Source organism: Giraffa tippelskirchi, chromosome X (assembly GCF_054371585.1).
Source record: "Giraffa tippelskirchi isolate mGirTip1 chromosome X, T2T-mGirTip1v1.2.pri, whole genome shotgun sequence".
In the NCBI taxonomy this organism is placed as follows: domain Eukaryota; kingdom Metazoa; phylum Chordata; class Mammalia; order Artiodactyla; family Giraffidae; genus Giraffa; species Giraffa tippelskirchi.
Window position 1 is genome coordinate 93,619,139 of NC_137289.1, and position 121,378 is coordinate 93,740,516.

A 121,378-nucleotide genomic window follows, 5' to 3' on the forward strand; every position below is an offset into this window, starting at 1 on the left:
TTTCTTAGGAGGCTGTTCAATGTTCAGGGCTTCCCTGGTGGCTCAGATGGTAAAGAATCTGCCTGCAATGCAGGAGACCTAGGTTCAATCCCTGAGTTGGGAAGATCCCCTGGAGGAGGGCATGGCTACCCACTCCAGTATTCTTGCCTGGAGAATTGCCAAGGACAGAGGAGCCTGGTGGGCTACAGTCCATGGCGTCACAAAGAGTCAGACACAATTGAGTAAACCCAACACACAATGTTGAACAATATCAGATATCTGCTGATAATAGGAAGCATCATTGGGTGCACCACTGTCAGACTGCAAACAGTTTGCATTAGCAACACAGAGATTTTTACTTTGTACCCAGTCTCTGATGGTGGATATGTTGCCACGTCCAGGGTGCAGCAGCAGTGATCTGGACAGTGCAGGCTCCATCCGTTGCTTGATTCCAGTTGGTCTCATCAAAGAACAAACTTGAACTGTCAGTGTCAACACGGGTCACCCAGACTGACTTCAACCACTCACCATCCATTACAGACTTCCAGGGGTCCCCACCACTGTCCTCAGAAACCCCCATCACTCTCACCAGAGACTCTGTATTAGACCACCTCCTCCATCACAGTCAAAGGCTTTGGCATAGTCAATAAAGCAGAAATAGATGTTTTTCGGAACTTTCTTGCTTTTTCGATGATCCAGCGGATATTGGCAATTTGATCTCTGGTTCCTCTGCCTTTTCTAAAACCAGCTTGAACATCTGGAAGTTCACGGTTCACATATTGCTGAAGCCTGGCTTGGAGAATTGTCAGCATTACTTTACTAGCATGTGAGATGAGTGCAATTGTGCGGTAGTTTGAGCATTCTTTGGCATTGCCTTTCTTTGGGATTGGAACGAAAACTGACCTTTTCCAGTCCTGTGGCCACTGCTGAGTTTTCCAAATTTGCTGGCATATCGAGTGCAGCACTTTCACAGCATCATCTTTCAGGATTTGAAATAGCTCAACTGGAATTCCATCACCTCCACTAGCTTTCTTCGTAGTGATGCTTTCTAAGGCCCACTTGACTTCACACTCCAGGATGTCTGGCTCTAGGTGAGTGATCACACCATCGTGATTATCTGGGTCGTGAAGATCTTTTTTGTACAGTTCTTCTGTGTATTCTTGCCACCTCTTCTTAATATCTTCTGCTACTGTTAGGTTCATACTATTTCTGTCCTTTATCGAGCCTATCGTTGCATGAAATGTTCCTTTGGTATCTCTAATTTTCTTGAAGAGATCTCTAGTCTTTCCCAATCTGTTGTTTTCCTCTATTTCTCTGCATTGATTGCTGAGGAAGGCTTTCTTATCTCTCCTTGCTATTCTTTGGAACTCTGCATTCAGATGGGAATATCTTTCCTTTTCTCCTTTGCTTTTCACTTCTCTTCTCTTCCCAGCTATCTGGAAGGCCTCCTCAGACAGCCATTTTGTTTTTTTGCATTTCTTTTCCTTGGGGATGGTCTTGATCCTTGTCTCCTGTACAATGTCATGAACCTCTGTCCATAGTTCATCAGGCACTCTGTCTATCAGATCTAGTCCCTTAAATCTATTTGTCACTTCCACTGTATACTCATAAGGGATTTGATAAAGGTCATACCTGAATGGTCTAGTGGTTTTCCCTACTTTCTTCAATTTAATTCTGAATTTGGCAATAATCTATTTCTGCTTTATTGACTATGCCAAAGCCTTTGACTGTGTGGATCACAATAAACTGTGTAAAATTCTGAAAGAGATGGGAATACCAGACCATCTGACCTGTCTCTTGAGAAACCTGTATGCAGGTCAGGAAGCAACAGTTAGAACTGGGCATGGAACAACAGACTGGTTCCAAATAGGAAAAGGAGTACGTCAAGGCTGTATATTGTCACCCTGCTTATTTAACTTATATGCAGAGTACATCATGAGAAATGCTGGGCTGGAGGAAACACAAGCTGTAATCAAGATTGCCGGGAGAAATATCAATAACCTCAGATATGCAGATGACACCACCCTTATGTCAGAAAGTGAAGAAGACCTAAAGAGCCTCCTGATGAAAGTGAAAGAGGAGAGTGAAAAAGTTGGCTTGAAGCTCAATGTTCAGAAAACTAAGATCATGGCATCTGGTCCCATCACTTCATGGGAAATAGATGGGGAAACAGTGTCAGACTTTATTGTTTTGGGCTCTGAAATCACTGCTGATGGTGATTGCAGCCATGAAATTAAAAGACACTTACTCCTTGGAAGGAGGGTTATGGCCAACCTAGATAGCATATTGAAAAGCAGAGACATTACTTTGCCAACAAAAGTCCATCTAGTCAAGGCTATAGTTTTTCCAGTGGTCATGTATGGATGTGAGAGTCGGACGGTGAAGAAAGCTGAGCGCTGCAGAATTGATGCTTTTAAACTGTGGTGTTGGAGAAGACTCTTGAGAGTCCCTTGGACTGCAAGGGGATCCAATCAATCCATCCTAAAGGAGATCAATCCTTGGTGTTCACTGGAAGGACTGATGTTGAAGCTGAAACTCCAATACTTTGGCCACCTCATGCGAAGGGTTGACTCATTGGAAAAGACCCTAATGCTGGGTAGGATTGGGGGCAGAAGGAGAAGGAGACGACAGAGGATGAGATGGTTGGATGGCATCACCGACTCGATGGACATGGGTTTGGGTAGACTCTGGGAGTTGGTGATGGACAGAGAGGCCTGGCGTGCTGCAATTCACGGGGTCGCAAAGAGTCGGACACGACTGAGCGACTGAACTGAACTGAACCTCCATCACAGTCTCTCAAGCCGTAAAATTCAAATCAAGTCCCAGCTCTATGCCAACTGCTGTTCAGCTGCTTCTGAGAACCACTCCCAGTTCCAGTCTCCACCCATAAGATCATCTTTCCTAGGGGCTGCTCTTTTTCACAGGTTCAGTGAGGCTGCTGTTTCTGTTCAGCATGAGAAAGCTAAATTGCTCTAAAGCTGTAATTTTCCAACTTTGTAAGTTTTTTAAAAACAGAAAAGGGCGGGGGCTACTTGTGAAATCTCAGTTTCCTCGTTAAACAAAACAAGGGTCAGTCAAGGACAAGACCCTGCCTTTTCTGCCACCAGCCGTCCCGCCCCCCAACTCAAGTAGACATGCCTACTGGATGATAAAAGTGTCAGTCAAAGCAAGACCTAACCCTCAACTGCCAATAGACACGTGCCCCGTGACTCAGACGTTCTCACTGGTTGGAAGGCTATCAATCAAGTCCCTCTCCCGCCCCCTGCTCGCAGAAGAGGAGTGGGTCCAGACTCTGTGCTCACAGACAGGGTGGCTGATGAATTAGTCTTCTACCCTCTGGCTCAGCCCACCCAGAGCCCCCAGGAGCCAGAGCTTTTGACCGGCCGCCTGCTGCCCTTTCAAATGGATAACACCCCCCCCACACACACACACACAAAGGTGGCAAAGCTGCTGTGATGAACAGCTGATTATCCCAAGGGCTGTCACTAGCCCACAGATCTGTCACGATTGGCTCTGCCTCTTTCCAGACATCTATTGACACAAAGACGCGGGCCCACAAACAGGCTCTGTGTCCATCCCAGCTTCCTTCTGCTGGTCCTTTTAAGATGTACAGTTTGGACCCCCGTCTCGATCAGGGAAGGGGTACTTTGGGGCAGTGTTGGCTTCCCAGACTGAAAGAGCGCAGAGGGACAGTCTCCGCGCAGCCGCATTCTGGAAAAACAAAAACCTGGGGGTGGGTCCAAAACACTTTTAAAGATTAACTCAGCGAGCTGCTTCTTTGGTGTTCTCACCTGGCGCTTAGGTATTGGCTTTCCTTCAGACTGCGTGGGAAATTTTACCCGTGTGTGTGCATGTCTGATTTTTTCAAAATATATTTAAACTTTCTGTAATTGTGTTTTCTTAAGATTCTGTAATATGGTAATGGCGGTGCATAATTCACTTACAACTTGAGCTGGAAAACAAACGTAGTAAAAAATAACCATAACTACAATACTCTTATTGATTACACAATATAAAAAATATATAAACTGTAACATCAAAAACCTAAATTGCGAGGAAAAGTGTGAAATTTTATTGAAGTTATCACCTTAAAATAGGGTGTTATAATTTTAAGATACTTTACTTGAGCCTCTTGGTAACCATAAGAGGAAAACCTGCAGTAATTGCACAAAAGAACATGATAAAAAGTCCAAACATACTGATATGGAAAGACATCTCACACACACCCACAAACACACACACAGAAAAACACACACACACAAAGACAGCAGGATAAGAAATAAGGAACAAGGACTTACAAGACAGCCAGAGAATAATGGGCAAAATGGCAATAGTAAATCCTTGTTGTTCAGTTGCTAAGTCATGCCCAACTCTGCGACCCCATGGACTGCAGCATGCCAGGCTTCCCTGCCCATCACTATCTCCCAGAGTTTGCTCAAACTCATAGTAAATCCTTACCTATCAATAATTACCTTAAATGTAAATAGAGTAAATGCTCTAATCAAAGGACATAGGTAAAACAGATAAAAAATACAAGTCCCAACCATATGCTGCCTGCAAGAGACTCATTTTAGTCTTAAAGATACATATAGACTGGAAGCAAAGGGATGGAAAAATGTATTTGAAGCAAATGTTTGCTAAAAAAAAAAAAAAAAAAAAAGACAAGTGTAGCTACATCATCAGACAAAATAGGCTTTAAATTAAAAATGGTAAATTTCATTAATCAAAAGCTTTTTTCAAGGTCTGATCCGAAACAACCCCTCTGAGCTTTTTTTTCAAAGCGAGCTCTTCCCCCCAAAGAGGCCAGGTTTGTAGGGTGAGTGGAATTTTCTGAAAAATTTACTGGAGAAAGTGGATTCTAGGTGAGAAAAGATAGTGGCCCAGAGGTCCTTACGTCTTAGAATCTTGGCAGAAGCAGAGTTTGGAAACTGTGCAGAGGATGTTTTTCACTTAGATGGAATTTGTTGAAACACACACACACGCACGTGTGCGCACCAAACATCGGTGTGACATTCAGAATCCAGTATGATCTGGCCCCAAAGCACCATTCCTACCTTACCTTGATAGGTTTAGGGTTTTTGAAAATTCATTCCCCCTTCCTCTCTTTCTCCTCCTCCTTTCTCTCTCCTTTTTTCTCTCACCCCCTCATTAAAATAATAATCTAGTTTATTTTTGTTTAATTACTGGTAACATGACCTCAATTACAAGGACAACACACATAAAGCAGTTTGTGTGTGCTATGAAGGGAAAAAAAGAACTAAAGAAAAAAACAGAATGAATAGTAAGGGGGATTATTCTTTTAAATAAGGGGAGTCCTCTTTGAGAAGCTGATATTTAGCAAAGAATTGAAGGAGGTGGAGGAGTTGGAAAAAGAATAAAAAGATAAGGTCAGAGCATTGCAGGGCCCCCAGAGGTGTACCTCTAACTGACACCTCGTGGCATTCACTGATGGCTGCTCTCTTCCTAAACTTCAGCTGAGACCCCAGATCCTCATTCTGACCCTGCCAGAGTTCGCCAGACCCTCTATACCTTTGAGACAATTGACTCCAAGAATCATGCAGCTTTTCCAATAGCTACTACTTAAAGTAACTAAACAGACTGGCTTAAGTTAACTTTTCAAACCTTGTCTCCTGGAACCACAACTTTCAATACCAGACCCTAAACCCCTCAGTATTGACTGCCAGGGTTCCAAACCACTGTCCATACCAACTTCACAACCTGAACATCCCCAAAACCATGACTACTACAAGTTCATTTTATAGGGCCACTACATTATTGTTAATGAGGATTCATTCACTCAACCAACATTTACAAACACCCAATCTGTGGCAGGCAGTGTTGTAAGTATTCTCAGATTAATCCTCTCAAGATCCTTGTGTGCTCAGTTGCTCAGTTGTGTCTGACTTTGCAACTCCATGGACTATAGCCTGCCAGGCTCCTCTGTCCATGGAATTTTTCAAACAAGAATACTGAAGTGGGTTGCCAGTTCCTCCTCCAGTGGGTCTTCCTGATCCAGGGATGGAACCTGCGTCCCCTGCATTGGTAGGCAGATTCTTTACCACTTTACACACACATAGGTAATTAATGTTGTTAGTCCCAGTTGATAGAGGAGGAAGATGGGACTATAAGGTCACACATTGGATATGGAGAGGGCTGGTGATTTGAACCCCGTCTGACTCTAGAATCCATACCCTTATAACGCCTATGACTGTCTTGCAATCCTGGCTCTTGTTTCAAAGTTCTTTCTTCAAATAGACACTTTCCTTAGGTCTTTCTTAAATGTCCTCTCAGTGAGGCCTTTTCCATGGCCATTCTAGCTAAAATTTACACACACACACACACACACACACACACTCACTCACTATGTCCTTTCTTGAGTAATTTTTCTCAATGTTTATCACTATATTATACATTTAATTTATTTATTTAGCAATTATTATCACAAATTATTATTTGTTCTTTACATTTAATATGTCTCCTGCACTAGAGGTCAGCTGCAAGAGGGCAAGAATTTTCACCTGTTTCACTTGTTGCTGTGTCCCCTGTCACACAGTAAGCACTTGGCAAATATTTGTGTAATGAATGAATGAACCCTTCCTTTGTGGAATGAATGAATAACTGAGTAAATGAACCCTTCCAATGATGGCTGATTCCAGGCTGCTTTGCCTGGACCCTGGCTGGCCCTGGATTCACCCTTTGAACTCCCGTGCTATGTACTGCAGATGTATTGGCTCTGTTTACAAATATTAACTTTTTTTTTAATATTAACGTTTAAAATCAGAATTATACCAATTCGGATGAATTTCTATTGAGAAAGTTTGCCCTGGAGTGAATTTTCAGGCAATGTAATTCCTCATTCAACACCATACAGTGATGAAGTTAACCTAAAGCCAATTTTGGCCATTTTCACTTTCTGAAATTATTTTCACTGGGATGACTCATTTTCAGGTTAATCTTTATAGTGATGATTAGATCCACACATTCTTATCTGTGCCATATTTCAGAAATAATTGCTTTGCCCCAGATATCTCCTTAACCTCAGGCTGCTCCTTGAACATATCGGGCACGTTCTTGCTTCAAGAACTGTACTGGTTGTTCCGTCTGCCAGAAATGTTCTTGCATCTGTAGTCTTTCTTCATATTTTTTTCCTCCAAAAAAAAAAAATCACCTTTCAACAAGGCCTAAGCAGACTACCCTATTCAAATACAATCTTCTCCCATCCTGTACTCCTAATCCCCCTTACTGCCTTTATTTTAAAATTATTTATCTTTCTAATTGTGATATAGTTGATTTGCAATGTTTCAAGTATAAAAGTGATTCAATTATATACACACTGTGGTTCAGTCACTAAGTTGTGTCTGACTCTTTGCAGCCCCATGGACTGCAGCATGCCAGGCTTCTCTGTCCTTCACTATCTCCTGGAGTTAGCTCAAACTCATAGCCATTGAGTCAGTGATGCCATCTAACCATCTCCATCCTCTGCTGCCCACTTCTTTTGTCTTCAGTCTTTCCCAGCCATATACATATACATATATATATCTTATTCTTTGTCGTCCCCTTCTCCTGCCTTCAATCTTTCCCAGCATCAGGGTCTTTTCCAATGAGTCAGTTCTTCACATCAGGTGGCCGAAATATTGGAGGGATGACAGAGGATAGATAGATGGTTGGATGGCATCACCGACTCGATGGATGTGAGTTTGAGCAAGCTCCAGGAGTTGGTGATGGGCAGGAAAGCCTGGCATGCTGAAGTCCATGGGGTTGCAAAGAGTCAGACACCAGCTGAGCAACTGAACTGATACATACATATACATATACATATATATATATATATATATACACACACACACATATGTATATATATATATATATATATATATATTCTCTCAGATTCTTTTCCACTATACATTATTACAAGATATTGAATATAGTTCCCTGTGCTGTACAGTAGATCCTTGTTGTTTATCTATTTTATATATAATGTTACATATCTGCTAATCCCAAAGACTTAATTTATCCTTCTTCTGCCTTTATTCTTCATTTAATGCATACTTATCACACCCCAATATACAAATATAATATAATTTATTGCCTTCTTTATTGTCTATCTCCCTCTACTAGAATAAAAGCTCCATGAGGGCAGGAAGTTTTAAATCTTTTGCTCCTGGCTGTATCCCCTCCTGCCTATAACAGTGCCTGGAAACCAGTAGGCACTTTATAAATATTTGTTGAATGAACAGCTCTAGTTCTTCTGAGCTTTATTTGTGCCAAGTTTTCACCAAGTCTAATATTTCAGGATTGAAATTTGCAAGTTCATGTTTGGTTGAGAGCATTGTATCTGTCAATTTTAGTTGTGGTCAGTTTATTCTGCAGTGATTATGTCTATCAGTAATAGTCATTGTGAAACTGGTAAGATAGCTTGTTTTTATTTCCTGGGTAATCCAGGAGAAAAATTGTAAGCAGTCCCCTTAGACAGTCAGGAATTTTCTGGAATGGGCTTTGCTAAGCTGGCTTTTCAGTAAGGTTCTGGTCAACTTTGTATAGTGTATAAAATCTAAACTCCTTCTAACAATAAGGACGTACTGTAGAGCACAGAAAACCATATTCAATATCTTGTCATAACCTATAATAAAAAAGCATCTGATATGTAACTGAAATATATATCTGAAACATATATATATGAAAGTGAAAGTGAAAGTCATTCAGTTGTGTCTGACTCTTTGCAACCCCATGGACTATGCAATTCATGGAATTCTCCAGGCCAGAATATTGCAGTGTGTAGCCTTTTCCTTCTCTAGGGAATCTTCCCAACCCAGGGATGGAACCCAGGTCTCCAACACTGCAGACGGATTGTTTACCAGCTGAGCCACAAGAGAAGCCCAAGAATACTGGAGTAGGTAGCCTATCCCTTCCCCAGCAGATCTTCCTGACCCAGGAATCAAACAGCAGTCTCCTGCAGGCAGATTCTTTACCACTATCAAGGAAGCCCCTATATGTGTGTGTGTGTGTGTGTGTGTGTGTGTGTGTGTGTGTATGAATCACTTTGCTGTATACCTGAAACTAACACAACATTGTAAATCAACTGTACTTCAATTAAAAAAATCTAAAATCCATTTAACCATGGCCCATGGGGACCTACAGATATGGCTCATGACCACCTCTATAATCTCATCTGTAACTATCCTTTTGCAGGAAGATTCCAGTGATTCTAGTAAGCACAACATTCCAGCCACACTGGCCTTCTGGAGGAATTTATCTCCTCTGTTGGTTTCCATGCTTGTTTACTTCAGTCTTACCCACAACCTTGAGGTAAAGTCCATGAGGACAGAGACTGCCTTCATTTGTGTCCCTCTGGAAGCTGACCCTGAGACAAAGATTGAAGTCAAGCAGCTTATCTAGAATGTGATTCCAGGAAGCACCTGTCAGGCAGTGGGAAGTGAGGAAGTGAGACAAAGGGAGGGCAGTCAATGAAGAGTGTTACTAAGCGACTTAGCACTGGGGCTTGTTCCCACTGTGGAGTTCTAAGGACTGATGGAGAACATAGACCTCAGGCATGTCCCATCTGAGAGGCAAGGGGGAAGGGGTATTTATTTACCAGCTCTTGTCAGTCATTGGCTGAGGGTTGCCACCAAGAGGTGTTCATTTCCTGGCCCCTTCCAGCCTGCCAGATCCGGAGGCAGAACAGCCTTCTGCAGCTTGAGAGGAAGCCCTCTAGCCAAGAGATGCAAACCCAGGCAGTTGCCAGTTGGCCAGCACATGATGAAGCAGTGAGGTCACAGGGTTATGGGCAGGGAACTGACAGTGTCTGCCACAGGAACTGTGACCATCCTGTTCACTGGGCCTTACCCATAATAAATGCTCCCCTAGATTGAAGGATGAAGGCGTTTGTTACCTGTTATGTTGCTGGAGCAAAGCTGGACCCCAAATACCAAGGTTCAAATATCCTTGGAGCCAAACAGCAGGATGAAAACATTGACTTTAAGTTCTGGCCACTCACACTGGCCTCCACCCCAACCCTGTGAAATTCCCAAGGACAGAGATCCTGGTATCTGTCATTCCTGGCACCCTGTCAGGGCTTGGTACACAGTAGCCATTCAACCCCCAGCCCTTCATCCCAATGTGGTCCATAAAAGGTCAGTCAGTAATCAGAATGGCTACGATGAAACAGATGGGGAGTGCCATGTGATGTTGAGGACGTGGCATTTACCACTGGGGAAGCATAGATTGGAGAACTGGCATGATTTACACAGCTGATCAAATGTCTACCCCCATGATTGAACAATTGTATTCTTGGGTATATGCCCAAGAGAAATGACTGCATATATCCATCAAAAGATATATACAAGAATGTTCACAGAAGAATTATTCTTAATAGCCCCAAATAGAAAATTACCCAAATGCCCATCAACAATGGAATAGATGAAGTGTGATCTACTCACAGCAATGGAAGAGAATACAGCAGTGAACATGGGCAAACTACAAGTTCCATAACAACGTGGATCCATCATGCAAACATCATGAGATCAAAAGTTGTTACAAGTACAGAAAGTGATTACCCTTGGGGTAGAAAGTTGGACCTGAAGGGAGCTTTTGGCATTTATTTCACATTCTCCTTTTTTTATTATTTTTAACTGGAGGATCTTTGCTTTATAATGGTGTGTTGGTTTCTGCCATACACCAGTGAGGATCAGTCATAATTATATATATATACACACACACACACACTCCCATCTCACCCCTTTAGGTCATCACAGGGCACCAGGCTGGGCTCCCCGTGTTATATAGCAGCTTCCCACTAGTTATCTATTTTATACATGATCGTGTATATATGTCAATGTCACTTTCTCAATTTGTCCTACCCTCTCCTTCCCCTGCTGTGCCCACAAGACCATCCTCTACTTCTGCCATCTCCATTCCTTCCCTGCAAATAGGTTCATCAGCACCATTTTTCTAGATTCAATATATGTGTTAATATATGGTATTTGTTTTTCTCTTTCTGACTTACTTCATTCTGTATAACAGGCTCTAGGTTCATCCACCTCACTACAACTGACTTAAATTTGTTCCTTTTTATGGCTGAGTAATATTCCAGTGTGTGTGTGTGTGTGTGTGTGTGTGTGTGTGTTTATCTTTATCTATTCATCTGTCAATGGACATCTAGGTTGCTTCCATATTCCAGTGTGTGTGTGTGTGTGTGATTATCTTTATCTATTCATCTGTCAATGGACATCTAGGTTGCTTCCATATTCCAGTGTGTGTGTGTGTGTGTGTGAGATTATCTTTATCTATTCATCTGTCAATGGACATCTAGGTTGCTTCCATATTCCAGTGTGTGTGTGTGTGTGTGTGTGTGTGTGTGTGTGTGTGTGTGTGTGTGTGTGTGTGTGTGTGTGTGTGTGTGTGTGTGAGATTATCTTTATCTATTCATCTGTCAATGGACATCTAGGTTGCTTCCATGTCCTGGCTATTGTAAATAGTGCTGCTATGAACATTGGGATACATATGTCTTTTTGAAATGTGGTTTCTCAGGGTATATGCCCAGTAGTGGGAGTGCTCCCTTTACACACTAGTACTGTCTGCTCTGGAGCTACCCTTAAGTTGGGAGACTGGCCTCACAAGGGCGCACTCAGGGAGTGACACTGCTCACTTCCAGGAAGGTTCGCATAGACATTGCTCTCACCTTAGCCACATACAAGTGAACTAGGACTCCTCCCGACTCAGAAGTTAGGGATACGCATCATCTGCAGTGGAAGGTTCATTAGGCCAGATGTTCTTCCGGTGACTGGGGGCTCTTGCACTTTCTGATGTCCCAGGCAGGGACACTCACAGAGATGGAAGCAATGAGTGCATGATGTGGGAATCTGCAAGCCGGAGCTGTGGAAGGGGGCCACAGAGAAGAGGGCAAAGATGCCAGGAGCATGAAGGGGAACCCAGATGCCGAGTTAACAGGGATCTTAGGAGATATTCCCCAGAAAGAAACAAAGAGCCAGAGCAAGTGTCCAACTCCATCTTCCAGATCCAGAGACAGAGAGAGTCTGAGAATGAGTCCCTGATGCAAACAGATGGCCTACTCCCAGAAAACAAGAATGTTTGGGGGAAAGGCGGTGGGGAGAGACTTCCTGCTCGAAAGAGAGACAGAGAAAGACAGAGACAGATAAGGGGGCAGGGAGAGAAATAGACAAACATGCACAGACAAGAGAGATGCGTATCTTCAGTCAGAGACCACTCAGATTGGGACAGAGGGGAAGAGAGAGGCATCCAGATTCACCAAGACACAAGGCAGAGGCGAAAACCCCAGCACTGAGAAAAACAGAGAAGAAGGCAGGGAGGGAGACAAACACTCATCCTCAGCAATAGAAAAGCCCAGCTCTGAGCCACCACCCTCAATCCCTGGTCACCCTGGCTCTTCTTCCAACATATGCAGTCCCAGTGTGGTAGCTTTTTTTCTAAAGGTGGCTACTGTCTATTTCTTCCCATGTGCTACACCTCAATGCAGAGGAGGCCTGAGCCACCGTACAAAAAACCCAGGCTATTCTGCGGGAGAGAGAAGCCACATAGAAGACTCAAGTACCAAACATGGAAATAAAGAAGGCATCTTGGACATTGAACCCAGTTGAGCCTTCCTATGATTCCAGCCCCAGCCACCATCTGACTGCAACCACCCAAGTCTTCAAGAAGGACCACCTCGTTGAGCCCAGTCAACCATAGGACCATGAAACATAACACTGAATTGATTTAAGCCACCAAGTTTTAGGGTGTTTGTCACATGGCAACAGATAACCAGAATACCCAGACAAGGCACCCCTACTCTGATGCCCCCACTCCCACATCCCTCTCACAACAGAAGCAACATCAGCCAGTCACACTTTCAGTCCTTTTAATTAGGGGCTCTGAGAAGAGGGCAGAATGGCAGGCAGGGTAGAGAAGGTGGTGCTTCTTATGCCCCTTCTGGCAACCAGTTAGTCCTCATCCTCTGGCAGCTGGATCTTGCTGGGGTCAAAGCAGTTGGATTCCATGATGGGTAGGCCATGGGCCTCTCGGTATTTCACAAGCCTTTCAGCTTCCCGGCGGGCCCACTCCTGCATCCTGGAGGCAGCAGCATGGAGGAAGATGTGAGGGAGCCTCAATGGACATCAATCCCCATCTTAGTTCCCCAGGGAATGGACTCCTGGCGGTCTCCTTCAGTCTCCACCCCTGCCTCTGTCCCCACCCATCCCACTCTCTTGGACACCTCACGCACCTGTAGTCAGGCAGATAAGCCACAAAGGTGCTGCCAAGGACCAAGACGATGGAGAATCCGAAGAAGAAGACAACCCGCATGTTCCAGACGTCCACAGCAGGGTCCTTGTCATAACCGTGGGAGTCTGGGTTCTATGGCAAAGAGAAGTCAACGAGGGCTTCCTGCTACTCCACAAAGCCTGATGCTGGTCCTGTATAACTTGGTCTCCAACTTCACCTTGGACTAATCTCTCCTCCCTCCCTAAATTCCTGTCTGTTCTTAGGACTTGTCAAGCTCCTTCCCACCACAGAGCCTTTGCACTTGCTGTTCCTTCTGTCTGGAAAGCCTTTCCCCAAGATCTAGTCGGGGCTGGTTCTGTCTCCTCATTCAAGCTTTTGGCTTCATCACCATTCCCCTTAGGAGGCACTCCCTAGTCACCTTATCTATTAAGTTGACCTATAGGAAACTGACATTTTTACAGGTCAAAAATGATTGATACTGGCTATTTCCTATGGCTCAACCTCATAACTCCCTACCCCCGAGTCACTCTCCATCCACTTATCTTATTTAACTTTCTTTCAAGCATTTATTAGTTTACCAAAGTAGCATATCCTTCAAATACTCTGATCACATTATATTATTGGTTGCATACCCTATATTACTGTTTTCTAATATTTTACATGTTTATTTTCTGTATTCTCCACTATCATGTAAGCTCTATGAAACCCAGAGCTTTATCTGATTTCTATACTGCTGAATTCATAGCACCCTGAACTTAGCCTGGCATACAGCAGGCCCTCAATACGTAGCTACAGAATGCATGAATGAGTATCCTATATATCCAAGCCCCTCAACAAGAGGTCACTATGGATGAAGCATCTATTATATGCCAGGCCTTTTCCCAAGCAAAAATTGCACAATATCCCAGTGAGGTGGAAAGTGGCAAAAAAAAAAAAGAACACCTTCTAATGGTGAATATTTACTAAGTGCCAGCTGCTGATTTGAGCATTTTGAGTCATTTAATTACTGGAGGCACATGTAGTATTTTATTCTTTTGGAAAATGTCCTAATACTTTCCCTATCTTAAAAAGAAACTGAAGCATCAAGGGCTTAAGCTACTTGCCCAAGGTCAATGCCTGTATTCCAACTAAGACATTCTGATTTCAGTCCGCTATCAGATAGCACAGCAAATCTGGTTTTGCCACACATTCAGTTATGTGAGCTTAGGCAAGTCACTTAACATCTTTATGCTTCAGTTTCCTCATCTGTTGAATGGGTACACCAAAACCACCTACCTCGAAATACGGTTATTATGAGAACTAAATGAGTTAATGTATGTAAAGTGCTTCAAACACCTGAGTAAGCACCACACCAGCGTTTAGTAGCATTGTTGTTACTCTATATTGCTTCAAACGTGCTTTGAACATTGTCCACTTCAGGTTTGATGTCTGTCTGCAAAATAAGGCCAATCTCTGACCCTGAACCCGTACAAAGGAGGAAACAAGCTAGGCAGAATTTCCAAATCTTCGAAGATTTCGCCAGCTGCGCAATTCCAGCCGACTAAGACCGTCCTCTACGGCGCCCTATCTGCCGGTCCCCGATTGACCATTCCGGCGTCCCGTTTCCCCTCCCTCTCACCTTCTCATAGAGGTTTTCGTCCTCGGGTTCTGGGTCCTCCTGCCAGCGTATAATCGGTTCTGACGGCCGCTTTCCCGCCAGAGTGGACGAAGCAATCACAGCCCTGGAGGAGCTGGATTCCCAGCGAACACGGGCAGCCGGGAGCCCTCGCGTCGCCGCTACTGCCAAAAGGCGGCGGCCGCACAAACCCAACATCCCAGCCGCCATAACAGATCGTTCTGCAACCTCTGGGGGTTGGGGACGGAAGTGTGACTCTGCGCAGCCGCAGTTGGCCTGAGCGCTAGAGTTGTCGCTCCGCCCCCGCCGCACTAAATAGGTCCTGAATCGGGACTTTGTTTTCGAATGGGTAAGAGGTCCTCTTTGCCTCACTCTGTCATGGCCTCAAGGAAGCAACCACCTTCTTGTCCTCTCAGTCAGACTGTGGTACTTCTGACCGCTAGGTTGTGGAATTTACTTGACGAAAAGACAGCAATGACACTTGCGCGGATGTTCCCAACCAATCGCGCGGAAATCGGCCTCACCCCCCGGCGAAAGGGGCGGAGCTTCCGTGTGTCTTTCATCTTCGCAGGAAGCCAAGCTCTAAAACGCCAGCCTCGCCGGGTTGGCCAATAGCTACTGCTTTTCTCGACTTGCGGGCTTTCGCAAGGGGAGCGGGGAGGTGGCAATACGCTTGCCAATCAGAGTAGGCCAGGGCTGACCGAGGGCGGACAGCGACCAATAGACGGGGTTGGCCAGAGCGCGCTCCCTTAGTAGGTGGATGGTGGTCGAAGCACCGGCTCCTTTCTCGTCGCCGCCATTTTGTGCTAGTGCTCGCGGCCGGCTGGGAGTAGGCGGCAGTGGGTTTCCCGGGGAGGGCAACGCGCCTGGCGCTTTTCCCCTCCCCCTCCTCCGCCCTTTCGCCTCCAGCCTCGGACTTGGTAGTTGCGCAGACCGGCTCGGGCAGAGCTGGGGGAGTTGGAGGAGGTGGCGGCGGGCCGAGGTGATGTCCGGGAGCCCTCCCTTGACAGCCCGGGTGGAGAAGGTGAGCGTCGACGCTGGTCGTGGGGGTGGAGGTAAGGGGCCGCGGGTGGAGGGGGTTGCGTAGAGGAACCGTGAGGGCGGACTGTGGTCGATTGGTCTGGGCTTCGCGCAGAACCGACTGATGCTTGGCACCGTCTGAGTCTGGGAGAGGGTGTCTTTTTTTGTTGGTTTTTGTTTTTCTCATTTTGAGAGCAGAGGCGCGTGCGCGATTGGGGCACTGGATGGGTGCACGCGGGTTGGGGGAAGGGAGGGACGGATGGGAGTGGGCTCCTATGGCTCACCGTGTCTGCGACGCCGAACTTTTTCCGTGGGAGGCCGCTGTCTGCGACTTTTCTTTTTAGCCGAAAAACTGTGCTCCCTGCTTTCGTGTGTGACTTTGGTACTAACCAACCCATGGGGAAGTGTTCTTTTGCTCTGGTCCTTATTCTTGGGTGGCGGAGAAGGGAGATAGTCGATCTGACTCAGGCCTCTATCCTCGGAACCTCTGTCTGTAACTCTGGTCTTTATCCATTGGGAGGGGGTCCTTACCCATAGAAAGTCTAATTAGGACTGGCCGTAATCCACTTACTGGGTGGGGGCGGGAAGTGCAAGGAAGGTGTGTAAGACTTGACGGCTCCTTTTTTGGGGGGGGAGGGGAGGTTCGTATCGGTTACTCTGATGCTTATTCTGTGAAAGGGGGCCTGTGTGATTATGGCCCGTATTTATTGTGAGTTCCTGCCCGTGGTTTTGGCCCGTAGTTCTTCGGGGCTCGAGGCTGTGACTTGGGTCCCTATCTGTTATGGATGCCTTTGCCAGATCTACTGAGGGTTTTGTCTCTGGCTCTCATCCACTGGGTTCCCTGGTTGTGATTCTAAGTCTTACCCATCTGGGAGCAGGTAACTCTCAATCCCTGAGACTTTAGGAGGAAGAGAAAATTGGTAGGATTGTATACATGAAGGAAAGGTGTGGTGGCAACCTAGTGCTGGGCAGGTGCTGTTAACGCCTGACTTTTGCTTGATTGTTGTTCAGAGGGTGGGGCCTGAAGATTCAGGGATACTTTGTGGTGACCCCTGGCCCGGTCACATGGCTCTCGGCCCTCCTTAGTTCTCACCGCAGCCCTGAGGGTTGTCGTGAAGTGACTGCTCTCCCATTCCAGCAGAATAATACAGTGCTTCAAAACAGGCTCCAAAAGGGCTGCTTTTAACCTCTGAATAACTAGGGCCCAGAGCCCTGGGGAAGGAGCCGTCTTGGGGAACCTGGCTGTGCAGAAGAGACAGGCTCAGGGCCGAGCCAGTTGCCGAGTGAGGGCCAAAACTGTGTTGGCCGGGAGCCTAGGGAGGCAGCAGCTGTCTCATTGCCAAGTTCGCCCCTTTACCCCAGAGCCTTTCTTGATCTCCTGCCGTCTCATAGTGGGCAGCCAGCATCTTGGGAGGATGAAATGGCACCTGGCAGCTCATAGAAGGAGCCTGGTGGGTGCCTGGGACTCCTGTCATGAAAACTTGCCTCTGTGCCTAATGTGCCCAATCTCAGACAAGTCATCCAGCACTGAGAGACCCCGTGGGCAAGTAGCTCCAGGCTTGAGCTTGTCTACCAGTCTCAGATGGCAAAGCTGTGATCCCAGGATGGGTGGCACCACCAGGTCTCTCTGCAAGATGCTCTGTGCCTGCCCAGGGCTGTGCTGTTTCCAGGGCGGCCGGCTCTAGCCTCGCGTTTGTAGGGAAGGGAAGCAGCAGGCCAAATAAGGGCTGCCTTCCTGCTCCAATCCTCAGGAGCCCTAGGAGTTGGGATACAGTGTTGCTGGGCTTGGGGACAGCAGAGAGCCTCAGCACCAAGCATTTCTCAAGGAGACCCTCTCTGCCACAACTGCCCTGACCTCTTTCTTCCTTCTGCTCTCCCCCAGAGTCCTTGCAGGAGGCATCACCCAGGCTGGCAGATCATGGTGGCAGCACTGGGGGTGGCTGGGAAGTGAAACGGAGCCAGCGGCTGAGGAGGGGCCCCAGCAGCCCTCGCAAGCCCTGTCAGGACATGGAGTATGAAAGACGGTGAGTTCCCTGCTAACCCTCACCCTCTCCCAAGCAGCTTAAGTTTGTCCCTGTGTGAGAATCGATCCAGGAAAGTGCCTGGAGGGGGCATCTGGGCAGAAAAAAACCGAACAGTGTCACAGATGATTGGTTTCTTTTCAGCAAACATGTACTCGACACTCAAGAGCCAGGACATATACTGGGCTCTGGGAGTGCATTCATAAACGAAACAAATAAGATTGCAGCCTTCTCCTCACTTAGGGTCTCAAAAGGGAGGCCACACAGTTTCCAGTTGGTAGGTGCCACGTGTGGTTGCAGGGCGGGAAGGGGTCAAGAGAAAAGGAGGCATGGAGACTGATGCCCAGGTTTCCACTTTGGATGACTCAGGTAGGTATGGAAGGTATGGACAGCCACTGCAGGACAGACAAAGGTGGGTGACAGGTGGGCAGTGGGTGGGTTGTAAGTGCCTGTGGATTCTCAGGGGAGAGGTGTGGACTGTAGCTTTGGGTTTGAGGAATTGAATGGGGGGGGGTTGCCTTCAGAGTCAGAAATTTGCCCAGAAAATGTATGGGGCAAACCAGGTCAGATAGTATTACTCAGCCACGGCCTTTTTAAGATCTGGGATTCAGGGACAGGATGGGCTGAAGTTGGTGTAGATACTCTTATCCAGTTATTTTTAAACTCTGGGACTAACCAGAAACAGTTGGGACACTTGGTAAAATACAGAGATCCTAGACCATACCCTTACCGTACTGGTGGATCACCTTACTTGATTCTAATGTAGATGATTCATTCCTGACATTTAAAGATTGTATAGAAAAGTAGACCTAACTGTCCCAGAGAGCCTCTATCAAAAGTCAGTAGATTTATGAAAAAGTCAAGGAGGAAATAATTTTTTATTGCCTTACAAAGGGTTTCTGCTACCACCCCCCTTTTGAAAAATGTAGAATTATAATGTTTTGGTTTCTGAAAAGTGATGAGCCCGAATTTGAGATGTGGTTATCATCAGGTGTTATTCAGCCTTGACCTTTCAAAATGTCTTGTGAAAGGCATTTGATTTTGGATAGTATTCAATAGAGGAGAAGGCAATGCACCCCACTCCAGTACTCTTGCCTGGAGAATCCCATGGACGGAGGAGCCTGGTGGGCTGCAGTCCGTGGGGTCGCTGGGAGTCGGACATGACTGAGCGACTTCACTTCACTTTTCACTTTCATGCACTGGAGAAGGCAATGGCAACCCACTCCAGTGTTCTTGCCTGGAGAATCCCAGGGACGGGGGAGCCTGGTGGGCTGCCGTCTATGGGGTCGCACAGAGTTGGACACGACTGAAGCGACTTAGCAGTAGCAGCAGTATTCAATAGAAGTGCTCTGTGGCAATTTCTGACCTTGAGTAGGTAGCTTACTTGCCTCACACTTCACTACAAGGTAAAGCCACTGGCTTTCTTTTGGCTTTTAAAGAACCTCAAGTGCAAGGGTTTGAGTTAATCATACTTTTCCAGTTCAAGGTATGTTTCTATCACAGGTTGGTACAAGACCACCTCTTGCCATATTTATTTTTTCCTGTTTTATTTGCAATTCCCATAGCTGTAGGCAGCTGCTCTGTTGTCTTTGAAATGTATCCTTCTAAAATATGTGGTGCTGTTTGGAGTGTTTTCCGTTTACACAAATGACACAGTGAAGACTGTAACTTCATTCTGTTTCCTGAGCTTTGTATTACTCAGCACTGCATTTTAAAGATCTGTCTGTATTGCTATGTATATGTTAGTGCTTTGCTTCTAATTAGTCCCAAGGACACCATGGGGTGTGTCTGCTACCGCTTATTTAATAATTCTCTCAAGGGTGGATACCTGTTCTTAATTTTGGTGTGCTGAAATTCATCACTTTCTTGTCTTAAAATCTGTCCTTTGAAAAATGTTCTCTGTTCTTATCTTTGGATCCCAAAGATTGTTCTAACTTTATTTACCTTTTGCATTCAGGTCTTTAAATCCATCTAGAGTCCACTTTTAAATAAGTTACAGTGTAGGTTCTGGTTTTATTTTCCTCAATATAGTGGGCAGTGTTCCTAGTATCACCCCCAAAATAGGCCATTCTTTCTTTATTGATTTGTGGTACCTCATCTCAAGTTCCCTCATGTACATGGCTCTGTCTTGAGTGGTCTGATTTGTTGCACTGGTCTTTTTGCTGTTCTTCTACAAAACCTTAGTGTTCTGTGGGCTTATAGAACGTCTTAATAGTGCCTACTCTGCTCTTATTTTTCGAAGTTGACTTAGTCATTTTGTAGCTTAATGTAAAAAGTTATCAAGTCTTTCAAAAAGTTCTATTTATTTTATACATAGTTGCTTGTACCTCTTAATGCTCTCCCCTGTCTTGTCTTGTCCCTCTCCCTTTCCTTTTTTCCACTAGTAACCACTAGTTCTCTATATCTGTGAATTTATTTTTGTTTTGTTATCTTCACTGGTTTTAATTTTTAGATTCACATATAAGTGATATCATACAGAATTTATCTTTCTCTGTCTGAATTATTTCACTTAGCATTAATACCCTCTAAGTCCATCCATGTTGCAAATGGCAAAATCCCATTTTTTTATGGCTGATTAGTATTCCTGTGTGTGTGTGTGTGTGTGTGTGTGTGTGTGTGTAACACATCTTCTTTATCCACTCATTTATTGGTGGACACTTAGGTTGCTTTCGTATCTTAGCAATTGTAAATAATGCTGCTGTGAACATTGGGGTGCATGCATATTTTTGAATTAGTGTTTGATCTTTTTTTTTCAGATATATACCCAGGAGTGGACTGTCTTTAGTTTTTTGAGAAACCTTCATACTGTTTTGCACAGTGGCTGCACAGTTTACATTCCCACCAACAGTGTATGAAGGTCCTCTTTTTCTCCACATTCTCAACCAGCATTTGTTGTCTGTGTTCTTTTTGATGATAGTCATTCTGACAGGTGTGAGGTGGTATCTCACTGTGGTTTTAATTTGCATTTCTCTGATGATTAATGATGTTGAGCATCTTTTCATGTGCCTCTTGGCCATCTGTATGTCATCTTTGGAAAAATGTCTATTCAGGTTTTCTCTGTTTTTAAATCAAGTTTGTTTTTGTTTGTTTTGATATTGAATTTATGAACTGTTTATATATTTTGGATATTGATCCCTCATTGGTCGTACTGGTTGCAAATATTTTTTCCCATTCAGTCAGTTGTCTCTGTTTTGTTGATGGTTTTCTTTGCTGTGCAAAAGCTTTTAAATTTAATCTGGTTGTGTATTGTTTGTTAAAGTAATTCAGAGGTGCTTCAGTAGTTTTTATTGGCATCTTTTTTTCCCCAAGCTGTTATTTGCTGGGGTAAAGGAACGCTGTTGATTTTTGTAAGTTACCTTATCTCTGCTGTGTTCTCTTGTTATTTCTACTCAATCATTGTTGATTTTTATTGTCTTTCTAAATCGGTCCAGGCCTGATAGGCAACCTCCTTTGCTTTGGCATCAAGTGTGATGTGTATTGAGGCTCTTAAAATGTAGTCTTTAATTAGTCAAGAAAATTCTCTAATTTTAGTTTTGCTAAGACCAATCAGAAATGAGTATTGAACTTCATAATTACGTGCTTTTTTCTCCTTTTGTCTATCAACTTCATAATTGCATTAAATTGCACCCTTGATATTCTTAAGGCATACCCTCCTTGATCATGGTATGTATATATATATGTTTATAACTTCTTATTTGAAAAAATTTCACATTTGCCAAAAAAAGAATTGCAAGTACAATGAACTCCCTTAATCCTCTACCCAGAAGCACTAACTGTAAACATTTTGCCACATTTGCTTTGCCTACCTACAAGCCTACTCCTTCCCTCCTCCTTCCCCCTCTCTTTTTTTCTCCTCCCCTCTCCCTTCCCCTCTCCTTCTCCCTTTCTATACATAACAACTTTTTTTTCAGAATCTTTTGAGTTAGTGGAAGACATGAGCAGTAAATACTACAGAAAATACTACAATTCCTTCTACTTTCTCTTTCATAACCACAGGATACTTATCAATATCAAGAAATTTAACATTGATTCAGTACTTTTGTCTTTTAAGTCTGCTTTCAGATGTCATCAGTTGTTCCAAAAACATCCTTTTAGCTGTTTTTCTCTGATCTAGTATCCAATCCAGGACCACACATCACATTGAGCTACTTTGTCTTTTCTCCTTTAACCTGGAATAGTTATTCAGTCATTGTCTTTTATGACTTTGATATATTTTAAGAGTACATGTCAGTTGTTTTGTAGATGTTTCTCAGTTTGGGTTTTTCTAATGTTTACTCATGAATTTTTGGAAGAAAAATTATTTAAATAAATTCATTATACTTTTAAAACACTGTTAATTTGGTTAGATAATTGTTTTATTCAGGATATTTGCATCATTGTCCATCAGTGATGTGGTCCTATAATTTCCTTTTCCAGTGTTGATCTGGCATTGAATCAGGGTGGCCTCATGACATGAATCGGGCAGCTTTTGCTATTTCTTTCTTTATTGGAGAAACATAAATAAGAATTATCTGTCCCTTGAACATTTGGTAAAACTCAGCTTTAAAGGGTCCTGGGTTTTTTATTATCATTTTGTCTACTTCTGCCAATTATAGCAATTCATGTTTTCCAGAAATATACTCATTTTGTAGAGACCCTCTTATATTATGATTCAGTCCAGCTTCCTATAAATGTATTATGAATACCTTTGGAAGGTATTTAGCCCAAGTGTTCTGTGGCCAATGAAGAGTATTGCTTGCTATCCAGATTTCCTCCCTTCCTGAGTTTAGATAGCAAGAGGTCAGTATCCAAATTTTAGGGTTGAGGTGCTGAGTGTCAGTTCAGGATTTCATCTGAACATTTGTTCAGATCTGTTCAGTTCTAAAAATTCTGATGACTCGAGTTCAAATAGTGAGGAATACCTACAGTAAGCAAATATGAAAAAACACATTGTTTATATAAAAAGCCTTAAAAATACTCGTATCTCTAACACCAGCCACTTCTAGGCATCTACCATTAAAGAAACAATTTGTGTTCTAAGCCAAGCACAACAGCAGGGACTTCATTTTATTCACAGCAGTATCCTCAGCACCTAGGATAGTACCTGACACGTAGCAAATGTTACATTACTATCTGTTGAATGAATAAATAAATGAACAAACAATTATGAAAAATTGCAAACCAACTAAAATGTCTGGAAACATTTTATTTTTCCCATTTGTTAATTATCATTGAGCTTTATGGGTTTTTGCCAGTGTTTTATTGTGAAATTTCAAGCATATAGCAAAGTTGAAATATAATTTGTAATATATAATTATATCCCCATCCACTGGATTCTACCATTAACATTTTACCATATTTTCTCTATCACATGTTTATTTGTTTATGGTATTTTTTATACTCTAGATGTTTAAAAATTTTTATGAAGACAGATTTATCAGTTTTCTTAAAAAAAATTTTAGGACTTCTCGGTTTTGTCTTGCTGATAAAGACTTTCCCCATTCTTGAGGTAATCAGTTTTTTCTAATATTTTCTTTCTAATATTTTTAAGGTGAATATTCAGAAATTTAAATTTTTGCTTCATCTGGAATTTACTTAATGGAAGAAATGATGTAGATAAGCAACTTTATTTTCTTAAAGATCAACAAAGTTTTTCTATAAAGGACCCGATAGTAAATATTTCAACATTGCAGACCATGCAGTCTGTCACAGCCACTCTGCTAAAAGCAACCACGGACAATATGTAAATGAATGAGTATAGCTGTGTTGATGAACACAGTAGTTTAGGTGACTGAATTTGACCCCCTGGCTGTGGTTTGCCAATTCCTAGGCTAGATGGGTTATCACAACTAGTGTTTATTGACTAATCCGTTTTTCCCTGTTCATTTGAAATACAACCTTTGGCTGATTCTAAATGTCCATATGTGTTTGTGTACTATGGGCTCTATTTGGTTTCATTGATCTGTCCTTTTGTATTTCAATTGCTCCACCTTTATAATATGTTTTAATATTTGATGGGGTTCCTCTCCCCATCATTAGTCTTTTTTTAAACAGAATTTTCCTGACTCTTCTAAGTTGTTTCTTGTTCTTTGCTATTATAAACGGTGTCACATTGAATACTATTTCTGTATGCGTACTAGTGCTTCAGCACATTAAATTCCCAGAAGGAAGATCGAGAGTCAGAAAGCATATAGATTTTTAGTTTTGCCAGCTATTGCCAAGTTCCCCTCCATGGGGATCATTCTGTTTTCACTCGTACCACCAATATGAGAGTGCCTATTTCCCATACAGCCCTGCCAACAGTTTGTTGTCAAACATTTGGACTTTTGAAGATTTGTTGAGTTAAAAACATTTGATCACAAGATCTTCCTTATGGAAGAATTCCAAATAATGTATGTAGATACTCCCCACTCTAGGAGGTAGAGATTAATTTTTCCTCCTCTTGAGTGTGGGCTGATTTTAGTGACTTGCTTCTACAGAATAGAGTGTAAGGGAAAAAGAAACTTCACAGCAGATCCCACCATAACCAGATGATTGAGTTCAGCGTCACCAGTGGTAAATCATGTTGATAGCAAGCACCTGAGATCTAGTGTGATCAGATGGGTGGCTCAGCTCTATTAACCTCGTCTAATAACAAGAACATATCAGATATACCCAAGTTGAGGTACATTCCACAAATTACCTGACCAGCGTGCTTCAAAACTCTGTCAAGGTCATTAAAAAAAAGAAAAAAAAAAAAAAAAACAACGAGGCAAGACTGAGAAACTTTCACAGGCCAGAGGAAACTAGGGGCATGATAACTGAATGGCAGTGTGATGTCTTGGATTCACTCCTGGAACAGAAAGGATAGTAGTGGAAAAATAGTGAAATGCTAATAAAATCTATAGATCAGTTAACTTTTTAGTTCTGGCAAATGTACCATGGTTCTCTTAACATGAGAAACTGTGTGACGTGTATATGAGAATTCTATTATCTTTGATAATAATGGTAAATCTAAAATTAGCATTTTTTTAAAATAAATTTAACTTTATCATGATTAGAAACTTTGGGACTTCTCTGGTGGTCCAGTGCTTAAGACTCCACACTTCCAATGCAGGGAACATGAGTTCAGTCCCTGGTCAGGAAACTAAGATCCCACATGCCTCAGGGCAACTAACTCGCACACCTCAACTAGAGAGCCCGCATGCCACAACTAGGGAAAAGCTTGCATACTGCAACAACTAAGAGCAAGCACAGCCAAAAAATTAAATAAATGTTTTTTGAAGGATTAGAAACTTTTGTACATCATAGAACACTATTCAAAAGGATGAAAAGACATTCTAAAGAGTGGGAGGATGTGTTTGCAAATCATATATCTTATAAGGGATTAACATTAACACCCAGAATATATCAAGAACTCCTACAACAGTAACAGAAAAACCCAATTCAAAAATGGGCCAAAGACTCAAATAGACATTTCTTCAAAGAAGAGGTATAAATGACCAATAAGCACATGAAAAAAAGGCAAAGTAACAAGTGTTGATGACAATGTGGATAAATTGGCAACTGCATCACTGGTAGGAATATAAAATTGTACAGCTGCTATGGAATACTGGCAATTCCTCAAAAAATTAGAGTTACCATGCCCTACTCTTTACAGCCCCATGGACTGTAGCCCACCAGGCTCCTCTGTCCATAGAGTTTTCCAGGCAAGAATACAGGAATGGGTTGCCGTTTCCTACTCCAGGGGATCTTTTCAACCCAGGGATCGAACTGGTATCACTTGTGTCTCCTGCATTGCGCATGCGGATTCTTTATCACTGGGAAACACATAGGATTCAGCAGTTCAACTCCTGGGTATGTACCCTAAAGAACTGAAACTAGACTCAAACAGATACTTGTACACCAGTGTTCATAGCAACATTATACATAGTACCCAAAATAACCAGTAGGAGAAAATAACCCAGTTGTCTGTCAACAGATGTGGTAGCCATAAAAAGACGAAATTCTGATAAATTCTGAAACATGAATCTTGAAAGCATTCTGCTGAGATAACATGCCAGACACAAAGGCATAAATATATGGTTCCACTTATATGAGGTGCATAGAATAGGCAAACTTACAGGGGAGAATAGAGGTTGCTAGGTGGGGTGGGGAATGATTATTTAATTAAAGTATGGAGTTTGGAGTGATGAAAAGCTTCTGGAATAGGTAGTGGTGATGATTGTACAACATTGTGAGTGTACATTGTGCCACTCACTGAGTTGTACCCTTTAAAATGGTAACATTTTTGTTAATTATGTATATAATTTATCACAAAAAAAGATTTGGGAAAATACACAAAAATAAATTTTTAAGTGTTACAAAAATGAACTGTCCAGTATAGTTTTAATTTTCATCTTTTGTTGAGTGAGATAGAACATCTTTTCAAATATAAACCATCTGTACAAACAGAGCAGAGGGTCAGTGCTTGTTCAAGGGGCAACTGTATTATTTTATGTAAATCCAGTTCTCTTTTTTTTTCCCATATCTTTTCCTTGTTTATGTCTGTCTTGACTTGGCTCGTGATGGTTTTTGTTTTTCTGTTTTTGTTTTTTTCCCAAACAGATACGTTTTATTTTTATATGGTCAGATCTGATAGCCTTTTCTTGCATGGCTTCTTGATTTGGGTCATAGTTTTCCCCATTTCAGGATTATTAAAAAAGTATCTCATGTTTCTTCTTTTCCTCTATGGTTTCATTTCTTCCATTTGAATCTTTGACTGATTTCAGATGAATCCTGGCTCATATGTATGATGTATAGTCATAAGATCTTGTATATGTCTAGGTATTTAACCTTTTTGATGCAATTATACTTGGAATCTTCCGATTTCTGAACAGTGGCTCCCTGAATACCAGCAAGGTATTTATTTCTGCATATTAATTTCTGAACACAGTATCTTTACTGATTTATTTGTAATGATTTTTCCATTAATTCTCTTAGGCAGAGGCAGATACATCCTCATATCATCTACAAGTAATAGTAATTTTACCATCTCCTTTCCAGCTTTTAATCTTTTTTCCTTTGTTAATTGTTTACTAGCTAGTTTCTTAGAATAATAATCATGGTGTTGATAACGGACATTCTAGTGTCATTTCTAACCAGGATTACGATCCTGCTAGTAGTAGTCTATGTTGGTGTCCAGTTTTTCTTGTTTTAAGTAGACATGTGTTGGTTGCATATAGAATACTGGGAGTTCCCTGCTGGTCCAGTGGTTAGGACTTAGTGCTCTTTAGAGTCATTATTTTATCAAAAGAGAATTATTGGGCACCTGCTGAGTATTAGGCACTAAGCTAAGCTTTGGGGAATACAGCAGTGAACCAAACAGATGTGGTCCCTTCTCCAAACTCATTCTAGTCATTTTTTGAATCACCAAAGAAACGCACATTAAATCAATGTTGAGCTAATTATTTTACAGTTATTTTAGTAGGATAAATTTTAACAAAACAGCTGCCAGCACTAGCAAGGTGACCGTGAAACAGAGGAGCAGAGTGGTGCAGTGCCCAGGGAGCTGGAGTGAAAGAGGTCGGCAGGGACCTCAGCCCACAGGACCCTGCAGACCTTGTAACATCTTGGTGAACGTTTTGGTGTCTTGAGAATAAGAGGGAGTCATCGGAGGAGCACTGTGGTTGGGCTTAATTGGCTTTGCCTTATGAAACACTCACTTGCATTGAGGGTGGAGAGAATGAACTGGAGGAGGCCTGGATGGGGGTGAGGAGACCAGGCAGGGGGCCACACTGAAGGCCCAGTGAGGGAATGGAGAGGTGGGGAAGGGAAGGAGAGAAGTGGGCTGGATTTGAGGGAGGGGTGGTGGCAGCCTGGGGATTAGGGGTTGGCCTTAGGGATCCCTGTGGGTTGGAGCTGAGGGCCTCGAAGGGGGGAGTGGGTGGGGTCCCCCTCCCCGCTTGCCTCTTTCGGAAAGGACTGTCCTCTCATCCCTTTCCATCCTTCTTTCCCCAGAGGGGGACGTGGAGACAGGACTGGCCGTTACGGAGCCACCGATCGTTCACAGGATGACGGTGGGGAAAACCGTAGCCGGGATCACGACTACAGAGACATGGACTACCGCTCGTATCCCCGCGAGTATGGCAGCCAGGAGGGCAAGCATGACTATGATGACTCGTCCGAGGAGCAGAGTGCAGAGGTGAGGGCTGAGGGGCCGGCTCCTGCAGGGCCACGATCTGGCTGCAGCCGCACATGCAGTAGCTCTCCACTCCCATGCCTTCAGACTGTGCTCAAGGGCTTTGCCTCACCTGAAGGGTCTGTCTCCACTCCCCTCTCTGAGGGCTCCTCTCCCAGGTTGGATCTCCCTGACCTCCACGTGCTTGTCTCTGTACTTCTGAGGGCCCCTGGCCACCACCTCTCTCCTTTCTTCCCTGTTCTTCAGGGTTCACTGCAAGCCCTCTACTGCCTGCTCCCAGCCAGTTTGGGGACCCAGCATCTAGGGTCAAGAGGGCACCTGGATGTCACATGGGTATCAGCAAGCAGAGCGGCTCTGGGAGGCTGAGTGTGGGCATCCCCAGTGGTGGCAGAGCCCCTAGACAGAAAGGAAAGCCCCCTCAGGACTCTCCTCTGAGCTCCAGCTAGCCACTTCCATATTGGATAGTTAGCCCTGGCCTGAGGGGGAGGCATGATGCCCACCATCAGGGAGCCCCCATCTGAGGGGACGAAGCAGCCTTGCCTTATGGGAACCCCAGGTTGAGGGGATACTCAGGGCCCTGGTCCACATGGGCACAGAGGAATGGGAAGGGTATCCTTGCAACCCTAGCCCTGGGAAGCAGAATATGGGCGGCCAGCCACCCTCTGGGGGTCCAGCACAAAGACCCCCGTGGTGGGTAGTCAGGCTTCCTTGGTGCCAGCTGTGAGATGTGCCTGGATGTGTCCACAACACTGGGTGGACCAGGAAGAGTGGAGAGCTGAGTTTTCTGGCCCCCGTGAGGGCAGGATGGGCATGGACCCAGGCCTGCCTTGCTTAGTGCTGAGCGAAGGGTTTGAGCAATGCCCAGGAATCCAGTGACCACACTCTGTTAGGAAGGAGCATGGTGGTGATGGAGGGCTGGCCAGGCAGAGGATCAGGGACCAAGGGGCAGCGCTGTAGCCCTCGCAATCTTTGCCAGCCCTTGCTGGCTGACCCTGGCCCAAGTCTTAAGTGATTCGTAAACCCACAACTTGGTGACAGGGCCCAGGCTGGGAGTCTTAAGTGACGTGTGGCCTTCTGTGGCATGGGGAACAATTGTGCTTGTACTAGCTGAGCTGGCAAGGGAGGAGGGGGGGAGAAAGAGTGCAGGGTTTAGTGTGCCAACCTCCAATAGTCTCTTCCCAGGGAGGTCTCAGTGGTGTCTGCTCACCTGTCTGTGGGAGTTCCTCCCCCACGCCAACACTGCCCTCTGCTTCTCCCCCACTCCCTGTCAAAGCAGCCCCCCAAAGCATCTGGGGGAGAATTTCCAACCCCAGGAGGGTTGCAGTTCAGGGCCTGCCCACCTTGCCTGCCCCGAGCCTTTAGCCGGAGCCCGCCCACCCCTGGCTTTCAGAGCCTGCCTGCCTCAGAGAGCCAGCGGCCAGCCCCTAGGCCCACCCTCAGACTGACTGCCCGCCTGGTGTCTCTTGTCTCATTCTGTTGGCCAGGATTCCTACGAGGCCTCCCCGGGCTCCGAGACTCAGCGTAGGCGGCGGCGGCGGCACAGGCACAGCCCTACCGGCCCGCCAGGCTTCCCCCGAGACGGCGACTATCGGGACCAGGACTATCGGACCGAGCAAGGGGAGGAGGAGGAGGAGGAGGAGGAGGAGGAGGAGGAGGAGAAGGCCAGTAACATCGTCATGCTGAGGATGCTGCCACAGGCAGCCACTGAGGATGATGTACGTGTTCCCCATGTCCCCGGGCAGGCGGCAGAGCAGGAGGCCAGGCTGGGTCCCCTCCAGGGCCCTCAGCCCCTCCCTTACCCCCCACCTCCTCAGCACCTTTCAGCCCTTCTCCCCCCAGCCCTGTCCCCCAGCACTGCTCTGCCCCCGGGGCAGGCCCCGTTGTCTCCTAGTCTGGAAGGGAGGAGCGTGGCACAGGCTGGTTTGGTCAGGGGGCTGTGGCGGTGGGTGTGGGAGGGAACAGAGCATTCCTTCCACTCATTCTGCTGGTTATCCATCCCTTCTGCATATACCGATCAAAGGCCAGATGCTCGCCAGGCCCACTGCCAGATATTGCTGGTGGCAGAGGCGATATGGAGACCCTGCAGGCTGGGGAGGCTCCCCATGGGATTTTCTGAGGTTTTATTCTCATTCCCTATCCCCTGCTCTCTTTTGCCAGCAGCCCCAGATCTCCTCACTGGCACAAGCACAGAGCCTTGGGTCCTCTTTCCTTCACTGCTGTTGCAGCCCTCCCACCCCGTCTGCCTGTGTGACATTCCCTCCCTGTCCATACCAACTTCCCCTCGTGAGCAGGAAAACCCCACGGGGGCCACTAGAATAGCCTCCTTGCTACCCTACCCAGTTCTCCTCCTCCTCCTCACGGCCTGTGAAGGCTCCACTCAGCTCTCCCCTGAAACCTGTTGGCTGCCTGTGTTGTCGCAGAGAAAACCCCACCTGTGTGTCTGAGAGCTCTCAGGTCTGGCCCACCTGCCCTGTTTGGGGTCAGGCAGTAGCTGCATGCTCCCATTTGTGGAGGATCTGTCACATGATGAGCCACATGCACAGCCGCCCTGCCGGGAAGGTCCTCTGTGTTTTTCATCCTACAGATGAGGAGGCCAGGCCCCTGGCAGCTGGCCCCAGTTCCCACAGCCAGCAAGTGGCAGAGCAGAGTTGGGGTCTGAACCTGGGCAGCTGAGCCCCAGAGCCCATGTTCTAGCCGTTTCCTGAGCCCTCCCTGAGTATTGCCATCCTGATCTCCTGTGAATCTCTCTTCTCCATTCTCGTGTGTGCCTGTTGAACCTCCAATCTGTTGTTGATCCTGGTAAGGGCACTGAGGCCCAGAGGCGTTATAGCCACTGGCCCAGAGTGCCCAGCACAGGCATCCAGTTGTTGGCGAGAGGCGCCACTGGCCTCAGGACCCTGCCTCACCTGGTCCAAATCACAGGTTGCATCTGCAGCTTCGCCTGGTATAGGTCATCCAGGAAGCTTTCCACACCCCACAGCTGTGCCTTTTGGTCTCCACCCCAAGTTCCCACTCCATTCGTGATCTAGTGTCCATGGCTGGGCTTTGCTCAGACCCCAGTCCTTCCCAGTTTGGGGCTTGTGTCATGGGTCTCTCTCGATGCAAGCCGGAGGGCAGTCCGTTCGTGAAGGGCCAGGTTTGTGTCCCAGCTTTCCTCACTTTGTGGCTGCACCAAGCCCCTTGGCAGACCACCCCTGCCCACCATTCTTGAGCTGCTGGCTCGCTTGCTCTGTCAACAGTCTCCTCCCCTGAAGGTCCTTACACTGCCATGCTTCACCTTGCACCCCACCCCTTCCTTCCTTTGATTCCCTCTGCAAGTTTGGGGCTGAAAGCTGAGACTGGGTACTGGTAGGGGGCCGGGGCTGTGATCACTGTGGGAGAATCCCTGAGAGAGGGAGTGGATACAATGTGCGCACAACCCCTAGTGACCCTCTTGGGGTCCCGGAGACCTCCAGCCAGCCCCTGGTACCCACAGCCCCCTTGTGCTGAGCCTGCCCCAATCCATATCACCCCGTACAGATCCGTGGCCAGCTGCAGTCCCATGGCATCCAAGCGCGGGAGGTCCGGCTGATGCGGAACAAATCCTCAGGTGAGCTTTCGTTCCAGTACCCTCCCCTTCTGCTGGCCAGCCTCAGCCTCCAAGTCTCCCTCCTGCCTCTGCCTTCTCCCCCACCCTCCCCACCCTGCCTTCCTGCCACAGCTGGGAATGGGCCACTTGGGGGTACCCTCTCTTCTCTCCCCACTCCTCCCGCCCTCTTCACAGCTCTGGCCAGGAGCCTCTGATGCAGGGCTGTTGGGGAGGGGGTGCAGCTGTGAGCTGTGCTGAGTGCTCCCCAGGGGCAGGGCCAGGGCCAGGCTCCGGGGATCATCCTCTGTGGGACTCTGAGGATCTGAGACGGTAACCCCGTCCCCCTCGTAGACACCCTTCCTTCCCTCTTCTTCTCCTTCCCCTGCTCCTTGCTCTCCCTGACACTGTTCTGGTAACAGCCTCTGACCGGAAAGTAGGTCCTACCCATGTGTCCCAGGAGGGGAGCCAGGGGATGGCTCTTGTCCAAGAGTGCATCCCAAGGAACAGCCCAGGTCTCTGGCCTCGCTCGTTCCCTCCCTCCCTCTTGCAGGCTGCTTGGAGCTGGCCTGAAGTTAGTGGGTGGGGTGGGGTGTCTCTGCAGGATCTCTGGCCCAGGCTGCCCAAGTCAGGCCCAGTGGGGCCTCACTCTTCCTGGGCTTCTCTCTCCATCTTCAGTCTCTTCCCCACTCCTCCATCTCTCTGTGTGTGTGTGTGTGTGTCTCTGTCCCTACCTCTCGCTCTCTCTGTAATTATACCGTTTCATTCTCCTGTGCATCCTAACGGTTATTCTTTTGGAGATCAAGCATGCCCCGCCGTGTCTAAGCCCTCCCAGTGTGTGCACCTCCAAAGAAGGAGCTGCTTTCCGGCGGCCTCAAGCCCTGGATCCTTCTCCCAGCCCTGGCCAGGCCTGGAGTCTCTCTTGGTAGCATGTTGGTCTTGCTCTGCTGCACCCTAGCCAGGCTGGCAGGATTCTGGTCTCCCTGGGGTGGTGTCCCAGGTGCAGCCCCCTCTGTGGCCCCGGGCACTCCTACCAGGGCCCTATGGATTCTTGAAGGTCTCCCTGGACCACCTGGCCCCCCCATTCTCCTGCCATCTTGGAGGACCTGGGCTAGGGTAGCCAGCTGGTCTTCCCAGCTTGGCCCTGAGGTGGCTCCCTGGGGAGTCCCACCTTCTCTGCACAGTGGTGAGGCTGAGGGGGACATTGTGTCCCTGACTCCCCCTGGTTCCTGATGGTCCCGGAGTCTCCCCAGCCTCCCCAAGCAGCCTAGCCCCACTTCTCTTTTGCTCCTTCCAATACACACCTGTTGTGGGACCCCTTCTGGGCTGCCCTGGCCTCGTACTGGGCCCCACCATTCCAGTGTTGATTCTGGTCCATGTAAAACCATCAGCCTGCCCCTCTGCCCTCCTTCCTTCTCTGGAGACAGACCTCTCCTTGTACCTTTTCCCTCCTAGCTCCTTCTCTCCATCTCTGTCACCCCAGGCTGTCTGGGCAGGTGTGCCTGAGCCCCCATCTCTCTGTCTTTCTTCCCAGCTGCCGTGTGTGTATCCCCAGCCCCCAACTCCTCTCCGGCTGTGTTTTCCTGCCTCCCTTCTTCCCTCCTTCCTGCCCCTCCCGACCATCTCCCTGGCTTCCCACACCCTGGTCTTTCTCTCTTTGCTTTTCTCTCTCCCTTTCTTCCTTTTTCCTCTCTCCACTTCCTTCTCTGCCCCCCACCCCCAGTCCTCTCCCCTCGGGTCCCGCCCCCGGGAACGCCGTGTGTCCAAAGCTGTTGACTAACCCACTGCGTCTGTATCTGAATGCTGTCTCCAGGTCAGAGCCGGGGCTTCGCCTTCGTCGAGTTTAGTCACTTGCAGGACGCTACACGATGGATGGAAGCCAATCAGGTTGCTTTGCCGCACTTGAACCCCCCCCCAAACAAATACTACTTTGTAATCGAGCGCTCCCCATCGCCTGGTTCTTATGGACACAGTTCCCTGCCCTGTGGTCCTGTGTCCCATCCCCCCCAACCCCTCTCTCTACCCCTTCCTGACCCTCACTATCTCCTCTTTCTGTCTCTCGCTACCCACTGGGCTTCCCATCAAGAGCCCACACTCGCCACTGGCACTTCCCGCTGGTCAGGCGCTAGCTCTGCCTCTCCTCCTCTCCCAGCTGAGCTTTCAGAGGAAGGGCTGCCTTGGGGGTGGTAGGGGGGTTCTTCCACCCAGGTGCCCACTCCCCAGGGGCCACCCTGCCCTGGGGTGAGGCAGAGCCAGGACTTCATTCCACTCAGGCACCGCTGCAAGTCCAGCTGCTAGGGAAACTTAGTTGTTGGCATACTAACTAGCAAGTCCCATTTTGCCAGCTCTCTCCCTGTGAGCTCGGCCCTGTGATTTCCATAGGACAGGCCAGCAGGGTTCTGTTGATCTAAAGTACCAGTCAGGGGTCATAGTTTCATTCACCAGGACTCACTTTGGTACCCCACCCCTCCCATTGCACCTGGCCTGCCCAGGAGTCTCCACTGGGGACAGGCCTGCCCTCCCAGCAAGGAGTCTTGCTGTCCGAAAGGGAGGGGAGCTCGCTCCCCCAGCCTGGCATGGGCTCCTAACTCAGCAGCTTTGGGACCTTCAGAGACCCAAAGCTTCTGCTCACCCACCCAGAGCCCAGCTCACTGCTATGGGGCCCTGTGCCTCGGGTGGGGGGAGGGGGAATGGGGTGATGTGGTGCAAGGGGGCTCGGCAGGGGCGGCCCTGGGGCCATCTCTGCTGGTCCACAGGCTAGTGGGCCCAAGGACCCAGCTGGCCATGGGAAGACAGCTTCACAGCAGGACCGTCCATCTTTTAAATATGGCTCTTTCTTTCTCCCCTTCTCCAGCACTAGCGCGCGTGCGCTCTCTCTCTCTTTCTCTCCCCTCCTCTCCCTCCCCTCCCTGTCCCCCCTCATCCCAAGTGTAGCCTGTGTAGTGCTGGCTCTGGGTGTGGCCTGGCAGTGTCAGGGCTGAGTGGGGGTTTGCCTCACTGTCCGGCAAGCTTCGGGCAGCCGAGCACTGTGTGCCTGGTGGAGTGTGTTCACGTGTGCGTGCCCGGAAAGGCAGCAAACAGCTGCGCCCGAGGGCTGTGGCTCTTTCCCTCCCTCCTTCCCTTCCTTCTTCCCTTGTCAGTTCTCCGACCTCCCTCCGTTCCCTGTCCCTCATCCATCCAGCTGAAGGGCTCGCTCACTCTCTTCTCCTGTGCTGAAACGGTGCGTGGGGCACTGCTGCCCAGGCCTCACTGTGCTCTGCTTTTCCCTGCAGCACTCCCTCAACATCCTGGGCCAGAAGGTGTCCATGCACTACAGCGACCCCAAGCCCAAGATCAATGAGGACTGGCTGTGTAATAAGGTACAGGGGCAGTGGGCAGCAGGTGCCGTGGATTGAGACAGCCGCAGCAGGGGTGGCGACGTGTCTGTCTCCCTGGGGCCTCCAAGTGGTGTGGGCATGGAGGAACTGGCTCAGCTCCAGCAGCACTGCCCCTTGCCCCCACCCTGACCCCCTTCCTCGTCCACCCATCCAGCTGCCAATTCATACTGAACTCGGTGCCAGGCTCTGCCCTCATGCAGCACAATCTTGTCTGAGGCCCCAGTAGACGTCACAGAGACATTTATGTGAGTGACTAGTGACGATGGAGGGATAACATGGTGTATGAAAAGTGGGCATCAGGGCCAGACTGGCTGAAATTAGACGCCCTCAAAATCTCCCTTGATTTTGGTCAGAGTATTGAACCTCTCTTTGCCTCACTCTCCCCATCTCGAAAATGCAAATACTAAATACCCAGAGGTGGTCAGAAGGATTGAAATACGGTGGTGAGAGGGTAGAACTTGGAACAGCACCTGTCAGCTGTTGTCCTCAATAACGTGTAGGGTGTTCTGAGAGCTTGTGTCAGGTGACCCAACCCCTGACAAAGCCGGGTCCGTAGAGACTGACTGTATAAGCTGTAGGTCTTTGTGGTCATGTTCCCTGGGAGGAGGCTGAGGCTCAGAGAAATGGAACCTCAAGCTGTGTCTTATTCCTGATCATGGGCTGTGGGTGCCACCGTGGGTTCAGGTCTCCCTTCAGGCCAACCCCACCTCCTGCAGCCGGCTGGCAGCCCTGAGACCTAAAGGGAGTCCTGAGAGCTTGCAGGGGGCCCTGAGCCTCTTCCCAAGAAGAACTCTGCCCAGTAAAGTGGCGGGGGCAGGGCACGGAGGCGGGGAGTTGGGTGGTGCCTCTTTGTTTGAAAATGAAAGGAGTAATACCAGAAGGCAGATGCCGAACCTCTCTGGAGAGAGTGACAGGAGGACTTACTCCATCTCTCCTGTATTTTCAGATACTCCTTGAAACTAGGGCAGTCTGTTCTTTCCTCTCCTTTATCTACCACATCCTATTGCTCTCTGGTCTTGTCACATCCATCACACAAACGCCTTCCACTGCCATTCCCACTGTGCAGGATGGTCCTCACCCCTCCTCCAGACAGTCGCCCTGGGCCCCTCTCTGGTATTCTGGCCTCTTGCCTGTCTCCCACTCCCTTACCTTTGGCGTTCCTCACACCCACTTCTGACCACGTCCCTCCTCCTCTGCCGAAAATCTGCACACATCTGAACGTGAGTGTGACGATCCTCTGGGATCTAGTGTCACCTTACTTCTCCAGCCTTGGCTTTTGCCTCTCTCCCCACCCTCCTACACCAGCTACACAAAATGTCTTGTGTCCTCTGCTAGCAAGCACTTCTGAGCAAAACCAAACCTCTGGGCCTCTCAGGTGAAACAGCCATGTGGACTATACCAAGGCCCACTCCTCTCCTGGAGTCCCTGGTGGTGACCGTTCCCAGACTGACCTGCTGCCCCTCTGTGCTACATCCACTCCCTACTGTTAGGCCACATCCTGCGGAGAGCCTAGCATGGGAACAGTGCTCAGGACTTGACCGCGGATCAGAGACAGAAATGTGGTGAAAACTGGGGGGTCTCCAGAGGCTTCAATGCCCAAGGCAGATTTATTTCTCAAGAGTGGCAGGATCCAACTGCGAGATGAAGGGGTGAGGCCTGGCAGGAGAGGGGCTACTGACTTTTTAAGGATAGAAAAGTGATGAAGGTTTCTGAGAAGGAAAGTACGTTTTGGGAAGAGGAACCTACTAAAAGGACTTTGGAGGCGGAAACGTCTCTGAGTGGTCCCTTGGAGGAGACAGCAGTTGGTAACAGAGGTGGGGGGTGGGTTACAGACTCCTGAGTTGAGGGGTGGGTTCTGAGGAGAAATTTGAAACTGTGTAAAGGGTCGTGTGTCTGAGAATGACAGCCATTCCCCAAAGCCCCTTGCTCCCCCCTCCCCCGACCCTGAGACCTTCCTGGGGTATGGCGGGATCCCTGGAAGATATCTGGATCCACGTTTGGAGGGTGCGACGGAAAGCCCCCACCCCCCACCCCCTGCTGCCTCTGACAGCCTGGCCTGTGCCTCACAGTGTGGTGTCCAGAACTTCAAACGCCGCGAGAAGTGCTTCAAATGTGGGGTACCCAAGTCAGGTACAGCTTTCCTACCTCCCTCTTCCTGGGACATTGTGGGGAGGGGGGCGAAGGGTGATGGGCCAGAGCTCTGGAAGGAGGGTGACCAGCTTGGAAGCTCCTTCCCATTTGTCACCGGCCTCTTTCCTGACGCCCCTAGCAGAGGCGGAGCAGAAGCTGCCCCTGGGCGCAAGGTTGGATCAGCAGACACTGCCGCTGGGGGGTCGAGAGCTAAGCCAGGGCCTGCTGCCTCTGCCACAGCCCTACCAGGCCCAGGGAGTACTGGCTTCCCAGGCCCTGTCACAGGGCTCAGAGCCAAGCTCGGAGAACGCCAACGACAGTGAGTCCATTGCTCCTTCCTCCCTGCCTTAGGGTGTCTAGGCTGGGCTCCCCGAGGCCAGAGAGTTGGTGGTGACCAGGACTTAGTCTTCCCGGGGTCCTCCAGGTTGGGAGTCAGACACATAATGTAGGGAGAGCAGAAGAAGAACATTACCAAACTCGACTTGAAGGGTGTGTTGAGACGATTCTCAGCAGGCAGGTGACTGAGCTGGGACTTGGGCTGACAAGCAGAGAGAAAGAAGGAGGAGGAAGCAGCGGGTCAAGAACATGGAGGCCAGGGAGAGGAAGCAGTGGGGAGCCAGCAGAGGGCAGGGCTGGAGGGGGTTATTGGTGCTCCCTAATGCTGGGTCCCTTCCCACAGCCATCATTTTGCGCAACCTGAACCCACACAGCACCATGGATTCCATCCTGGGGGCCCTGGCACCCTATGCAGTGCTGTCCTCCTCCAACGTACGCGTCATCAAGGACAAGCAGACCCAACTGAACCGTGGCTTCGCCTTTATCCAGCTCTCCACCATCGTGGTGAGGGCGGCACAGGGGGGGGCCGGGCAGCCAGGGTCCCGGCCCCCAGGGCAGGGAGGAGGGACCCTGACCCTAGCCCCCCAACCGCGGTCCCAAACCTGGAAATGGGGCAATGGAGCCGGGGGCCTCCCCGGGCCTGACCCTTCTGCCCTGCCCCCCCCCCAGGAGGCAGCCCAGCTGCTACAGATCCTGCAGGCCTTACACCCACCACTCACCATCGACGGCAAGACCATCAACGTTGAGTTTGCCAAGGGTTCTAAGAGGTCAGGGCTCCACCCGTGTCCCTTCTCAGCTTGCCCCCCACCTTGGGGCCTCCTGTCTCACTTCCAGTCTCTGACATCCTCCCCAGGGATATGGCCTCCAATGAAGGCAGTCGCATCAATGCTGCCTCTGTGGCCAGCACTGCCATTGCTGCGGCCCAGTGGGCCATCTCACAGGTACTCAGAGACTCCCCTCCACCCCAGCTCCCCTGTACCTGGGCTGCCTCCACCCTCCTGCTCCCTCTCTGCAAACAGGAGGGCTGCCTTGCTGTGGCGGCTTCCCGTGGACCGGAAACCCTCTCCTGGTGGTTGCCGGTGTGGGCTGCAGGGGCCTCGCGGCAGCTCCCTTCCCCAGCCCCTCCTCCCAGGCTTCCCTTTCCAGGGCCACGCAGCTGCTTTTCTCTTCTGTTTGGTGGTCATGTGTCATTGTGAATTGTTTCAACTTTTTTTGATAAAAAGGAACTTAGAAGTGGCTGTAAGAAAATTGGGAGAGGAAAATAGAGAAGAGGGGGATGGTATCTTCCCTGGTCTGACCCCCAACCATATAACACCTAGAAGTGTCAGCTCTGGGAGTGTTTTGGCACGTGTCTTTGTTCCAGTCTTGTTTTTGTCACCACCCCGCTCTGCTGTGGCCCGGTGTTCCTTGTCTGAAGGCTGCATGCTTTCTGTCAGCAGACAGACACTAGCTTCACTTGTGGGCAGATGCCTCTTAGCCGGTTCCCCTCCCTTCTACGCCACCTCCTCTGCTAATGAGCCCCTCCCACCTGCCCCTCAGGCCTCCCAGGGTGGGGAGGGTGCCTGGGCCACCCCCGAGGAGCCAACGGTCGACTACAGCTACTACCAACAGGATGAGGGCTATGGCGGCAGCCAGGGCACAGAGTCCTCTCTCTATGCCCATGGCTACCTCAAGGGCACAAAGGGCCCTGGCATCACTGGAACCAAAGGGGACCCGGCCGGAGCAGGTGAGCCCCAGCGTCTCCACCAAGCCCACAGTGGGGACTGGCAGGCCTAGGGTCTTGGGCCCTGCCATTCACATTCTCTCTTCTCCGTTGCCCTTCCCAGGTCCCGAGACTTCCCTGGAGCCTGGGGTGGACTCTGTGTCCCTACAGGCTTTCTCCCGTGCCCAGCCTGGTGCCACTCCTGGCGTCTACCAACAGTCAGCAGCTGAAGCAGGCGGGAGCCAGGGCGCTGCCAACAGCCAGGTGAGGGAAATCAAGGGGGAGGGGTCCTTGGGGGGCTCCTGGGTGACATGGGGTCACTGGCAGACACTGAGCCCTGTTCCCTGTTCTTGACCCCATGACCAGTCATACACCATCATATCACCCGCTGTGCTCAAGTCAGAGCTACAGAGTCCCACCCATCCCAGCTCTACCCTGCCACCGGCCACGAGTCCGTCTACCCAGGAGTCCTACAGCCAGTACCGTGAGTAGCCACAGCCTGCAGCAAGGGGCGGGGGAACTCCTTCACAAAGCAGCGAGGTGTGTGACACCCCCCCCACTTCTTACTCCCCAGCTGTTCCTGACGTCTCCACCTACCAGTATGATGAGACATCTGGCTACTACTACGACCCCCAGACCGGCCTCTACTATGATCCCAACTCTCAGGTGATGGGGCAGCCTGGGGAGGGGGTGGGGTCTGCAGCCCTGTTGTCTCACTCCTGCCTCACGCCCCTTCTCCCCCATCACCCCCAGTACTACTACAATGCCCAGAGCCAGCAGTACCTGTACTGGGATGGGGAGAGGCGGACCTATGTTCCTGCCCTGGAGCAGTCAACTGACGGGCATAAGGAGACAGGGGCCCCCACCAAGGAGGGCAAAGAGAAGAAGGAAAAGCACAAGACCAAGACGGCCCAACAGGTGAACACTGGGAGTCCAGCAGTCACTGTCCGTTAGGTGTCTTCTGGGCAGTATCTATGCTTGAGAGAGACCCGGCTCCCGGTCCAGCTCTGCTCTGTGCTGTGTGACCTTGAGCCAGGGCTGTCTCCTCGGTTCCATGGCGGGGCTGCCCACCCTCCTGAGGTGGCCACTGCCATCCAAGTGCAGCCTATCCACTTCCCTGTCCCCTGGTGGGAACCTTTGTGCTGTTGGTGACAGTATGGGCTGGTCTGAGCACGCCTGAAGCCAGGCTAGCCCTGCCTAGGGAAACAGATGCACAGGTTTGCTCCTGTGGGCCCAGAACCCCAGCTGAGGGTGTGTGTTCATCTTTCTGTATATACACATGCCAGAGAACTTCTTACAGGCCCATCAGGTGGTGGGCAGGAAAACAGCCATTGCAGTGTTCTGTGGTGGTGGGCAGTTGGAGGGAACCTCCATGTCTTGTCTGAGGAGCAAGAGTGTGACAGTCTGGGTGCAACACTTAGAAGCAAGAACTTCGTATTCCCTTGCCTTGCTGTAAATTCTAAAACTGATGGTGTGCCTAGGTGGGGATTGGGCATCAATACAGAATGTGGCGTAGAATCACACCTGTTAATTAAAATTTTATGCAGAGCAAGCCATTCTATGCATTTCAGAATGATGAAAACTCAGAGCGACCCTAGTAGCGTGGACGCCTGTGAGGAGAATGGGGACACAGCCAGGGAGGGGCTTGCCGAGGAGCATCAATGACAGGATGACAGAGAAATGGGGACTTTAACCTCTCTCTCTCTCTCCTTCTGCTTGAGGCTGCAGGGCAGGAAGGGGAGGGCTGCTATAAGGGCAGTGGTTGGAGTTGGTGACCCCAGCAGTTGGAAGATTTCTAGGAGCCTCACCCCCCACACACCCTCATCCCTAGATTGCCAAGGACATGGAACGCTGGGCCCGCAGTCTCAACAAACAAAAAGAAAACTTCAAAAACAGCTTCCAGCCCATCAGCAACTTGCGAGACGACGAAAGGCGGGAGTCAGCCACCGCGGATGCAGGCTACGCCATCCTCGAGAAGAAGGTGTGTTGTGGCCGTCCATCTGTGCTCTGTCCCCAGGCTTGTCATCCCTTTGGTCCTTCCGTGGAGTCCCTGGGTTTCCTTGTTCCTCCACCCCTGGTGCTTCAGATGGTAAAGAATCTGTTTGCAATGCAGGAGACACAGGTTCCATCCCTGGGTCGGGAAGATCCCGTAGAGGAGGGCATGGCAATCCACTCCAGTATTCTTGCCTGGAGAATCCCATGGACAGAGGAGCCTGGCGGGCTACAGTCCATGGCATTGCAAAGAGTCGGACATGACAAAGGAACTAACATTTCGACTTTTCCACCCCAGGGAGCACTAGCCGAGAGACAGCACACCAGCATGGACCTTCCAAAACTGGCCAGCGATGACCGCCCAGTGAGTGCCTGGGGCAGAAAGAAGGGCAGGAGGCTGTGAACTAGCCAAGCCTGACCTCTTGCCTTCCCCTTTTCCAGAGCCCACCTAGGGGGCTGGTGGCAGCCTACAGCGGGGAGAGTGACAGTGAGGAGGAGCAGGAACGCGGGGGCCCAGAGCGGGAGGAGAAGCTCACCGACTGGCAGAAGCTGGCCTGTCTGCTCTGCCGGCGCCAGTTCCCCAGCAAGGAGGCACTCATCCGGCACCAGCAGCTCTCTGGGCTCCACAAGGTGACTGAGGGAGGCCTGGCAGGGAACCTCAGCCTGGCCTGGCCCGGCTGCTTCACTTCTCCTCCTGTCCTCCTTTGCAGCAAAACCTTGAGATTCACCGGCGAGCCCACTTGTCAGAAAATGAGCTGGAGGCACTTGAGAAGAATGACATGGAGGTGAGGTGTGACCCACTCCCTGGCTCCATCCGTTGGTCCCTTGCCAAGCAGCCCATCTGTCATACAGGCAACTGGTGCGGGCAGGTTCCTCAGCTAGACACAGCCTGGCTGCCATCAGCCACCTCACATCTGTCCCCACGCACGGGCTTCTTCCCAACTACCCTGTGTTGGCGGGAGACTGGCAGCTGCAGGACCTCAGACCTGTTGGCCAGATCTTATTCCCTGTGGGCCTCCCCACCCCAGCTGTGCCCATGTTTCCTGCAAAGAGCTGTCAGCCCCTTCATTCTCACACACACACTGTTTCAGCAAATGAAGTACCGGGACCGTGCAGCTGAACGCAGAGAGAAGTATGGCATCCCTGAGCCACCGGAGTCCAAGAGGAGAAAGTACAGCGGCATGTCTGCAGCCTCTGTGTGAGTGCCCAGGGCTAGGTGTGGGACCTGGGGCCAGCAGGTCTGCCGCTCACACTGTGCCCTTGTCCCCTGCAGGGACTTTGAGCAGCCTACGCGGGATGGGCTGGGCAGTGACAACATTGGCAGTCGCATGCTCCAGGCCATGGGCTGGAAAGAGGGCAGTGGCCTGGGCCGCAAGAAGCAGGGCATTGTGACTCCCATTGAGGTGAGCCTGCTAGGATCCTGTCCCTGTCTTCCAGCGCTCTCTACTGTAACCTTGGCTGACTAACAGAGTCTGCCTCCCTCACACAGGCCCAGACACGGGTGCGAGGCTCTGGCTTGGGTGCCCGAGGCAGCTCCTATGGGGTCACGTCAACCGAGTCCTACAAGGAGACGCTTCACAAGACAATGGTGACCCGCTTCAACGAGGCCCAGTGAGCAGCTGCAAGACGTACTTATACTTGCATTAGGTGTCCAGCGTGGAGCAGGGGAAGATGAAGTGCTGGGTGGTCAAAGCAAAGCCTTGCACCTGTCTACCAGCCCTACTCCCCAGCCAGAGAAGCCGTGACCAAGTCACACTTTGAGTTGCAGACTTTTACTGGAAAACTGGGCTGGAATCACTTCCTTGTTTTTGTAATAAAAGCTGAAAAGTCCGCAGCTTGTGTCTCTTTCTCATGTCCCAGAGGGGTCTGTGGCCCATGCAGACACGGGGACATAAACACAGATAGACAAGGCTTTGTCAGGCTGAGGTGGATGGCAGTGGTGGCATTCACAGTGTTTTTCATGGTGGCTCTCAGCTTGGTGAGGGTTGGAGCAGGACATGGTGTTCTGGCCTGTGCCCCAACATGCAATATCCTGGTCACAGCACCTCACCATTCCAGGTCCAGCAGGTTAGACTGTACCAGGAAATCAAGCACCAACAGGGCACTGTTGGGCTTGTCCCTCCGGATCAGAGATAGGACGAGGAACCCCCACCCCTTGGCCTCACCACCCCACAGCTACACTTGCTGTACAGTCATGAGGCTGAACTGTACTTGGCCCTCCCTAGGTCTGGGGACAGTGAATGAGGGCATTTCTAAGTGAATGATGACGGGCACTCTGGCACCAGTGGGCCCTGTGTTCTCAACGGGCTAATTACCCCAGAGGTATGGAGATAGAGAAGTCAGCCTGCCAAACCCAGGTCCCAGAGTTGCCCCACCATTTGGGCCCACCCTCGTCCCAGTCTTCTCCATGGCTTTTACCACAGTGCCTTACTGCTCTGGTCACGCTAACCAGTCTACACCCTGTGATTCACAAATACATGTGTGTGCTCTCAGCACAGGTCTGAGTGCAGCGGAACACAAAGCTGGGCCTGCCCTCTTTGGGCCTTAGAGGGCTGGGCAGTGCAACAGGGCCAGAAACCACCCCTCCCTAAAACATACAAGCTTGTGAGACAGGAAGGGAGGTGGTGTAGGAAGAGCAATTGGTTCAAAGCCCCTCCCCCACTTAATAGTCTGCTTTGAGACATCACCCTGCACCAGTGGCAGGGACAGGTGAGAAAGATGGGGCCCCCTAGAAGTGGGATGGTGCTGATCTGGGGTGGGGGTATTGGCCCAGTGGGAAAGGGAGGGGAAATAGGAACAGAAAGAGGCCACCTGGAAGGGTGGCTTTCAGTCTGGAGACACCCCCATGTTCCCTTCCGTCTTGCAGTTCCCCAGAGTGTAGTTCCCAGGAATCCCATGTTGAGGAAGCCTCATACATGGCTGGCAATAGTCAGTGGTACAGCCACTCTGGAAATATGGCTATTTCATACAAGGGTACACATAAGGTTACCCTGTGAACAAGAAATTCCATTCTTAGATGTTTATCCCAAATAAATGCAAACATTTCAACAAAAGGACTTGTTACATGTATTCACAGCAGCTGTGTTCAGAATAACCACAAAATGGAAACAACCCAAACATCCAGCAAGAGGAAAATGGATAAATTGTGGTATATTCATATAACAGAATACAACCTGGCAATAAAAAGTGACAAAATCACTGATACAAAAATCAACACAAATTAACTACAAACATGTTGAGTGAAAAAAGATATAAAAGAAGTATATTGTTTACTGTTCTGTATCAGTCAGTTCTCAATTAGCACATTGGTGGTGATGATAGAGATTTTCTGGATTCACTGGAAAGGGTTGCAAAGCAGCTTTCTAGAAAAATGAAATGTTCTGTATTTTGACTGGGGTGCTGGTCACATGGGTGTATAACTATGTATACATTCAATAAGCTGTATAATTAAAATCTGGGCATTTTGTCATATAAATTATACAAGAAGTTGGAAAAAGACCACCAGAGCAAACCTCAGTAACAGGAAAGGAAATAATAGAAGAGCAGAAATAGATGAAGTAGGGAGGGAAACAACAGGTTAATAAAATCAAGAGTGGAATCTTTGAAACAAAAATTAAGAGGAAAAGCAGACCTCCCTCTGGCAAGACTGATCAATTAAAAAAGAAGCAAACAAACCAAATACAAAATACAAACCAGAGGGGGGAATTCACTACAGATGCAACAGAGAAAGTGTATCTGAAAATATAGAGGAAATGAATACATTCGTAGAGGGATATAAAATGCCAAAACTGTTCCGTGAAGAAACAGATTACTTGAATAGAGTAAAGTAGTAAAGAAGTTGAAATGGTAGTTGAAATCTTCCCTCTCCCCTCCAAAAAATGAACCCAGATGGTTTTTATAGGTGCAATCTACCAAATTCCCAAGGAACAGTTAATCGCTATCTCATACAAAGTTGTTCTAGATACAAGAAAAAAGAACAAAACTGTCTATTTTATGAGACTGGTGTCATCTTGATCCCCAAAACAGATGACATAATACAAGAAAACATTTCAAGCCACTTATACCTGTAGATGTAAAAATCCTTAATAAAAGCTAAATGAATCCAGTAGTATATTTAGCAAATATGTTTTGATCAAATACTTTATCTCAGGAATGCAAAATTGGGTCAACAATAGAATATGTGTGTGTGTGTGTGCGTATAGCACTACATAAGCAGACTAAAAGTAAACAAACAGCAACCACAGAAATAGCATTTGATACAGTTCAAGCATCTATAAATCCATACTTACAGAAATTAAAGATAAATACACGGAGAAGAGAAATATCTCCTTTACAGTAGAATGTCAACTAATAATCGGTACAGTAATGATGTTCAGCTAATGTGATAAAATCTCTGGGTGCTAAAGCCAGTGGTTACAGTTTGACGTAACCAGGATATTTACACAGATCCAAAGTTTCAAGGTGGAAAATAGTGTCTCTACAGTAGAGAAACTTGACAGATACCATCTTAATGAGAGGAAAAAAGTGAACATTCAGTTCAGTCACTCAGTTGTGTCCAACTCTGCGACTCCACGGACTGCAGCACACCAGGTTTTCCTGTCCATCGCCAACTCCCGGAACTTGCTCAAATTCATGTCCATCCAGTCGGTGATGCTATCCAACCATCTCATCCTCTTTCGTCCCCTTCTCCTCCTGCCTTCAATCTTTACCAGCATCAGGATCTTTTCCAATGAGTCATTTCTTCACATAAGGTGGCCAAAGTATTGGAGTTTCAGCTTCAGCATCAGTCCTTCCACTGAATATTCAGGACTGATTTCCCTTAGGATTGACTGGCTTATTCTCCGTGCAGTCCAAGGGATGCTCAAGAGTCTTCTCCAACACCACAGTTCAAAAGCATCAGTTCCTCAGTGCTCAGCTTACTTTATGGTCCAACTCTCACATCCATACGTGACTACTGGAAAAACCATAGCTTTGACTAGATGGACCTTTATCCGTAAAGTAATGTCTCTGCTTTTTAACATGCTGTCTAGGTTTCTCACAGCTTTTCTTCCAAGGAGCAAGTGTCTTTTAATTTCATGACTGCAGTCACCATCTGTAGTGATTTTGGCGCCCAAGAAAATAAAATTTGTCACTGTTTCCACTGTTTCTCCATCTGTTTGCCGTGAAGTGATGGGACCGCATGCCATGATCTTTGTTTTTTGAATGTTGAGTTTTAAGCCAGCTTTTTCACTCTCCTCTTTCACTTTCATCAAGAGGCTCTTTAGTTCTTTGCTTTCTGCCATAATGGTGATGTCATCTGAATATCTGAAGTTATTGATATTTCTCCCGGCAATCTTGATTCCAGCTTGTGCTTCATCCAGGCCGGCATTTCGCGTGATGTACCCTGCATATAACTTAAATAAACAGAGTGACAATATACAGCCCTGTCGTACTCCTTTCCCAATTTTAAACCAGTTCATTGTCCCATGCCCAGTTCTAACTGTTGCTTCTTGACCTGCATACAGATTTCTCAGGAGGCAGGTAAGGTGGTCTGGTATTCCCATTCTTTAAGAATTTTCCATAGTTTGTTATGATCCACACAAAGACTTTGGCATAGTCAATAAAGCAGTATTAAAATCCTGAGCCATCTAATAGGATGAAATGAGGAGACAGCTTCACTTCTGTGATACTCCTAGACAATATCCAGAACCTGAATCTAACCACAAGGAAATGTCAGAGGAAGCCAAACTAAGGGATAGTCTACAAAACTCCTGGCTTATAATCTTCAAAAGTGTCAGTGTCATGAAGGTCAAGGGAAGACTAAAGAATTGTTCTGGACTGAAGGAGATATACCATTTGAATTTTCAAATATCACCTCCTGGCTACCCCATTTAAGGTTCCAAACTCTGCCCTGTCAATATTCTCTATGCCCTATTCCTTGTATTCTTTTTCTCCATAACATTTCTCAATTTCTAATATACTATATGTTTTTTCCTACATTATTTGTCTCCTTCACTAGAATGAAAGCTTTCATGAGGGAAGGGACTTTGGTCTGTCTTGCTCACCACTGTGCCTGTAATGCCTTGAACAGGGTTTGCCACATGCTAGACCTTGCAAGCACGAATAGATATACACACCACAACTGTTCAAATCACTCTCATCCTCAAGACTCCATTTTTCAAGAGGCTAATATATAAAGAGTCCCTAAAAATCCATAAGAAGTACAACAACCCAATAGAAAATGGCTAAAGGATTCAAACAGAAAACTCCCAGAACAACAAATACCTTTAAATCTATCAAAAGATGCCCAAGTTCATGCCTAGTAAGAGAAACACATATTATAATTACACCAGATTGGCAAACATCCAAAGGTTTGACAATCTGCTCAGTGAGGCAATAAACCAGCTGCTCTCTCATACGTGGCTATGGGCAATGTGAATGGTACACCTCTCGCCCCACTTTTCCCTCTCTCCCTGCTTTCTTACTTCCACAGGCTTTTGTCAAAGCTGTTCCCTCTGACAACAGTGCCCTTCCCTCTCACTTGGGAAAGTCCAAATCCTGTCTCAATTACTCCTACTGATCCACTTGAAGGTAGTCAATTCTTCAGAGAAGAAGTTGGCCACACCCATGGCTTCAGTTGCCACCTTTGATGGCCCCCAAATCCAATCCCTGCATCTCAGATCTAGTCCCCAAAGTTTTCACTCAACTGACATATACCAGACCTTGGATATTTAACAGGCATTGAAAATGTAACACATTTGAAAACCAACTCCTGATTTTGCCCCATGCCTGCTCCTAATGGAGTATTTCCCCTGACGGTTAGGGACAACACCATCCTTCCAGCTGCTAAGGCTAAAAACCCAGGGGTCAGCCAGACCTCCTCTCTAGTTTTCATGCCCTGTATCTGATTTCTCAGCAAATCCTGGTGTCTTTACCTTCAAAATCAATTGAAAAATCGAATCCCCACCCCCACTTCTCCCTTGGTCTGACACTCTCTCATCTCTTCCTGGACTCTAGCAGTAGCTTTCCTGCTGGCTTTTCTGCTTCCTCTCTCTGCCCATCCCCCCCAACAGTTTTTTATCCTTCCACACAGAGCAGCCAGATTGTTTATTCTAAAATATAATTTATACAATGCGACTTCCCTACATGGAATCCTTTTATGGCCCCTCACAGGTCTTAGAATAAAAACCTAACCAAACACACAGCCTGGCTTACAAGGCTTTGCTTGACATGGCCTTGGATCTCATCTCTCAGTGCTCTCCCTTCCTCACTCCTCTCCAGCTACACACACTTCAAGAACTTCCAACCTCAAGGCTTTGCACCTGACGTTCCCTCTTTCTGATGCTTCCCCCCATGTTAAATATACATGGTTTGCTTCCTCACTTTTCACAGGCCACCTCCTCAGAGAGTTATTCCGTGACTACTCTACATGGGGTATCAGGGAAGATCTCTCTGAGGTGAGACCTCAGAGAGAGGCAAATGATAAATCAGAAGGAAAAGATGTGGTGGAAGAGTACTCTTGACCATTGCAAGGGGAGTAGGAGATCAAACCAGTCAATCCTAAAGGAAATCAGTCCTGAATATTCATTGGAAGGACTGATGCTGAAGCTGAAGCTCCAATACTTTGGCCATCTGATGCGAAAAACTGACTCATTGGAAAAGACCCTGATGCTGGGAAAGACTGAAGGCAGAAGGAGAAGGGGATGACAGAGGACAAGATGGTTGGATGGCACTGCCAACTCAATGAATATGAATTTGAGCAAGCCCCGGGAGATGGAGAAGGACAGGGAAGGCTGGCATGCTATAGTCCATGGAGTCACAAAGAATCAGACATGACTGAGTGACTGAACTGAACTGAGTCTCCTTGCTGTGTTCTTTGCTGTGTTCCCGGAGCCCTGCACTTAGTAGGCACTCAATAAATTTTTTTCAGATGAGCAAATTTGGAGGATTTGAGGACAGGATATGTGATACAGAATTTGGGATAAGGTGATAAAGGCATTTTGTGTTAGATACCTTGGCTGGAGCAACACCTTCTCAGGGAGGTCTTCCGTAACCAGACTATCTAAAAATGCAACCTTCCCCCACAGATTTCCCCTTGTGTGTGCTAAGTCACTTAAGCCGTGTCAGACTCTTTGAGGCCCCAAGGACTGTAGCCCACCAGACTCCTCTGCCCATGGAATTCTCCAGGCAAGAATACTGGAGTGGGTTGCCATTTCCTACTCCAGGGGATCTTCTAGACCCAGGGATCAAACCTGTGTCTCTTATGTCTACCTGCATTGGCAGACTGGTTCTTCACCCCTAGTGACACCTGGGAAGCCCCATTTCCCCTTACATTGTTCAATTTTTCTCTGTAGCAGTTATCACATATACACAACACATATTTACATATCTATTTAATTGTATATTCACATCTGAATATAGACTATACACAGTGTATGTGATATATTTATTATATATGTAGTGGTTTTTTTTTTTTTTGGCAGCACTGCTCCCTTGTGGGATCTTAGTTGACCCACCAGTGATTGCCCTGAGCCTTGAGCAGTGAAAGCACAGAGTCCTAACTGCCAGGGAATTCCCTACAGATGTAAATTATTTACATATTGATACTAGTTATCATGTTATGTAAACTATGTAATATTTACACATATTGATACATTTTATTAGATATAATTTTTACATTTATGGGCTGTCTCTCTAGTCTGTCAGCTCCTTGAGGGCAAGATCCCTAGCACCTGGCCCACAGCTTGAGCTCTGTAAGTGTCAAATGAATGAACTCCTTTGGTCACCTGAGGCTCAGCTTTTCTATCTGTAGGATGAATGTGCCTTTCCATCTGAAGTTACTCCCATGTTCCGATCCCTTTTCCTACCCACCCCAGCCCCCAGAGTACAGCTTCCGGAATTCCACAGCCCAGGTTCACATTTTCCCGTACCCCGGGCGCTCCTGCCCACCACGTGCACCAGGCAACGGTCCAACTGGACTACGACCCCCAGCATGCCTCGCGCGTTTTGGAAGTACCACAACTCATAGGGGTGTCTGGGTCTGACACGGGCTCCAAGAGCGCAGGAGCAGGTGAAGGTTCCCCTCTAGCTTAGCATCTGTGGTACATCCCAAACCGGGGGCCCTCTGGGGCCCCGCGCTTCCGAGCTCCGCGCAAACTCTGGCTCTTCTACGACTGAGGTGATTTGCTCTTCCGTTGCCCCTTGGCTTCGACTCATCTCCAGCAGGAAGGCGAGGCTTCCGCCCGGCACAGGGGGTGAGCTGGATCACGGTCCCCCCAGCCCCCTGGACAGCATTCGAGGGAGGGGGCTCAATTTCGGGGATCCTTGAAGGGGCATATTTGGGAGCTCTGAGCACGGTGTGGCATTTAGAGGTGGCTGTTTTTGTGGGGACCCTTAGCAAGTGGCGTTAGGGACTCCGGGGTGGGACTTTGAGGTCTGTTTTAAGGAGCGGCCCTCAGAGGCAGGGTTTATACCCATTAGAGACCGGGTTTAGGGGTATGTTTGGGGCGACCCTTAGGATCCGTGTATGAATACTCTTGTCCATAGGGTAGGATTCGGTGTGCTTCCCAAGGGGAGAGGCAAAGTTTAAGGTTCCTGAACTCAAGGCGGAATTTGGGGAGGGCTTGATTCAGGAAGGGTCGTGGTGACGGTGGGAACAGGCGGGACCGACGTGGCATGTGGAGGTATCTAATGGCCTTTGTGACCTCTGCTTCTATTATGATGTCTCACCGCGCTTGGGTATTAAAGGCTGAGAGACCGGACACATTGGGGCCCACATGTTGTTTTAGGAAGAGGAGCCTCCAGCCCAGGCTGTAGAAAGGACGCTGGAACCTAGCATGCTAGGCTCTTCCCGAGAGGACAGAGTGTCACCGGCTTACCTTTGCCGTGGCTTTATTCGCTATGCATGAGGAGACGGACTGTTGAGGAAGACCATTTTGGCCCTTTTCGCACCTGGTTCGTCGGAAGTATCAGCTTGTGAATTATTCACAAGGGGGCGGTTCATCGTGCTTAAGGGGCGTGCTGAAAGGGGCGCCTTGCAGTCTGCCAGGCAAATTTAGATCACACTGCAAAAGCGTAAAAAGGTGAGTGGCGGCCCGAGTTTTCTGTGGCTTTTCTAGGGGCATTGTGCATAATTCATGAGGAGCGTAGCTTTTAGGGCTTCATCGGCACGATCCACTGTTATCTTTTCCTTAGAGGTTTCAGGATTTAAGTTCTGCGTCTCGCGAAGGGATGAGGCCTCGCGCATTGTTCATTCTTTGCTGCCCGATAATCCCAGATTATCAACAAAGACTCTAGATTCAAGTCACATCGATCCTTGCCAGCTGTGTGATCTTTGGCAGATCTGTGAACTTGAAAAAATGAGTCTGAGCATAATGGTGATCAGGTTAGTTTTCATTCATTTAGCAGCTTTATTAGACCATTTAATCCCCACAACAACCCTGGGAGGTAGGTTATTATCGTCCCACTTTATAGATGAGGAAACTGGGACACCAGGAGGCTAAGTAATTTGCCTAAGGTTACTCACAGTTAGTGAGTGGCTGAGCCAGGATTCAAACCCAGTTAGTCTAGTTCGAGAGTCTGTAGTCTTAAATACCATAATGTCTCTCTCCCACCCACCCAATTCACTGGTACTTCTACTACTGTTAGTCATATAGCACCAGGTGGCCAGGCACTGTTCTGAGCCCTTTCTACATGTTTATTCATTTAAACTTCATCACAAGGTAGGTTACTATTGTTCTCATTTTATGGGTGGGGAAACAGTAACCCAGAGAAGTGTCTGGTCCCAGGTCACAAAGCTAGTCATCCATGGGTGGAAGTGATTTTTGTGAGGATTTGAGAACTCAGGAGGTCTCCTTTGACCTGAGACCTGAAGGCCAAGAAGGAACTGATTCCCTGCTCTGCATTCCTGAGACAAGTGGCACAATGCATGGAAAGGACTCACCAAAGGAACCACCACATAGCAGGCGAACGGTTAATGTGATCTATTATTATTAAATAGAAATGTAGTGGTTGTTTATCGTGTGCCTGGGGCTTTAGTATACAGTTGTATCTCTGGTGACCTGGTAGTCTGTGCTACCTATTTAACGGACATTGGTGGACTTAGTGCTCTGTTTTACAATGTAAATCTGGAAGGGTGTTTCAAGGCATTATTTTTTAGATAATGCCCCAAGTTGGGGGTTTCTCTGGTGTCTGGGTATACCCTCACCCATAACTAATTTTATATCAATACAAAATATTATACTTACATATTACCTTTGCATTAATATATAATACTTTAAAAATGTAACAGTGCTCTATGCCAGCACTGCTCTGAGCTCATTTCATAGTTTATACTCTCTGGTTTCATAGTGACACATTTTGCCTTTATGATGTAGGTGGGTTCTACTGCTGCTGCTGCTGCTGCTGCTAAGTCGCTTCAGTCGTGTCCGACTCTGTGCGACCCCATAGACGGCAGCCCACCAGGCTCCGCCGTCCCTGGGATTCTCCAGGCAAGAATACTGGAGTGGGTTGCCGTTTCCTTCTCCAGTGCATGAAAGGGAAAAGTGAAAGTGAAGTCGCTCAGTCGTCCGACTCTTAGCAACCCCATGGACTGTAGCCCACCAGGCTCCTCCGTCCATGGGAATTTTCCAGGCAAGAGTACTAGAGTGGGGTGCCATTGCCTTCTCCGGTGGGTTCTACTACTATCCCCATTTTACAGTTGTAGAAACTGAGGCAACTACCAAAGGCAGGTAGTAAACCTGGATTTGGTTGGACCAAAGCAGCTCTGGTTCACGTGCAGTTGGTTAACGGTGGGGAGGAGGCAGCTCCACTTCCCCCTGGGTTTCCCCTGCGGCTCTGCAGCATCTTTCATTATTCATGAACAGGAAGCGGTGACCATGTTGCCTTGGCTGGAATACCATAATCCTTACTTGCTGTGCAAGGCTGTCTGGAGTATTTCTGTCCATCCAGCCTCATGGATAATTCATGAGTAACTGGGTGGGACCTTTCTTGACCTCTCTGAGTCCAGGTTGGGCTGCTGCAGTATCACTATTCATTATTCATGAGCCAGGTGAGAGTGTTTTCTTGTGTTAGCCCTATTTCCATGCTTACAGGGTATTAGATGCAGCAGTGGGCGGACCTGTCTCTTTTGTCCTTGCCCCCCCCTTGTGCATTATTCATGAGATGTGGCCTCAGTCTCCTTGGCTTCCAAGCTGCAGCAAGATTATTCATTATTCATAAGCATTGGGGTGTGGCTTCCATGTTTTAACATTGGCTTTCTGGTTGCAGGGTGTTAGTCAACCAGCCACCCGGCCTCATGCATAATTCACGATCAGGAAGTGTGTCTTTGGTGGCCTTTCTGGGTTTCCATGGCAGCCTGGCTGTAACAATATATTCATTATTCACGTTTCACGGGCGTGCCCTCTATGTCGTTTACCTGTTTGCCTAGTTACTGACAGAGTAGCCACCAGATGGTGGTATTCCCCTTCGAATGAGTTACAAACTGGGCTCATCATACATGATTCATTAATGGGCGCGGCCTGCCTACATCCGGGTTTCTGGGGGGTGGGGCCCAAGGTTTTGTTCCGGCCTGGGGCTCCGCGGCCGCCATCTTGTGTCGGCGGCGGCGGAGGTGAAGGAGGTGGCAGGGACAAGCAGAACCATTACGACCCGGGGAGGAGAAGTCGGCGGCGGCGATTCTAGGCGGCCCAGGCGGCGGGGAGGAGGAGGAGAAGGAGGAGGAGGGTGGCGGCCGGGCTTGGCTTCGGCTCCTAGAGGAGTTGGCGGCGGCGCGACCCGGGGAACCGGCATTGGTAACAAACGGCCTTTCTCAGCGCCTTGGCCGGGGCAGGGGTTTCGGGATTGGATAGTGTTGGGCCGGCGCTGGGCCAAGCTAATGTCGGGGCGGGTGGTGATGACTCGGATGGAGAAATCGTTGAAGAGAAGTGGGGGGTACATTTTGGGCGGGGCCGATATTCCCCATCTGGGACCAGCCCAGTCCCTCGGGCTCCAAAATCTGACCTTAGGCTCAGACCTCCAGAATCTGCTATTAGAGACTCAGCCAGCATTCCTAATCAGGGACCTGGCCCTGTCCTGCATCTTGCATGGCAGATCGGAACTTCCCCCAGTCAGCAATGGAGAGTTAAAGGGGATCGACATTCCTGGTCAAAGCCTCCTACCAGTGTATGTCATTAAAGACCTACCCCCAGAATCTTTCTTCATTCACCCTTCGTTCCTCAGAATTTGTCCTCGCAGCTTCCAAGAGGGGCCAAACCTCAGGGAGGGTCCCATTTGGTTTCATTTAACCTTCTCTAGCATCTTCCTTCAGAACCACCCTCCACACGCACATGCACACGCGCGCGCACACACAGTCTGCCCTTAGAGCTTTCAAGGAGTCTAGACCCTGTAAAGGGCTATTTGTACTTGGCCTCAATGTCAGAGACCACTCCTCCACATCCCAGAGGTCTCCCAACCCACCTTGGCTCTAGCATCTTCCCTCTGAAACCCTTCTGGGCCAGCATTTTTATTCAGAGGTCCACTTCAGCATTCACCTTTAGAAACTGTTTTCATTCCTAGAATCTGTCCTTAAAGACTTCCTTTATTTTAAGAGAATGATTCCTTTTTTCTTGTGGTCCCAGTATTCTCTTTACACTATCCTTTGCGGGCCTCAACATCGCCCCCATCAGACACTCCTAACCCCCAGTATCTTCCCTCAGAGCTTCCCAGGGGACCAGACACCAGGGAGGAACTGCTTGGACACATATTCCTCCATCAGAGATCTCTCTGCCAGCCTCTCTCCTTGCAGACCCTATTGGCTCCCGGCCCCTTGCATCAGAGACTTGCCTCTCAAATCCCACCCTTCACTCAACCTCTGCCTTCAACAGCCAGCCAGGGTTCTAGCTTCTCTCACAGATCGCTTAACCTTGCATCAGGCCTCAGAATCGGCCCTCAGAGCCTTCCAGGATCCCAGCATCTTCATTCAGGGTTTCAGCTTCGTAGGACCCCAACATCATGGTCAGTTGTCCCTTCCCACAACAGGTCTGGTTGTTCTCCATCAGAGTAGAAAACCCCCTCAGCATCGACTCTCAGAGCCTCCATGGGCTTCCACATAATTGATCAGAGAAACCCTGCTTACTGAAATCTTTAGGGCCAGAACTGTCTGGGCTCAACCTCCCCTTTCCACTCCTCAGAGCAGTTGCAGTACCTAGCATGTACCAATCAGAGATCAACACGAAGCTTCTGTGCTCCATTAGAAATCCCTCCACAACCCCACCCTGGGCCTCAGCATCCACCCTCGTAGCCTCCTGGATCTCCTGACATCAAGGTCAGAAACACCTTTCTCCCTGCAAGTCCCTGTTAATTTTGGTCAAAGATTTCCCTCTGCCACCAGTGTAGACCCCCAGGGCCCCAGCATCCTCCTGATGGAGAGCACCCCTGCCCCCAGACCCCATCATCTTCTTGAAACCTCCTTGGGCCCCAGAAGCCCCCATCCATTCCCTGTGTAGCCACTGGGGCCTCCAGTGCAATTTCTCCGCCTTTTCCTAAAAGCTTCTTTTCCAAAGACCCGGATTTGAGTCTTAACAATCTTGCCCAGTCACACCCTGGCTGTCCATCCCGCCCCCCCCCAGACTTCTAACATCCCCTTTCCTGTCTCCCTCTGACCCTCCAGAGGCTCAGGCAACCGCTTCCTGATGCTTTGCTTTTATATTCCTAGGGATTTCTCAGTTAATCCCTCTTAGGAGGCTTGACAGGCCCCAGGATCCTGTGCCCTACCTTCTCCCTGTGCTGATGACTTGACCCTGTGGTTGCCTGCTCTCGAGCCTGCTCCAGGGCTCCTACATCAAACCATCTCTGGTTTGGGTGGTAGAGAATGCTCAGGCATCAAAATCAGCAGTTTGGAGATCTCAGGCAAGCTCTGAAGCTCTCTGAGTCCTCATTCAGGTTTGCTGAACATTTGGTAGTATATGTGTCCTAATTGGGGCCTGAGCATGTGTTGAGAGAGAAAAGGTATTGATTTTATACTCGGGGTGGAGGATCTTTAGATCTGCTCTGGGGTTTCTGCCTCAGACCCCTTTCTGCTTGCCCTGAGACTGGCCTGTTGCAAATCTCTGCAGTTGAAGTCCTCTCTCAGACCATCTGCTGAAACCTGCTTAAACCCTCACTGCCAGCACTAGGGATCCAGATGTCAAAGTATCTAGACAGCAGAGATCTCTCTGGCCTTGGACTATCTCTAATTTCAGGTGCAGGGATATGGTGTGTGCTCAACAACCAAATCAGTGGCAAGGCAAGGATATAACTAAGTAATGGAGGCCTCTCTGCAGGTGTCTGGGGAGGAGCTTAAGTCGCTGAGTTCTGACCACAGACTTTGACTTTTTTAACCTCCCTAGCAGCCCCTTGAGGGTATTTCCATTTGTCCCTGCTTTGGGGGAAAAAAAGGGCTCAAAGGAAATGAGCCCCCTACTCTGTCTCAGGAAGTCAGTCATGGAAAATGGAATTTGGCTTGGTCCCCCAACTAACTCACCAAGCCTCTTCTACCTAGGTTGGTTCTTGGCATTCCCAGCAGTTCAGCTGGGTGTCTTGGACTGGAGCCAGCCTCCTGCCTCCTGGGTACCCCTCCCTCACCTCTCATCTGTCAGCCCTGTGGACTGTGCCCCAAGCTGGGTCCTGACTCTGTTCCCCCAGGAGGTTTTTGGCAAACAGTCTAACGCCAGCTGCATGATGCTGGGCAAGTGACTGGAGTTTTCTGAGCCCTTGTTTTCTTATTTGTGGCAAAGTATAAGGTTATTTGGTTTGTGAGCATTGTTAGAACTAGACAAAGCCCTTTACCCAAAGATTGATGGGCAGTAAGCTCCTAGTAGATGGTAGGGTGCTCTTGTCATCTTGCTTAGTGGTAGCATGTGACAAGTGCCAAGGTGGCCTCTTAGGTACAGTTGGGGTACTTGGTGTGATTGGGTGTCATTGATTGGGCTCAGTGTAGGAGAGCAGAGGCTTAGAGGTGCATTGGGGGTGAGGAGAAGATTCAGAGTCCTGTCATCTCCAGCCTCTGGGTCCAGTCACCCCCTCGCTCCAAGATCTCACTTTCACAGCAGGCTGCATTATTCTGTCTCTGGGACCTAGTCCTCATGAGCTCAGGTTTTTCCATTTGTTGGCAAGGACACTCAGCCCTGCCTCGCAGGGTCAAGACCGTTGAGTGGATGAAACACCATAATGTTGGGAGGCAGCCTGGGCTTCCAGGGTCAGCAGATCCTAGTATGATTCCAGCTTGGCCACTCTCCTTGTGAGGACCTCAGTCAAGTCTCCAAAGTCCCTGAGTGGATTTTTTTCTTCCAGTGTGAGTTGTGGGGGGGGTCTTACTGATAGTAGTCCAAACCCCACAGAGGTGCCCTGAGGACAAAGTGAGGCATAGCTCATAAAGTGCTTAGTTTGACATCTGGCACAGGGAGGACTCCTAATAAATATTCATTTATCATTGTTGACCTGTTTAAAGGACTCCACACAGGGACAAGGCTTGGAAAGTGTGTATTTCCTCTCTCTCTCTGCAGCTTTTTTTATTGGCTCTGGGTGTTTTCCCCTCCCAGAGCTGGAGGTGGTGGGGAGGGGATTGGACTTTGTGAAACTCTTCTTGGAACCCCTCTGGGAGCTGAGTTCTCAGCATAATATCGCTTGGCCATCATGCCACCCTGGTGGATGTCCAAGCCACATTTCCCTCCCTAACCCCTGTCGTTGGGATTAAGGGGGAGGAAATTGGCTCCTTGCTATTGCCTCCCTCCCTGCTCTAGGCCAGGCTCTCTGGCCTGTGTTATATCTCATCACTTCAACAACTCCATGGGGTAGGTAAGTGGTATTCTCACTTGTGTTTTCCAGGCAAGGGAACCAAGCCCATAAGGGTTAAATGATATCTGGTGAGGAGTGGCAATGTCTGACCTGAAGATACATCCTTCCTCTGACTCCCCCACAAGTACATTCTCTTCACTCCTTTCCCCCCATAGGATTGGAGTCTCTCCCTCATTATTCTGGGCTGGGGATAAAAGTGAATGGCCTGGTGGTCAGCAGCATGGATTGCAAGCCAGACCAGCTGGGTTCAGATCTTAGCTCTTACAGCTATGTGACCCTGGGCAAGTCACCTAACCCCTCTGTACCTGTCTCCTCTTCTGTAAAATGGGGATATTAGCCCTTACATCTTCCCTTTCCACCCACCAGTCATCACTAACCAGCAAGAACACCCCTGTACCCCAGGCTCGCTTCTGATTTCTTTTATGCTCTCCAGATGTCCAGCTCGCCGCTGTCCAAGAAACGTCGCGTGTCCGGGCCTGATCCAAAGCCGGGTTCTAACTGTTCCCCTGCCCACTCCGTATTGTCCGAAGTGCCCTTGGTGCCAACTAACGTGAGTGTGTTCTTCCTAGAGACTGGCAGGCGGGGTGGTGGGTGGGAACATCTTCTGTATCCCTGTCCTGTCTGTCCTGTCCCTCCTTCTGCACATCTCCTTGAACCTAGTCTTCCCCTCCGTTTCTAGGGAATGGCGAAGAATGGCAGTGACTCAGACATAGATGAAGGCCTTTACTCCCGGCAGCTGTGAGTGGGGCCAAAGTTGGACTGTGAGGCGGGAGGGGGCTCTTGAGTGGATAGGGTCAGGAGGGTGTGACCCTGACCTGTGACACCCTCTAACCTGGCAGGTATGTGTTGGGCCATGAGGCAATGAAGCGACTCCAGACCTCCAGCGTACTGGTATCAGGCCTTCGGGGCCTGGGCGTGGAGATTGCCAAGAACATCATCCTTGGTGGGGTCAAGGCTGTCACCCTGCATGACCAGGGCACTGCCCAGTGGGCCGACCTCTCCTCGCAGGTTCCTATTCCCATCCCCCTTCTTTGCCAAGGCCCCAGCCCTCCAGGCTACACAGCCAGTTCACTTCTTCCTACACTCCCCTTTTCAGTTCTACCTGCGGGAAGAAGACATAGGAAAAAACCGAGCTGAGGTCTCCCAGCCCCGCCTCGCTGAGCTCAACAGCTACGTGCCTGTCAGTGCCTACACCGGGCCCCTTGTGGAGGACTTTCTCAGTGACTTCCAGGTACCGTGGGCCATCACCCGGCCTCCTGCCCAGTTCTCTCAGAGCCCAGCTCTGGTTTATTCATTTGATAAACATTTAATGGGCTAGCCTGTGTGCCAAGTTTCACACTAAGGCTGCAGCGAGGGAATGCGAGCAGGCTTTAGACCCTGGGCCTGCCTCTTTAGGAGGAATATGTGAGCCAGCAGACGGGAAGGCATAGTGGTTATGTGCACAGACTGGAGCCAAACTGCCTTGGCACGAGTCTCTCATTGTATTTGTGTAATCTCGGGCCGGTCATGGAGTCTCCTGTTCCTGCCTTTGTCTGTCTGCAGACATGGGAATGGTAGTAATGCTGACTTGATAAAGGTTTTGTGAGGGCTGTGGACTAGCAGCTGGTTGTTGGTTAAATAAAAACTCTGGGCTACAAAGAGGAGCTGTGGGAGCTGAAATTCTACCCTAGGGAGTCCCTTCGAGCCAGGACACTGGAGCTGAACCCTGCTGTAGCCATGGGAGCTCACCCTGATGGGAATGGGTAGGCGTTCAGGCAGAGAGCAGAGACCCAAGGATCATGGCTGAGCAGGTGTTTTAAGAATTGGGAGCAAGTGGGTGTGGTAGGAGTGAGCTCAGGCTTTGGCTGAGGACAAAGTTTTACTTCTGTGTCTCCCAGGGCATGGCAGGGCTGTAAACAGGCAGCAGTGGGTGTTGGCAAATGAAGGAGTCAGCTGTTAGCTAGACTGTCCTCCCAGTTGCCTCTTTACCTTGCCTGCCATAGTCTAGGGATTCACATTTCCTTTCATGAGTTTTGCTTGGGCTGAATCTGATACGTGGTAGATTCTTTCTATTTGTGATAGAGAGCTGAACCAGAAAAGCCTTAAGGACCCTGTGAGCCCTCCTACCAGCCTTCCATGATTGCTCCCTTTACCCTTCACCTTGGTGCTGGGCCCTCGCCTGAGCTTCCATCTCTCCACAGGTGGTGGTCCTTACTAACAGCCCCCTGGAGGATCAGCTGCGGGTGGGTGAGTTCTGTCACAGCCATGGCATCAAGCTGGTGGTGGCAGACACCCGGGGCCTGTTCGGGTGAGTGCCCCTGCCCTTTTCCACCCATACCCCTGCCTTGCCCAAGAAAAGACCCCCAAGCTCTGACTGCCCTCAGCCCCCCTTAGGCCTTTGGGTTTTGGATGCTGTGTGTTTACCTTGCCCCACATAGCATGAGCACAGTCTGATTCCCAGCAGTGATGGGCTGAATTTGCTCAGCAAATACTCACTGCATCTTGAGGGACACGTGCAGTCTCAGTGCGCGTGGGACTCAGGCATCAGCCCTGTTGCCTCCCTCTACAGGCAGCTTTTCTGTGACTTTGGAGAGGAAATGATCCTCACTGATTCCAATGGGGAGCAGCCACTCAGTGCTATGGTATCTATGGTCACCAAGGTGAGGAGGCCAGCCTTGGGTCCTGGCAGGCGGATGGGTGGTCACAGGCCTTCCTGTCTGCTCCCAGTACCCTGGGCCTGCCTCTGAGGTACTCCTCCTTCAACCAGGACAACCCCGGTGTGGTTACCTGTCTGGATGAGGCCCGGCATGGCTTTGAGAGTGGCGACTTCGTCTCCTTTTCGGAAGTACAGGGCATGATTGAACTCAATGGAAGTCAGCCCATGGAAATCAAAGTCCTGGGTGAGCTAGGGCCAGCGGGGAACCAGGGGAGATAGGAGGCATTTCCCTGGACTCTGTGTAAGTGGAGACACATCCTGAGTGTCTGAGATGAGCCAGAGATAGAGTCTCCTAGGGTCTACTCAGCAGGGTGTGGGGGAGAAGTGCTGTCTTGTGTTTGAGCTGTTTGTAGAATAGGCCCCTGATGTCTGTGCTGAGGGAAGACGAGGTCTCTGGTGTTTGAACAAAGAGGATCCACTTGTGTCTGAGCTGATTCAGACAGGGAGCAGAAAACATCTTCCATTGTAGACTTGGGGTCAGAGACATGGGGTCCCATGGGCGCTGGGTCTGGGGTAGAGGGGAGATGGTTTCTGAAGTTCAACTGGAACTCAGGATGGAGAGGAGATTATTCCCGATGTCTGAGCTGGGTCAGGAATGGATTTTCCCTCATCTCGTAGGTGGTTGTTTTAGGTTTTTAGGGGGAGAGGGTGTCCTGACAGCTTCCCTGTCTACCCTAGGTCCTTACACCTTTAGCATCTGTGACACCTCCAACTTCTCTGACTACATCCGCGGAGGCATCGTCAGCCAGGTCAAAGTACCCAAGAAGATCAGCTTTGTGAGTGTGGGGGGCAGGGGGCTGTGGGGGCTGGGCATCTCACAGTTCTCAATTCTTCTCGTCTGATTCTGATGCCCCGCTTCCCACAGAAATCCTTGCCAGCCTCCCTAGCAAAGCCTGACTTTGTGATGACAGACTTCGCCAAGTATTCCCACCCTGCCCAGCTGCACATTGGCTTCCAGGCCCTGCACCAGTTCTGTGCTCAGCATGGCCGGTCCCCTCGGCCCCACAATGAGGTGGGTGTGGATGAGCCAAGCCAGGGCAGATGACCTTGGCACTGCAGGCCCACTCTGCCTGTCTACCTACACCTCTTGCCCCCCACACAGTGACCTAACAGGTGCGCTCTTGGTTCCTTTGGCCCCACTAGGAGGATGCAGCAGAGCTGGTTACCATAGCCCAGGCTGTGAACACTCGATCCCTGCCCACAGTGCAGCAGGACAGCCTGGATGAGGACCTCATCCGGAAGCTAGCATATGTGGCTGCTGGGGACCTGGCTCCCATAAATGCCTTCATTGGGGGCCTTGCTGCCCAGGAAGTCATGAAGGTCAGCATAGGTGGAAAAGGGCAGGGTTGGGGTAGGCCAGGCACCTCCCTGCCTCTATCACTTGTCCCATCTTCATGAGGCCCCAGGTAAGCACTGATTACTTCCCCTCTCCTGCCCAATCTCCAGGCTTGCTCTGGGAAGTTTATGCCCATCATGCAGTGGCTGTACTTTGATGCCCTTGAGTGTCTCCCTGAGGACAAAGAGGCTCTCACGGAGGACAAGTGCCTCCCGGTATGTGAGTAGGGCCCTGGGGGAGGTGACATGGGGGCATTTCTGGTGACGCTGCTCTCTGACCTTTCTCCCTTTGCATTCCTCAGCGCCAAAACCGTTATGATGGGCAGGTGGCTGTATTTGGCTCAGACCTGCAGGAGAGGTTGGGCAAGCAGAAGTACTTCCTGGTGAGTGATCGCTGGGACACCTGCTTCCTTCATATCCCCTGGCCTCTGGCTACCTGTTATGGGGTCTCCTGCCACTTAAGGGAGTGTCGTTTGGTTCTTGCATCTGTATCACGTGACTTTTGCCATTTTTTTTTTTTTTATCTTGGGAAAGCCTGGTATGTCCTTCTTTTTCCCCCATCTGTGCCTCCACTCTCAGATGACTGGATTACTTTCACAGCCCTGGCACTTAAGGATGTGGCACTAGACACCCCTCTCTTGCTGTCTTCAGGGGAGTGAGTACAGAGTGATGAGTGACTTCACGCTGACCTGCATCACCCTGACCCAGACACTCTGTGTCTCTTCTTGGTTGTCTTCTAGGTGGGCGCAGGGGCCATTGGCTGTGAACTGCTCAAGAACTTTGCCATGATTGGGCTGGGCTGTGCAGAAGATGGAGAAATTGTTGTCACAGACATGGACACCATTGAGAAGTCAAATCTGAACAGACAGTTTCTGTTCCGGCCCTGGGATGTCACTGTGAGTGTGGTGGGGGGTGGAGGTGGTACTTTGTCATCTTGTTTTCCTCTTGTTTTGTTCCCATTCTTCCTGGAAAGGGGGCTTTACTGCCTTTTTCTTTCCTTCAGCTCTCCCTCAGTTTCTGTCACTCATTCAGTGAATGCTGAGTACCCTTCCATCGAATCCACCGTTTTTCATCTCCTGTTTTCTTTTTCCTTGACCTCTTATGAATGCTGCTTGGGACAGCGTGTCGGAGGTCCCAAGTTCAGTGATTCACTAGGGGGACTCACAGGACTCAGCATATAGTCATAGCCATTCTTCCAGTGAAAGAATGCATAACAAAATCAGCAAAGAGAAGTTGGCTCATGGGGTGAAGTCTTGGGGAGACAAGGCACAAGTTTCCAAGACTCTCTCCCAGTGGAGTTGCACAGAACAAGTGTAATTCCCCTAGTAGCGAGTTGCAACAACACATTTGAAATGTTGCCAATCAGGGAAGCTTGTAAGAGACCCAGTACCCAAGGATTTTACTGTGGGCTGGTCATGTAGGCACTCTCTTCTGGGAACATCCCCAAATTCCAGACTCCTAGAAGGAGAGCAGGAGTTCGGCCTAAACCATAGGGTTTGCATAAGCAGCCTAGGCACAGTGAGTAGCCTTTACCAGGTGGGGAATGGCAAGAACTCGCTTGAAATCCAGGTTTCCAGACTGCCGCCAAGGCCCAGCGTGGCCAGGAGGCCTTTTTCCTAGGAGAGCACTTGTGCTAGGTTCACTTTTCTCTGCACAGATAGAAGCTAGGTTATACGGGGATCTAGCTAGTAAGCCTTCTGTGGGGAACAGCATCATTGCATGGCCAGGATCGACTCCCCTTTTGTTCATTCATTTATTTACCAAGTAGTTATCCAGGTAGGTACTGTTGTAGGTACTTGCAGTACACCAAGGACACAGATTTGGTGGGGTGGGGACAGAGAGTAAAGAATAAACACAGTACAATAATGAAGTTTATACTCAGCGTTCTTGGTAAGTGCTGTGCAGAGGAAAGAACAACAGCAAGATGAGGGAAGTGGGCAGGCCAGTGAGATCAGTTTGCAGTTTTGCTATGTGGTTGAGGAAGGGCTCATCTCTGCCAACTTTGAGGGCGTGAGGGAGTAGAGTTCCTCAACCACTCAGGCCAAGATCCTGAGATGGGAGGGGAGTAGGAGATAAGCTGGAGGAAATGGGGACCAAGTCATCTTACCTTCAGTGGAGGTGGGAGAAAGGGAGGGTTTTCAGCAGAGGAAGGATATGACCTGACTCAAACTTCTTGTCTGTATGCTAAGATTGTTTTGTTTGGGGGGAATGTTCCCCAGCCTAGGTGCCATTACCTGAAAGAACAATGGATGTTGGGTAGGCAGAAGGACAGATGGCTGGCCTGTTGTCTCCAGTCTATGCCTGTCCACTGCTTCCCTTTCCACCGAACCCCTGACATATCTGTCCCCGCCCTAGCCCTGTGGTACTGTCATGAACTGTGTCTCCTGCCAAACCAGGGAGCCTCCTGAACTCAGGGCCTAGTTCTTCACAGCATTAAATCTGTCAACCTTCCGGAGGACAGCTCGGTAGAGGCTCTCTGGCTGCACACATGAATAACTGAGTTTTGTTCCCCCATTCCTACTCTCACCCCGCCTAGAAATTAAAGTCTGACACAGCCGCTGCAGCTGTGCGCCAGATGAATCCTCATATTCAAGTGACAAGTCACCAGAACCGTGTAGGTCCTGACACTGAGCGCATCTATGATGACGATTTCTTCCAAAACCTGGATGGTGTGACCAATGCCCTGGATAATGTGGATGCCCGTGAGTTTGGAGGCGGGTGAGAAGGTCAGGGGCCAAGTTGCCAAGTTAGTGTATGCGTGCACATGTGTATGTGTGTGTGTTTGTGTATGTTTTGGAGGTGTCTGTCTTCCTGCCTCCTAATGTTCCATCTTGCCACTCACATTATGTTGTGACCCCACCCCCATCCCCAGGCATGTACATGGACCGCCGCTGCGTGTACTACCGTAAGCCACTGCTGGAGTCGGGGACACTGGGCACCAAGGGCAACGTGCAGGTGGTGATCCCCTTCCTAACAGAATCTTACAGCTCCAGCCAGGACCCACCTGAAAAGTCCATCCCCATCTGCACACTGAAGAACTTCCCCAACGCCATCGAGCACACCCTGCAGGTGATCAGCATTAGCGGGAGAGAGCAGGGAGCAGGCACCTTGGCCTCATGGCTACTGGCCCCTCTGCTTTTTCTCTAAACCTTTCTCTCTCACTTCCTATCTTGTAGCCTAGATTGCTAGAATGATCCATTTCTTTCTCTCTTTTTTGGGAAAATTTTCAACATTTAGGGCTTCCCTGATAGATCAGTTGGTAAAGAATTCACCTGGAATGCAGGAGACCCTGGTTTGATTCCTGGGTCAGGAATATCTGCTGGAGAAGGGATAGGCTACCCACTCCAATATTGTTGGGCTTCCCTTGTGGCTCAGCTGGTAAAGAATCCACCTGCAATGTGGGAGACCTGGGTTTGATCCCTGGGTTGGGAAGATCCCCTGGAGAAGGGAAAAGCTACCCACGCCAATATTCTGGCCTGGAGAATTCCATGGACTGTATAGATTGCAGCCTATATTGCTAGAATGATCCATTTATTTCTCTCTTTTGGGAAAATTTTCAACATTTAGACAAAATACAAAGAATAGTATGAGGAACACTTAAATACTCTTTAAATTTAACATTTGTTAATGTTTTGCCACATTTTCTTAGATTCATGTGTACTGTGGACATCACAATGCTTCACTCCCTATACTTCTTCAAAGGGAGGCTATATTCCCACACAACAGGGTCTCAACCTCAGCACTGGTAACAGTTGGGGTCCGATATTTCTTTGTCATGTGGGCATCCTGAGCACCATAGGATGTTGAGCACAATTCCTGACTTCTATCCACTAGATGCCAGTGGTACCCCCTTCTGTTTGTGACAACTAAAAATGTCTTCAGACATTGCTGGGTGTCCCCTGGGGGCAGAATCACTCCCAGGTGAGAACTGCCGCATCTAGCCAAAACACCACCTTCATGTAGAACAACGTTAGTGGTAATTCTTACTGTCTCTCCTGGTTACTTATTTGTCTCTAACACTCAGTCCATATTCATGTGTCCCCTGCTATTGCTCCAAATGGGTGTAGCAGCTGGTTTTCCAGGATGATTTTGTTGGTATGATGCATATACATACATAATACAAGCAGTGCACGTATTATCTGCCTGGAGGTTTTTACAAAATGAACATATCTAGGTTATCCAGCATCTAGGCCTCAAATCAGAACCTCAGGATAACCATTGTGCTATCAGATGATTCTTACTGCAGTCTTTGAAAGCAGACCATTCAGAATGTTTAGTAGAAGTATGGGATATGGGAACAAAATAGAGAAAAAAAGTTTCCTCCATCACTTTGCCTTCCACCTCTGTAGTTCCAGGCTGGGTGTGTTTATATTTGTGCACCTGCCACAGTGTCACTAGGCCTTGAGTGACCTTGGACTTAGCTTCTCTGTCTCATGAAATGGAGTTGACAGTGGTGTATACCTCACAGGGTTGCTGTAAAGCACATCTGTGTCCTCCAAACCCCCTCAGAGGGCAGAGCCTCTGTCCAGTTTGCTGCTGAATTTTCAGGGCCTATATAGAAACTATTGTTGGGTTTGGTCTGAATTTTCTTTTTTCTTTTATTTGTTAATTTTAAAATATACATAACTGAACTTTTTTTTATTGAGGCATGACATATTTCAAGTAAGGTATACAGATCTTAATTTTTTTTTCCACACATTCACTAGTGTAACCGTTGTCCAGGTCAAGTTCATTGGTTTTTTAGTTGAGGTGTTAGGGGGTCAAGAAGTGGGGAAGGTAGGGGGGCTTACCTTCTCCCAGAGCAGCTATGTTCTTCCCATTGGATTTGTTCACTGATGCTCTTTCTAAACGCTTGCAGAAGTCCGTTTTGTCCACCATCACCTCCTGTAATGTTTGCTCTGTCTGTAGTGGGCTAGAGATGAGTTCGAAGGCCTCTTCAAGCAGCCGGCAGAAAACGTCAACCAATACCTCACGTAAGTAACCAAATGCCCCCTCAGCCCACCCCCTGCCCGCCAGTTAAGGCATCCTGGCTGCTTTCCTCACTGCTGTGACACCCAGCACAGGCACACTTCTCAAATGAATCTGTGAATGAGGCTTGGGCCTCATTCCATTGGGGGTCAGGACTAGCTTTCTGTGGAGAAAGTGAGGTTGCCCTGGAGCCCACTCCTGAGGCCGCTGTGTAATCCTGCCCCTTTGACCCCCCCAATTCCTGATAGAGACCCCAAGTTTGTGGAGCGGACCTTGCGACTGGCGGGCACCCAACCCCTGGAGGTGCTGGAGGCTGTGCAGCGCAGTCTCGTGCTGCAGCGGCCACAGACCTGGGCTGACTGTGTGACCTGGGCCTGCCACCACTGGCACACCCAGTACTCTAACAACATCCGGCAGCTGCTACACAACTTCCCTCCTGATCAGGTAATGCCCACTTGCCAAGTCCACTTGGCAGAATGCGTTTTTTTCTGTAATGGAAGCCTGCTGTGAGTTCTCTGGCTCCTCCTGGGGATTAGTCCAGCTGTGGCACATGCCCCAAGGTGTGAGGAGTCTCAGAAAAATGATTAAACTTGACCTATTTTTGCCATCTACTTTCCTTCCAGCAAGAGACTTTCATTTTTGTTTCCCTTAACTGTGGGGTGGGATGACTCATCTACCTCCTAGGACTGTAGTGATCATAGAGGAGGAATCTTGGAGTTAAGATCTCAGGAAATCAGTTGGGGTTCAACTCCCAGCACCATTTGCACTTGGGCAAGTCACATAGCTTCTCTCTGTACTTCATTTTCCTTGTCAGTAAAGTAGAGGTGGTAATAATTACCTCATGAGGGTTCTTGTGAGGATTTCTTGGTATTTGTTAATATTAACTCAGTACAGTACCTGCAGTTCATAAGAGTTTGTTAAGTGGCTGTGTCTTGCACAGAGTGAGTGCCAGGAGTTTTTTCAGCAACACCCCTAGTTCACCCTGGCATCAGAAATTCCATTCAAAGGACCCTTACAGTCTGGGTTGTTCATGATTGACTCCATCTCCTGCCGTGCGTGCCCAGCCAGGGCTAGTGAATAGGGCACACCAAGGCCCAGGTGAGAAGTTAGGGTTGCTAGAGAGGCCTCCAGTTTTAGATCCTGTTCCTCAAAAATCTTTCCACTTTAGCTCACAAGCTCAGGAGCTCCATTCTGGTCTGGGCCCAAACGCTGTCCACACCCGCTCACCTTTGATGTCAGCAACGTAAGTCTCCTCCTTGGGGTCTCCTAGGGTCAGGTGGAGAGTGGGTGGGAGGGAAGGAGGCCGAGACTCGCCAGGTGAGGGCAGACGTGCTCACCCTTCTGGGCCCTGCCTTTTCCCAGCCCCTCCATCTGGACTACGTGATAGCTGCTGCCAACCTGTTCGCCCAGACCTACGGGCTGACAGGCTCTCAGGACCGAGCTGCTGTGGCCACGCTCCTACAGTCGGTGCAGGTGCCTGAGTTCACCCCCAAGTCTGGAGTCAAGATCCATGTCTCTGACCAGGAGCTGCAGAGCGCCAATGCCTCTGTGGGTGAGGATGTTTGGCCCCCCTGCCAGGAGTTACTACCCCACTGGTCCTCTGCCCAGTGCAGCCTCCTCACCAGTTCTCTGCCCCTGGCACTGCTGTGCAACCCTGTCCTGAGACTTCCTTCTTGATTTGTTTATTTGGAGGGTGTGATTTCCAGCAGTGGTCTTGCTCCTTGGGTAACTGTCCCCATCTTCTCACCCCCATGTTCCTCCGTGTGTGTCTTCACCGTGATGTTGCCCTCCACATAGTTTTCCTCATCCCACTCTTCATACTTCCACCCCAGTTCCCCATCTCTCTCCCCCAGCTCATGTTCTCTATTGGGTGGAGGGCCAAACAGTTGACTCTTTTAGACAATATAGTGTCTGCAGCTAATGATCTCTGCAGTTGAAGCCCCAAAGCAGCCATACACGATGAATGAATGTGGCTGTTTTTATTTTCTCCCATGTCTTCCATCTTCTTCCCAAATATCTACCCTTCATGTTCCTCTCTGTATATTTTTCTACTTCTGCATGTCACTCATATTTCCTTCATCTTTTTCCTCATATACATGCACATGTATTTCTATACGTATAAAACATATAAAACATGCACAAGGTACATGTAAAATGTGTATAAACACTGTGTGTGTGTGTGGGTATACATGCAGACACAGTGTATGTAGAGTATATATAGGGTATATACAGTCTTCTCACCTATCTCATCCTCTATATATGCCCCTATTCTCTACTTTTTTGTATCTTCTGTCCTCCCATCTTACCACATCTGCATACTTTTCCCAACTTCCTCTCTGTATATCTTCCCCTGCACTTTTCCCCTGTATCCTCCATGTGTCTCCACCTCTCTGCATCATTCTCCCTGAGATCTACAGCTCTCCCATCCTTACCTGTCAATCTCCACTTTCTCCTAATGTCTTTGTTTCAGTTCCTTAGTCTCTTAGAGATACCTCTCTTACCTCTCTTGATATTCCACACCGCACCCCTCCCGCCCCAATCTTCTTCAGGTTTGTACTCTGTTGTCCTGCAATGTTTCTTGCCATTGTCCCTCGTCTCTCCCAGGATGTCTTTCCTTTTCAAATCCTTTGTCTCCCTAAACACCTTTTGCCCCACTTGTTTCTACCTCAGACCCTGGCCTTGGGTCTAAAGTGTTGACGGTGTCCCTCTCTCCCTGCAGATGACAGCCGTCTGGAAGAGCTCAAGGCCACACTGCCCAGTCCCGAAAAGCTCCCTGGGTTCAAAATGTACCCTATCGACTTTGAGAAGGTGCTGGGTGGGGGCCCCAGCAGGCAGTGGGGATGGGCTAAGCATGGGTGAGCTGGACAAAACAGGCTTCTGGGGATCGGGAGGCAGCCCCAGGCCTTTGTGGGATTGGATAATGGGCCTGCTACGTGGCCCTGAACGAATAGATGTTCCCAGCCATGCCTTTGTGATCTGAGAGCCCAGCAGGTAATGGTAGTGGAGGATACTTGTGCCCCCAGAGGCCAGGAATCCTCTTCCTCTGATTCTCTCCTATTGTCTCCCCACTCTCCACCCTTAACGTCTCACTCCTAAAAGGATGATGACACCAACTTCCATATGGATTTCATCGTGGCCGCATCCAACCTTCGGGCAGAGAACTATGACATTCCCCCTGCAGACCGGCACAAGGTGAGGCAAACCCAGACCCAGCGTTCCACCCCCTCCCAGGCTGGATTTGCCCACATTTCATCCCTTCTTTAGACTCAGCCTCTTCTACTCTTAACTTCCACCTTCCTTGATCTCTGCTGCCTCACAGAGCAAGCTGATTGCAGGAAAGATCATCCCAGCCATTGCCACAACCACAGCAGCCGTTGTTGGCCTTGTGTGTTTAGAGCTGTACAAGGTGGTGCAGGGGCACCGACAGCTCAACTCCTACAAGAATGGTTTCCTTAACTTGGCCCTGCCCTTTTTTGGCTTCTCCGAGCCCCTCGCGGCACCTCGTCACCAGGTGAGGGTCTGCATTAGGAAGTGGGTTTGTGGGTGGGGTGTTTCTCTGTAGAGCTGGCTCTAGTTTGCTTCATAGTCTGTTACCAGGAGAGGGTCTCTGTCAATGTGTACCTCTTTCCTTCGTGTACACCCTTGTTCATTTATTCACTTACCATGTGTTTTTAAGTACCTTCTATGTGTTAAGTAGGTGTCTGATTCTGACTGTGGAAGCCCTCAGAAAAGATATTTGAATATTAGATTATGATTAATAACTGTACAATAGTAGCACCCAACATTTATTGAGTGCTTAATATGCTCAGTGCTTTTACGTGCTTCCTTTATGCACTCAAATATTTATTGAGCACCTACTGTGTGCCAGGTACTCTTACAGGTGCTACGGTTATATTCCTGAAATAGAGTAATACACTAAATGATTTTGGAACCTCCAAAAAAACAAGATAAGGAGAACTTGGAAATACCAGGGGGCAAGGGGATGGATTTAGGATTTTAAATGTGGGATAGTCAGGAATGGCCTTAAGGAGAAGATGACATGTGAATCTAGACTTGGAGGAGGTGAGAAGACAGGCCAGGCCTTGCCAGAAAGGCATTCCAGAGAGAGGGACCAGTGTCTGCAAGGGTACTGAGGTAGGAGTGTGCCTGGCCTGTTTGAGGAAGAAGTCATTAGAGCAGAGTGTGGGAGAGGATGAGGGGATAGGAAATGAGCAGAAGAGAATAGGAGTCCATGATATAAGGCCTTGTCTCCATTATCATAAGGGTTTCACTGCTTACTCGAGGCCAGACAAAAGCCACGAGAACGTTTTGGACAAAAGAGGCTTGTGGTCTGACTTAGCATGTCTGCATGAGTGAGGGGGAGACTGATGGGGTTTGGTATCCTGGTGGCCCCCATTCCATAGACTGCTCCTTTCCCCCACAGTACTATAACCAAGAGTGGACGTTGTGGGATCGCTTTGAGGTACAGGGTTTGCAGCCTAACGGTGAGGAGATGACCCTCAAACAGTTCCTCGACTACTTCAAGGTGAGAGCCCTTTCTGACTCTCACCCCACCTGGGGGTGGAGTGTGCAGGTGACTGACTGGCCTGTCCACCCCTGTGACACTGCTGTCCTCCTCCTCTTCCAGACGGAACATAAGTTGGAGATCACTATGCTGTCCCAGGGCGTGTCTATGCTCTACTCTTTCTTCATGCCAGCCGCCAAGCTCAAGGAACGATTGGATCAGCCGTGAGTTGGGTGGTGGGGAGCCTCAACTTGCAGCTGTCCCACTGCTGCTCACTGCCCCCAGCTACCTGCCCCTCCTCACTTACCTTTTGCTTCCCTGATCCTCTGCTCCCTCGTCCCCAGGATGACCGAGATTGTAAGCCGTGTGTCGAAACGAAAGCTTGGCCGCCATGTCCGAGCACTGGTGCTTGAGCTGTGCTGTAACGATGAGAGCGGCGAGGATGTTGAGGTCCCCTATGTACGATACACCATCCGCTGATCTGTGTCCTCTCCTGTAGACTGACCCCAGCCCCCCTGCCCCAGATCCCTTCCATCCCAGGGCTCCCATTTGATCTCTGGCAGTGGCCCAGCTAGCCAGGCTTGGTGTTCCCCTCCTCATCCTGCTACCTGAACTCCTCTTGCTGCTGCTTTCTACCTTGTTCAGAACCTGACTCCTAATAAAGAATTGTTAACCCAGGTGTGGCATAACCTGCTGGTTCCAGGGAAAGAAGGGACTTCCTGGAGCTGTGTAGTTCATGTGGAAACCCAAAGGGCTCAGCCTCATGCTAGCTGCCAGCATCCCAGGCAGAGAAAATGTGGGAATTGCCATGTCTTGCCCCCTGTCTTTCCTGCTTAGGAAGAAGTGGCGGCATGGGTGAGGCCACAGAGAGCAGGTATCTAGGTCTCTTTGACTTCATTGGAGCTGGGTTCAAATTCGCCTTCTCCGTCTCTAGCTTCTAACTCCCTGCCTTATTGATTTTGAGAGGTAGTAAAGAGTAGTGTTTGAACAAGTCCTTTAACTTCTCTAACCTTGTTCCTCCTCTGTGAAGGAAAACGTATGGCAACCAGTCAGCCAGGGCTTGGTCACTGTGGCTTATGTCCTTGGGGAAGATCCCTTCCCACCTGGATCGAAGCACTCAGACCCTGGACAAGCCTTCAGCATCACGGTTCCCAGTGCCAGAATGCCTGTGGTGCCTTTTGTTCAACTTCCCTGCTGAAGGGAGGGCTCAACAGCTCTGCTGGACTGAAGGATGCCAGTGTTTGTGCACACTTTGAAGTTTTGATGAAAATATTTGGCTGAGAACATCTGTGGAGGAAAAGCCTCTTTCCTGTCCCTCAGGTCTGGGCTTCTTGTTATGAGGCTTCCCACCTGTGAGAGCCTGCTGTGGGTTGTTGATTGGTTAGAGCAGGCAGTAGGAGGCCCACCACGAACCCCACCAGGACTGCAGAACTTCCCATACTCTGTCTTAGGTCTTGGCTGAGCACACCAGACAGTTGAAAGCACCAGTCTGACTGGCCACGTGGTGCCAGAGGATGCCATTCATAACCACTGTCTTTCACCCAGCCAGACTTACAACTTTTTCCTTTTCCATTTAAAAATTGCTTCACTTAAACCTGAGTATTGGGAATCGCACAACCTGGCCTGAACTTGACCTGACACCCATCATAGCCTGTCTGCACAACTGTTGCCTCCTGGGCCAGCTCCAAACCCCAAGCACAGCGTATGCCCTTGCCTACCTCTCTCTGGTTACTTTTCTTGGCCTTTGCTGCTTGGGTGACCTCATCCTTCCATGTTTCCCTTCGTTCTCCACCAGGACATTAGGGATTGAAGTGCTTTACTTCTGGGATCCATTTACTGGTCATGCTGGCTGGCTAGGTCAAGTGGAGAGGTTTTCCCACTACAGGTACTTTGTCCATTATTGCTGCTCTAGAGTACCCCAAACACTCTGCACCTCTGTCCACTGTTTTTACTGTTGCAGCATCTGAGGCTTGCACATGAACTTGCTTTCTCTGCTTCCACTATCCTGGTACCTTTGTGGGTACTCTAGGCCTTGTTCACTGTATCCCCCTCAGCACAGCTCCTGGATCCCCTTGCTACCTAATTCACACAAGGTATGAGAACAGCTTCTTCATCAAGAACCCATGATTTCTGGTTGCATCTTTGTTCCCCACACATGCCATTTTACTTCTCTGTCATTTTTGTCTACCATTATAACACCAGCAAGATGGGAGACCAGGGCTCAGCGGGTAGGGTTTCCAGTTACTGCACTGAGCCCTCTGCACCCAGCAGGCACAAAGGACAGGGCAGGGACAAGGTTGTCTCGTCGCTGCCTAATACTGTTTACCATCAGTCACTCAACAAACATTTGTCAACTGCTTACTGTGAGCCAGGCAGTATTGTAGGCGTTGGAGGCAGCAACAGATAAAAAAAAAAATCCCTGTCCTGGGGTGGGGGGTGTGGGTGCATGCACATACCAGTGAGACACAGAATAGACAGTAAACACAGTAAGTAAATTGTATGTCAGAAGTTGATCAGTGCAATTCAAAAGGTCTGTAGAGCCAGGTGTGGAAGTCTAGAATGATGGGGTGCAGGTAGGCATTTTTAAATAGGGGAGTCAGGGAAGGCTTTATGAAGAAGGTGACATTAAAACAAGGACTTCAAGAGGATGAGGCATTTGAATATCTGAGGGTAGAGCATTCCAGGCAAAGGGAATAGCAAGTGCAAAGTCCCTGAGACTGGATTGTGCCTGCTTTATTCAGGAACAGCTAGGATAATAGTACAGCTGGAGTGGAGTGAGAAGGGTAAGAAATGAGGCCTGGGAAGTGATGGACCTGAAAATCTGAGGTGGACTTTTGTCAAGTATTTCCACTTGTGACATGCTCTGGTAAATCCTTGTGTATGGCCAAGGGTGTCATAAAGGGAAGCCCAGAAGTGGTGGGGAATATGGCTTTAGATTGTGTAAAGATGTGCAATGGAGTCTACCTCTATTTGAACTGGGCTTGGTGATAGTGTAGGAGTTTTCCAGGCAGAGAGGGGTAAGGGATTAGGTTGGCTTGGCAATGCTTGACACACAACAGGCACCCAGTAAATAAAATGGAAAACTGGAGAGCTCAGGAGGTGGTGCAGGAGGGAGTCATGGGTGGGGCTCTGGTGGACCAGAAGAGATAGTTGAGAGGTGGCAGTTCAGTTCAGTCACTCAGTCATGCCTGACTATTTGCGACCCCAGGGACTACAGCACGTCAGGCTTCCCTGTCCATCACCAACTCCCGGAGCTTGCTCAAACCCCTGTCCATCGAGTCGGTGAAAAGTGGCAGTAAAACCCAATTTAGGGTGCAAGTCCTCGGGCGAAGGGAAAAAGACGTCCCCTTCCAAGTCAAAGCCCCAACCATGCCAAGTAATGCACTCGTCCCTTTAAAGGTCCGTCTTTCCCATCAGCCTAGGCTCCACCCTTTGAGTTTCGTTGATGGAGATGGGAGTGGCTAGAGACGGGATGAAATTCGATTGAGCGATCTTTTGACCAATCTTGCGAGGTATTTGACCTATTGCAAGAGGAGCTCAGAACAAAAAGGAGATCCGCCCCCTCCACGGCGAAGCCTATGAAAACCTGGCGGAGGTGTGGTCAGGACATCCAAATCACGCCTCTCCAGGCAGGCCACGCCCTTCATTCTTGCTCAGCCTCACCCCAGGGAGCAAATCCGATTGCCTGGGCGACACCTCAAAGGGCGGGGCTGCAAACGTTCACGGTTGGAATGAGCTCGCGGTCCTGGAGGAAGGCGGGGGAGCTGCTGGGCGGGGCTAGATTCTGTCCTATCTAAGGTGGTAAAGGCCAATGATTCTCCAGGCCGCCTCTCCGAGAAAAGTCATCTCGCGAACCTTTAAAATCCCTGCCCCCCGAGGCACCTCAGGGGACTAGGACTGACTGCCTCATCTGTCTTTTTCCTCCTTGCAAAAGTCCCGTTTTCTATTATGGGGATGTACCAAGTGAGACCCAGTAGGGTGAGCGAGTGGTGACCGGCACGCTGGTCACTGGCTGCTGCCTACTTCGGCGCTAGCAAACTTCTAGCAAGATTGGAACTCAGTACTAAATAACCTTTATACTTCCCCGCTGGCGCCGTTCCAGGGCCAGCGCCACATTCCCCAGTGGGCGCGCAATGGCCGCGCCCCCTCCCGCTGCGGACGGGTCTTTTGGTACCTGCAGTCCGAGGTGAGTCCCCTCCTTCCCACTTCACCCTTTCCAGCGCGTGCGTGCGCATGCGCGGAGCGCGGCGCGCGCAGCGGTTTGGCCGTTGGCTGTTCGGCCCTGGGATCCGCCGCGTCTCCGTGAGCAGTAGGCTCTGAACCGCGAGCCGCCGTGAGCTCTCGGATTCCAGCCGGCGCCAGCGAGCCCGGGGGCATCGCCCGCAGCGGCCAAGCTCATGGCCGGCTGAGCGGGACGCCGCCTCCGCCTCAGCCACCGCCGCCGCCGCCGCCGCCGCCTCCTCCTCAGCCGGCGGCGGCCCGGGCCCAGCAGCCATGGCCGAAGACTACTGGGACGGGCGCCTGCGGCGAACTGGAGGAGAAGGAGGTCGCGCGGCCTCAGCCCGGGCCGCCGCCCCAGGCGCCGCCGCGCCGGCCCCGCGGCACTGAGGTTGCTCGCGCGCCCCCGCCGGTGAGCGCGTTCACGAGGCATGGGGTGGGGGCTGCTCGTCTTCCTACAGATCCAACCCAGACCCCGGGCGGTGCCCTGGGGTCTGGGCTGCACCGCTGGCCTGTGCCCCCTCCCCCAGCGAGTTTCCCAGAATGCACCGGGCGGGGGGGTCATTCAGGGCCTCACTGACCTTGGCCCCGCCCTGGGCCTGGTCTGGGAGCTAGGGATGGGAAGTACTATGGGTGCTAGTGGGGAGTAGGGTGATCGAAGGACCAGGGGGTGTGTAAATGGGTGGCAGATTGGTGAAAGACTAGAGGTTTGCTAACGGGGGCCTCAGCTGTGAAGGGGTCAGAGCATGTGGTAATAAGTCTTACCGCTGTGTAAGGTTTTGAGGCTCAGTGTGTGCTAGCAGAGGGGCGGTGCTGGGCCCGAGGATGAATAACAAGGAAGAGGACGTCAGAGGAGTGCTGAAATATGCAAATGGGGTTATAGCTGTAGAAAGGCCCTGTGGGTGTTGCTGGTGGATAAGGTGGTAGAGGTGCCGGAAGGTTCGCTGGTGGGATCAGAGCTCTGAGGTCCTATGTGTGGTAAGGGAGTCACGATGGTGTTAACACTGTGTATTTGTCCATGAGGGACTGCAGGGTTTGAGGATACAGTATGCTCATAGAGGGGAGGGTCCAGTGTTGAGAGGGTGCCAGTGGGGGTCGTAGCTCTCAAGAGTATGTGCATATGGTAATAAAGGTCTGGGCAGTATAAGGCCAGTATAATGAGGGCAGACCGGTGGAAGACCTGAGCCCTGTGCTAATTGGTGTCAGAGTTGTGGATATATGTGTGTGGGGAGTGGGGATTGGTGGTGAGGGAAGAATCTTAGCATTGTAAGAGGTTCATTGTATTAAGGATCAAAATGGTGTGAGATGAGTGTGTATCCATGAGGTCAAGAGATGTGAGATTGTGTGTATGTGTGTGTGTGTTAGACACTCAGCCGTGGCCGACTCTTTGCGATCCCTTGGATTGTAGCCCGCCAGGCTCCTCTGTCCATGGGGATTCTCAAGGCAAGAATACTGGGGGGGGTGGGTTGCCATGCCCTTTTCCGGGGGATCTTCCCAACCCAGGGATCGAACCTGGGTCTCCCACATAGAAGGCAGATTCTTTACTATCTGAGCCACCAGGACGTCCTATAAAGAAGAGGCAGGGTAATGTATGAAGTTCTAGTGACTGCTCATGTGGGTTTAGTGACAGAGGTATGTAAATGTGTGTCACTGTGGGGAGAATCAGAGCAGTATGAGTTCTGGAATATGCTAGTGAGTGTTGGAATATGCTAGTGAGTGTCAGAATATTGTAAAGAGAGTGTGTTCCTGAGTGCCTGAGATTTGTTGAGGTTCCAGGGAATGCTAATGGGGGATAGAGCTATGGACAAGATCTTCTGTGCAATAAAGAAGATGAAGGCTGTGAACGGATCCAGCTGTCAATAAACAGGGGTTATAGCTATGGAGGAGTTGAAGTAAAGAGAAATAAAAGACAAGAATATGTGATGGTCTAGGTGTGCTAAAGTGGATTAGAGCCATGGAGGGCTGAAGTGTGCTACTGTGGTTCTGGGCTGGATGAAGATCTGTGTGGGCTAATGAGGGTCAGGCCATTATAGAACAGCATGTTAGTGTGTCCCTGGAGAACGGGGCTGAGTACGGGTTCAGGGTGTGCTAATGGGGAGGCACTGTGAGGCCCGGTGCGTGCTAATAGGGGTCAGGGTGAAGTGAAGGTCCAGCCTGTGCTGATGGGAAGTGGGGGGACAGGGTAGTGGGAGGACCAGAAGACATGTTAATAATGATCACAGCTGTGGAAGGGTCTGAGTGTGGACAAAAACAGGTTCAGGGATCTTCAAGATTCACTTTGTGTTAATGGGATTCAGGGCAGTGCAAAGGTCCAGTGAGTGCTAATGTAGGTTACCCTCTACAGCTGTAGAGGGTCCCAAGTGCATGTAAATAGGGATCAGAATCTTGCTGGGGGAACAGTGAGTGCTGTGGAGAAGCTAACAGGCAGCATGTGGTGCTAAGAGTTAACTTAGAGGAGCCGGCTGGGTGCTAACAGAGTTCAGTGTTCTGTTGAGGCTTTGTATGCTAATAGGTTCAAAGATAAATAGGGACATTGCGGTGCTGTTGGCAGTTAAAATGCAGAGAAGCCTTCCTGAGGGTCCAGTGTGTACTGAGGGAAGCAGGACACTGTGAGAGTCCAGTGTGTGCTTATGAGATGTGCCTGAACAGAATGAGGATGGTATGTTCCTATGGGAGTTACTAGAATGTGATAATTGTGTCCTCAGTGGCTGGTGTAATGTGAGGTGGTGAGTATCCTTGGGTATGAAAATATTTTGAGGATGGAAACATCCCCTTGGGGAGTCAAAAAGAACATATGTCCTTTTTTTGAGTGTGGTTGTATATCCAGTTTCTTGCTCCCTCATTCACTATTCTAAAATCTAAAAATCTGAGAAAACTGAGATGATATTTAAAAGTTTTACTGCATGTTAATGTTCAAGTGTCTCTGCTCACAGGACCCTGTGCAGGGTCCCCCTGCTGGGGACATTGCATGAAACACAGGTTTTGTACCCCCGTCTTCCTAAGATCACCCCAAAACTAAGCTCTGGAACATGTCCAGCCCTTGGAGTTTCCACTTAGAGGTCATGGACCCATGGCTCCTTCCTCATCCTCCATCCAGGCCTACTTACAATACCCCCCCAGATCCTCTATTCCCTGCCACAAGAGGCAAAACAACTGGGTATCCATGCCGTATGGACGGACACAAGACAGTCTTTGGGGACTGGCCCTGCTTCACCTTCCTCAGCCTCAGGTCCAGTGTTCACCCTCCTGGGTCAGGATTTTTTTTTTTGCTCTTGTTATACCAGATTGGACTTCATCCTCTTTATTGAGGTCTTTTCTGCTAGGCTGGCCCCTCTACCCTTCTGGGGGTGATGAATTCAGGCAGGCAGAAGTGGGGTGTGGGGACCACTGGGGTAAGCACCTGATTTCACGGTGACAGATGACTCACTTCTCTCCTCAAATCCAGCCCCAGCCCCAGCCCCAGCCCCAGCCTCCTATCTAGCTCTGCTTCCCTTGGGCCCAGGGCCATTTTAGGCCCTGCTGTGAGTCCAGATGGTCCCTGGGCCAGGTCTTTCCCCCTCCTTGCTGGCCCAGAGCCCAGGAGGGAGCAGAAGAAGGCCGGCCTAAGCCTTTTGGTGGCCCCGTTCCTGCCAGCAGCCCCATCTAGGTCATCTTCTTGCCAATGCCAGTGTCCCTGGGCCACCTTGTCTGGGGTTGTTAATGAGTAGCAGGGACTCACCCTGACAAATGTTGGTCCTAGGTCCTTAGCTCCTGATTCATTAATTTTATGCCATGAGCACTTTTTGAGGACCTACTCTGTATCAGTCACTGTTCCAGGTCCTCAGGATATAGCTGTGACCTAAACAGACATCCGTCTATCTTGGCAGAGCTGATCTTCTAGTTATGGTGGTGAGGAGACAGTAAAGAATAAAGAAACCAATAAGTAGATGGTGTCATTTCTGAGGAGATGATAAGTGCTGAGGGGACAATTGACAAGGTGAGGGAGCTCAGGATGGTTCGGATTTTAAATAGGGTTATTCATGGTTATCTATGAAAAAAAGTGATATTTGAGCAGTGACCTAAAAGGGATGAGGGGGTGAGCTACTTTGAAATCTAGGGGAAGAGTATTCTAAGTACCGGGAACAGCCATTGCAAAGGCCCTGAGGAGGGATTTTTGGGTATGGTTGCAAAACAGCAACGAGCAGTGAGGTGAGGCCAGAAGGGTAGTAGTGTGAGTGGGGTAAGACCGTGTGGGCCACATGAAGAACTGAGACGTTTATTTGGGGTGATAGGGTCACATGGTACATTCTCAGCTAGACAAGAAATGTGACCTGGCTTGTAAAAATCTCAGTGGGACCCTGTGGTCCAAACGTGATTGAACCTTTCCAGCAACTCAGGACAGCTGGTATACTTTGAGATCCCCCCACAACCCTACCCAGTGGTTGGGTCTGGGCAGGAAACCTCTCCCTCTCCCTGCACCCCTCATCTGGGTAGCCCAGTGGGGTAGTCCACTAGTCACCTTGACGATGGTTGCTGGGGGAGGCGAGAGGGACCTTGTGGGGAGCTTTCTGCCTTGGCAGTTGGGGGTGATGTGGGGCTGGTGCCAGCGGAACATGCCATTGTATAGACATCCCTGGGGCCGTGTCAGTGGCCTCAGGGTCCTGAGAGAGTCCTCCACCTCAACAATGGCTGGGTCCATCAGTGCCGCTGCACCTGAGAATGCCTGCTGTAGAGCCCTCTGCTCCCACAGTGAGGCTGCCCCCAAAGAGGCCAACACTTCACCAATTGTGCCCTTTCCCTCAGCCAGCCACCCAAGCCTTAGTACCCAGGTGGGCTCTTAGGAGCAGAGTCTGCTGGGGCTGGTTGGTGTAGGTGGCAGGCACTGACTAAGGTCTCCATCCATGCCAGCTTTCCAGGAATCCTGCATGATTCCAGGGTTCCACAGTGGTTGGGTGGGCACTGCTGCAGGTTCTTGTCAGTGCACCTCACTGGGTTTTAGGGGGCCCGTGTGGGTCAGGCGACTGCTAGGGTGGGACCCATTCCCATCCCAACCCCCTGCTCAGGTCGCCATGGATCGGATGAAGAAGATCAAACGGCAGCTGTCAATGACACTCCGAGGGGGCCGAGGTATAGATAAGACCAATGGTGCCCCTGAACAGATAGGCCTGGATGAGAGTGGTGGGGACGGCGGCAGTGACCTTGGAGAGGCCCCCACACGTGCTGCCCCTGGGGAACCTCGCTCTGTACGGGGCCCACTCAGCTCTGCACCAGGTGGGTCCACTGACCATTCCCACGCCTAACCTGGTCCCCAGGGGTGCTGCCTGCCAACTGATTTCTTCTTAGACTTGTATTATTTTCACTTGCCTTTCTCCATTTTCTCCCCCACCTCTGCTATCCTTGCTCAACACCCTCTCTCTGTTGTCCATCTGTGCCCCTTTCCTTGGCTTTGTGCCCAGGTCTCAGGGGGGAGGAAGGGTGCCCCGCCTGCCACAGCTGCCCCAAGCCTTCCTCTGCCCTTCTGCGCTCTGTGACAGCCCCTTCAGGCCTCCTGGCACCTGCCTGCCCCAGGCCTGCCTTCCCCAGGGCATTCGGCTACTTCTGCCACTGCCTGCCCACTGACCCTGGGCAAGCCACAGTCTCAGCTCGCCGCTGACACGGGGTGCTCCACTAGGTGACTATTGCCCCCCCTGCCCAATTCAACCTGTCTTGACCTGTGTGAACCTCCCGGGGCCTTCCCACCCTCTCCCTGAGGAACTCCAGGCTGCTCTGGAGTCCATGTGCGTACATGTGTGATGAGGGAATGTGTTATGGGGGTGGGGGGATTTGTCCTGGGGCTCGTGAGCCCACCTGGTGTGCCCTCCCCTGTCCCCACTACCAGAGATTGTGCATGAGGACTTGAAGATGGGGTCTGATGGGGAAAGTGACCAGGCTTCAGCCACGTCCTCCGATGAGGTGCAATCACCAGTGAGGGTGCGCATGCGCAACCACCCCCCACGCAAGATCTCCACTGAGGTGCTTAACTCCTTCTCCGGGCAGTGGTGGGGCTGGAAAAAAAGGGTTGGATCTGGAGATTTATAGCTCATGGTCCTGTTTCTCCCCCACTTGGCTGCTAGGACATCAACAAACGCCTGTCACTACCAGCCGACATCCGGCTGCCTGAGGGCTACCTTGAGAAGCTGACCCTCAACAGCCCCATCTTTGACAAGCCCCTCAGCCGCCGTCTCCGCCGTGTCAGCCTGGTGAGCATCTTCTGTTCCTGTCCTCCTTTTCCTCCTCCCAGTCCCTTCCACTGAGCCTACTTCAGTCTGCCTCCTTTACCCGACAGTCTGAGATCGGCTTTGGGAAACTGGAGACCTACATCAAGCTGGACAAGCTGGGAGAGGTGAGAGCCAGCCAGGAGGCCCATGGTAAGGCTGGGGATCAGTGGGAGGTCCCTGTAGCCTCATAGCTTCTCTCCTGTCAATTCCAGGGTACCTATGCCACTGTCTACAAAGGCAAAAGCAAGCTCACAGACAACCTTGTGGCACTCAAGGAGATCAGACTGGAACACGAAGAGGGGGCACCCTGCACCGCCATCCGGGAAGGTACAGGTCCCACCCCATCTGTTCCAGGCTTCCCAGGCTCTCCCCACAGTGTGTATGCGCACATACACACTCATAGTGAGGATAGGACTGGGGGTTCTGGGACTTCTCTCGTGGTGCTCTGGGCTTCACCCACATATCCAGATAATAAATCAGGGTAACCAGGAGTCTTGCTGTGTTGAGAAGAGGCAGGTAAATTGTTTGCCTTGGTTCTGGGAATATCCCTGAAGTGCTCACCAGTTTATTTGACACAATAGTTTCTAGTCAGAATATCACATAAAATGAATCTGAACTGTATAGAAATTGAGTGTGCAAACTCATTTTCACATGAAGCTGCAGGTCTGTATACTGAGGGTTGGAACAAGGGCCCTTTCCATAACCAAAAACTGGTTGTGAAGATCTAGTGTCATGTAAGCCTAGAGCTGTGATCCCAGGTTCTGGCTCTGTACTCTTCTCTGAGCCTTAGTTTCCATGTCTGGAACTTGGGGACACACCTTCTTCCTGATAGCAGCTGGGTTGGAGTGGACTGTGAGCCACCATCCCAAACCACACAGGGAAAGGAGGAAACCCTGGGCTTGACCCCCTTTAGTCCTCTTCCTCGCCTCTGTCCTGAGCGTGGGCCTTGACTCTTCCCCTGTCCCAACTCCCTGCTTCCTGCAGTGTCCCTGCTCAAGGATCTCAAACACGCCAACATCGTCACGCTACACGACATTATTCACACGGAGAAGTCCCTCACCCTTGTCTTTGAGTACCTGGTAAGATTGGGTGGCTATGGGTCCTAGGGGAGGTGGGGAGGTGGCCAGGAGCCACAGGATGTGACCCTCTTTCTTCTACCTGCTCTTCTCTCCTCAGGACAAGGACCTGAAGCAGTACCTGGATGACTGTGGGAACATCATCAACATGCACAACGTGAAAGTGGGTGTGGGGCAGGAAGCAGGGGCACAAGGGGGCCCCCCCACTCACCCACTCCACCCCACAAATCTCCCAGAAACAGACGTTTCCCGTTTGGCTTTTTTGCTGGGAGCCCTTGAAGGGCATTGGGACCCTATCCTCTATTTGTGAGACAAGGCTCTGGGCTCAGTGCTTGTGTTTGGGAGGGGGAGCAGTGCCTGCTTGGGGTCAGGCTGCTGGCTACTGTTTGACCACTGCCTGCCATTCCTGGGTCCCCAGCTGTTCCTGTTCCAGCTGCTCCGTGGCCTGGCCTACTGCCACCGGCAGAAGGTGCTACACCGAGACCTCAAGCCACAGAACCTACTCATCAATGAGCGAGGAGAGCTCAAGCTGGCCGACTTCGGTACCCCTGGCCTCCCCCTTCATCCCAGTGATCCCCTAACCTTACTCTCCCAGCCCTTCCTTCCCCCTGACCACCTCGTCTCAGTCCCTACCCTTCAGCCTCTCTAGGCTTCACTTGGGAAGCCCTCAGTCCCAACCACATTCTCCCCCAGACGGCCCATGACCTCCTCAATTCCAGCTGCTCGTTATCTCCACCTACCAGGCCTGGCTCGGGCCAAGTCAATTCCAACGAAGACCTACTCCAACGAGGTGGTAACACTGTGGTACCGGCCCCCTGACATCCTGCTCGGGTCCACGGACTACTCCACTCAGATTGACATGTGGTAAGGACAGGCTGAAGCGTGGCAGGGGCCATGCAGTAAGGGGGAGTGGCTTGGTCACAGCAGCCAACCAGCCAACTACCTGCCTATTCACTGTGTTCTCCCTGCCCAGGGGTGTGGGCTGCATCTTCTATGAGATGGCCACAGGCCGGCCCCTCTTCCCAGGCTCCACGGTTGAGGAACAGCTGCACTTCATCTTCCGCATCTTGGGTAAGGAGGCATGAGCCCTAGGAGCTGTGGGGACATGCTGGGAGGCCCTGTGAGATGCTTAGGATAACTCTGCTTCCCTGCCAGGAACCCCAAATGAAGATACATGGCCAGGCATCCTGTCCAATGAAGAGTTCAGGACATACAACTACCCCAAGTACCGAGCCGAGGCCCTTTTGAGCCATGCACCCCGGTGAGGCTGGTGGGTGGGTGGCTGTTAGGGGCCAGAGTACCCAAACTCAGTTTAAAACAGGTCCCCTTGTCCTTGAGGTAGAATTGACAGCGACGGGGCTGACCTCCTCACCAAGCTGCTGCAGGTGAGACCACTTTCCTGGCCCACTCCAGGGGGCTAGCGGATTCCAGGTGTGGGGAAACAGCTACAGGGGCAGGGTCTGGGGCGGGGAGGAAGAGAAGCCTACTTGTTGAAAGTGTCAATACTCCTCCACCCCAACACACACACTCAGTTTGAAGGTCGCAATCGGATCTCCGCAGAGGATGCCATGAAACATCCATTCTTCCTCAGTCTGGGGGATCGGATCCACAAACTTCCTGACAGTGAGTGGGGCTGGGGAATGGACCAGCTGGTGGGGGGCTTTGTGGAACAGGATTGCTGCAGGTAGCTGGGCAGTTGTGTTGCGCTGTAGCTGTGCCACCTCTAATGGAGTGAGGCATATGCCCTTGTTCACATATGTGATATGTTGTTTCTTACAAAAAAGTTTTTTAGCTTTCAGTTTCTTTTACCTTTCATGGAAATTTTCAAACATAATACCTGAGAGAACATCCATCACTTTACCTTAAAATCCCATATATTTATGTATTAGACCAAGTAATATGGTCTATTATTATTATATATTGAATCAAATAAGTCCCCAAGTACTCCAACAAGTGATCAACTCATGGCCAGAGTGGTTTTACCTATATTCACTCTGATTATTTTAAATGAAGTCCCAGATTCATCATTCATCTATATACAAATTCAGCGAGTACCTCTAAAATATTTTCTTAAGCACAACAATAATACAATAATCACATTAAAAAAAACACATTGGATTAATCTCAGTCACAACCCAAACATCATCCATCATCTAGACTTAACAGGTGGTAATTGCAATACCACTATCACACTTGACAAAATTAATAATTTCTCATTGTCATGTAATAGTCTACATTCCATTTTCCCTAGTGGTAGCTGGTTTATGTGTGAGATTACTTGACCGATGAACGTCAAGACTCAAAGAAAAGGCAGCTTTTTCTAATTGCCCTGATGGGGCCACATGGGAGGTGGTCCTGGATGGCCTCATGGGTCATGCCCCACTTCTGTCTCTCCTCCACCCACAGCTACTTCCATATTTGCACTAAAGGAGATCCAGCTACAAAAGGAGGCCAGCATTCGATCTTCATCAATGCCTGACTCAGGTAAGTGTACGTGTGACCCTTGCCCTCTTCCCTGCCCCACGCCCCCCATCAACTTACCTGCTTGCTCACCAACAGCCATCCGCTCTGCTTTCCCCTGCAGGCAGGCCAGCTTACCGAGTGGTGGACACCGAATTCTAAGCCACAAACCGAGGCCCCAGCAAGCAGCAGCTGGAGGGATGCCACACCCCTCACAGGGCAGCCCCCAACTGCATCCTCCCTGCTTGCTGCCTGCCTACCTGCCTGACTCATGCTCCCATGCCCACATGTCCCCTGCTGCCTGTCTGAACACCCGACCATTGGCCTGTTGGCCCACCCATTGGCCTGTCTGCTGGGTGCTAACAAAGCTCTCATCGCTCCTTCGCCTGGTCTGTCTGTCTGTCTGTCTGTCTGTGTCTCCTTCTCTCTCTGTCTTGGTAGTTGCCGGTGGACAGCGTGGCCGTGCCAGCCTCCTACACTGAGGCCAGGCCTAGACCCCTCCCCATCATACCCTCCCCCAGGACCACTACCCCACTACCAGGGGTCTGGAGCTAGCCCAGGTTGGGGATCTCAACTCAGACAAGACATGGTGATGCCTTGGGTCTGAGGCTCCCCTTCCTGCTTTCCTGCCTCATGTTGTGTGGGCCTTGTTTGTTTGTTTCATTCATTGTTGTTTTTTTAATTATTTTAAATGAGGTTTTCATTTTTTAAATGCAATATCTCTGTATACAGACTGCTGGGCCCCACTCACTGTGTGTGGCCCTCCCACAGTATTTTGTGCAATGAAGCCCTGCTCCCAGTCTTTTCATGGCAGGGACATAGCCCCTGTTCAAAACCCTGATCATTACCAGACCCTGGGGTCAGCTAAGGGAAAGCATGCCTTGACAACTCGCCTTCCAACCCCCACCTGCCATCCCCAGCCGCAGGGGGACTTGGGGACTACTGGAGACTCTCTGGGAGATGGATGAGGTGGGGGGCCCCCACTCTTTCCCTCCTGCAGTCCTATAGCTGGGGCTTCCTTCTCAGGGTCTCCCTAGCCCAGCCCTCCTGCCCCCATCCCGCACGGTGCTGTTGAGTAGGGGCCCTGCCAGGAACTGACCAACTCAGTGATGGAGCCATAGTGTGTATATGCGCACAAGCAGGGACAGAGGGGTGCATGGGAGGTTGTGCCCAGGCATTACCCCCTAACCTCTGGGGAAAGTGAGACAGGGCAGGGACAGTCTCTGGGTCAATCCCCAGATGGGTGGTTACCTTCCCTTCCTTCACTCTAAACCCTGGGGCCCTCAAATGGGGTGGGAGGGCAGGGGCAGGGGCCCTCCTAGGGTAGTTGGGAGGGGTGGGTTCCTGAATGCACCGTAATCGCTGTATGAAATATTAAAAAGTCTAAAGTGAAAAACCTGATTGCAAATCCCTGTGGGGGTGGGCTCAACTCAGGGTGAGTATTGGGACCTTGGAGAATTCACACTTGGTGCCTGTTATCTAGAAGAGCACTGTGAGTGGGCCAGGGATGTGTCAGGACTATGAAAAAGCATCTGAGGGTTTGCACATACCATGGTGGAACATCGAGTTGAAGCAGGTAGGGCAGGCTGTATAGAGGATGGGCTAAGGATTGAGCAGAGAGGACTTAGATTTACCCCAGAATATGAGGAAAACAGAGGATAGACTGTTAGGTATGGAGAGGCTGTTTCTTTGAAAGACACTTGGAAGGCCCAATAAAACCAGGAGTTGGGGAGATAAGGCAGAGAAACCCAGTATGACTAAGACATGTCTAACTGGCCTTGAGGCAGGCCAGTTGGAGAGGGAATAGGATAGGGTAGATTTTAAACCACGGAGAAGATAGGGGAATCTTTTTAATGTGTGGGTCAAATTTAGGACTAGGGCCATTGATGGAAGTTTAGGTTATTGGTATCTAGGAAGTTATGGAAACCACGGACATGTACAAGATGACCGTGGAAAGAATGCAATGGTTTGTGAGGCCAGAGGTCCAGAGACAGCCTGGGACTCAAGATGAGGCTTTGATTTCCTCTGTCCTCGGAGGACAGAGGCTAGCCCTGTCCACCATCTTCAGCAAGGCCTAGGATAGATTTCCAGGCAGAAGACGTGGGGTGGGCAGGGCCTGGCAAATGCTATAGGAAATGCAAGCCTAAGTGGCTGGTTGCTGAAGTCCAGCATTGGCAGTGGACCTCTACTGTGTCCCTGTAAGCACTCTTGTGATAGTCTACAGCCTTATGGTTCCACGATGACTGTAAAGTCCCCAAAGACGGGATAGCAAGCAAGGAAAACCACCCCTCCACCCGCCATTTCCTTGTAACAGCTAAAACTGTTAAGCTCCTCAGCAGACTCCTTGTGCCATCCTTTGGCTAGAATCAGTTGACATGGCCACTTCTGATAGCAAGGGAGGTGGGAAAAATGAAGACCTTGCAAAAGGGGACAAGATTGCCAGGCTGGACTTAGGACTAGAATTCACCCAACTGCTCTCAGAACTGGTAGGGTCATCAGTGTGGGCAGAGATTGGTCTCTCAAAAGTGGAGAAATCAAGCCTAGGGAGGGAGGCCTCTTGTTGGATTGTAGGAAGGACAGGCTTCAAATTAAATGGGGAGGAGGTGTCTGCAGATGGGCAATGAGAGTCAGTTCAGAGAACCTGACAGGGCCTCTATCTACCATGTGCCAGACCCAACTCAAATGCCACTTGACAGATCCTGAGGTGAAATGGCTGCTCCCTTTGCTCTCTGAAAGATTACACAACTGAGTTTTGACCCCCTCATCTGTGCCAGGTCTGAGCTGGAGGCTGGCATCAGTAATTCACAATTCCTGTCCCACCGAAGTTAACTGAAAATAGAGGTAAATTGTGAGATCATGTGTATTGGTGGCAGTGGGGTTTGAAATTTTGCAAAGAAGGGGTACTTTGGACACCTGTGTGTGCATGGGCCCAAAGGTGTGAAAAAGCAAGATGTGTGTTTACCTGTGGGAATGGGTAGTGATAGGGAAATACACTGAAACAGACCCAGAATCATGAGCCTGTCTTAGGAAGCTTGTGCGATGGTTAGGTGGGGACAGCCAATAGGCAGGTGGATATAAGGGAGCCAAAGAGGGAAATTTTAGGTATCACCAACATGGAGGGCTGGGAGCACCAGCAGAGAAAATGTAGACATAGACTAGAGCAGCAGTTCTCAGCAGGAGATAATCTCCCCCACCCGCAGAGGAAGTTTTGCAACTGGGAGATGCGACTGGAATCGAGCAGGTAGTGGCCAGCGATGCAGCTAAACATCCTACAATGCTTCCTACAACAGAAATGTCAATGGTGCCTAAGTTGAAAAAAACTCTGGTGCAGTGGACTGGTTCTCAAACTTTTGGTCTCAGAATTCCTTCATAGTCCTAAGAATTAAGGCTATCCAAAGATCTTTTGCTTATGTCATGCAGTCTCTGGAAAATTCCACAGCACATGCAATAGAAAATGACCATGAAAAAGTCTTGTCGTGAATAGTTTTGACTTTGTGAACCCTGAAAGGGTCTCCTGAACGGGTAGAAAGCCAAAAAGGACCCTAGTTTGAAAATCTCTGGCCTGGAATTTAAAGGTGGCACCTCTGAAACTGGAATTCCTGAGTTCCAACCACAACTTCACTACTTACTAGTGGGGCAAAGTGAATTAACGTTTCTGGTCCTCAACATCCCCATTGTTTCCCATAGGCAACCTCCTGCCTAAGACTACTATTTATGTGCAATAAAACACCTGAACAGGGCCAACTATTATCAGTGCTGTAACTCCAATAAATATACCTGGCCTGGGGCTGATTTGCCTTCAACACGTCTGTCAAGAGAATAAATCTAGTTCACGCAAGCAAGAGGCCCGCAGGCCTGGGTAGCGCCCTGGAAGTGATGCCCTCTTTTGCACTAGTTTCTGATGGAGAAGGGTAGTGCAATGAAGGAAGGGCATCCTGGTCAGGCTTGCAAAAAGGCTGCTCCCAGGATACAAGCCCGCAGTCCTTAGCAGAGCATGGGACCGAAAGGTCCTGGAAGCTTTCCCTGAGCACGCCCCAGTATGTCCTCTTCCACCTCGGGGACCACTACCTCTACCTTCCGCCCAATTGTTTGTCCTGACTCAACATGGCGTTAGAATCCCACAAGACATCTTGGTCCTTAGTTCCCAACTGGAGGATTTACCCCGCCTATTGGTGGCGGAAATAACCGCCCACGGGCCTATGCCTGCCGAGCCCTTCGACGAGTCCGAGCACGGGGGTCCCTTTTCAAGATGGCAGTAGCCCCCTGGCTGTATGGGGGGCTCTGCTTCCGTTTCCGGGACCAAAATCCGGAAGTGGCAGTTGAGGGGCCCTTCCTATTCCCAGTTGCGGTGGCCACTAGAGGAGGGCAAACGGCTATGGAAGCGGTCGCCGCGAATCCCGCGGATACGGCTGCGACTGCGGTCGATGACCGAGAGCCACAGCGTGAAGCGGTGCCGGGCCTGGAGAGCCAGCGGTGCCAGATCGAGAATGGCAAGAATGGGCGAGGGCGTCCGCTGAAGGTCGGCGAAAGCTGGTAAGGCAGAGCTGCAAGCGGAGCCTCGGCTTGAGCGGACGGTGGGGGACGAGGCGGCGGAGGTCCACGTGAGAGCCGCCCTGGGGAGGAGGAATGGCCTATGGGACTGGGAACGAGAAGGGCGGGGAAGTGCCTAGTCTGGGAAAGAGGTGGGGCCTGTGCGGTGCAGCCTGCCGCCTGATAGCGCGGCGCGATTTGGCGCGCAGAGGCAGGGGGCGGGTCATAAGGGAAGGCCGCGGCGGCGGGGCCAGGCTAGCGAGGTGGACCTTGGAACTTGGGAAGGAGAGGAATCTCAGCAACAGAGCTGGGGAATGTGGTCTGCGCGGCGTTACGAACCATCTAGGGGCGGGCCATGACTGCTGCGCGGCGCCTGAGAATGAAGTCAATGTCGGTGACGTCACGCCGAAGAGCGGCTTGGGAACCGAAGGCGGAGCGGGTGGGGGAGGGAGGGAGTCAGACCCTGCGTGGTGGAGAGAGCTGGAGTCTGGGAATGAGGCTTGTGACGAGGCCGAGGGGCGTGTCCTGAGGCCGTGGAGAGACTGCAGAGGGGAGGTGGTGCCCGTGAAGCAGAAAATGGCGCCTGCGAAAGAGCAAAGCTTTTGAAGCGGCGAGGTTTTTGCCTTTGGCCAAGCTAATCTTCCCAGGACGGGAGAAAGTGCAGGTGATTAGCACGGGAGGGGCCTTCGATGTTACGTTTGTTTTCTGTTTTAGTAGTGCTTTGTTTTGTAATCGGGGAAAAATAGCTATTTTTAAAATATCAATGCGTATCTTGATAAATTGACTTGTTTAATTGATTTCTTTGCTAATCGCTGCTCGAAATGTACTGTTCCTGGGTTCATTTTATTTCTCGCCGAGTTGCATCTCGTTTTTTAAGTTGTGAAATACGTAAGACCTGCAAAGATTATATGAAACGTTTGCGTAGGCCAGGTTGATGGACATTTTATAAAAGTACACGATTGGTACTCTTAAAAAATTTCAAGGTCGGGAAAGACAAGGTTGAAGAACTGTTCCAAATTGAAGAAATTAACGGGATTTAACGAATGCATAACTAAATGCAATGTGTGATCCTAGATTGGATCCCGGAGCAGAAAAAATAAATTATTTAAAAATCTTTTTTTTTTTCACCTCATAAAGTGAATTTTCTCTTTTACTGTAAAAGATATGAATGGGGAAATTGATAAAATGTTTACCAAATTCTGTAGACTAGATGTTAGTACTGCTAATTTCGTGGTTTCTTGGTATTGTGATCGTGATAAAGATATCTTTGTTTTTAGGAAATTCATTTAGGGTTAAAGAACCGAAGTATTTAAGGTTAAAGAACCATTGTATAAGCAAGCTTACTCTGAAATGGTTGAAAGAATAGCATATATAAAACGTATTTAAAGAAATAATGATCGAGTAAGTGAGTAAAAATTTAAATTTGGAGAATCTTGAATGAAGGGCACACAGAAATTCTTTGTATTATTTTTACGACTTTTCTGAGTCTATTTCTAAGTTAAAAATTTAAAGAATAATACAAAGTTTGTGAATTAACCACCTAGGTTAAGATTCAAACTGTTAGCTTAAGAAATTCTGTGCTGCTCCCAGATGAAAATTACCCTCCCTGCCACAGGAAATTATTACCCTGAATTTTTAATTTCGTTATCAGTTTCCCACCATTGTATGCATCCCTAAATAGTATTTGTGATCTAAGCTTTCATTTTATGGGAGGATATGTGTGAAATCAGACTGGCTGCAAATCGTGCGCCCTTGGCATCATATCAGGTGGGTACTCAGTATCTACGTGACGTCATTGGTGACATTAGCCTTGATCACTTGGTGAAGGTATTTGCTGGCTTTCTCCACTATACTAGTACTATTTTCCTGTTTCTATACACAGTGATTCTTTTAAAAAATAATTTTATGTCTATCCTTTCCTCAGAACATTTCAACAGTCTTCCTGTTTCATGCAGTGTAAATGCTAAAATTCTTACAATGACTTGCAGAGCTTTACAGTTTCCAGACTGGTGTCTAGCTCTGATTGTTTCTCCCAGCTCTCTTCAGATTACACTCCCCCCCCTCATTTTCTCCATCCGGCTATATGGGACTCTTGGCGTTCCTCCATGCCCGCAAGCAAGCTCTCACCTGAAAGCCTTTAGGATAGGAGTGAGGTATGCTCCTTTTAGTGTTCTTTAATCACAGTACTAGTGAAATACATATTCCTGTTACTGGAGAGACAAGTTGAGATTCCCCAAATTGGAAATATGAAACCAAGCAGTTTATTTTACTATTACACTATAGCTCTCCAGCAAGGTAAAGCCTCAGTCCATCTTGAGAGTAAACAATAACAGAAACATTGCTATAGCCCATTTGGAGGTGTTCAGAAGGGCTTGCAGGCTTTGGTTCCTGCCCCATCTTACCTTTACAGACTTGTGACAGTAGCCTATAAAAGTATCCCACCAATAACCAGGTTTCCTCTTGGTGTGTTGAAAATGTTTTGGAAGTAGATAGAGGTTGTGGTTGCACAACACTGAATGTACTAAATGCCACTAAATCGTTCACTTTTAAATGGTTAATTTTATGTTATATGAATAATAAAATTATGATGTGTCAATAAAAAATTATCCCATCAGTGTTGGTTAAGCATTGAAGCCAGTTTAATTTGTTGTCTGTTTTATAGGAGGTCACTGGAGTGATCAGGAATTTTGTGTTCATAAAGCATTTCAAAGTCTCCGACCTACCCCAAATCATATACCTAAATATACATGTTAATATTTGCACTTTGTAGCTTTTGTCAACTGGCAGATCTGGGTGAGGGCATTTAATTTATTTGGCCATCTGAACTGATTAATTTCTGGGAGAAGCTTAAATTTTAAGAGAAAATTCAAATCAATGATAGTATAGCCTCCTTGGCAAATTTTCAAAAGTGAACCATCTGAAGTTAGATCTGGAGTAGCTGAAGGAGCCTCTGGTTGTTTGCAGGGTGTAGGTAGTTTCCTAACAAGAGGTAAATAAGCATGAGCCTGTCTTTGTTTAGATGAAGGAAGGTGGGTGCCTGGGTACAGTGTTGCAGAATCGATTGTGATGTGTGAAGGGAAAACAATTTCTCACTGGAACTTAAGAGACTAGCCAGTGGCTTAGGCATATTTATCCTGTGTAACAGCTATAGCAGCATTGCCAACCAAACGTGTGAAAATTTCAGTTGGTTTAGTTCTAGGGTCTTCATTAAATTTTAGTGCTGTGCAGACTTCTCCTAAAGCTGTTACACAGGATAATTATGCCTTGGCCACTGAATCTAATGAAAGAGTGAAATAAATAATAGGCCTCTGACAATTCCCCTGTAATTGAGTCAGCACCCCTAGTATCTGCTCAGATTTTTTGTGAACCAAAAAGGGAAGGGGGGTTGTGAGTCTGGAGTTCTAGAGGGGGGAGCTTTTGGTAGAAAGTTATTGTACTAGTTGTACTAGTCTTTGTTGCTTGAACACAAGTATGCTGTTTAGCTTCAAAAGTATGCAGTTATTGAAAGGTTTTTATGTTAGTATATCTAATTATATATAGTTAACTATAACTAACCTAGTAAGATAAACTTTCTTTTTGGTTTGTCATTTTTTAAAATTTTAAAAAGTTTGAAAAATGAAAGAGCTTTTCTGAAATATTTAAGTTAATTAAAATTGGAGGAATTTTAGGTAAACCTAATGCATTCCTTTTGTAGGGTGAAGGAGTAGATCTTTGTGGTATCTCCCAGAGATAGTTTAGGCAGAAAAGAACATTTGAACAATGTTACTATTCTTACTTTGGCCTGAATTTGGGAAAGACAAAGCAAGAATAGTTCGTTGTTTTGTATTTATTTCTGTATTTTTGGCTGTGTCAGGTCTTAGTTGCAGCGTGTGTACTCAGTAGCCCTGCGGCATGTGGGATCTTACAGAGATCGAATGCCCATCCCCTGCATGGTAAGGCAGGTCTCAACCACCGACCAGCAGGGGAATCCCAAGAATAGTTGTTTTTTTTTTTTAAAAAAACGATATAAATCGAAGTGAAGACAAGAAATATTTATAGTCAACCTTGTAAAACATACAGTGATAAATAGCAATGATTGTTAGGAGCTTAACTTGTCTTAAAAGCAAGAATTCTGTTTTAAAAAGTGAGCTAAGAGAGGTCAAAAGGCACCAAGAGTTAACAGTAATTTGGTGACAAAAAAGGAGCTTCCAGTCTGGGCATAAGTTAATGTAGTCATTTTCTAGAAAAAAAAAAAAAAAACCCAATTCTAATTTTCCTCCTTTGGTACATTATTCATGTAACAATTTACAGAAAGGACTTATTTATATCTGTTTTTATTTATGTATTTAGGCTTATATAGATATATAAGTAGTTTAGAACAGTGTGATAGTACATTTATATCTGAATAAGCTAACAACCTTTTAATAAAATGAGTAGGAAATCGTATCTTAGTTTATATCCATATTTCTGTTTCTCCATAATTATTATACCTAGTAATGTAATGATTAACCAAAATAACCGATATTTTCTCCAGACACAAGAAATCTAGAGGACAGACAATATTGTTTAGTAATTTCTTTCCATAAGTACAAGTTTCATATCACTTTAACAAATTGGAGGAAACAGAAACATGAGTGACTTTAACAAGATCCGTTTTATTTGTGTGTATTAGCAATAAGAAATTAGAAAGTTAAAATTTTAGAGATACATTTACAGTAGCAACCAAGAAAAAAAAAAAACATGAGCATGTAGGAGTAAATGTAATGATGTGTGCGTGCTTTTCCATTAGACAGTGACAACTCTATATGTCATGACTGTCACCTGAGCTGACAGATTATGAGCCATCCCAATTCAAAAATGTTAAAAAAAAATTCAAAGTGTTTTTGAATTGAAAAAAACATGGTAGTAATATTTTGTGAAAATTTATGTAAAGCTTCAGTCTTCTATGAAGGCTTCAGAAATTCATGTTGTAGCCAGATGTGGAGGTTTTGTTTACCACTCTAAAAAGTGATTTTAATGTTAATTTTCCTTTAAAATCTGCTTTAAAAAAACCTGTTAAGCTGTGCCTCCTTTTGTGTCAAAGTTCCCATTAACAAGAAACCAGCTTTACGGAGTAAATTCACCTCATAAACCATCCATGGAGGCTGTTAAAACCTTGAAGGTGCAAGTGGTAAAGGGTAAGATCTGTGATAGAATCTTCTAGATGAGTGTCTGTGGCATGAGCCACCGGGGTGGGGAAGGTGTGTGTGTGTCCCCAGCCTGAGTGAAGTGTGGGATCTGTGGCGGTCACTGCAAACCCCCCCAAAGTAAATAAAACAGCCCACAGAAAAGTTTGCCTATTTTGGGCAACATTCCAGGTTAACAAAGAAAAGTGCCATTTTAAAGAATCCGATGTATAGAGTTAAATAGCTAGAAAACTGGGAGGTGGAAGGGGGGTTCTAGAAGGGGAAAACATGTACACCCATGGTGGATTCATGTCAATGTATGGCAAAACAAATACAATATTGTAAAGTTAAAAATTAGAAAATAAACTAATTTAAAAAAAAATTAAAAAAAGTTTTTATTTGAGGCTGTTAAATACTTTGGACAGCCTTCTACGTATCAAAAATTGCATAGCAGGAACTTCCCTGGCAATCTGGTGGTTAAGACTGTCAGCTTCCACTGCAGGGGGCCATGATTTGATCCCTGGATGGGGAACTAAGATCATGCTGTGGGGCATGCCCCCCCCAAAAAAAGAGTCCATTGCAGAGCAGGTTTCTGTTGCAAGGCGATGAGATGGGGCGGGAGGGGGCATGAGGATTATGTGTACGTAAACTTTTTTGTCTAAGCCCTAGGATTGGAATGATAACAGCTAATGTTTATTTAGCACTTTCTATATACCAGGTATTCTGCAGACTTGAGAATTTCTCATGGCATTCTACAAAGGCAGATTTCATCAGTCCTAAATGTTTATCCTAGTAGTGCATATAAAAGTGTCTCCTTTAAAAGAGAGCAGGTGAAACTGTACTTAAAGACAGTTCAGATGGTAAATTTCATCTTACATGTTTTTCACAGTTTTACACAGAATGAGCTAGTCACTATATGCTTAGAAATTTATTATAACATCAAAATAAATCCTAAAGACAAAAATTATTTTAAAGGTCACAGTGTGCAGTTTTTGAAGGAGAACTTTGTGATTCTTTTAGCAGTTGAATTTTTTTTATTTCTGAGCGGATTTTTCCGTATTTAACAATCCATTTCTTAACTGAAGAGTTTTGTATCCTGTACAAACATTGCACATTCAAAAAATGGCTGAAGTCTTATAACATTAGCTGCAAATAACAATTATTTTGAATCTAATTTAATTGTGTTACCCCACAGACTAATACAAGTAACTTATCGTTTATTCTAGAATAGAATCTCATGTTTTCTGGCATCATGGGTATGCTTTTGGTTTTGGTTGTTTTATTTTTTAGCTCTGTATTAGTTTCAGATGTTCATGAAACTTATCCTCTTGGTAACGTGTGGATACGTTTAGTCCAATAACCATGGGACGTGGTACCACTCACCGCCAGATAACTGTGCAACACGCCTGTCACCTGTCTGGTCTAGGTTCCTCGTGGGGCAGCACTGGTACAAGCAGTGGGAGGTGTACGTGCAGGGAGAAGATCAGGACTCCAGCACCTTCCCTGGCTGTGTCAACAATGCTGAACTCTTTGAAGGTACCAGGCTTCTGCCTCCCCATGTCAGCCGAGCCCTGGACTTCTTGTCATCTCTGTCCCAACAAACGATCATGAGCCCCTTCTCTGTGCTAGGTCATTGGTGAGATGGCCAGACTGACTCATCACTTTCCTTCCCTGATTGTTCCTCTGCTACCTCCCCCTGCCCTCCTGCAGACCAGGTAAACTGGCACCTCAAGAAGGGATTGGTGGAAGGTGAGGACTATGTGCTGCTCCCAGCGACTGCTTGGCATTACCTGGTCAACTGGTATGGTCTAGAGCATGGCCAGCCTCCCATTGAACGCAAGGTATAGTGGGTGGCGCGAGTGCTGCGGGGTGGGGGTTGGCTTCTGGTGGGGGGAAGCGTAGGAAGAAGGCCTTAAAGGTCCAGGACGGATCCAGACCTGTGTGTTCATGTCCGCTGTATCCATACACCTGGCTCTGCCCTTCTTAGGTCATTAGATGGTATCTTGCTCTGTCCCCTGCATTTGCTTGCCTGTGTGTGCTCGCCTCACACATCCTCGTACATGTGTCTGTGCCATGTGTGTTCGTCTCTGTGGATGCTCCTCTGATTGCAGAGGTCGTCACCCTGTGTCTGTTTGTGCACACGGTGGGTACGCCAGTGTGTGCACCCTTCCCTCCTTGCAGGTTGTGAAACTGCGCAGTATCCGTAAGGTTGAAGTGTACCCAATAGAACTGGTGCTTGTCCAGCACAGTGATATGGACACACCTCACACGGCTCAATTCAGCCAGACAGATTCTCTTGGTGAGCCCGAGGGTCATGGAATGGATTGGCATTCCCGGCAACAGTCACTGTTCAGTGATCTAAGGAGTCTGAGGTCAAGAAGTGGGGGGATCCTTCAGGGTGCCAGGAAGACCTTGAACGTGCACCATCCCCCTCCACAGACCTAGTTTTGCACACCGCTCGAGAGCAGTTTCTGGTGAGCCCCCAGGAAGAGACCCGGCTGTGGATCAAGAACGCGGAGGGCTCTTTTGAGAGGTTGTGCAACAGCCGCGTCACAGTGCTTGACGCCGCTCTCGAGACTGGGCAGGTGAGAGTGGGGAGGACTTGTTTGCCCACAGGCCGTGCTCAGATTCAGAGAAGTGAGAGCTCGGTACCCGTGGGCCCTCCATGAATGCCTTCCCTGTTTTTTACCCCTCTTCCTCCAACCCAGGTGGTTGTCATGGAGACCCGCAACAAGGATGGCACTTGGCCCAGTGAGCAGCCACATGACATGTGAGCCTTTGGGGTGTCTGGTCCAGAGTGGGGTCCCACAGTCAGCAGACTGAGCCCATGGGCACATTCTCCCTGTGCATGGTAGTTCCTCAGCTGATGAGAATTTCTCATCTGTCTCAGGAGCAGCACATTGGAGGAGGAAGAGGACTTCCAGGGCCAGCCGGGCATCTGTGGTCTTACCAATCTGGGCAACACATGCTTCATGAACTCGGCCCTACAGGTTGGACCATGAGGTCTAGGTGTGGTACAGCATGGGGGTGGATTCGCAAATTGAAAGTGGAGGACAGAGTCAGGGGCGTTGCAGGGCAAGGGGTCAGGTTGGAAGCTAGGTCCCCACAGTCTGGCTTGATGTGCCCATTTTCTTTCTGAAGTATCCGTGCCTTTCCTCTCTACTTGCTCCGTGCTTTCCCTAGTCTCCTCCTTCATCACCACGTTCTTCTATCTCCTGAAATGCTGATCTCTCCTCTCCCCTACTCCTCTGCCCATTCCTTTCTTTCCCCTTCATCCTCCTCCCCTCCCTTTCATCCATCCCCAGCTTGGTTACCTCTTTCTCCCCTTTACTCACCTGGCCCCTGCCTCCTGCAGTGCCTCAGTAACGTGCCGCAGCTCACAGAGTACTTCCTCAAAAACCGGTACCTGGAGGAGCTCAACTTCTGCAACCCACTGGGCATGAAGGGGGAGATTGCACAGGCCTATGCGGACCTGGTGAAACAGGCGTGGTCTGGCCACCACCGCTCCATCGTGCCCCAGGTGTTCAAGGTGTGACTCGGCCCTGGCTAGCCCCTCTCTTCCCCCCCCACCCATTGCCTCCCTCATGCCTTGACGCCCTGCCCATCTCCTCAGACCAAGGTCGGCCACTTTGCGTCCCAGTTTCTGGGCTACCAGCAGCATGACTCACAGGAGCTGCTGTCGTTCCTCCTGGATGGGCTACACGAGGACCTCAATCGCATCAAGAAGAAGGAATATGTGGAGCTGTGTGACGCTGCTGGGAGGCCAGATCAGGTGGGTTCTTCCATAAGACCCCCATCATGAGAGCCTTGTTAAAGCCACTAGGACCTCTGCCACAGGGATTTTCTGGCTTCCCTGGGGTACGCTCACCACCCTCCATTTTTGGTTAAGCTCATCTTCCCTGACCTCAGTCCCATCCTCGTCTTCAGCACATCTCCACATCTCCCACACCCAGTGAGAGTTAACTCCCACCCAGTCTCCTTCCCCAAGTAACCCCCAGCCCTAACAGCGAACACAGTCTCCAGGTGGCCCTCACTGTGACTCTGTCTCTGGACTTTACCAATGGCCTTAACCTTTACTCCCATGCGCACCCCGCCTGCAAACCATGGTTTTCCCCAGCCCCCAGCAAGCCTCACCACCTAGCATAACACTGTCAACAGGAGGTTGCTCAGGAAGCCTGGCAGAACCACAAACGGCGGAACGATTCTGTGATTGTGGACACTTTCCATGGCCTCTTCAAGTCCACACTGGTGTGCCCTGATTGTGGCAATGTGTCTGTGACCTTCGACCCCTTCTGCTACCTCAGTGTCCCGCTGCCTGTGAGCCATAAGAGGGTCATGGAGGTCTTCTTTGTCTCCATGGACCCCCGCCGCAAGCCAGAGCAGGTATGAGGGGAACGAGGATGGGGGTGTAATGAGGGACCTGCACTCATAGAGTTGGTTTGATTACTCAGCCATACCTCAGGATTTCCTGCACTAACTCACCACGCATCCTTCTGCTCTTCTGTGGTTACCATTTCTCCATCAGCACCGGCTCGTGGTCCCCAAGAAAGGCAAGATCTCGGATCTGTGTGTGGCTCTGGCCAAACACACTGGCATCTCGCCAGAAAGGGTGAGGCTCTGCAGACGGAAGGAAGGTGGGATACAGGGGCAAGGAGACCAAGGGAGGCAGAAAGGCCTGTGGGACTGATCGGTCCCCTCTCCGTATCCCATTCCCAGATGATGGTGGCTGATGTGTTCAGTCACCGCTTCTACAAGATCTACCAGCTGGAGGAGTCCCTGAGCAGCATCTTAGACCGAGATGATATCTTCATGTGAGTAAGAAGACCAGGGGATATGGGGGTTTCTTAGAAACCTCCTTTGTTAACCACCTTCCGTCTTCCTTCCTCAGCCTGATTCACAGGGCACCACCCTGCTCAGGGCTTCCGCCATGTACCTTAGCAGGGCAGGCTGCTAGGGGCTGTCAGTGAGTGGGGTAAAATCCTTATGCAGGGTGCCCTTGGGTGTTTTCTTCCTTACTATGTGAGGGAGGCTCCTGTTTATTTTATTCAGCACTTAACTAGTACCTCATATCCTTGTGTCACAAAAAATTTTAGTCAACTCCCTCAGTGCTCTAGTAACACCAAAAGACTTTATCTAACATGACATAAACAAGGTTCTGTGTAAATGATCCAAAACCCTGGGTGACTCTTTGGACCCTTTTAAAAATACTTGCAGGTTGTGAGTGGTGAGTGGCTGGAGCAACTGGGGCAGAGTCCTTGAATCCCTCTTGGGTATCTTTATCAGACGGGACCTGATGTTCATCTCCCACAGATATGAGGTGTCGGGCAGGACTGCTGTTGGTGAGAACTCCAGAGAGGATGTTGTGCTTCCTATCTACCTGCGGGAGCGCACCCCAGCCCGGGACTATAACAGTTCCTATTATGGCTTGATGCTCTTTGGGCACCCACTCCTGGTATCTGTGCCCCGGGACCGGCTCTCATGGGACGCCCTGTATCACATCCTGCTGTACCGCCTCTCGTGAGTCTGCACTTCCAGGTCAGGTGGGGAGGTGGGGTCAGAACTCAGAGCCGAGTGTCTTAATTGCTTGGTTGCCACCTCCCATCCAGCTCCAGAAGACAGTTCAAACTTAATGTGGCCAGAGAGTAACTTGTAGGTTTTTTTCTTCCTCTAAATTTCTGATTTTGCCACCACCTCGCCTAGGTGCTGGGGATATAGGAGTGAACATGACAGATAACATCATCTTGTACTTAATTGTCTTCCTAGAAAGTCTTGGTTATTTGTGTTTCAATCGATTTTTATTGTGCCTAAAACCCAGAGTCCCCACCAGGCAAACAGCAGTGCACTATCTGGCTTCACCTCTCCCTCACGTGGCACTTATGCATGCTCCTCAGAGGCCTTCCCTGATGGAAATGTGCAGCTGATCATGTGTCTGTGTAACAGTGGCTTATCATACTTGAGATCCACACTCCTTAACTGTGGCCCACAAGATCCTCCATTGTCAGGCCACCTCTTCCCACGTTACTCTGGCATCTCCTGAGACCTTCTGGCTCCTCCTCCACAACTGTGTGTGTGGGGGTTGACCCATGGCTTCCCATCATAAGCAAAATAGACTTCCGGGCTCTGTCCTCCCCGCCCTCGGGCCCCTCCTTGAGAGTCTCCTCTGTTCTGCTGGCAGACGCTACGTGACCAGACCCAGCTCGGATGATGAGGATGACGGAGATGAGAAAGGTGAGGAAGAGGGAGGAGAGAGGATCTGCAAGGGTGAGGGTCTGTACAACCAGTCCCATGGCCTGATGGAGGGTCAATGGGTCAGCGGTGGGTCTGGGGTGGGTCTGACACACACACACACAGGGTCCACCTGGATGTGCATTGCTGCTCAGCCCACTGGGGTTCACACATTCCCACCTCTGACATCCTCCCCCCATCCTAACAGACCTGGAGGATAAGGATAGCCTCCCTAAGCCTGGACATGTGACTGAGGGCAGCTCCCGAGACCCTGGGCCAGAGCAGGCTGGGCCCAGCTCCAGAGTCGTGAGCGGAAGTCGGGCCCCTGTAGACAACTCTCCTGGGCCATCTCACTGTCCCCAGAGGGCACGGCGCAAGCACCTCTTCACCCTGCAGACAGTGAATTCCAACGGGACCAGTGACCGAACCACCTTCAACGAGGATACCCATGGTGTCTCCTTCAGCTGTGAGCCAAGATTGGGGAGGTGGGAGGGAGTTTTCCTTGGGAGCAGGGCCCATGACCACCTCCCCTCGCCCCTAGCCCAGCCGTACATTGCCATCGACTGGGATCCAGAGATGAAGAAGCGTTACTATGACGAGGTGGAGGCTGAGGTAAAGGAGATCTCGGGGATGGCAGGGAGGGGGGTGCACTTCCAGTTGGCGCCACACACACCCTCTCCCACCTCAGCTGAGCCGTGACCACAGAGCTCCCAGGGCCTCAGATTCTTAACTTCAAAGTCCATGCCCTTAACCACTTGGCGTGCGTCTTCCACCCCTACTCCTTTTTACCCCCCAAGGGAATGGCTACTCACTCCAGTATTCTTGCCTAGAGAATTCCATGGACAGAGGAGGCTGGCAGGCTACAGTCCATGGGGTCACAAAGAATCCAACACAACTGAGTGACTTCCACTTTTCATCCTCATACTTGGCCATCCACTCCCCCAACCTAGGGCTACGTGAAGCATGACTGCGTTGGGTATGTGCTGAAGAAGGCACCAGTGCGGCTGCAGGAATGCATTGAGCTCTTCACCACCGTTGAGACCCTGGAGAAGGAAAACCCCTGGTAAGGGACCAGAACGGGGCCTCTGGGGGTGCTATTGGGTAGGACCACCTCCGCCCAGCCCCTGTTACCACTAAATACACCTCCTTCCCCCACCTGCTCATTTGATCTCCTCCTACCACTCTGGCCACCAACACCCTAAGCCTATTTCCACCTCAGAGCCTTTGCCTGAGCTGTTCCTTCTCCCAGGATCATCCTTCCTCCAGTTATCTACAGGGCTTGACCTCCTTCGTTTTGCTCAAGTCTCTCTTCAAATGTCACCTTATCAGAGAGGCCTTCTCTTACTCTTCTGTTAAAAACTGCTCCTCCCCCAGCCATCAGCTCCCTCCATTCCTTCCATGTGCTGTTTTTGTCCTAGCCTAGCATTTGTTTCTTGCTCCATAACACCCCTTGATGTCACATCTTAGATTCTTTTACTTCATTTTTTGTCTTTCCTGTTAGAGTGAACCTCTTGAGAGTGAAAACATTTTAAGTTCACTGTGTATCTCTTCTCATTGGTTATAATGGTGTGGGCTGTGCAGTAGACACTCATTAGATCGTTGGAGAATAAATGAAACAGAAAGAACTGAAAAGATAAAGCCAATCTCAAAAATAAGAGCAGCAACTCCATGAAGCAGAAAGAGAACAAATATGAAGTAGTGCCAAAGATATCAATGATAGGCCGTCAGCAAATAGCTGGTGAGTGAGTGGGTAAAATAAAAGAGAGAAAACCAGAGAGACAGAGGCAGGCTCAAAAAGATGACTAGGGTCTGCCAGACCAGAATCCAAACAAAAACACATGCCAGTACAAAAGTTCATACGTTGGGCAATTGATAAGTACGTGGCAGGGTTTTAACAAGCATGCTAGGGTAACATGGGAGTAGGAGTAGCGTCTCTGGACCAGATGTGGCCCATCAAAGCTGCATGGCAACAAGAGCTCAGAAAGTGTCTGTGTCCTGATCCGGGCTCCATCACTAGGTACTGCCCCACTTGCAAGCAGCACCAGCTGGCCACCAAGAAGCTGGACCTGTGGATGCTGCCAGAGACACTCATCATCCACCTGAAGCGCTTTTCCTATACCAAGTTCTCCCGAGAAAAGCTGGACACCCTTGTGGAGTTTCCTATCCGGTCTGGGACCTGAGGAGGCTGGTTGGGGGCAGGGGTGGGGTGGGAAGGGGGCGCCACTGATATTAACCCTTGCACACCCACAGGGACCTGGACTTCTCTGAGTTTGTCATCAAGCCGCAGAATGACTCAGCCCCAGAGCTGTACAAATACGATCTCATCGCGGTTTCCAACCATTATGGGGGCCTGCGGGATGGACACTGTATGTACCAGGGGCATGCTCAGGGTAGGGGCGATATGGTTGGGATGTCCCCGGTGGGTAAGTAGATGTGTGAACCAGTGGCGAAGTCATTGGAGGAGTGAGAGAGCCAATGTGGACCCCTCTTAGGGGCAGGAGGGTGGGTGAGGACCTCTCGCCCTCTCTTACAGACACGACATTTGCCTGCAACAAGGACAGCGGCCAGTGGCACTACTTCGATGACAGCAGTGTCTCACCTGTGACAGAGAATCAGATTGAGGTGATTTCCATCTTCCTTCCTCCCCTTCTCCCGACACCCTCTTCCCCAGCCCACACTGACTCCTGTCTTCTCCTCACAGTCCAAGGCAGCCTATGTCCTCTTCTACCAACGCCAGGACGTGGCACGCCGTCTGCAAACCCAGGCCAGCTCGTCAAAGCCCCCAGCGTCCTCTGCCTGTGGTGCCCCACCCAAATCGGAGTTCATGGATGTAAACTGAGGGACCCTGGTCCTGCCGCCGGGAAGAAAGCTGTCCCAGCTCTCTTCCTTCCTGAAGCCACCCCCATTCTCTTAACCCGAGTTAGGTGCCCCATGCCAGGCGTCACAGGCTTAGTTGTGGCTACTGTTCTCCTTGCTGCTACGTTGCGCTCTCCTAGGGAAGAAGAGGTTGTGTCTCCTTCCAGCAGTGTGTTCCCTGCCCATGTTTGCCCTTTAGAGCATTAACCTTCCCTTCTATTCTCTATTTATGATTCTCCCCTTCCTTCTTGTCCTCAATCTGGGGTGTTCTCAGGGGGTGGGGGTGGGGTGCACCTGAACAGAGTGTATTTTCTTATTGAGACCCTGTACCTTGCGCTGTGTATATATAAAAGTGCCGGTGTGTTCCTTGGCATTGTGGTGTTTTTTTTTTTTTTTTTCACCTCCTTAACCAAGCACCAGTACTGTGCCTGTATGTGTAGTGAATGCCACGTGTGTGAAGGCTGCTGCTCTGAGTGCTCACTGAGCACCATCTGTGTGCCAGGTCCTATTCTAAGTGCTTTTGAAGCACCATCTGTGCGCCAGACACAGTTCTCAGCACCAACTGCATGCCCAGTGTTTTCCAAAGCATTTTGCAAATATTGACTCGTAATCTTCACAAGAGTCTCACGCAGGAGTTGTTATTGCCAATTTCAGGTGGGGAAACAAATGCAGAGGTCAAGTAATTGCTCAAGTTATGTCTAGAGGTCCAGGCACCTCATCAGTTACACTGGAGGTAGTAGTCCCCAAAGGGGACATTTGACCTCTGTGGACCCAAAATGGAACTGGTAGTGGGCATGACCTGTGCTCAGCTGCTGTGGGAAAGGTGTGCCTAGAACAAGACAGGCATGTGGGGGGGCAAATGGCTGGTTTCTGGATATAAAGATACTAACCAGACCACCTCACAGGCCACCAGTAGTGTCCTCTGAGGAGGGGGTACAACTGGCCCAAGCCACCCACAGTGACAGGACAAATGGGCTGTGTCTGTGTTGCTCCTATGCTTAGCCTGCCACCATGACCACAGCTTCCTCAACAGGCAAGGTCCCTCCAGCCTCATCCCACAGAAAAGTGAGATGAAGCACCTCCTGCAGAATGGGTGCAGCATTGTGTGAGCATAAGATGCCACCTAAGCACTGCACAGCCCCCGCCTGAGCCCTCCTGTGGGTGCCAGCTCTCACCTCAGAGAAACAGAGCTCCAGTGGGGACAACCGTGGGGCAGAATGGAGTGGACCAGTGTGCAGTATCTGGACATAGACAAGCACCCCAGCCCTTCACACTGAGAAAGGGAATCCTGTTCAGGGCAGCTGAGAGATCATTCCCCCGCCAAGCCTGCTGCCTTTGCACTGGGCCTGCGAAGCCCCCCTGAGGGACACACAGCCCAGCCTTATCACCCAAAAACCTCCAGTCGTGCTGTGGATACAGGTGAAATCGAGATAGTTGCTGCGAGGAACTCAGCTCAAACTGACAAGCAAAAAATAAAAATATTGGATCCAGGAACTCATAACTGTCATTTAGTCCTCACAACTGAAACTCCAATGCTTTGGCCACCTGATGTGAAGAAATGACACTTGAAAAGACCCTGATGCTGGGAAAGATTAAAGGCGGGAGGAGAAGGGGATGACAGAGGATGACATGGTTGGATGGCATCGCCAACTCAATGGACATGAGTTTGAGTAAACTCCGGGAGTTGGTGATGGACAGGGAGGCGGGGTGTGATGCAGTCCATGGGGTCCCAAAGGGTCGGACACGATTGAGCTACTGAGCTGACTGAACTGAAGTCCTCACGAAGAGTATATGGTTTAAACACTATTACCCCATTTTGTAGATGAAGCAGGCATGAACAGATGGTTCAAAATAAGTCCTCATTAGCTATGAACAATCAGTCCTGGACAAAAATCCACCTAAAAGGAATTAACTCAAAATAACTTCCCTGGTTTAACCAAGTTCAGTTCAGTTCAATTCAGTTGCTCAGTCGTGTCCAACTCTTTGCGACCCCATGAATCGCAGCACGCCAAGCCTCCCTGTCTATCACCAACTCCCAGAGTCCACCCAAACCCATGTCCATCGAGTCGGTGATGCCATCCAAACATCTCATCCTCTGTTGTCCCCTTCTTATCCTGCCCCCAGACCTTCCCAGCATTAGGGTCTTTTCCAATGAGTCAACTCTTCGCATGAGGTGGCCAAAGTATTGGAATTTCAGCTTCAACATCAGTCCTTCCAATGAACACCCAGGACTGATCTCCTCTAGGATGGACTGGTGGATCTTCTTGCAGCCCAGGGGACTCTAAAGAGTCTTCTCCAACACCACAGTTCAAAAGCATCAATTCTTTGGTGCTCAGGTTTCTTCACCGTCCAACTCTCACATCCATACATGACCACTGGAAAAACCATAGCCTTGACTAGACGGACCTTTGTTGGCAAAGTAATGTCTCTGCTTTTAAATATGCTATCTAGGTTGGCCATAACCTTCCTTCCAAGGAGTAAGCGTCTTTTAATTTCATGGCTGCAATCACCATCAGCAGTGATTTTGGAGCCCCCCCCAAAAATAAAGTCTGACACTGTTTCCACTGTTTCCCCATCTATTTCCCATGAAGTGATGGGACCAGATGCCATGATCTTAGTTTTCTGAACGTTGAGCTTTAAGCCAACTTTTTCACTCTCCTCTTTCACCTTCATCAAGAGGCTCTTTAGTTCTTCTTCACTTTCTGCCATAAGGGTGGTGTCATCCGCATATCTGAGGTTATTGATATTTCTCCCGGCAATCTTGATTCCAGCTTGTGTTTCTTCCAGCCCAGCATTTCTCATGATGTCCTCTGCATATAAGTTAAATAAGCAGGGTGACAATATACAGCCTTGACGGACTCCTTTTCCTATTTGGAACCAGTCTGTTGTTCCATGTCCAGTTCTAACTGTTGCTTCCTGACCTGCGTACAGGTTTCTCAAGAGACAGGTCAGATGGTCTGGTGTTCCCATCTCTTTCAGAATTTTCCACAGTTTATTGTGATCCACACAGTCAAAGGCTTTGGCATAGTCAATAAAGCAGAAATAGATGTTTTTCTGGAACACTCTTGCTTTTTCGATGATCCAGCGGATGTTGGCAATTTGATCTCTGGTTCCTCTGCCTTTTCTAAAACCAGCTTCAACATCTGGACATTCACGGTTCACGTACCGCTGAAGCCTGGCTTGGAGAATTTTGAGCATGACTTTACTGATGTGTGAGATGAGTGCAATTGTGCAGTAGTCTGAGCATTCTTTGGCATTGCCTTTCTTTGGGATTGGAATGAAAACTGACCTTTTCCAGTCCTGTGGCCACTGCTGAGTTTTCTAAATTTGCTGGCATATTGAGTGTAGCACTTTCACAGCATCATCTTCCAGGATTTGAAATAGCTCAACTGGAATTCCATCACCTCCACTAGCTTTGTTCGTAGTGATGCTTCCTAAGGCCCACTTCCCTTTGCATTCCAGGATGGCTGGCTCTAGGTGAGTGATGATTATCTGGGTCATGAAGATCTTTTTTGTACAGTTCTTCTGTGTATTCTTGCCACCTCTTCTTACTATCTTCTGCTTCTGTTAGGTCCATACCATTTCTGTCCTTTATTGAGCCCATCTTTGCGTGAAATGTTCCCTCGGTATCTCTAATTTTCTTGAAGAGATCTCCAGTCTTTCCCAATCTGTTGTTTTCCTCTATTTCTTTGCATTGATCGCTGAGGAAGGCTTTCTTATCTCGCCTTGCTATTCTTTGGAACTTTGCATTCAGATGGGGATATCTTTCCTTTTCTCCTTTGCTTTTCACTTCTCTTCTTTCCCCAGCTATTTGTAAGGCCTCCTCAGACAGCCATTTTGCTTTTTTGCATTTCTTTTCCATGGGGATGGTCTTGATCCCTGTCTCCTGTACAGTGTCACGAACCTCTGTCCATAGTTCATCAGGCACTCTGTCTATCAGATCTAGTCCCTTAAATCTATTTCTCACTTCCACTGTATAATCATAAGGGATTTGATTTAGGTCATACCTGAATGGTCTAGTGGTTTTCCCTACTTTCTTCAATTTAAGTCTGAATTTGGCAATGAGGAGTTCATGATCTGAACCACAGTCTGCTCCCAGTCTTGTTTTTGCTGACTGTATAGAGCTTCTCCATCTTTGGCTGCAAAGAATATTATCAATCTGATTTCGGTGTTGACCATCTGGTGATGTCCATGTGTAGAGTCTTCTCTTGCGTTGTTGGAAGAGGGTGTTTGCTATAACCAGTGCATTCTCTTGGCAAAACTCTTCTATTAGCCTTTGCCCTGCTTCATTCTGTCCTCCAAGGCCAAATTTGCCTGTTACACCAGGTGTTTCCTGACTTCCTACTTTTGCATTCCAGTCCCCTATAATGAAAAGGACATGTTTTTTGGGTATTAGTTCTAAAAGGTCTTGTAGGTCTTCATAGAACCGTTCAAGTTCAGCTTTTTCAGCGTTACTGGTCGGGGCATAAACTTGGATTACCGTGATATTGAATGGTTTGCCTTGGAAACGAACAGAGATCATTCTGTCGTTTTTGTGATTGCATCCAAGTACTGCATTTCAGACTCTTTTGTTGACCACGATGGCCACTCCCTTTCTTCTAAGGGATTCCTGCCCACAGTAGTAGATATAGGGGTCATCTGAGTTAAATTCAGCCATTCCAGTCCATCTTAGTTCGCTGATTCCTAGAATGTCGACGTTCACTCTTGCCGTCATCTGTTTGACCACTTCCAATTTGCCTTGATTCATGGACCTAACATTCCAGGTTCCTATGCAATATTGCTCTTTATAGCATCAGACTTTGCTTCTATCACCAGTCACATCCACAGCTGGGTATTGATTTTGCTTTGGCTCTATCCCATCAACCAAGGACACCTTGAGAAGACAACATGACTAAGAATCAGGAGAAGTAAGAGACAACACAGTAACACAGAGACACAATAGAATCCTCAGACATCAGTGTAAAACATGCTTATTCTGGTCATGGAAATAGAGATGATTACATGTGAAAAAGAAATTTAAAACCTTTAAAAGTGAAAATGAAAACAAGCAAAATTAAGTTGAGAAAGAATCAAACAGAAGTGATAGATCTGAGCTAGATAATTGCAAAACTTAATAATTATCTTTTATTTTTTGTCTGGCTATTTACTGTGAAACTGATAAATATCTTTTACTATTGTGATTATGTAACTATTATTTGCTTAATACCATAGTATTATGGTTGGTCAACAGAAAATAATAGAATTCTATATCACTAAAACTAGCATTTAGTAGGAAAACGTCAATGGATGAGTTTAGCAACACGTCAGACCTAGCCGAGGAAGGATTCTGTGAATTGAATACAGTTTAGGGCATACTAAGGAGTGCATCTTCTAGAAGATTTTAAGTTAGACTAATACTGCATTTTAATAAGGGTATAAAAACTAAAAAATATAAAAGGTATGTATTTCAAACAAGAGGGAGGGAAATAGATGATGAATAATCCAAAAGAAGGCGAGAAGAAAGGAACATGGAACACGGTGAATGGGTAGAAAGCACATAGGCAACCACTTGCAAATAGTCTGCTGTGTTTCCTCCAGTTCAAGGGAGGGGACTGGGAACCAGGCAGCTGCTTTCAGACCACAACTGCCACCGTCCTAGGGAGAAGGTGGGGTGAGGGTGAGTAGTTCAGTTCAGTTCAGTCGCTCAGTCGTGTCCGACTGTTTGCGACCCCATGAATTGCAGCACGCCAGGCCTCTCTGTCCATCACCAACTCCCGGAGTCTACCCAAACCCATGTCCATCGAGTCGGTGATGCCATCCAGCCATCTCATCCTCTGCCGTCCCCTTCTCCTCCCGCCCCCAATCCTACCCAGCATTAGGGTCTTTTCCAATGAGTCAACCCTTCGCATGAGGTGCCCAAAGTATTGGAGTTTCAGCTTCAACATCAGACATTCCAATGAACACCCAGGATTGATCTCTTTTAGGATGGATTGATTGGATCTCCTTGCAGTCCAAGGGACTCTCAAGGGTCTTCTCCAACACCACAGTTCAAAAGAATCAATTCTTCGGCGCTCAGCTTTCTTCACCGTCCAACTCTCACATCCACACATGACCACTGGAAAAACCATAGCCTTGACTAGACGGACCTTTGTTGGCAAAGTAATGTCTCTGCTTTTAAATATGCTCTCTAGGTTGGCCATAACCTTCCTTCCAAGGAGTAAGCGTCTTTTAATTTCATGGCTGCAGTCACCATCAGCAGTGATTTTGGAGCCCCCCCCCCAAAAAATAAAGTCTGACACTGTTTCCACTGTTTCCCCATCTATTTCCCATGAAGTGATGGGACCAGATGCCATGATCTTAGTTTTCTGAACGTTGAGCTTTAAGCCAACTTTTTCACTCTCCTCTCTCACCTTCATCAAGAGGCTCTTTAGTTCTTCTTCACTTTCTGCCATAAGGGTGGTGTCATCCGCATATCTGAGGTTATTGATATTTCTCCCGGCAATCTTGATTCCAGCTTGTGTTTCTTCCAGCCCAGCGTTTCTCATGATGTACTCTGCATATAAGTTAAATAAGCAGGGTGACAATATACAGCCTTGACGGACTCCTTTTCCTATTTGGAACCAGTCTGTTGTTCCATGTCCAGTTCTAACTGTTGCTTCCTGACCTGCGTACAGGTTTCTCAAGAGACAGGTCAGATGGTCTGGTGTTCCCATCTCTTTCAGAATTTTCCACAGTTTATTGTGATCCACACAGTCAAAGGCTTTGGCATAGTCAATAAAGCAGAAATAGATGTTTTTCTGGAACTCTCTTGCTTTTTCGATGATCCAGCGGATGTTGGCAATTTGATCTCTGGTTCCTCTGCCTTTTCTAAAACCAGCTTCAACATCTGGACATTCACGGTTCACGTATCGCTGAAGCCTGGCTTGGAGAATTTTGCGCATTACTTGACTAGCATGTGAGATGAGTGCAATTGTGCGTTAGTTTGATTCCAAGGCAAGAATCCCTTAGAAGAAATGGAGTAGACATCATGGTCAACGAAAGAGTCCGAAATGCAGTACTTGGATGCATTCTCAAAAACGATAGAATGATCTCTGTTCATTTCCAAGGCAAACCATTCAATATCACGGTAATCCAAGTCTATGCCCCAACCAGTAATGCCAAAGAAGCTGACGTTGAACGATTCTATGAAGACCTACAAGACCTTTTAGAACTAACTCCCAGAAAAGATGTCCTTTTCATTACAGGGGACCGGAATGCGAAAGTAGGAAGTCAAGAAACATCTGGCGTAACAGGCAAGTTTGGCCTTGGAGTACAGAATGAAGCCAGGCAAAGGCTAATCGAGTTTTGCCACGAGAATGCACTGGTAATATCAAACACCCTCTTCCAACAACACAAGAGAAGAGTCTACATGTGGACATCACCAGATGGTCAACACCGAAATCAGATTGATTATATTCTTTGCAGCCAAAGATGGAGAAGCTCTATACCGTCAGCAAAAACAAGACCGGGAGCAGACTGTGGCTCGGATCATGAACTGCTTATTGCCATATTCAGACTTAAATTGAAGAAAGTAGGGAAAATCACTAGACCATTCAGGTATGACCTAGATGAAATCCCTTATGATTATACAGTGGAAGTGACAAATAGATTTAAGGGTCTTGACCTGATAGACAGAGTGCCTGATGAACTATGGACAGAGGTTCGTGACATTGTAGAGGAGACAGGGATCAAGACCATCCCCATGGAAAAGATGCAAAAAAGCAAAATGGCTGTTTGAGGAGGCCTTACAGATAGCTTGGAAGAGAAGAGAAGTGAAAAGCAAAGGAGAAAAGGAAAAATATTCCCATTTGAATGCAGAGTTCCAAAGAATAGCAAGGAGAGATAAGAAAGCCTTCCTCAGCGATCAATGCAAAGAAATAGAGGAAAACAACAGATTGGGAAAGACTGGAGATCTCTTCAAGAAAATTAGAGATACCAAAGGAACATTTCATGCAAAGATGGGCTCGATAAAGGACAGAAATGGTATGGACCTAACAGAAGCAGAAGATATTAAGAAGAGGTGTCAAGAATACACAGAAGAACTGTACAAAAAAGATCTTCACAACCTAGATAATCACGATGGTGTGATCACTCACCTAGAGCCAGACATCCTGGAATGTGAAGTCAAGTGGGCCTTAGAAAGCATCACTACGAACAAAGCTAGTGGAGGTGATGGAATTCCAGTTGAGCTATTTCAAATCCTGAAAGATGATGCTGTGAAAGTGCTGCACTCGATATGCCAGCAAATTTGGAAAACTCAGCAGTGGCCACAGGACTGGAAGAGGTCAGTCTTCGTTCCAATCCCAAAGAAAGAGGGTGAGTAAGAAATCTAGAAAACTTTCCCATGATTTTGAAAATGACTTTTTCTTGATTGGACACTTGTTCTGTTGCTGTAAACCTGTGACTTTTCCAGAAGTGCTGACACAGTTGATTCTGACATTTCGGCTTGCTTGCTTTTTTCTTTTCAAATTTAATTTTAGGTTTCTGTGGGGGAACATAAGCTTGGAGCTTCCTAGTCTGCCATGTTGCTGATGTCACTCCCCTTGTGTATTATAAGTGTGTTTCTTAACACACTTAGGAAGCAATGCAATTGGATCTTTTTATATAATCTTACATTGTTTGAGTTTTAATTGAGGTGCTTAGATCACGTAGTTAATGTAATATCGATATGTCTAAGTTTTAGTATTTCATCTAGCTATCTGATTCAGAGAAGGCAATGGCACCCCACTCCAGTACTCTTGCCTGGAAAATCTCATGGACGGAGGAGCCTGGTAGGCTACAGTCCATGGGGTCGCTAAGAGTCGGACACGACTGAGCGACTTCACGTTCACTTTTCCCGTTCGTGCACTGGAGAAGGAAATGGCAACCCACTCCAGTATTCTTGCCTGGAGAGTCCCAGGGATGGCAGAGCCTGGTGGGCTGCCATCTGTGGGGTTGCACAGAGTCGGACACGACTGAAGCGACTTAGCAGCAGCAGCAGCTATCTGATTATTTTTTTGAGGGAGATGCTTTCATTTTTTATTTTGTATCATGTATTATTTTACAATGAATTGTATTACTTTTGTAATTGAAAAAAATACATAGGAAAACAGTAACAACAACAAATATTTGGCCTGGATTCTTAGGGCTTGAAATTCATGTTGGGTTCAAGTTTTTGTTGATCACAACTTATTTTTTGGTTCATAGGCAAAAACCATTTCTTGAATGCTTCCTGGTTAGCTGGCACTGCCCTTGGCACTTCCATAGGCTTTTCATCTTCATCCTGACAATAGTCCTGTGAGGTAGGAATTGGCCCTACTTTATAGATAGGAGATTATTGCTTGAAATGCTTCTATTTGCCACATGTTTTCATGGGCTGGAGGTTCTTACTGGCTGGTAAGTTACTGGTCAAGAACTCTCACTAGTTAGGAGTTCCTAGAGGTTGCTCTAAGATTCAAATAATCAAACTACTAGAATTTTCCCCCAACAGGAGTGATAGGTTAGGTATCAGGATAAGAGTGGAGGAGAGTCTGGGGTCTCTTCCTTTACAAAGGAACCATTTGAGTTTGCTCTGGTCACTCATGCATGGTGGGGGGAGAGGATGGTGGAGAGGAGGGAAAGTGGTTATAAGTCTTCTTGCTTCTTCAGGATGAGCTTCATCACCAGCACTGTAACCTGGGGCCTGATCTCCTCTACCATCATGCTTGGGTCCCAAGCTCCTACCACCTTTCCATCTGGGGCCACTAGGTACTTCCAGAACTTCCAGCTGGGCTCCTTGCCAGAAGTCTCCGTCAGGTACTTGAAGGCAGGGTTGACACCAGTGCTGGCGACTGCGATCTTGCTAAACATGGGGAAAGAGACGCTTTAGGTGCGGCAGGGCAAAGCTCTCAATCTTGTTGCTGTCAGGCTCCTGCTGGCCACACCGGTTGCAGGGGAAGGCAAGCACATTGATGTGCTGGGGCCCCAGGTCCTGCTGTGCTGGTCTATGAAGCCGCATTAGCTAGCCACATTCACCACCAGGGACACCTAGCCGTCATACTTCTTCAGCGACACCAACTTGCCCTGGATGTTGACAGCCTTGAGATTGTTGAAGTCCTGCTCCCGCTGCTCGCCAGCCATGGATGCCAGGAGCAGCCAGGCCACCAGCGCCACCACCGTGACTCGCTCCAGAGCAGGTGGCATGGTGAGGCAGCTATCTGATTCTGTTTGTCCACTTCCCTCTTGTCATTTTCTCTCTTTTATTGCTTTATTTTGAATTAGGTGTTTTTTTTTTTTAAATGATTTCACTTCATCTCTTTTGTTGGCTTATTAGCTCTAATTCTTGGTTTTATTCACTGATTGCTTTATGGTTTATAGTGTACATCCTTTTTTTGGCTGTGCCAGATCTTTGTTGCTGCATGTGGGCTTTTCCTCCTTGTGGGTGAGTGGGGGCTACTCTAGTTGTGTTGCGTGGAGGGTGAGTCTTGTCCATGTGGCTTCATCTTGGCTGGAAGCAGAACTGCTGTCCTTCTACTTTATAAAATTTACTGTTTCGGTGTTCTTTTTCTCACTTCTTGAGTTGAAGACTTAGTTCATTAATTATTATAACTTTTTGCCTTGATATGTTTATAGAAAAGAAAGAAAGTGAAGTCGCTCAGTCATGTCCAACTCTTTGCGACCCCATGGGCTGTAGCCTGCCAGACTCCTCCATCCATGGGATTTTTCAGGCAAGAATACTGGAGTGGGTTGCCATTTCCTTCTCTAGGGGATCTTCCTGACCCAGGGTCGAACCCGGGTCTCCCGCATTGTGGACAGACTCTTTGCTGTCTGAGCCACCAAGGAAGCCCTGATATGTTTATAATCCTAGATAATAAAAGACAGAGAAACATGGATTGTGAAAACCCCATGTAAATAGATTACTTTTGACACTATTGAATTCTTTAAATAAAAAGTAACACATTTGTGAAATGCTTACAGTTTTTTGGTGCCATCTCATAGACTCAATCCTGAAAAAAGTTTCCTTAACAACTGGACAAAGTGTATATAAATATGGGTATCTCTGTATTTTAAAAACTTATCATACCTTTAAAAAATTGTACAGTCTTTCTGTGTGTAAAGGAGATAGGAGAGAGAGCAATCTGGAAGTTACAAAAGAAATATGGATGGCAGAAGAAAGCAAGGAGAAGAGGGAACAGAAAATTAGAAAAAAATAGCACATGGATGAGGTTTACAGAAATGGTATGTAACCCTTATGGTTTCTAGATCTTCAGCTGTAGTTTCCATAGAATGCAACAGATGACTGGTCCTGGTCCACATGCATTCACCAGCCACCCCATTGAGCTGACCACTGCCTGTGTTAGTTACTCTATAAAATAGTAAAATAAAATAAAAAACACCAGTATGTAAATACACTATAGAAGAAAACTTAATTGGGAATATAGCTTTCTGTATTTTTAAGAATGAACAATGTCTGAAATCAGGGTTCCAAGGGGTATTCCTTTCTTTTCTTCTATTTCCGTGTAAGATTCCTGTCCTATTCTCTGAGCAGCTCTAAAATCTTTTTGTTTCCATATCAGAACCTAACAAATTCTTAGGTTTGGTGTGTGCTAGCAGTTGCAGTCACTGAAGTGCTTTTCTCTTTCTCCTTCCCTCAGTTAATAGGTTTCCTGTGCCCAGCTGGAAATGGGGCAGGTTGGGGAGGACCTTTCCTCTTTCCAAAAGGACACTGTACTGAAAGCAGCAGACTTTGTGTCTATTTGGTAACACTGCTGCCTTTTCCCAAGCTCTTGTCCCTGTCTCTAGCTTTCAGCTGACCCTTTCTTTTTGTCATGTATGAATAGGGGTATGAGTTTCAGTGAAGGTAAAATATGTGTTTTCACATAAAATATGTTTTTTAATCTATCCTGGAGACAAAAATACTTTAATAATTATTATAAATTGTGCACTGTTCTAATGTCATGAAAACAATGTATATGAGACTGCAGGAATTACCAAAAAGTTTCTAGATACATTCTCACTTGCCCTCTGCATGACACTGTGGGATATGGTGTTATAATTGTGATGGAGCTGCAGCTGAGGCAGGTATGCATTTGGCCCTTGCCCAAGGTCATATAGCAAATAAGTGGTATCTTTTAGCCAGGTCTTGTTTTTACAGCCCCACCCTTTCTACTACTCTATTCCTTCTAACATGTGCTGAAAAGCAATTTTGTTTGTTTGAAGAAAAAGATAGTACTTTCAGTCCTCCTAATGAATTTAATCATGTGTAAGCTTTTTAAAAAATGGAAATGTATTGGGAATTCCCTGGTGGTCCAGTGGTTAGGACTGTGAGCTTCCACTGCAGGGGGCATGGGTTTAATCCCTGGTTGGAGAGCTAAGATCCCACATGCTGCATGGCAGGGCAAAAAAAAAAAAAAAAAAAACAAGGAAATGTGTTCCTATAATTGGAAAGAATGAGCCATGTTAGTAGGGCCAACTCTTTAGAGAGCTGTTAATTATTTTAGACCATCCCATTCCCTAGCTTTATCTCTTTGCACCCTGCCATGGTGGGGTTAATGCCATCCTGGTTACTAAAGGACTTTCCATCATCATAGGGTGGGCAAGGGGGAAATGTCTCAAGTTCAGGGGATTTCCTGCTTTCTTAGTGGTTCTGGCATGAGGTTTGATAGTGAGCACTTTAACAAGGCTGACTTTCTCTAGGAATCCCACCACCACCAAATTTCAGCTATTTGTGGTAGCTCTTTGTTTTAACCTAGAAGCAAAAAAAGAAGAGATTGGTTGTTTTATTGCCCAAGCAGAGACTGAATATTGGCTGCTTTGACTGCTACAGTGTAATTCATCCATATCTCCATCTCTATCTTTGGCATGTTTTGGGACTCCCATCATGGAACCACACAGGGCTGCTTCTCCATTGTCACAGGATACAGAAATACTAGAAGCTTCAGATTGTGCTGTTGTAGTCACTGGATTAATTTTATTTACAAGAAAACAAGTTAATTTTGTGCTTTTGGAGAATGAAGAGAGTTTATAATAACCATAGTCCAAAGCTTGGGCTTCCCCAGTAGCTCAGTGCTAAAGACCCCACCTGCCAATGTAGGAGATGTGGGTTCGATCCGAGTTGGGACGATCCCCTGGAGAAACAAATGGCAACCCACTCTAGTATTTTTTTTTTTTTCCACTCCAGTATTCTTGCCTGGGAAATCCCATGGACAGAGGCGCCTAGCGGGCTACAGTCTATGGGATCGCAAAATAGTTGGACATGATTTAGGAACTAAACAACAGCAATAGTCCAAAGCTCTCATCTTTTCTGGTGTTACAACTCCGCGGAAAACTCCAAATGAAATTGTTTTGTAGGGGATAGAACAGGGAACCGCCCAAGAGAGTTAGACATATGAAGCAGGCTACTTTTACTAAATATATTGAATTAAATAACAAGGATATGTATTAAGTGTATACGTATTGCCTGACTTCATCTAACCCCTAAATCTCTTAGCAAAGAGATCTAGCTGAGCATTCAGGGAAAGTGAGTGCTGAATACAAGTTGGCATGTAGTGGTGGTATTTGTTCTGGGGTCTTTTTTTATTTTTATTTTTTTAAAATTAGTTTATTTTCTATTTTTTAACTTTACAATATTGTATATGTTTTGCCATACATTGACATGAATCCACCATGGGTGTACATGTTTTCCCCTTCCAGAACCCCCCTTCCACCTCCCTCCCCATCCCATCCCTCCGGGTTATTCCGGTGCACCAGCTCCGAGCACCCTGTATCATGCATTGAACCTGGACTGGAGATTCGTTTCACATATGATAATTTACATGCTTCCATGCCATTCTCCCATATCATCCCACCCTCGCCCTCTCCCATAGAGTCCATAATACTGTTCTATTTATCTGTGTCTCTTTTGATGTCTCACATACATGGTTATCTTTACCGATTGACTAAATACCATATATATGTGTTAGTATACTGTATTGGTGTTTTTCTTTCTGGCTTACTTCACTCTGTATAATAGGCTCCAGTTTCATCCACCTCATTAGAACTGATTTAAATTCATTTTTTTAATGGCTGAGTAATATTCCATTGTGTATATGTACCACAGCTTCCTTATCCATTCATCAGCTGATGAGCATCTAGGCTGTTTCCATGTCCTGGCTATTATAAACAGTGCTGCGATGAACATTGTGGTACACGTGTCTCTTTCAAGTCTGGTTTCCTCAGTGTGTATGCCCAGCAGTAGGATTGCTGGGTCATGAATGGCAGTTCTATTTCCAGTTTTCTGAGGAATCTCCACACTGTTCTCCATAGTGGCTGTACTAGTTTGCATTCCCACCAACAGTGTAAGAGGGTTCCCTTTTCTCCATACCCTCTCTAGCATTTATTGCTTGTAGACTTTTGGATAGCAGCCATTCTGATGGGCATGAAATGGCACCTCATTGTGGTTTTGATTTGCATTTCTCTGATAATGAGTGATGTTGAGCATCTTTTCATGTGTTTGTTAGTCATCTGTATGTCTTCTTTGGAGAAGTGTCTGTTTAGTTCTTTGGCCCACTTTTTGATTGGAATTGAGCTGCAGGAGTTGCTTGTATATTTTTGAGATTAATTGTTTGTCCGTTGCTTCATTTGCTATTATTTTCTCCCATTCCGAAGGCTGTCTTTTCACCTTGCTTATAGTTTCCTTTGTTGTGCAAAAGCTTTTAAGTTTAATTAGGTCCCATTTGTTTATTTTTGCTTTTATTTCCAATATTCTGGGAGGTGGGTCATAGAGGATCCTGCTGTGGTTTATGTCGGAGAGTGTTTTGCTGATATTTTCCTCTAGGAGTTTTATAGTTTCTGGTCTTGCATTTCGATCTTTAATCCATTTTGAGTTTATTTTTGTGTATGGTGTTAGAAAGTGTTCTAGTTTCATTCTTTTACAAGTAGTTGACCAGTTTTCCGAGCACCACTTGTTAAAGAGATTGTCTTTTCTCCATTGTATATCCTTGCCTCCTTTGTCAAAGATAAGGTGTCCATAGGTGCGTGGATTTATCTCTGGGCTTTCTATTTTGTTCCATTGATCTATATTTCTGTCCTTGTGCCAGTACCATACTGTCTTGATGACTGTGCCTTTGTAGTAGAGCCTGGGGTCAGGCAGGTTGATTCCTCCAGTTCCATTCTTCTTTCTCAAGATTGTTTTGGCTATTCGAGGTTTTTTGTAATTCCATACAAATTGTGAAATTATTTGTTCTAGTTCTCTGAAGAATACTGTTGGAAGCTTGATAGGGATTGCCTTGAATCTATAGATTGCTTTGGGTAGTATACTCATTTTTACTATATTGATTCTTCCGATTCATGAACACGGTGTATTTCTCCATCTATTTGTGTCATCTTTGATTTCTTTCACCAGTGTTTTATAGTTTCCTATATATAGGTCTTTTGTTTCTTTAAGTAGATATATTCCTAAGTATTTTATTCTTTTCGTTGTGATGGTGAATGGAATTGTTTCCTTAATTTCTCTTTCGGTTTTCTCGTTGTTAGTGTATAGGAATGCAAGGGATTTCTGTGTGTTAATTTTATATCCTGCAAGTTTACTATATTCGTTGATTAGCTCTAGTAATTTTCTGGTGGAGTCTTTAGGGTTTTCTATGTAGAGGATCATGTCATCTGCAAGCAGTGAGAGTTTTACTTCTTCTTTTCCAATCTGGATTCCTTTTATTTATTTTTCTTCTCTGATTGCTGTGGCCAAAACTTCCAAAACTATGTTGAATAGTAGTGGCGAGAGTGGGCACTCTTGTCTTGTTCCTGATTTTAGGGGAAATGCTATCAGTTTTTCCCCATTTAGGATAATGTTTGCCGTGGGTTTGTCATATATACCTTTTATTATGTTGAGGTATGTTCCTTCTAGTCCTGCTTTTTGGAGGGTTTTTATCATAAATGGATGTTGAATTTTGTCAAAGGCTTTCTCTGCATCTATTGAGATAATCATATGATTTTTATTTTTCAATTTGTTTATGTGGTGTATTACATTGTTTGATTTGCGGATATTGAAGAATCCTTGCATCCCTGGGATAAAGTCCACTTGTCATGATGTATGATCTTTTTAATATGTTGTTGGATTCTGTCTGCTAGGATTTTGTTAAGGATTTTTGCATATATGTTCATCAGTGATATTGGCCTGTAGTTTTCTTTTTTTGTAGCATCTTTGTCAGGTTTTGGTATTAGGGTGATGGTGGCCTCATAGAATGAGTTTGGAAGTTTACCTTCCTCTGCAATTTTCTGGAAGAGTTTGAGTAGGATAGGTGTTAGCTCTTCTCTAAATTTTTGGTAGAATTCAGCTGTAAAGCCATCTGGTCCTGGGCTTTTGTTTGCTGGAAGATTTCTGATTACAGTTTCAATTTCTGTGCTTGTGATGGGTCTGTTGAGATTTTCTATTTCTTCCTGGTTCAGTTTTGGGAAGTCGTACTTTTCTAAGAATTTATCCATTTCTTCCAAGTTGTCCAATTTATTTGCATATAGTTGCTGATAATAGTCTCTAATGATCCTTTGCATTTCTGTGTTGTCTGTTGTGATCTCTCCGTTTTCATTTCTAATTTTGTTGATTTGATTCTTCTCCCTTTGTTTCTTGATGAGTCTGGCTAATGGCTTGTCAGTTTGATTTATCTTCCCAAGAACAATCTTTTGGCTTTGTTGATTTTTGCTATGGTCTCTTTTGTTTCTTTTGCATTTATTTCTGCCCTAATTTTTAAAATTTCTTTCCTTCTACTAACCCCGAGGTTCTTCATTTCTTCCTTTTCTAGTTGCTTTAGGCGTAGAGTTAGGTTAGTTATTTATTTGACGTTTTTCTTGTTTCTTGAAGTGAGCCTGTATTGCTATGAATCTTCCCCTTAGCACTGCTTTTACCATGTCCCATAGGTTTTGGGTTGTTGTGTTTTCATTTTCATTCGTTTCTATGCATTTTTTGATTTCTTCTGTGATTTGTTGGTCATTCAGCAGTGTGTTGTTCAGCCTCCATATGTTGGAGTTTTTAATTGTTTTTCTCCTATAATTGACTTCTAATCTTACTGCATTGTGGTCAGAAAAGATGCTTGGAATGATTTCAATTTTTTTGAATTTACCAAGACTAGATTTATGGCCCAGGATGTGATCTATTCTGGAGAAGATTCCGTGTGCACTTGAGAAAAAGGTGAAATTCATTGTTTTGGGGTGAAATGTCCTATACATATCAATTAGGTCTAACTGATCTATTGTATCATTTAAAGTTTGTGTTTCCTTGTTAAT

General features: G+C 48.2%; 5 protein-coding genes and 1 pseudogene across 65 annotated transcripts; 4 read left to right on the top strand and 2 right to left on the bottom strand.

Annotated features, from left to right (window-relative positions):
- Window positions 1-12,836: 12,836 nt before the first annotated feature.
- Window positions 12,837-15,359, bottom strand: NDUFB11 (NADH:ubiquinone oxidoreductase subunit B11). 2 transcript variants are annotated; one of them, XM_081567140.1, is made up of 3 exons: window positions 14,834-15,359; window positions 13,217-13,347; window positions 12,837-13,062 (listed from the first exon to the last, which is right to left on the bottom strand). In XM_081567140.1, the coding sequence occupies exons 1-3, from the start codon at window positions 15,038-15,040 to the stop codon at window positions 12,936-12,938; spliced, it is 465 nt and encodes a 154-aa protein (XP_081423266.1). In that variant the 5' UTR covers window positions 15,041-15,359; the 3' UTR covers window positions 12,837-12,935. The 2 variants fall into 2 exon arrangements, with proteins under 2 accessions (XP_081423266.1, XP_081423265.1); XM_081567139.1 differs by having other exon boundaries at window positions 13,187-13,347.
- A 223-nt stretch (window positions 15,360-15,582) lies between these two features.
- RBM10 (RNA binding motif protein 10) lies at window positions 15,583-42,945 on the top strand. 26 transcript variants are annotated; one of them, XM_081567110.1, is made up of 24 exons: window positions 15,583-15,885; window positions 17,733-17,874; window positions 27,829-28,012; window positions 29,494-29,724; window positions 31,529-31,598; window positions 33,388-33,461; window positions 34,847-34,933; window positions 37,021-37,081; window positions 37,221-37,400; window positions 37,761-37,921; window positions 38,087-38,184; window positions 38,271-38,358; window positions 38,957-39,143; window positions 39,244-39,383; window positions 39,486-39,603; window positions 39,694-39,785; window positions 39,873-40,037; window positions 40,951-41,100; window positions 41,410-41,475; window positions 41,553-41,741; window positions 41,822-41,896; window positions 42,203-42,309; window positions 42,385-42,514; window positions 42,601-42,945. In XM_081567110.1, exons 1-24 carry the CDS (start codon window positions 15,591-15,593, stop codon window positions 42,724-42,726), a joined length of 3,216 nt encoding a protein of 1,071 aa, XP_081423236.1. In that variant the 5' UTR covers window positions 15,583-15,590; the 3' UTR covers window positions 42,727-42,945. The 26 variants fall into 26 exon arrangements, with proteins under 26 accessions (XP_081423236.1, XP_081423237.1, XP_081423238.1 ...); XM_081567111.1 differs by having other exon boundaries at window positions 37,224-37,400; XM_081567112.1 differs by having other exon boundaries at window positions 37,224-37,400; window positions 37,761-37,918.
- A 7,294-nt stretch (window positions 42,946-50,239) lies between these two features.
- UBA1 (ubiquitin like modifier activating enzyme 1) lies at window positions 50,240-72,081 on the top strand. Of its 16 annotated transcripts, none has more exons than XM_081567142.1 (28): window positions 50,240-50,344; window positions 50,879-51,172; window positions 52,466-52,721; window positions 58,336-58,452; window positions 58,582-58,640; window positions 58,742-58,910; window positions 58,999-59,133; window positions 60,083-60,189; window positions 60,451-60,541; window positions 60,649-60,781; window positions 61,276-61,373; window positions 61,463-61,609; window positions 61,741-61,917; window positions 62,044-62,148; window positions 62,235-62,315; window positions 62,673-62,828; window positions 64,469-64,634; window positions 64,805-65,001; window positions 66,841-66,905; window positions 67,149-67,344; window positions 68,069-68,143; window positions 68,263-68,452; window positions 69,620-69,708; window positions 70,000-70,092; window positions 70,220-70,411; window positions 71,324-71,425; window positions 71,528-71,628; window positions 71,749-72,081. In XM_081567142.1, exons 3-28 carry the CDS (start codon window positions 52,707-52,709, stop codon window positions 71,882-71,884), a joined length of 3,192 nt encoding a protein of 1,063 aa, XP_081423268.1. In that variant the 5' UTR covers window positions 50,240-50,344; window positions 50,879-51,172; window positions 52,466-52,706; the 3' UTR covers window positions 71,885-72,081. The 16 variants fall into 16 exon arrangements, with proteins under 16 accessions (XP_081423268.1, XP_081423275.1, XP_081423274.1 ...); XM_081567149.1 differs by lacking the exon at window positions 52,466-52,721 and adding an exon at window positions 57,933-58,026; XM_081567150.1 differs by lacking the exon at window positions 50,240-50,344 and adding an exon at window positions 57,933-58,026 and having other exon boundaries at window positions 50,858-51,172.
- A 3,009-nt stretch (window positions 72,082-75,090) lies between these two features.
- Window positions 75,091-86,790, top strand: CDK16 (cyclin dependent kinase 16). 7 transcript variants are annotated; one of them, XM_081567177.1, is made up of 16 exons: window positions 75,091-75,590; window positions 80,665-80,872; window positions 81,480-81,613; window positions 81,715-81,840; window positions 81,927-81,983; window positions 82,071-82,185; window positions 82,843-82,937; window positions 83,035-83,097; window positions 83,353-83,476; window positions 83,678-83,798; window positions 83,908-84,005; window positions 84,090-84,195; window positions 84,277-84,319; window positions 84,467-84,557; window positions 85,341-85,418; window positions 85,519-86,790. In XM_081567177.1, the coding sequence occupies exons 2-16, from the start codon at window positions 80,671-80,673 to the stop codon at window positions 85,554-85,556; spliced, it is 1,491 nt and encodes a 496-aa protein (XP_081423303.1). In that variant the 5' UTR covers window positions 75,091-75,590; window positions 80,665-80,670; the 3' UTR covers window positions 85,557-86,790. The 7 variants fall into 7 exon arrangements, 5 of the variants coding, with proteins under 5 accessions (XP_081423303.1, XP_081423304.1, XP_081423302.1 ...); XR_014076077.1 differs by lacking the exon at window positions 75,091-75,590 and adding an exon at window positions 75,644-76,034 and having other exon boundaries at window positions 84,256-84,319; XM_081567178.1 differs by lacking the exon at window positions 75,091-75,590 and adding an exon at window positions 75,644-76,071 and having other exon boundaries at window positions 80,601-80,872.
- A 2,945-nt stretch (window positions 86,791-89,735) lies between these two features.
- USP11 (ubiquitin specific peptidase 11) lies at window positions 89,736-104,522 on the top strand. Of its 14 annotated transcripts, none has more exons than XM_081567168.1 (21): window positions 89,736-89,927; window positions 96,495-96,604; window positions 96,698-96,909; window positions 97,250-97,367; window positions 97,508-97,653; window positions 97,777-97,838; window positions 97,959-98,058; window positions 98,424-98,597; window positions 98,682-98,840; window positions 99,227-99,451; window positions 99,594-99,677; window positions 99,785-99,879; window positions 100,379-100,585; window positions 101,244-101,296; window positions 101,502-101,759; window positions 101,835-101,905; window positions 102,244-102,356; window positions 103,311-103,460; window positions 103,544-103,659; window positions 103,827-103,915; window positions 103,995-104,522. In XM_081567168.1, the coding sequence occupies exons 4-21, from the start codon at window positions 97,322-97,324 to the stop codon at window positions 104,130-104,132; spliced, it is 2,286 nt and encodes a 761-aa protein (XP_081423294.1). In that variant the 5' UTR covers window positions 89,736-89,927; window positions 96,495-96,604; window positions 96,698-96,909; window positions 97,250-97,321; the 3' UTR covers window positions 104,133-104,522. The 14 variants fall into 14 exon arrangements, with proteins under 14 accessions (XP_081423294.1, XP_081423298.1, XP_081423285.1 ...); XM_081567172.1 differs by having other exon boundaries at window positions 101,502-101,744; XM_081567159.1 differs by having other exon boundaries at window positions 96,779-96,909.
- Window positions 104,523-113,770: 9,248 nt separating this feature from the next.
- On the bottom strand, window positions 113,771-114,328 carry LOC145535694 (glutathione peroxidase 7 pseudogene; annotated as a pseudogene).
- Window positions 114,329-121,378: the final 7,050 nt, after the last annotated feature.

What these genes read in the sequence shown, in the direction of transcription:
- RBM10 (XM_081567110.1), top strand. Translation starts at nt 15,591, where the DNA reads ATGGTGGTCGAAGCACCGGCTCCTTTCTCGTCGCCGCCATTTTGTGCT. An exon ending in CGCTGGTCGTGGGGGTGGAG is followed by an intron (nt 15,886 to 17,732) that starts GTAAGGGGCCGC and finishes GCTCTCCCCCAG; the next exon opens with AGTCCTTGCAGGAGGCATCA. An exon ending in CTCGGAGAACGCCAACGACA is followed by an intron (nt 37,401 to 37,760) that starts GTGAGTCCATTG and finishes CCCTTCCCACAG; the next exon opens with CCATCATTTTGCGCAACCTG.
- UBA1 (XM_081567142.1), top strand. An exon ending in CATGGAAATCAAAGTCCTGG is followed by an intron (nt 60,782 to 61,275) that starts GTGAGCTAGGGC and finishes TGTCTACCCTAG; the next exon opens with GTCCTTACACCTTTAGCATC. An exon ending in TCACCTTTGATGTCAGCAAC is followed by an intron (nt 68,144 to 68,262) that starts GTAAGTCTCCTC and finishes GCCTTTTCCCAG; the next exon opens with CCCCTCCATCTGGACTACGT.
- NDUFB11 (XM_081567139.1), bottom strand. Translation starts at nt 15,040, where the DNA reads ATGGCGGCTGGGATGTTGGGTTTGTGCGGCCGCCGCCTTTTGGCAGTA. An exon ending in ACGAAAACCTCTATGAGAAG is followed by an intron (nt 13,348 to 14,833) that starts GTGAGAGGGAGG and finishes TCTTTGCCATAG; the next exon opens with AACCCAGACTCCCACGGTTA. An exon ending in TGTCCAAGAGAGTGGGATGG is followed by an intron (nt 13,063 to 13,186) that starts GTGGGGACAGAG and finishes TGCTGCCTCCAG; the next exon opens with GATGCAGGAGTGGGCCCGCC.
- CDK16 (XM_081567174.1), top strand. Translation starts at nt 80,191, where the DNA reads ATGTGGGGCTGGTGCCAGCGGAACATGCCATTGTATAGACATCCCTGG. An exon ending in CCCTTGTCTTTGAGTACCTG is followed by an intron (nt 82,938 to 83,034) that starts GTAAGATTGGGT and finishes TTCTCTCCTCAG; the next exon opens with GACAAGGACCTGAAGCAGTA. An exon ending in TCCACTCAGATTGACATGTG is followed by an intron (nt 83,799 to 83,907) that starts GTAAGGACAGGC and finishes CTCCCTGCCCAG; the next exon opens with GGGTGTGGGCTGCATCTTCT.
- USP11 (XM_081567159.1), top strand. Translation starts at nt 89,770, where the DNA reads ATGGAAGCGGTCGCCGCGAATCCCGCGGATACGGCTGCGACTGCGGTC. An exon ending in GGATGACGGAGATGAGAAAG is followed by an intron (nt 101,297 to 101,501) that starts GTGAGGAAGAGG and finishes CCATCCTAACAG; the next exon opens with ACCTGGAGGATAAGGATAGC. An exon ending in GGGCCTGCGGGATGGACACT is followed by an intron (nt 103,660 to 103,826) that starts GTATGTACCAGG and finishes CCTCTCTTACAG; the next exon opens with ACACGACATTTGCCTGCAAC.